The sequence below is a fragment of the Harpia harpyja genome, chromosome W, assembly GCF_026419915.1.
Source record: "Harpia harpyja isolate bHarHar1 chromosome W, bHarHar1 primary haplotype, whole genome shotgun sequence".
Taxonomy (NCBI): domain Eukaryota; kingdom Metazoa; phylum Chordata; class Aves; order Accipitriformes; family Accipitridae; genus Harpia; species Harpia harpyja.
Window position 1 is genome coordinate 16,843,111 of NC_068968.1, and position 144,179 is coordinate 16,987,289.

General features: G+C 43.8%; 2 protein-coding genes across 2 annotated transcripts in view; both read left to right on the top strand.

The window, feature by feature from the left end:
* The first annotated feature begins 56,653 nt into the window (after positions 1 to 56,653).
* TBCA (tubulin folding cofactor A) lies at positions 56,654 to 113,253 on the top strand. The gene is made up of 4 exons (XM_052775420.1): positions 56,654 to 56,825; positions 98,332 to 98,437; positions 110,616 to 110,702; positions 113,014 to 113,253. The coding sequence occupies exons 1-4, from the start codon at positions 56,773 to 56,775 to the stop codon at positions 113,092 to 113,094; spliced, it is 327 nt and encodes a 108-aa protein (XP_052631380.1). The 5' UTR covers positions 56,654 to 56,772; the 3' UTR covers positions 113,095 to 113,253.
* Positions 113,254 to 142,897: 29,644 nt separating this feature from the next.
* OTP (orthopedia homeobox) overlaps positions 142,898 to 144,179 on the top strand; it is a 6,824-nt gene continuing 5,542 nt past the window's right edge. The window contains exons 1-2 of the mRNA XM_052775416.1: positions 142,898 to 142,934; positions 143,891 to 144,179. The exon at positions 143,891 to 144,179 is cut by the window's right edge and continues 121 nt beyond it. Of these exons, the coding sequence (XP_052631376.1) occupies positions 142,898 to 142,934; positions 143,891 to 144,179 (326 nt within the window). The remainder of the gene's footprint in view (positions 142,935 to 143,890) is intronic.

Genomic DNA, 144,179 nt, shown 5'->3' on the forward strand with positions numbered 1-144,179 from the left:
GGTAATGTCAACAGAGACAACAGAGTTAACTGTTAGTAGGTGCTAATATTAAAAACACTTCTTTCCTCTGTGAATGTCTTGCTTGGCTGTATGTTGTAATGATGTTTTTCTTTTTATGGAATTGATGAGTCTGGGGAAGCAGACTATAGAGTAAAAAGTCGGGGACTTACCGGAGGCAAAATAAAATATGCCTGATGGACTCCTGACAGAAATAAACAGTGTAAATCAACTTTATTAACCACTCAGACATGTAGCCCAGCTGCAGTAAGTCCCCAGCATAATAGGAGAAAACTGAAGACAAATACCATTTGAAAACTACAGAGGTATCACCGCCAGCTCTCACAAGGCACACCCCCCTCGTCTGCTCACTCCTCTGCTCCACAGTCTGCCCAAAGGCACAGGGCTCCGACAGCTCCTATTGTCCTGTGAGATGGTCTTGAACTGCAGGGGTGAAATTACAAAGGCAAAGGACTGATCTCCTCTGTTACCCCTCTGCAAGTTGCCTTTGCTCCCTGGGATGTGCCTGCACCTAAAGCCCTATTACACAAGGAGACAGATTTACTCTTGAGCCCACATTCAGTCTCCTAAAAGTGAATGCCAAGGCTCTATGAAACTGGATAACCTCATCTTCCCAATTGCCTTTATTCACTGGGACAGTTTACAGGTAAATGGAGATATGCAAGACTGCTGTTGGGTATGTGAAAGGGCATAAACTAAGTTAAAGCTAAGTTAAACTTAATTAAATTTAATTAAGTTAAATTAAGCTTCTAATAACACTATTCACATTGAAAACGATTTGGATCTATTTTAAGAGATTTTTAGTAGTACTATTTGTTGTTCACCTTCCCTGACCTCTGCCTGCAGTCTATGTGTGTCTCAGAGGAAGGCTTTCCCTATCTCCCCATCCCAACACATAACTGGAAAGCTGCTGTCTTCTCTTGGATATGACTATAAAACACTGAAATAACATGAGGACATTTGCCCTTGACTACACATTCTGGTTTTGTTTCTATTACATGACTATAGCCAAGGAAAGCTTGAAATGAACTGGCTTTCCTACAGAGGTTACAGTCTCTATCATTTCCACTGGCATGTTCATCCACTTTGAAGTGAGGGCAAGTCCTTTTTTAGATTAGAGTTTCCCCTTTATGGATTTATTTCTCGTTGACTCTATAATTATACAATTAAAGTTAATATAGGTAATTTAAATATTTAATTTATTTAATGTCATTGAAGAGAGTGGTTAAGGTCAGAGGAGACTTGAGGTCCTAGAGACTCACTAAAGTCATGAGTCATGAGTGATTTCCAGCCTGTGGTGATAGTTAGCTGGGTGACATTGGAGGATAATGACCAAAGGTCTGAGAGACACTGCCAGGAAAGCATCTGCTGCCAGAGGTACATAAGAAACCTGGGAGAAGAAGTCTTGCTCATGTGAAAACAATAAATTTTAAAGTTGATTTTAAAATCAAATGAGGCAAAAGTTTTATTTCCTTATTATAAGGAAGACTCTCACTAGGATGGTTCTGTTTTAGTTTACATGCCTGAAAACCTGGCATGGCTCCTGGAGCAGCAGCTTAGGAAAGCAGACTAAAAGTACAAAGAAAAAAATTCACATAACATTAGCGCCTCTGAAGGACTGAGCATTTGCTAATGAAGTGGAAATACATTAATAATATGAAAGATGGAAACAAATGTAAACAAATAAACACACAGAATCCAAAAGTTAAGCCAAATAAATTAATTTTCACTCTACTGAAACACATGCAATGGACTCAGACATGTAGACAGAAGTGCCTACTCAGGAAGCATCCCCTCTTGTGTATATATCTGTTCCTATTCCTACAAAACATCTCTGCACCCTGTGTCTCAGAGGTGGTGGGAATCCATGGAGAGTTAATGATGCCAAAGGCAACTGCCTGCAATATCTTCCTGGAAAATGCCACTGGAGGAGTAGGCAGTGAGTGCTTGTGTGCTTGTGCTGCTGTGTCTGCATTGCCTTCCTGCGAGACCGGTGAGGAAAAAAACCCCAATAAGTCTGGGCACTTGGATCTGCAGGCGTACAAGCTCTGCCCATCACTGCATGCTTGTTCCTGCCCCACTGCCCTGTGTCTCGGCAATGAGACCACTGGGGATGGGCTGTGCCATTGGATTCAAAATGGGTTTGCCCTAATTTGTTCTCTACTGTGCTCTTCTGTGAAGGACAAGAGCCTACACAGGGTCTGTGTCATATCATACCCAAAAGCAGGTTAGACTAATGCTCTACTGAAGTGTGAAGGAAAAGAAATTTCAATCTCAAGGGCCTTCAGCTGGGAAAGCCTATTGATGCACAGGGAGTCAGACATTGCAGTTTAGAAAAATCCGTGTTTCCAAAAACGTCTGGAATCCCTGCTTAGGACATGTTGGGATGGCCTGGACTCTATGACAAGGGAAAGACAAAAAGAGGTATTCGGTGTGGGAAAGCAGCTCAGAACCCTGCAAGAAAGAAGACTTTCTAGAGTCCCACAGGTCCATAAAGTCTGTAGTAAGTCAAGTCATATACTAACTCATAAGTCACCATAATACTATCCCTCAGAAATCCTCTCTTTGTCCACAGGCTACCACAGTATCACTCTGACATGACATAACTTACATGACGAAGTATCAAAATGTGTTACACACATTTGCTCTATGAATATGCTTAACCCATCAGGACAACTTGGCCTTGCTGCATGACCTGATAGAGGATGATGGCTGATAAATGCAAAGGTTGTGTTATTTGCAAGGGGTAGCAGAACAGAGGTCTGCTCTTATGAGCCATCTGAGTATTATGGCTTTCTCTGCATGCCCAGGATCTGGTTGGTGGCCTAGTCCTGGAACATTTTGGTTCTTCAAGGTTACTGGTAGTTTGATTTGAATGCATGGAATAACCCTAACCATATGCCTATGGGATTCTACATCAGCTAATTTGGGAGAGTTACAGTATTTAATAATAAAACAAAGTAAAATAAAATAAACATGAGATGAAGGCAGTGTGCAGCCCTACTAACCCCAGCACCTTACAGAACACCCATCCTTTTCACTATCATCTAGTATTGCCTAGCTCAGGTTTTCATAGCCCCTTTTTGGTGCACACAAGAGCCTGAGATACAGCACCAAGGATATCCTGATGAAGATTAATATGGGGGGGGGGGGGGGCAGAATATTAATAAAATAAAAGAAATCCAAAAACAACACTGCTAAGAAAACATTCATCTGCAAACTAAAGGGAACACCAAGCTCTGCACTGGCAGGTTAAAAAAAAATGCAACTTTTTATGTAGAGGAAGGAGACACTTTCACACATAGACAATTCTCCCTTTTCTTCATCCTAGAAGGGAATAGAAAAAAGCATTAGCATAATTCATGTCAAGAGAAATAAGAGACAAAATAGGAAAATTTTGGCTGGTATCTGGCAATGTGCATTTCTATTCTGACAAGAAAGAAAATGTAGGTTAAATACATTCCAGCTTACAGTGCCGTCCTGGCCATACCACTTCTCCCAGAGGAGCACAGAGGAACATTCCAGGTAAGCTTTGGGTTGGGCAGAGCTGCCAGCAGTGGCACAGGACAAGTATTCTACTCCTATGTAGGCTTTTGGATTGTGCCATTTACTAGTATCCTTACAACCTTGATGACGTAAGAGAGGTTATTTCTGGAAAAAAAATTAGTTTGAGAGGAAGAAAAAGAGAAAGCTGCCAGCTTTTCTTTAACTTACATTCTCCATTCTAGAGTTTCTTAACTGTGTCTACACAGAGATATTTTTTTTTATTATTTTTATTTTTTCTTCAGTTTCTCTCCTCCCTAGTGCAAAGCAATTTTATTTAAAGAAATTCATTTGAAGAGTTACGGCCTATGATGATATTTACCCAGAAATAAAAAGGAGCAAAGTGAAGACTTACCTGAAGGCTTCAAGGTCACAGAATAATTTGGAAGCCAATTCTGTGCAAGTGTACCATAGTTTACATTTGACTTGCCTGTGCTTGCACACAAAGAGTTTGGTATGGGTGTGTTGGGAAATAAGCAGTGCTTTCACCTTCCAAGGAAGTGGAATTGCATGGTGGCCTTTTTAGGGTGGAAAAATTAGGATATAAGATGTTAGATGGTGTGAGATAATGTGACAGCTTTACAAAAGAAAATGTTAGCATTTTGGAAACAGAGTGGGTTTCCTCTTCAGAAGTCCCAGCCATGATGTCTGATCTGTGACTGACAGCATGTAGCCAGAAGGGCCATCATAAACAAGAATCAGTAGGCAGCAGATACAACTGTTCTTCTAATTAATTTTCATCCTTTGCAGAATGGGGCAGGGCAAATTTAACAAAGGGAAGAGGACAGAAATGGAAAACCTGTACATGACTCTGTTCTGCCTATGAACTGGCAGCATCCTCTTGCAACACAGTTTTCACTGGGGTATGTGGTGATGTGTATTATCTTGAGCAGTTTCACACCATCCATGGCTCCAAAGATTATCTTTAGCATCTTGAGCTGCACTCAGAAATTAAACTGAAGCTCTTACGAGTGTCTTGCTGCTTTATGGTTTTATCAGTATATATCTGTCTCTAGTGTGACTTCCAGGGATGCCTCAAAGAGCTTTGAATACATTGCATGTGGAAAGGGCAAGGGCACAGAAGACCAAGACCTTTCAGGACCCTGCCTACTGGACCATAAAAGGTGTGATCCTGTTCCAACCAGTCCTACAATAGCTACTCACTGGAACTATGGAAGAGAATCCAATTGTCTTCAGCAGACTCTGGATTGATGCCACCATAAATCATTTCCACTCAGTTGGACTCGCTTAACTTTCAAGATCTACTCCTTGGATACCTGTATCTCTGCTAGTCAACACAAGTTCTTTTTACAATTCATCCAACCTCTTTTAGACTGTTGCTTTATGATAAGATGACTCAAACCTAAAATGTGCCTGTTTCTCTAGAACAGAGGCAGATATCTGCAGCTGATCAAATGAATCCCATCCCTGGCTTTTACCAGGATGCTGATATACCATGGTGCTTTCTGAATGTCTTAAGGCATACTGAGATTCATCATCATATAGTGTATCCTCAAAATGTTATTGCAATCACTTCTAGAATGTATCTCCATCCTATCACATATATATGGAGAAAATCTACACCATCTTGAATGCAGCTTTTAAAGTAATGCATACCACTTATAGGTCTTGATTTAAACTCTGCAGAAGCCAGTAGAAAAACTCTTGTTTTCCAAGTGGGGCTGGGTGAAGGCCCATAAAATGCTTTTTATGTGTAGCACTCATGGCCATTTAAAGGACAAGTATATGATCCCATTTTACAAAAAGGGAAATTCAAGTGAAGAGTTGCAAAGGGAAACACTTTTAAAACTATCTGCAAATTCAGGGTGTACAACTTGAGACAGAAGACCTGGTTTTCACAGGAGTGACTGAGTGTCTAAAGACCATATTGACTTCAGTCACAATGGTAAAAAAACTCAGCAGCTCAGATATTCATGTTCCTTGGGTCCTGAAAAACTTAAAAGACTCACTGTATATAAAACAGTGAGCCAGTAGAAGAGACGGGAGTGGAAACATGGTCTTTTTGGCTTATCATTCAGACCATTCGGCTTCTTATATCACCAGGTCATGAAAATGGTGAACTTTGACATATTACATAGAAACTCTAATTACGCCATTTTTATATTTATTTAGTCTGTAAATAGGACATATTATAATGCAAATATAAAATACTCTCAAGTTCTTAATAAGACAAAAGTTCCCCTTGCTTCCCAAGAGCCTAAGAGCTCATGAAGGACTTCATGGTTCAGCCCAGTGATATCAAAGTGTACCTTATATGGGTGTGTATTGGCTTTGTGTGGCAAGGTTTTGGTAGTGGGGGGGGTTGCAGGGGTGGCTTCTGTAAGAAGCTGCTGGAAGCTTCCCCTGTGTTCGACAGAGCCCATACCAGCCGGCTCTAAGACGGACCCGCTGCCGGCCAAGGCCAAGCCAATCAGCGATAGTGGTAACGCCTCTGTGATAACATTTTTTAAGAAGGAAAAAAAGTTGGGACAGACGGTATTCGGCAGCCGGAGAGAGGAGTGAGACCATGTAAGAGAAACAACCCTGTGGACACCAAGGTCAGTGAAGAAGGAGGGGCAGGAGATGCTCCAGGCGCCAGAGCAGAGATTCCCCTGCAGCCCGTGGTGAAGACCATGGTGAGGCAGGCTGTCCCCCTGCAGCCCATGGAGGTCCATGGTGGAGCAGATATCCACCTGCAGCCCGTGGAGGACCCCACGCCGGAGCAGGTGAGTTCCCGAAGGGGGCTGTGACCCCGTGGGAACCCCGCGCTGGAGCAGGCTCCTGGCAGGACCTGCGGATCTGTGGAGAGAGGAGCCCACGGAGCAGGTTTTCTGGCAGGACTTGTGACCCCATGGGGGACCCACGCTGGAGCAGTCTGTGCCTGAAGGACTGCACACCGTGGAAAGGACCCATGCTGGAGCAGTTCGTGAAGAACTGCAGCCTGTGGGAAGGACCCACGTTGGAGAAGTTCGTGGAGGACTGTCTCCCGTGGGTGGGACCCCATGCTGGAGCAGGGGAAGAGTGTAATGAGTCCTCCCCCTGAGGAGGATGAAGCGGTAGAAAATAATGTGTGATGAACTGACCGTAAACCCCATCCCCGTCCCCCTGTGCCACTGGGGGGTTGGTAGAGAATCCGGGAGTGAAGTTGTGCCTGGGAAGAAGGGAGGGGTGGAGGGAAGGTGTTCTGAGATTTGGTTTTATTTCTCATTACCCTACTCTGGTTGATTTGTAATAAATTGAGTTAATTCTCCCCAAGCTGAGTCTGTTTTGCCCGTGACGGTAATTGGTGAGTGATCTCTCCTGTCCTTATCTCTACCCACAAGCTCTTTGTTATATTTTCTCTCCCCTGTCCAGCTGAGGAGGGGGAGTGATAGAATGGCTTTGGTGGGCACCTGGCATCCAGCCAGGGTCAACCCATCACAGGGTGCTAGCCATCTTCAGACTATTGATATCTTGAGTTTGCGTTTTTCCAAGTACAAAAATAGCTCATGTTGGATATTTCATATAACAATACAAAACGGTTCAAAATTCAATTTGATGAACAACGTTCAAGAGGCCAACCTCTCTCTTCTCCTCAAATAGTGATAAATTTAACACCTCAAACAGTGACAAATAAATTCCTGGGCTATTCCCTACTGATCTCTCTAAGCATATGTAACAATATAGATCAGGTGCGAGGACTTACAGTCGCATCAAATGGCCTGGAAAGACATGAGAAGGTAGTCTGTTGCCTTCAGTTTCTTGCTGGATATTTGACTAGGCTGCCTGGTTACTTTCTGGAGTGCTTTCAATCTCGAGTGCTTCAGTTTGCAGGTTGCTTATTCAATTCACTGATATAAACAAAACGAAATTCCTGATCTTTTGTTATTAGGTTAAGATGGGCTTGCACTTTTGTTTCTTTCATGTAATTTAGAAACATTTATTATGGGGCAGACACACGCACATTATTTCTACCTTTCCTGCTTAAAGCCAGGAGCAAAGTCATTGCTTACCTGGGGAGAAATGCTGTAATTCCTAGCAAAAGGGAATCAGCATATGGTCCTTTGGCTTTCTGTTCTCTGTGAGGCAGTAGCATTCAGAATATATTATAATAATATAATGGGCATCTGAAGCATCTATACCTAAAGATCACAAAGCAGTTTAATTCCAAACAAGAATGAAGTTTTTCATTCATAGCTGTTATTATCCCATTTTACATATGGATGACTAGAAATAGAGAGTACTAAATAATATAAAAATAGAAGAACTGTGGCAAAGTAAAAGCTTCTGACTGCTATCCTGAACTTTTTGCTCCATATTCTCTATTGTCAGATGATCTTTATGGGTAAAGATTTTCTTTCCAAGAGAAGGCAAGCCTAGTTTATTACATAAAGCAAAGTTCTGTACTTGTAAGTTTGTCTTTTAATCTTATCCCTAAAAGCTTTTATTTGTAATTATTTTATAGTTAAAAAGCCTTTGGTGATCAGCAGGAAGATAGTCAAAGTCATGGCTGGGTCATGCAGTGAAACAGCTGAAACATGTCCCTGTTCCCCTAAAACTGAATTTGGTGTGACCTTTCAGGCTTTCAATGTACTTCAGTCTATCGGACATCTGACTCTTGGTGGCAAAGCAAGTATTAATAATGGATAGTAAATGTAGATTACAGTGAAGCTGCCAGTGTTCTTGTGAAGATATGGAGTCCTCTGTATTTTGTTTTCCTTTAAGGAGAACTTAAGACATTTTCCCCCTCCTGCAGTTATTTATCATCACATTAATGCAAGAATCACATTGGGCTGTATAGCTCTGATTATGCACAAGCACAATGTTAAATGTTATGATGTGAGACACAATTTATTTCTCCAGTAATTCATTTCAGTATTTGTGTGTGAAGATTTTGCAGGCTTCTGACTTTCCAGGCTGCAAATTCTCTCTCTCTCTTTCTCCTATTGACCACTTGTTAAATGTTTTTGTTTGTTTCCCACCTTTCCCCTGGGACTCACAGACAGACAGCCTTGCCAGATTCATTTTCTGATCAAAGCTGTTAGATTTGGTCAATTCTGCCACATCGGAGATGTTCTCTATTACAGAGATAAATAGCCTTGGGCTAACTGTCAATGAAAACTTGCAAGCTAATAAATTATTCCAATTTCTTCCTGTGGATTTCTCTGGAGACAGCCCTAGGAAATACACTTTTTGATTACTAAATTTCTGTTTGTGTCTGGACATTCAAATATGTCGACTTTGATTAGCACCACTGATTTTCAAGTAGATGCTGGCTGAGGGGCTGTCAGTTGCCAGCAGCCCTGATGCATAATGCATCAACTGGGCCCAGAAACAGAAGCCTCATGTAAGGCTGGAAAGGCAGGAAAATTGCCCCAACAGCCCTTTGCACTGTAGGAGAATTCCAAGTTGCAAAGACTTTGTCATCTGCACGAACAAGGCCCTGGAGAGCAGAGGCACCTCTAGAGAGGGAAACCAGTAGGAGCAAAGAAGGGCAAGGACAGAGCTAGGCAACTTACCACCACCCCATTCACTTCCACACTCTCCACTATCCCCATAAAATTGCTTACTTCTCCTCTTCTTCTTCCTCCTCCTCCTCCTCATCCTCCTGCTCCTCTTCCTCTGAGGATGATCAGATTTCGCTTCATTTCCCACTTGGATTCCTGTTCATCTGTTGTTTGCCTAGTTAAGAACCTGCAGGTTCATATTAGCCATGGGGCAGCAGGCCAAGTTTGAGGAACAGTGTGCTAGCGAGGTCCTTCAGTCTGCTCCATGATGTGTTGAGTGCACTGGAGCACATCTGAAATGTCTTTATACTAACGCACGCAGCATGAAGAATAAACAAGAGGAGCTAGAAGCTTTGGCCCATCCCAGAGCTACGACATCATTGGCATAAGTGAAACCTGGTGGGATGAGTCCTGTGACTGGGGTGCCGCAATGGACAGGAGAGATAGGCAGGGCAGGCGAGGCAAGGGGGTGGCAGCACTGTATGTAAGGGAGGGGTTGGATTGTATGGCGCTTGCAGTTGGTGATGACACAGCTGAGAACCTCTGGGTAAGGATGAAGGGGAAAGCAAATAAAGCAGGTGGTGTTGTGGGAGTCTACTATTGACCACCCAGCCAGGACGATGACACCGATGAATTATTCTACAAGGAATTAAGGGATATCTCTAGATCAACTGCCCTTGTCCTTATGGGTGATTTTAACTTCCCAGACATCAACTGGGAATATCATACAGTAGACACAAACAGGCCCAGGAAATTCCTGAAGCACATTGAAGATGATAACTTCTTGGTGCAGGTACTAAGGGACCCAACTAGGAAAGGTGCCCTCCTAGATTTGTTACTTGTAAACAGAGAGGGACTTGTGGGCAAAGTGGTGATTGGTGGCTGTCTTGGTCACAGTGACCACAAAGTAGTTGAGTTTCAAATCGTTGGCAATAGGAGAAAAACTTCCAGCAAAACTTCAACCCTGGATATGGGGAGAGCAGACTTCAGGCTGCTGAAGGAGCTAGTTAGTAAGGTCCCCTGGGAATCTGCTTTTGAAGGTATTGGGGTCCATGAATGCTGGTCACTTTTTAAGAGCCATCTCTTAAGCAGAAGTCAAGCAAGCAGGGCAGAAGGCCGGCTTGGATGAGCAGGGATCTCCTTCTAGAACTTAGGTGGAAAAGGAAAGTGTATGGACATTGGAAGCAAGGACAGGCAACACGGGAGGACTACAGAGATGCTGTTTGCCACTGTAGGGAAAAAATTTGTGCAGCCAAAGCTCTATTAGAGTTCAGGCTGGCCAGCACTGTGAAGGACAACAAAAGGGGCTTTTTAAAATATGTTAAAAGCAAAAGGAGGATCAGAGATAACATTGGTCCATTGCTTGATGAGGTCAGTTGTCCTGGTTTCAGCTGGGATAGAGTTAACTGTCTTCCTAGTAGCTGGTACAGTGCTATGTTTTGAGTTCAGTATGCGAAGAATGTTGATAACACTGATGTTTTCAGTTGTTGCTCAGTAGTGTTTAGACTAAAGTCAAGGATTTTTCAGCTTCTCATGCCCAGCCAGCGAGAAAGCTGGAGGGGCACAAGAAGTTGGCACAGGACACAGCCAGGGCACCTGACCCAAACTGGCCAATGGGGTATTCCATACCATGAGACGTCCCATCTAGTATAGGAACTGGGAGGTGGGGGCGGGGAATCGCCGCTCGGGGACTGGCTGGGTGTCGGTCGGCGGGTGGTGAGCAATTGCACTGCGCATCATTTGTACATTCCAATCCTTTCATTATTGCTGTTGTCATTTTATTAGTGTTATCATTATCATTATTAGTTTCTTCTTTTCTGTTCTATTAAACCGTTCTTATCTCAAACCATGGGTTTTGCTTCTTTTCCCGATTTTCTCCCCCATCCCACTGGGTGGGAGGGGAGTGAGTGAGCGGCTGCGTGGTGTTTAGTTGCTGGCTGGGGTTAAACCACGACATCAGTCACCTCACAAATAGGGACGTAGACAAAGCAGAGACGTTTAATGCCTTCTTCACCTTTGTCTTCAACACCGATGATGGGCCCTGGGACCCCCGGAGCCCTGTGTTGGAAGATCATGACTGGGGAGATGATAAACTCCCAGATGACCCTGAACTTATTCGAGACTTGCTGCTCCAGCTGGATGTGCATAAGTCTATGGGGCCCAATGGGATTCATCCCAGGGTACTGAAATCACTGGCCGATGTCATTGCAGGACCTCTCTCCATTATTTTTCAATCATCTTGGGAATCTGCAGAGGTCCCAGTTGACTGGAAGCTGGCAAATATTGTCCCAATTTTCAAGAAGGGTAAGAAGCAAGACCCTGGTAATTACAGGCCTGTCAGTTTCACTTCAGTGCCTGGTAAAATTATAGAGAAGGTTAGAATCATAGAATCATAGAATGGTTTGGGTTGGAAGGGACCTTTAGAGGTCATCTAGTCCAATCCCCCTGCAATGAGCAGGGACATCTTCAACTACATCAGGTTGCTCAGAGCCCTGTCCAGACTGACCTTGCATGCTTCCAGGCATGGGGCATCTACAGCCTCTCTGGGCAACCTCTTCCAGTGTTTCACCGCTCTCATCGTAAAAAATTTCTTCCTTATATCTAGTCTGAATCTACCCTCTTTTAGTTTAAAACCATTACCCCTTGTCCTATCGCTACAGTCCCTATTAAAAAGTCTGTCCCCATCTTTCTTATAAGCCTCCTTTAAGTATTGAAAGGCTGCAATAAAGTCTCCCCGGAGCCTTCTCTTCCCCAGGCTGAACAACCCCATCTCTCTCAGCCTTTCCTCATAGGAGAGGTGCTCCAGCCCCCTGATCATTTTTGTGGCCCTCCTCTGGACCTGCTCCAACAGGTCCATGTCTTTCTTGTACTGAGGTCCCCGGAGCTGGACGCAGCACTCCAGGTGGGGTCTCACCAGAGTGGAGTAGATGGGCAGAATCACCTCCCTCGACCTGCTGGCCACACTTCTTTTGATGCAGCCCAGGATACGGTTGGCTTTTTGGGCTGCGAGCGCACATTGCCGGCTCATGTCCAGCTTTTCATCCACCAGTACCCCCCAGTCCTTCTCCGCAGGGCTGCTCTCAATCCCTTCATCCCCCAGCCTGTATTGATACCAGGGGTTGCCTGAACCCAGGTGCAGGACCTTGCACTTGGCCTTGTTGAATGGCATCCCGTCCCTCAGGCATGTCAACTGCACCATTCAGCTTGGTGTCATTGTTATTCTGGGAGTTACTGGAAAACACTTGAGAGACAATGCAGTCATTGGTCATAGCCAACACGGGTTCATGAGGGGAAAGGACCTTGCACTTGGCCTTGTTGAACCTCATGACGTTCACATGGGCCCATTTCTCAAGCTTGTCCAGGTCCCTCTTGTCCTGGTTTCAGCTGGGATAGAGTTAACTGTCTTCCTAGTAGCTGGTATAGTGCTATGTTTTGAGTTCAGTACGATGTCGTGGTTTAACCCCAGCTAGCAACTAAACACCACGCAGCCGCTCACTCACTCCATTCTTCACATACTGAACTCAAAACATAGCACTGTATCAGCTACTAGGAAGACAGTTAACTCTATCCCAGCTGAAACCAGGACATACGAGAAGAATGTTGATAACACATTGATGTTTTCAGTTGTTGCTAAGTAGTGTTTAGACTAAAGTTAAGGATTTTTCAGCTTCTCATGCCCAGCCAGCGAGAAAGCTGGAGGGGCACAAGAAGTTGGCACAGGACACAGCCAGGGCACCTGACCCAAACTGGCCAACGGGGTATTCCATACCATGTGATGTCCCATCTAGTTTAGGAATTGGGGAGTGGGGGTGGGGAATCGCGGCTCGGAGACTAGCTGGGTGTCGGTCGGCAGGTGGTGAGCAATTGCACTGCGCATCATTTGTACATTCCAATCCTTTTATTATTACTGTTGTCATTTTATTAGTGTTATCATTATCATTATTAGTTTCTTCTTTTCTGTTCTATTAAACCGTTCTTATCTCAACCCACGGGTTTTGCTTCTTTTCCCGATTTTCTCCCCCATCCCACTGGGTGGGAGGGGAGTGAGTGAGCGGCTGCGTGGTGTTTAGTTGCTGGCTGGGGTTAAACCACGACACCTCTGAAAGGCATCCCATCCCTCAGGCACGTCAGCTGCACCACTCAGCTTGGTGTCATCTGCAAATTTTCTGAGGGTAATTTCCACAGTTCTGCCATCAAAGTATTTTGTAAAATAATCATCTTCCTTGTATCTTCCTTGAGATGTAGAATACTCTAGTGAGAATCACTCTTTCATGGCAACAATTCCCTGCTACTTTGAGTTCCATTTAAGCTCATCGCCTCTTATTTACGTATTCATTACAGACTAAGCAAAGCACTGAAAGGGATAGGAGGTATTACAGGTCCTTCAGAACCCTCAGAGGAAGAAAACTTCAAGAAAGTTTGTTACAAGTTGTGCTTATATCTCTCAGTGTGAAGGCTACATTGCTCATGTCACAAAGCCTATTCATAGATTTTTTTTTATTAAAGACAGGTCCACCAGGTTTCTTCTGCAACCTGGTGTACATCATCTTTTCATTACTTTGTGCATAGTGCCTCTGGGTTACTGTTCAGCCACTTAAATGAGTGTCCTTATATCTCTCCAGATTTGTACTATGCATAAAATCAAACCACTGGCTGCTATGAAACAAATAATAAATATTTTTCCCATAATCCTCAACATAATATATACATAACCTATACATACAAAACAATTCATTGTAACATGCGCTATACACCCTTACTGTCATACAACTTTGTAGGTACCAAAACCTTTTTATTGGTACATACATGCTGTCACACCAAATGTATCTGTTGACCACATGCAGATAATAAAAAATCTTAACTGGAATAATTTTTCCTTCAGTATGACATATCTCATCGCAAAGAATTTTCTTCAACAAGGGTGTGAGACATGAAGTGCTTAAAAATAGTTTTCTGCATACTAAATTGTTGTACCCGGTCATTTCATATAGTTAAAATAAAGCACTACAGCTTGGATTTTTGGTCCAATGGTCACACCATAAGAATATAATTCATTTACTAATTAAATGCCCACTACCTCCATCACTAGCACCTGCCAACTCCTAATTTATATTGCAAAGAACTTTCATTTTATATGATGCATAGATGTACTGGTTTTGTCTGGGATAGAGTTAATTTTCTTCATAGTAGCTAGTATGGGCCTATGTTTTGGGTTTATGCTGAAAACAGTGTTGATAATGTTACATTTTAAAAGAAATCAAATCTGATTATAGCTGAAATATTAGGAATATAGAGTTGTGGTGTGTGACTATAGTAGATAAAGAACTTAAAGAATGTGCAGTACTGTACTTTTAGCTGATTATCGTTGGCTTATATTTTCTTTTAAGAAGCCAAGAAGATTCGCTTCTTGGAAACTCCCTACCTTTCCCATCTTGATAACAAACTGAAAGACCAATCATTGAAAAGGTTGGATTTCAAAAGAGAACATAGTATACATTTTTATGCAAACTAATATAGATAGTGATGAGAATCATACTGCGCAGAATCAGCTAAAGGAGGTCAAGAAGCGGACAAGTGAGGAAGACTATGAAAGACCACCAGAGGGCTTCTGAAGACCACCAGAGACCTTTGCTGCGCCTGCGTGAAGAGACATATACATATGCTAATGATTTACTGGAAAGTTGATGATTATGTATAACATTTCCCAGAAACTTAATGAATATGTATAACAGGTGTGTATTTAACTGTATCGTTAGACAAGACAGGTGCACACGATAGGTGGAGCGATCCCCCGTGTGCCCAGCGCTGCAATAAAGGAGTGCCTGCTTCTTAACTTCTCATTGCTGTTAAGGAGTTTTATTCCGGATTTCGGCAACAATAATACAGGGGTGTTTTAGTTATTGCTGAGCAGTGCTTACACAGCGTCAAGGCCTTTTCTGCTCCTCACACTGCCCCACCAGCAAGTAGGTTGGAGGTGCACAAAAAGTTGGGAGGGGACACAGTTGGGACAGCTGACCCAAATGACCAAAGTGATATTCCATACCATATGACATCATGCTCAGCAATAAAAGATGGGAGGGAGGTTGGTGGGGGGGCCGCTGCTCGGGGACTGGCTGGGCATCAGTTGGTTGGTGGTGACCAATTGTTTTCATTTGCATCACTTGCCTTTCTTGGGTTTTATTTTCCTCTCTCTTTTTTATTTTTTTTTCTCTCTTCTCCTTACACTATTTTTAAAAATTTTTTTTTAAATTATGAAACTGTTTTTATCTCAACCCATGAGTTTCTTTCTCACTTTTACCCTTCCGATTCTCCCCCCATCCCACCGAGGGGGAGTGAGCAAGTGGCTGTGTGGTGCTTAGTTCCTGGCTGGTGTTAAACCACGACAATAGAAATGAAGAAGGGGGGGGGGAAGAAAGACCAAGAATATTAATATATAAGAAATTACTTCCTTAAGGTCAGGAGCACCTCAAACTGCACCACAGATAGAGCCACTAAAAATGGAAAGGAAACTCTTAGGTTTGTAATAATATAGCAACTATATAAATAATAGCTCTGACTCTATCTATATATTGCAAATAGCTAGTTGACATGCTTTTGATGCTACTCTGCTACTACTGGTTTATTGCCTTATTGGATGGGGGCAGAAAGGCATGTCATTTTTATGTGGCTTATTGTCAAAGTGTTCATAAAGCTAGATTAGGCTGAGTTCTTATTATGCTTGCTCCTCCCTTGCAGCAGAGCTACATACTATTGTTCCTAGACATAAGTGTGAAAATTAATATGAATATTTATTTTAAGACCAAATTGCAGTTTCCCTCCATCTCTACTATTCCCACATATTCATACGCATACCTTATTTAGTTACAGTTTTTAGATGCTGTTTTTATATTTTTAATTGTTTGGTAGACTTAGAATATATAACAATGGATAACTGTGCAATACATGAAATACTTATGGGTATGTTGTGCCTTCTGTTATAATATAAAATCCATCTATTCTGTCTGATGGGTTTTAACCACACACAGAATACTTTAAATTTAATTTGGATTTGTGCCTACAATCACCTTAGCAAAGTCTCTTAAGTAACTGTGAACAGCCTAATTAGTATGCATTATCAATTAACAAACTTAATAGCCGGCAGATTGATTAGATCCTCTGTTGCAGGGGCAGAGATGAAGCGAAACAGAATGAAAAATCATTGCATGCATACACTGCTGCTTTGTTATTTTCTCAGATCCCCTCCTCCTCCTCCACATTCCTTTAATTAATGCATACATACGGTTCTGAATATCTTGTAAACTAGAGCTCGCTCTAACTCTTTAAATAAAACTCACTCATAGATGAGAGAGCCATAGTCCATGCCTTATTTATTTCTGGCTGAAAACATAAACCATTTGTTTTCACCCAGGTCTTTCCCCTCTAAATGATGCAAGTTTTAGAGCTCTGCTGCTTCTAAGTTGCTTGTTTTCACAGCAACAGGGAAAAAACAGGTAAGTTAAGTTGGAACTGTGTGCATCACTTCAGATAGCCTGTAGCCAAGAAGATGGTTCAGGCATCAAATGGACAGTATGTTGACACATAGCACAAAGTGGATTCCATGATTATTGTTTAAAAAAAAGAATAGCACAAAACATGGTATATCATTTTACATATTCTGTTATATTGATGAGCTGGAAAATAATAATACAGGAAGAAAAACCTTCTTATTTGGAAAGCAGAGATCAGACTAAAAAAGTTTACTGTAAATTTTAGATAAAATGCTGGTGTTAGACAGGATTTGCATCTTTAAGAATAATCTGATGCAAACCCCTCAGAAACTACAGAAAACAACACTGAAGACTATCAGTTGCTGCCTTGCAGTGGTGGTAAGGTCTATCCTTGGGCAAAGCCTATTAGCCTTTATCCACTGGGAAAGAAAGTGGTGCTTACCATGGTGATGTGAGCACTAGCAGCAAGTTGCAGAGTTTAATAACTATTTAGCATTTATATAGCATTTACATATGCAAATCACTGAAGAAATATTAGCTAATTAATCCACAAAACAGAGCAGTGGGGCAGGTCTTGTAAAAATATCCATGACTGTGATACAGTTAAATCTGATTAAGGTGCAAAATGACTTTCCCAAAGGCATAAAATATGCTGTCGTGGTTTAACCCCAGCTGGTAACTAAGCACCACACAGCCACTCACTTGCTCCCCCCCCACCCAGTAGGATGGGGGAGAGAATCGGCAAAAAAAAGGTAAAAGTTGTGGGTTGAGATAAGAACAGTTTAATAGGACAGAAAGGAAGAAACTAATAATGATAATAATAACACTAATAAAATGACAATAGTAATAATAAAAGGATTGGAATATACAAAACAAGTGATGCACAATGCAATTGCTCACCACTCCCCAACCAATGGCCAGTTAGTTCCCGAGCTGCGATCCCCCCAGGCCAACTCCCCCCAGTTTATATACTGGGCATGATGTCACATGGTATGGAATACCCCATTGGCCACTTTGGGTCAGGTGCCCTGGCTGTGTCCTGTCCCAACTTCTTGTGCCCCTCCAGCCTTCTTGCTGGCTGGGCATGAGAAGCTGAAAAATCCTTGACTTTAGACTAAACATTACTTAGCAACAACTGAAAACATCAGTGTGTTATCAACATTCTTCTCATGCTGAACCCAAAACATAACACTATACCAGCTACTAGAAATAAAATTAACTCTATCCCAGCTGAAACCAGGACATACGCTATTGTCGAGATCTAGATCAGCGCTCAGGGCCCCCGATTCGCACATCCGCATCTCTCAGCAAGGGTGTGCTGCCACAATTGTTACCATTTTCATAACCACAGAATCACACAACCCAATGGTTGAGGTTGAAAGGGACCTCTGGAGGTCATGTGGTCCAACCCCCCTCAGGTTGGACCACATGACATCAACTCAGGTGATGTCAGTTACCTGAAAGGAGAGTAGGGTTATCAAAATGCCTTGGAGAATGACTGCTTCTCTGATCAGTCATATCTGAAGAAGGTGATGGTTATAGCCTCATCTTTATAAAAAGGCACTGAAGGACTGAATTCTCTAGTTAAGAAATTGACAAAAGTTAAGGGTGGTCTGCCAGACTGTATTTTTCTTTCCCAAATGAGAGATTAAGCATGCTGATAGAAACTCAGTGAGACACTCTGACAGTACCTTGCCAAGAGGAAAGGTGGTGCTTATCACCGGATTGAGACCACCCTACTTCCAAAAAAGCAGGAGCTCCCAGACCCTGCTGAGTTCAGGACTTTCTCTGGGCCAGGAGACGCTGCCTTTCTCAAATTTTGGCACTTAGAGTTCCTGCTACTCCCCTGTCCTGTTGAAGGCCATTCAAGGTCTTTCCATGTGTCTTTTTCACTCCAATGCTATAGGTTACTCTAGCCCACTAATTTTTGCTTTGTGTCGTGGTTTAACCCCAGCCAGCAACTAAACACCACGCAGCCGCTCACTCACTCCCCCCCACCCAGTGGGATGGGGGAGAAAATCGGGAAAAAGAAGCAAAACCCACGGGTTGAGATAAGAACGGTTTAATAGAACAGAAAAGAAGAAACTAATAATGATAATGATAACACTAATAAAATGACAACAGCAATAATAAAAGGATTGGAATGTACAAATGATGCGCAGTGCAATTGCTCACCACCCGCCGACTGACACCCAGCCAGTCCCTGAGCGGCGATTCCCCGCCCCCACTTCCCAGTTCCTAAACTAGATGGGACATCACATGGTATGGAATACACCGTTGGCCAGTTTGGGTCAGCTGCCCTGGCTGTGTCCTGTGCCAACTTCTTGTGCCCCTCCAGCTTTCTCGCTGGCTGGGCATGAGAAGCTGAAAAATCCTTGACATTAGTCTAAACACTACTGAGCAAGAACTGAAAACATCAGTGTTATCAACATTCTTCACATACTGAACTCAAAACATAGCACCATACCAGCTACTAGGAAGACAATTAACTCTATCCCAGCTGAAACTAGGACACTTTGTGAGCATTTTCTCCTAAACAAGCAGACCAAAAGAGGTATTAAGCATGTGGAAGCAACCTCTGCTCTCAACTGCCTCTACAGTCTATTACTATGCCTTAGTATTGCTTTTTTTTTCCCATCCCCAAAAGGCAAATGCAAAAAGATAGCAACTATTATTACTCTGAGGTGAAAACAAATCTATATGATTTAAATAAAAACAACTCAACTAAAGTTATAGACTATCCTCCTCCCAGATCCTGGTGATGTCACTTGGGTTTTATATAAAGAATCACATACAGTCTTATCCAGCTCTAATCTATTCTCAAATTCAACTAATTCAGACTCTTTCCGTCGCTATGCAGATTTTTCCTTTTTTCCTCCTTTCTTTTTACATCAACTGGCCTGCTACTGCTGAAATATAAGTGATTTTCCAAAACAACCACAAAAAAATATTGTTATTTTGATTTAAAGGATTAGAAGAACCAGAGAGTCAGAAATGTAATTCCAAATATTTTACATCATAAAGAAGCTTCTTTGGATTCTAAAGAAAACTGAAACACTGCTAGAAGAAACAATAAAACATAAAATATCAATGATATAACTTCTCCCTGAAAAAGGATTCCTTCATTAACAAAAAATAAAAAATCTTTAAGTAAAAAGAAGACCGAAATTCCTTTGACTCTAGGTAAGCATGGAGCATTAATTAACTTCCAGAAAATGGTCTCTAAACACTGTGGTAAGAAATATGCCTCTAACTCTCATTATGTGACCCAAGAGAGGGGCATTAGGTCTGTAACCAGTGAAACTAAAATGTGAAAACGTTTTTTAATGATTGGACTACTGTCGTGGTTTAACCCCAGCCAGCAACTAAGCACCACGCAGCCGTTCACTCACTTCCCCCCTACCCAGTGGGATGGGGGAGGGAATCGGAAGGAAAAAGGTAAAACTCGTGAGTTAAGAATGGTTTAATAGAACAGAAAGGAAGAAACTAAAAATGATAATAATAACAATAATAAAATGACAATAATAATAATAAAATAATTAGAATACACAAACCAAGTGATGCACAATGCAATTGCTCACCACTTGCTGATTGATGCCCAGTTAGTTCCCAAGCAGCAATCCGCCCCCTGGCGAACTCCCCCCAGTTCATATACTGAGCATGATGTTATGTGGTATGGAATATTCCTTTGGCCACTTTGGGTCAGCTGCCCTGGCTGTGTCCTGTGCCAACTTCTTGTGCCCCTCCAGCCTTCTTGCTGGCTGGGCATGAGAAGCTGAAAAATCCTTGACTTAGTCTAAACACTACTTAGCAACAACTGAAAACATCAGTGTGTTATCAACATTCTTCTCATGCTGAACCCAAAACATAGCACTATACCAGCTACTAGAAAGAAAATTAACTCTATCCCAGCTGAAACCAGGACAATATCCACCCCTTATTCTATACCATTTACGTCATGCTCAGGTCCCATACTTTCCAGTACATCCCAATTAATCAGCATCACCTTTCCTATCCTTTGATATATATATATGTACACACAGAGATATCATTCCCTTACTGTATGGGTCATCCCTATAAAATGTCCATTGAGTTCATTTAGTCTATGACTCTGGGCTCCATCTGTCATACCAGTCTTTCTGGGCAGGAGGGATGGTGCAAAGTCCGCTCAGTCGGCAGAGCAGGATTGGGCTTCAGTGCGGTGCAGTGGGCAGGTGACATTGGGCGCAGCAGGAGGATGGTGTGTAATGTTGGATTGTTCCATGCTGAAATTAGTTCTGGTTCCATCACTACTGTGCTTCGCTCAGTTTTATCACAGTTCATTCTTGCTTGATCTAAGCGATTCTTACTCTAATACCATTGCTATAGCATATAACAATTATAGTAATGATAACATACAGTAGCAGGGTTATATAGCAACTAATATCATACAATTTAATTCATTGGCTATTCTCACCTAAAATCAAATCCCCTTGAGGCACACATCGGACTTCCCCATCACCCACCAAGTGCACCCAGGTCCTTGAGTAAAAGCGATCCCATGAATGGGTTTGCCTTTGCCTGAGGCAGGAGTAACCCAGACTGTCTTCCCTAGCATATTTTTTATGTGCACTACAGGGACTTTATCCCCTTCTACAGTATGTAAAAGTTCTGATTGGGCAGGGCCACCCTGATTGGCAGATCCTCTGGTGTTGACTAACCAGGTGGCTTTTGCTAAATGTGTATCCCAATGTTTGAAGGTTCCACCCCCCAGTGCTCTCAATGTAGTCTTTTGTTCAGTCCATTATATCGTTCAATTTTCCCAGAGGCTGGTGCATGATAGGGGATGTGATACACCCACTCAATGCCATGCTCTTTGGCCCAGGTGTCTATGAGGTTGTTTCGGAAATGAGTCCCGTTGTCTGACTCAGTGTCGTGGTTTAAGCCCAGCCGGTAACAAAGCACCACGAAGCCATTCGCTCACTCCTCCCTCCCCGGTGGGATGGGGAGGAGAAAATATAACCAAAAGCTCATGGGTCGAGACAAGGACAGGGAGGGATCACTCACCACTTATGGTCACAGGCAAAAGAGGCTCAACTTGGGGAAGAAACAAAATCACTTTAATTTACTATAAGTCAAATCAAAACAAGGATAATGAGAATTAAACCCAACCTTAGAACACCTTCCCCCCACCCCTCCCTCCTTCCTGGCTCAACTCCACTCCCAGTTTTCTCTACCTCCTCCCCCCAGCTGGCACAGGGGGACGGGGGCTGGGGGTTGCAGTCAGTTCACCATACATTATCCCTACTGCTCCTTCCTCCTCAGGGGGAGCACTCCTCACTCTTCCCCTGCTCCAGCATGGGGTCCCTCCCACAGGAGACAGTCCTCCATGAACTTCTCCAACGTGAGTCCTTTCCGCGGGCTGCAGTTCCTCACAAACTTCCCTGGCATGGGTCCTTTCCGCAGGCCAATATTCAGTCACCAACCGCTCCAGCGTGGGCTTTCCCATGGAGTCACGGCCATCTTTGGGGGCCTCTGCTCCACCATTCACCTCCATGGGCTGCAGGGGGACAGGCTGCTGTCTCACCATGGGCTGCAGGGGCATCAACCTCCTCCGGCACCCCTCCTCCCCCTCCTTCACTGACCTCGGTATCTGCATAGGTGTTCCTCTCACATTCCAATCCCACCCTACTCACTGCAGGTTCCCCTTCTTAAATCTGTTATCCCAGAGGCACTACCACTGTCACTGACTGGGTCGGCCTTGGCCAGAGGCGGGTCTGACTTGGAGCCGGGGGAGCTTCTAGCAGCTTCTGATAGGAGCTACCCCTGCGGCCCGTCCCCCGCTACCAAAAAAAAAAAAAACGCGCCACAGAAACCCATAACAGTCATGCAGAGAGGAAATTAGAAAGGCAAAAGCTCAGCTAGAACTCAATCTGGCCACTGTTATAAGAGACAACAAAAAATGTTTTTACAAATATGTTAACAATAAAAAGAAAGCCAAGGAGAATATCTATCCTTTAATGGATACAGAAGGGAACATTGCCACCAGAGATGAAGAAAAGGCTGAGGTACTTAATGCCTTTTTTGCCTCAGTCTTTAATAGTGAGACCAGTTATCCTCAGGGTACTCAGCCCCCTGAGCTGGAAGACAGGGACAGAGAGCAGAATATACCCCCCATAATCCAGGAGGAAGCAGTTAATGACCTGCTATGCCACCTGGACACTCACACAAGTCTACGGGACCAGATGGGATCTATCTGAGTGTACTGAGGGAGCTGGTGGAGGAGCTTGCCAAGCCACTCTCCATCATTTATCAGCAATCCTGGTCAACAGGGGAGGTCCCAGACAACTGGAGGCTTGCCAATGTGACTCCCATTTACAAGAAGGGTCAGAGGGAGGATCCAGGGAACTACAGGCCTGTCAGCCCGACCTCGGTACTGGGGAAGATTATGGAGCAGTTCATCTTGAGTGTGCTCACATGGCATGTGCAGGACAACCAGGGGATCAGGCCCAGCCAGCATAGGTTCATGAAAGGCAGGTCCTGCTTGACCAACCTGATCTCCTTCTATGACCAGGTGACCCACCTAGTGGATGAGGGGAAGGCTGTGGATGTTGTCTACCTGGACTTTAGTAAGGCCTTTGACACTGTCTCTCACAGCATACTCCTTGAGAAGCTGGCGGCTCATGGCTTAGACAAGTGTACTCTCCGCTGGGTAAAAAACTGGCTGGATGGATGAGCCCAGAGAGTTGTGGTGAATGGAGTTAAATCCAATTGGTGGCCGGTCACAAGTGGTGTTCCCCAGGGCTCAGTTTTGGGGCCAGTTCTCTTCAATATCTTTATCAATGATCTGGACGAGGGGATTGAGTGCACCCTCAGTAAGTTTGTGGATGACACCAAGTTGGGAGGGAGTGTTGATCTGCTCAAGGGTAGGAAGGCTCTAGAGAGGGATCTGGACAGGCTGGATCGATGGGCTGAGGCCAATTGTATGAGGTTCAACAAGGCCAAGTGCTGGGTCCTGCGCTTGGGTCACAACAACCCCATGCAGCGCTACAGGCTTGGGGAAGAGTGGCTGGAAAGCTGCCTGGCAGAAAAAGACCTGGGGGTGCTGGTTGACAGCTGGCTGAATATGAGCCAGCAGTGTGCCCAGGTGGCCAGGAAGGCCAATGGCATCCTGGCCTGCATCAGAAAAAGTGTGGCCAGCAGGAGCAGGGAAGTGATTGTTCCCCTGTACTCAGCACTGGTGAGGCTGCACCTTGAGTACTGTGTTCAGTTTTGGGCCCCTCACTACAGGAAAGACATTGAGTTGCTGGAACGTGTCCAGAGAAGGGCAACAAAGCTGGTGAGGGGCCTGGAGCACAAGTCTTATGAGGAGCGGTTGAGGGAGCATGGAGAAGCATGCCTGGGAAACTAAGTTTAAGGAATGTGTTGACCATTTGCAGTTGTGATAAGGAACCTGAAAAAGTCACCCAATGAGGGGTGAGAAAAACAACTTCTGACAACTTTCTGACCAATAAGGGACAGACATATGTACAAGGTAACAAGTATAATGGGTATAAATTTGCTGGCTTGTAGTAATAAAAAAACCTTCTTTGCTTGTACTATAAGAATGCGTACTTGTCGTTTGTCCGTCTCGACCGCGACAATTGGTGACCCCGACGTGATGCTGTAAATAATGCTTGTGACTGTGAGGAGAGCAGTGGAGACAGAGCCCGGCATAGCTTGAGAGTGGCGGGAAGAGCTGCTAGTCCGGACCGATACTTGACACCTGGAGATAAACAGGTGAGCTGCCGGGAACATGGGCGGGACCCTCAGTAAAGAGGACGCCGGAATTGTAAATATGTGGAAAGTAATATTGCAAAAGAGAGGACTTAAAGTAGAAGAGTTGATGTTGCAGAAAATGCTCTTATGGGGCAAGCAACACGGATATAAAGCAGATACAGTGACTGCATTTAGTGTGCCTGTGTGGCAAGGACTCGGGGACAAGCTGTTTGACAGTGCGTCCCGAGGGTCTAAGGAGGCAGCCAGCCTCCTGACGACGTGGCGCCAGCTCCTTGAAACCGTCAAAGACATTAGAGAACAAAGGGATAGGATGAAGGAGCCAGAGTCCCTATCGTGGGGGGAGGGCAGTCCTCTCCCACAGAGGACGTGGGGTCTGTTGCCCAGTCCTCTGGCAAGCGTGCAGGGCGGCCAAAGCCACGGGGCCGACAAAAGAACCCTTTCGTTGATGACTCTGATGATGAGCAGCCCTCAGGACATCCTCGGACTATTAAAGATAGAACATATAAGCGGCCCCAGGACTTGCTTCCTGGTAGTGACGTATGCCCCGCTGAAACGGCAGAGGCGCCGGTTAACCCGTCCGCCCCCCCCTTGCCGCCTGATTCAGAGGATCGAGAAGGGATGAATAGCCCCCCCGGGCGCGGGGAGGGGAACAGGGGACCTCATGCCTGTACCCCCCTCTGCCAGCCGAAACATCAGAGGGTTGGGATGATCCCATGGACAATAATATGGGGGATCCTGAACCTGGGGGGTCTGCGGGAACACCGAAAGAGGGACAATTACAGGGAGGCTCGCGTTGCCGAGGACAGCCCTGGGTCCTTCCGCCGGCTCGAATTACTGTCAGTCCCCACAACCCCCTTAAATTCTGGCAGCAGATGAAAGCTCGAGCTCTGCAAGAAGGAAATTGGGACCTATCCGAGCAAATTAACGTTCCTGTAACAGCAGGCAACTCCGGTGAAACAAATTTAAGGGGGACTGGGGCGATGGCTTTCCCGATGGTACGGGGTGATCCAGGACAAGGAATTATGGATGAACATAGACCATATTCGTGGACAGTTATACAGGATTTACAAAAGGCAACTGCGCAATATGGTCCCAACTCCCCCGCAGTTATGCAATTAATACACCTATTAACTATGGAAGAAATGACACCTTATGATGTTGCTCAAATTGCTCAAATTATTTTCCAACCTGTGCAATGCGACGTTTTTCGTAGTATCTGGACTCAGAGAGCAGAGGCGCAAGCAGTACACAATTTACAGCTTTCACAAACCGATCCACGTTATGGTAACGGAGCTGATGTTCTGACTGGGACTGGTCAATTTAATAATCCTCAACATCAGGCTCAATGGCATCCGCTTGTATTGGAGCAAGTAAAGACTATTGGTGTAGAAGCTTTGCTCCGAACGGTGGAGCTGGCAGAGCCTAAGGCAAGATATACCATGATTAAACAGGGGGCTAAAGAGCTGTTTCTGTCGTTTGTAGAGAAATTGATGGGGGCTACAGAGCGGCAGGTATTTGATGCACATATACGAGAAATGCTGGTAAAACAGTTAGCCCGTGACAATGCTAACACAGATTGTCAAAAGGTGATTGAGACGCTCCCTGGGGACCCAACCCTAGAAGCGATGATTACGGCTTGTGGAAAGGTGGGCTCTGTTGAACACAAAATGTCTGCATTAGCTACAGCTATGTCTGCAATGCGTATGTCTAATCAGAAATGTTACTGCTGCGGGCAGACTGGACATGTCAAGGCTAACTGTCCCGCTAAAAATAGAAAAGGAGGAGCCGGGCAGGTGGCCGTGGGAGCAGCTACATGTCTCAAGTGCGGAAAGCTGGGACACTTTGCAAAGCAATGTAAATCTAAATTTCATGCTAACGGTCAACCCCTCCAGTCGGGAAACGGCAGAAAGAGCGTGAAGGGGCGCGTGCAGACACAAATGCCCTACCACTCCAGCGACCCCTTTCTGGTACAACAGCCAGCGCAGACACCACAAGTGACAAGTTACGGGGACAAACCCAAGGAGCAGCCGGGATGGATGTATGCACTGCCCACACAGTAACTTTATCTACCCAAGGACTGCATAAAGTGCCCCTGGAAGCCTGGGGACCGATTGGTAAAGGATTAAGTGCCTTACTAATAGGACGATCAAGTAGTACTTTGCAAGGGTTAATGGTGCATGTGGGAGTTATTGATGCTGATTATCACGGGCAAATATGTGCAATGGTATCTACTGCAACCCCTCCAGTCACTATAAAAGGAGGCACACGAATTGCTCAACTCGTACCATTTATGAGCTGTGTGCCTGCGACAGAACAGGTAATTCGTGGTACTCAAGGTTTTGGGTCCACTGGAAAGCCGCAGGTCTTTTGGTTGCAACGCATTACGGAAAGCAGGCCAGAAATGACCTGTACCCTCACTATGGCAAATGCATCCCCATCACAGATAAAGTTGATAGGTTTGCTGGACTCTGGGGCTGATATGACCATCATAGCACAGTGTAACTGGCCCTCCTCGTGGCCATTGGTTGTAAATGCGGAAGGAGTGTTGGGTGTAGGTGGAGTTTCAAATAGTTTTATTGCAGCAAAACCTGTGCTAACAAGCAACCCAGAGGGACAGAAAGCCACTGTGAGGCCATATGTCACCACTTTGCCGCTTAATTTATGGGGTCGAGATGTGTTGGATCAATGGAAGGTGCGTCTTACCACGGATTTTTCATAGGGGCCACTGTGCTGCAGGGCGTGGAGCGCCCGACACTGGCACTGACCTGGTTAACAGATAAACCAGTGTGGGTGGATCAGTGGCCCCTCAATCAAGAAAAACTCCTCGCCTTGAAATCTTTAGTTGCAGAACAATTGGCCGCAGGACATATTGAAGCCTCTCATAGCCCATGGAACACACCAGTGTTTGTGATCAAAAAGAAATCTGGAAAATGGAGGCTATTGCATGATTTACGAAAGATTAATGAGGTAATAGCAGCCATGGGGGCATTGCAGCCAGGGTTACCTTCTCCAACTATGATTCCAATGCAATGGGAAATTATTGTAATGGACTTGAAAGATTGTTTTTTCACCATCTCTTTAGCCGCACCTGATATGGAGAAGTTTGCTTTCACTGTACCCTCAGTGAACAACAGTGAGCTGGCGAAAAGGTATCATTGGAAAGTTTTGCCTCAGGGAATGAAAAATTCTCCCACCATTTGTCAGTGGTTTGTGGCAAAGGCCTTAAGTCCAGTTCGTGCTGCATTCCCAACATGTTATTGTTATCATTATATGGATGACATTTTGTTAGCCGCTCCATCTCAACAGATGTTAAGCGAAATGGAAGTCACAGCACGTGATTCACTACAGCAATTAGGCCTAGTTATTGCACCTAAAAAGGTACAGCATCAACAGCCATGGCTGTATTTGGGGATGAAAATATTAAATCAGACGGTCGCACCATAACCCATTCAGTTACAATTGGAGATAAAAACTTTAAATGATGTACAAAAATTGGCCGGAGTGATCAATTGGGTTCGACCCTATTTAGGGTTGCCATCATCGAAATTACAGCCACTTTTGGATTTATTGAAGGGTGATACAGATATTGCTGCACCACGGGCATTAACCCCTGAGGCAAAACAAGTAATTACAGAAGTAGAGCAAGCAATTGTGCATAGACATGTGTGGAGAATTGATCTGACAGTTTCAATTCAGGTTTTTGTATTAATAGACAAATTGGTACCTTTTGCCATGATCGCACAATGGAATTCTGATTGGCCGGATCCATTGCATGTGTTAGAATGGGCCTTCTTACCGTTCAGACCAAACAAAACCGCCCCAGGTCTTTTTGAGCTTTTAGCCCAAATTATCATAAAGACCCGAGTTCGATGTATGGAATTGATAGCCAGGGACCCGGAATGTATCACTGTGCCTGTTAAAACCGATTATTTTGAATGGTGGCTTGCTAATAGCTCTGCATTGCAAGCAGCCTTGGCAAATTATACTGGGCAAATTGGGTATCATCTTCCCTCTCATCCGTTAATTAAAATGGGAACTCAAATACGCTTTGCACAAAAGCAACCAAGTCAATCAGAGCCGGTGATTGGTCCCACGGTGTTCACTGACGGTTCAGGAAAAACAGGAAAAGCAGCCATTGTGTGGCATGATGGCCAGCAATGGCAACAGAAGATAGAACAGCAAGAAGGCTCCCCTCAAGTTGTAGAACTTTGAGCAATGGTGATGGTGTTTCAACATTTTCCAGATCCTGTAAATGTTGTCACCGATTCAGCTTATGTGGTGGGTTTGGTTCAAAGATTGGATAAGGCTGTGCTTGGTCAGGTGGGAAATGAAAAGTTATTTGGGGTGTTGAAGCTGTTATGGATGGAGATTCAGGAACACCGCTCCCCATATTATGTCATGCATATTAAAAGCCACACAAGCTTGCCTGGTTTTATTGTGGAAGGGAATGCTCGTGCAGATGCTCTCGTATCGGGGGTGGCAATAGGTCCAGTACCAAATGTGAGACAACAGGCGATCGAAGCTCATTGTTTTTTTCACCAAGGACATCGAGCCTTAAAGCGGCAATTTCGATTGTCGAACTCTGAGGCTCGTGCCATCGTCGCCGCGTGCCCTGACTGTCAGGGCCACCATGTACCTCATTATTATGGAACCAACTGTAGAGGCCTTCGAGCCTTGCAAATCTGGCAGACTGACGTGACACATATTCCTGAGTTTGGGCGGTTGAAATATGTGCATGTGTCTATTGATACTTTTTCTTCTGTTGTTATTGCCACCGCTCATACAGGTGAAGCCGCCAGGGATGTTATTCGACACTGGCAACAAGCGTTTTCTGTGGCTGGTGTACCTCAGCAGATTAAGACTGACAACGGTCCAGCCTATCTTTCTACCAAGGTGACTACCTTTTTGCAGCTTTGGGGAATTACCCATGTCACCGGTATCCCTCATTCTCCCACAGGACAAGGCACTGTAGAGCGCACCCATGGAACTCTAAAGCATATGCTTCAAAAACAAAAAGGGGGAATGATGGGTGAGGGGCCGGAGGCTCGACTTAACAAGGCCACGTATGTATTAAATTTTTTGCAGGTTACTGATGATGTTCAACAACCACCAATGCTGCATCATTTTGGGTCATTGACAAGTATATCGGGTTTGACCCCTGGGGTTAAGGTTCAGATACGGGACCTGCAGACGGGTCAATGGTCTGCACCTTGTGACTTATTAACCTGGGGTCGAGGTTATGCTTGTGTCTCCACAGATACTGGACCGCGATGGGTGCCAGCACGACTGGTAAAACCCTACTTAGAAGTGTCATCGCCTGCTGCAGTCTCCTCAGAGTAGTGGTTGCAATATGGGTACCATCGCAGCCCAAGATGAATGTATGGGTAATGCCTGCAAATGCTACAAGCCAAGAGGGACGCTGGCTAAGCACGCGAAGCAATGCTACATCACAAGCTCTTTCTGGATTATTGCTAGATATAGATTCTATATGCCATGCTACACTATAAAACAGAGCAGCTATTGATTTTCTATTGTTGGCCCATGGCCACAGTTGTGAAAACCTTAATGGTATGTGTTGTATGAACCTATCAGATCATTCGGTGTCAGTGTCCCAGAGTATCCAACAACTGCGAAAGGAGGTGCAGAAGCTGACAGAAGATGTTGGGGGTTTTTTTTGGGTTGGATGGCTTGTTCTCTCAATGGGGGATTGGAGGGTGGTTAAAAGGAGTATTGAAAACAGGATTATTAATATTGGCAATTATTATCATTGCATTGAGCATCCTCCCATGTGTGCTGTCCTTGCTGCAAAGGGCCCTGCAGCGGACAATTCACATGGCATATTTGGCGCAAAAACAAAAAGGGGGAATTGTAGAGGACCTCGGCTGGACCGAGGGGCCTGGGGAGGATATTGACCTTGACAAGATTGCAGTCTTCCCGTGAGAGAACAAGAAAGAATGAGAAGCATGCCTGGGAAACTAAGTTTAAGGAATGTGTTGACCATTTGCAGTTGTGATAAGGAACCTGAAAAAGTCACCCAATGAGGGGTGAGAAAAACAACTTCTGACAACTTTCTGACCAATAAGGGACAGACATATGTACAAGGTAACAAGTATAATGGGTATAAATTTGCTGGCTTGTAGTAATAAAAAAACCTTCTTTGCTTGTACTATAAGAATGCGTACTTGTCGTTTGTCCGTCTCGACCATGACAATTACTGGTGTCTTAAATCCCTCCCCTTTTGCCCCCAATACTTTTATAGTTTCGCTACTTTCTTTGCACCCTTTTGGGATTCGGGTAACACAGGTGCGCTCTGCCCCTGTGTCCACTAGAAATTCTAACGTTTCCTCCTGGGGTCCTACCTTTAATTTTATCAAGGGCTCAAACTGATGTTCATTCCCCAGGAAGAAGAGCCCCTGACACCCCTAGTCCTGTTGTTCCTCCGCAAAGGTCCTCAGATCTCTTGGCATTTTAGGACATTCTCATTTAAAATGTCCTGATTTTCTGCAATAAAAGCACTCAAGCTCCCTATTTGGCCCCTTCTGTCTGCTTGCTCGTCGGGGTTGTGAGCCGGGTGGCCCAACTCGGCCTGGTCTCAGGGCACTCGGTCCCTGGTTCTTGTTTTTCTTAGCACCCTCAGGACGTCCCACAGAATTAGACTCTCGCATAGTCGCTACCATAATCTTAGCCTTTGCCTTTGCCTTTTTAGCATCCCTCTGTACGTATACCTTTTGTGCCTCTCGCAGCAACTCCTGCAGCCCTCGATCCTGTCAATCCTCTAACTTTTCTAGCTTCTTTCTGATATCTGGCCACGCATGTGTCACAAAATTTACCCTTAGCAGGGTTTGTCCTGCAGGGCTCATCGGATCTATGCCTGAGTACTGTTGCATATTCCTCTGGAGCCTTTCCAGCCAATCAGTGGGCGTTTCATCTTTTCCCTGCTGACTATCAAAAGCTTTATTTACATTCTGTCCCCTAGGCGCTGCTTCTTTAATACCCTTAATTATTAGGTTTCGATAATCATTCAGGTGCTGTCTTCCAACCCCCTCGTTATGGTTCCAATTAGGGGCGGCTATCGGCATCTTTTGTTCCCCTGAGGGTCCCTGCTGGTTCTCCCTTTCCCATATTTTTATTCCTGCTACTCGGATCATCTGTCTTTCTTCTAAAGAAAATAAAATTCCCATAATAGACTGCATTTCTTCCCAGGTGTATATATTTGGACCTAAAAATTGGTCAAATTGTTCCGCCAAACCCAGGGGGTCGTCTAAGAGACCTTTCATCTCTTTCTTAAAATTTTGCACTTCCATGGAGGTTAGTGGGACATTGACAAATCCAATACCCCCTTGCGCCCCCCCCAAAGGAACTTCCTGTAATGGAAATAGGGTCACATCCTTTTTAGGGGGTCCCTCTTCCGAATCACTAACCTCACCTATTACCATTATGTTGGCAGTTTGTCTCCTGGCTTGCGTAGGTGTAGTGTGGGGGACCCTTCTTCCCCTCCCACCCCGGGATCTTCCCTCATCACTTGCCCCCATATTCTCTGGGGAGGCATCATCTGCCTCTTCTCCCTCCTGTGAAGATGCCCCTGGGACTGGATTATATGGAGGAGGTAAATGGTCTAATGGGTCCCATCATTTAGAGTGGTCTGCCTCCTGTTGTTCTTTAAGTTTTAGTATATTAACCCCGGTTGGCCATATTTCCCCTTTCCAGCATGAGGCATATTCACTTTCTTCTGGATCGAGGGGCTCACTATTTACATAAACGTTTAAAGCCTGGCATATCCACCCCTCAAAGGACCCATATAGGGGCTAAAACAAATTATCGGGTCTAATCTTCTCTTTAGTCCACTTGATCATACAGTAATGTATCATTTTTATTTTGTCTTTCCCCTTAGTATAGGGACTATTATCCCAGTTAGATAATTTAGTCCCCAGAGGACTGTCTGGGGGTATATCCGTAGGTACCTTTTTGCTCCCTTCCTTCCCGGGACCTGTCTGTTTACTCGACCCCTGTCCCATGTTCCCAAGGTCCACTCTCTCCAGTCCACTCGCTTCGCCCCTTCACTGGCCAAGTCCCTCACGGGAGATTGGAAACGCGGTTATAAGGGCTCCGCTCTCACTTCGTAGGTCCGGAGACCATCCAGCCCACGTCTCAGTCACACACTCACTGACCTCAATCCCGCCCGCCCGAATAATACTTACAGTCCTTTTCTTACTCGGGTCTTCGTGCACAAGAATTATGGGCAACCGCGGTGATAGGGAGCTCCGTCCTTGCCTTTACCCTATAATATGGCTGAAAAATTTCACCTGTATTCTGAGGGGCTTCCAAGGGTCCTCTCCCGAGCCGCTGAAATCAACGGGGCGCCCCTCGTTCGTGGTCCTCCGGAGCCCCTGCAGACAAGGTGATCATGTCGGGGTCACCAATTTGTGAGAAATGCACTCACGCTGAATTTCCTGAATTTTACAAGTTTATTATAGAACAAAGGCAAACAGCGCTGGGCGCATGGTCAAAACCAGAGGCGCGCCAGTTATACCCAAACTCGCCTTTTTATACACTGTGTTTGTGGCATTTCAAAGGGGTTATTTTAATATTTCAGGTATCTATTAACATAACTCCACCCCAGACCACCCCCCCCTTGCACGCGTCTCTTGTGGTTCGGAGGGGCCTTCGGGGATCTGCAAGGAATGAAGTCAGTAGTCTTCCTCTGGCCACACTTTTCCCCCTGTCGTTTTCCTCCAGTCACACTTTTCAATATTTTCCCATTAAACTCCTGGTTTTCCTTTGTTCTTCTCGTATCTTTCATGTCAAATAATCTTTGACCCCCAAAATGCTGTTCTCATGCTAACAAATCACTCCTTATCTTCTTACTTGTGTTCTCAATTTTACTCGTCCTTGAGTCCATATGTCTGTTTTTCTATGTTTTCACAAATCTATCTACACATCCTTTAATTACTTGAGTTACAGGATGTCTTATCTCATCAGAAGAAACTACATATTCTGCTTGTGCCCATTTATTGCCTACAAACTATAAAATACAATTGATGCCTGGAATATATTAACTACATATTTCCCGTGTTAAGGCCTAATTTAGTGGCAGTGAGGCAAACATCCTTTCGGGATGTAGCTTATGCAGTAGTTAGGCAAATTTCAGTGTTCTCGTTTTGCGAAAGCCAATATACATTTCACAATTACTATTTTGTAGGGAATTTCCTTCTCCTGCTCCAGCTGCCCGAGGTGGGTGACATGTGGCATAAAAACCCCAGCAGCAGCCGGAGAAGCAGCATCAGCATCCAAGTGTCCTGAGCTGGTAAGATAAAGGGCAACATTTCCAGTTATAGCTTCTTCCCCTGCACCTTCACTCTTCCTGCAGATGGAGGGAGAGGGATCATAAAATGCACGCTCTTTCTTTGAAAAATACCTACAGCTCCTACACCATTTAATTTCTCTCTTCCCTTCTCCCCACCTCTTTTTCTTTTTTTTTTTTTTTTTTTCCTTTTTAAGGTAACGCTTCCGGGTAAAAGATGAGCAGAAGGGTGAGCCCGGCGCCATCCGGCCGTGTCCACAGAGTGCCCCTGCGGCGGCACCGCCTCGCTGAGGGCACGGACCGTGGGAGCCGCACGACGGGGCGAGCTCGGGGCCCTCCCCGCCAGGCATCGGTCTGTGTGCCCCCACCCCGCCGTGGAGAACGGGCTATGCGTTTCGAGGGATGCTCGCCCTCCCTTCTTCCCTCCCGCGTGTATGCACATGAGCACGTGTGGGCGCCTTCGCCGCCATCCAAGCTGGCTTTAAAGCGAAGCCCCTGTGTGTGGTGGTGTGTACACATCGCTTTGTGTGTAGCCAGAAGATTACATAGCTGCTTCTGGAAGCTCGGTGGGGCTTCGGGTGAAAGAACTGCGTAAGATGCAAACTAATGCTATGCATTTGTACACAATAACTGGGTATAACAGATAATTATTAAATGCATACTTTGTACTTGCGCATAACACATTATATGCAACCTATATTTATATTTATACCCCTTGAGTTACCCTCTAAGAAGAAGGTCAGCTCCCTGGACATGAACATTTCTTTTTCTTTCTCATAGCATACACACGCACACATTTTTTAACTGCCTGTGGCCTCATTGGCAGATTATAAATGTCTCCTTCTCACTGTGATTTTTTTAATCCGTGGAAATGGTGCTGGTCCTATGTAAACAAACCAAGTGCAGAATGAAGGCAGTCACCCATGCATGGCCAGCCTGCCTATTTGTCAGAAAACCTTCATAAATACTGAGCCGGGGGTGGGCAAGGATGTGATGTCTCCATTTTTGCCAGGAAAGGGCACGGGGAAGACAAAGTGAGGCAGAGCACCGTGTGACCTTTCAGGGAGAGCGAGTGCGGCGCTCCTGCCCCCCAGGGCCGCGGCGCCGCCACCGCCCGCCCGAGGGAAGGCGAACCGGCGCTCGGGAGGCAGCGCAAGAACACCCTTATACCATGCAAGCACCCCACCCATTCATCCTGTGCAAAATCACACACCAAGCCCGAGGCGCGGAGCGGTGGTTTTTCAGATTTTTCCTTTCCTTTTGGTTTTTGGGTTTTGTTTGTTTTTTCATTTTAGGGTGAGCCCAGGTTGAAAGGTGACATCCTCTTCATGTCCTTCGCTCCAGCTCCTACCGTCGGTTTTATGCCTTCCCCCGCAAACCTGTAGAAACGGGCTTTGGGGAGGGTGGAGGAGCTTCTTTCTTTCTGTTAACGCTTATTAATCTAAAATGTTGCTGCGACTGAGCAAAACCTTAATTGTTTTCAAAGTCTGCCTTACTGCATCGTTATGAGAATTTATTGTGTCCACCGGGTTGGTTGTTTATTTATATTTTACTTGAGGAAAAGTGCCTGTGCGCCTAATCAGACACTTTATAACAAAAGCAGTAATTACCTCCTGTAATCATCATGCTCCTTATTTATTAAAAAAAAAAAGTGAGAAAATGTCGAGTATTAAAATGTGACAGCAGCTATTAATCAAACCTTTAAACCTTCTTTAACTCAGGCGTGATGGCGAGTGTTATCATAAATCTACTCTGATAGTAACACAAGAATAATGAGTTCAGTAATGATACCAATGATGATGATGATGATTTTAACCAACAAAGAATGGTGTAGATTTATTGCTAATAATGCGGTACAGGAACCTCTTCATTAAAATTACCTATATGTACTCCTCACTGTTGAAAAGGAGATTACAAAGAGTAGTTTTGCGTATTACCGCAGCCGCCGGAGAGAGGCTGCGGGGAGTGCTCGAGACCCTGACCCCGAGCCTGGCTTCGCCACCGAAGGACGCCCGCCGGGGTCGGGGCACCCGTGCCCGGCCGTGCGGCAGGTCGGCGGCTGCCGGGAGTGGGCTGGGGGGTTCACTGTGAGGAAGGGCTGTCACCTCCCTCCGGCCAGGCCAGGTGAGGCGAGGACAGGAACCCCTCCCAGACCCCGCATTTCTTGGTGCTTGCCAGCTTCAGGGCAAGCTGCGAGCAACCTTCCGTAATGGTCAGGGAGGCGAAGACCTGTCAGAGGGGAATGCTGGAAGAAGAGCTGCCCCCACCCGAGCCGTGGGCATGGATCCGGGCGGAGCGGGCTCCGTGCCCCCCCCACGCCTGGGCACAGTGCCGGCCTCCCTGCTAGCGCCCGCCTCCGCACCCTGCCTCCTAAATCCGCTCCCTTAACGAAACGGGGGCAAGCCCTATCCCCGCAAGTCCTCGTTCCGCGAAGTCGTGGTGCATAAGTGCCCGCTTTTAAATATTTCTTCAGCTTTCCTAAAACACCTCACCCATGTCCCTCGTACAGCTGGCCGTCCCTCGAAAGGTAAGTCGCGGCTGTATTTGTAGTGTCCTGCCTCTAGTCTGTTTGCAATAAGGAATTTTCAGTGTTAAAAATTATAATAAAATCGATTCAGTTAAGATGCGCTCTAATAAAATAGTGACATAATTACAGTTTGTACATAATAATACATCTGTAGTATTGTAACCTTGACTATGAGTTATGAAATCGGTGTATAGGTCAATTAGCTACATAGGATTTTTTTAACTAAAACACTATAAAAACTGGTTTTAAATGTCCTAATTAGTAACTTGCTCGTTAATTAACTTTCTGATTGTGTAGCCATCTAATTTGTAGATGAGGCACTTAAACAACGATACCTTGTAAATCTTTCGTCTGTCTTTAAAATTCGTAATTAAAATACAGTTTTGCAACCGGTCGGCCTGCAGGTTTGAAGGGAGCTGCCCTGCGAGGCGGGAAGGCGATTTGGACGACCCCGTTCAAAATTTGATCTCCCTGAGTGATGCTGCGGCGCTGCTCCGCGAAACGCACCCTGGAGGGAGGGTACCGCTTCACAAACGCGGTACGGCCCCGGGCCGTTTCCAAAGGGGGTCTCAGCTCCGTATTTCCTCCCCCGAGTCGCCTTTCGCCCCTCGCAGACTGATACACGATCGATTGCAGAGCGATTTCCCCCCCGCCCTTCCCACCCCCATACCCACTGGCATCTGATCCGCGAGGGATGATTTAATGCGCCAGACTACAGGATAATGGCAGGAGTACATTTACATCACTGCCTGGCTGCTATTGTAATACCCCGTGGCAGTGCCATTAGCATCAGAAAGTCAGGCACTGTCACGAATCGCTATTTTCCAACAGAGCCATTGCGGCTCTGGTTTGTCTCCAGTCCCAACCTGCAAAAGCCTTTAGCCCTTATGGTAGATCATTCTCTAAGTGAATAGAGATGAAGGCAGGGATATTAAGTGACTCTATAAAACATCCCGGACACAGTTGTGTGATTGATGGAGGACAAAGTGGGAACAGCAGGACACGGGATCCTGGGAGAAGCAGTCCTGTCAATGCGAAAAACTCATCTCTGGAAACAGCTCCTGGTGGAGTTTGCAGTCTATTTGTATGAGTAATCAGCTGATACCCCTCTGTCAGCCGTGTTTACTCACTGATTTTTCTCAACAAGACAACCATTGACACTGGATGGATGGGGCTAATCTGGCGCAGAACTGGCAGCTTTGCAGACGCTACGGGTCCAAAATAGAGCACCGTGCCAGCTTCACCCCGCCTAATCTAGCGGCTAATATTTATTAGAGCCAATTTAAACCGCGCTCCCGCAAAGAGCAAGGAAAGGCCCGGGTGCAATTAATAACAGAAGCAACAACAATCGCCAGGCAAATCCCTAAATAAAGGAAGCAAAGAAACCCGGGAGAGGGGGCGGCCACAGGCAGGCCCGCCCCAAAAGGGGGCCTGGGCGCCTCAAAAAAAAAACACCAAAAAACCCAAAACAAAACAAAAAAAACAACCACCACAAACAGAAGGGAGAGAGGCGAAACACCCGTGAGTCCCCCCCTCCCGCGGAGGAGGCTTGGCGCTCCACGGAGCCAGCGCTCCCGCCGCGGGGCCGCGTGGTGCGGAGCGGCGCCACTCGGCTTGCGGCGGGGAGCGCGGGCGGTCCGTGTTCGTGTCCGTGTCCGTGTCCGTGTCCGTGTCCCTGCTCGCCTAGCCCCAACCCGCTCTCTCCCGATCCGGCGGCAGCTCCTTGCTAATTGCTCGGCTCCCTTCATGCACACATCTCCACTAATTTTCCATTTCTCATTCTGCGGGTAGCTGGGAGGCGGCTCGGGGAATACGGCACCTTCTCTTAGCTACCGCATGAATACAGTTTGTGGTGTCCATCAAGTCCTCCCTGTAAAGGTGGTCTGGTAAATTAGCAGCTTCACTGTATATAATCAGGCATGCGGCACAGAAGCCAGTGAGCTCTCCCGTTTAACCGGGTGAGATTTCTCCATCTAATGGGCTGGGAGGTGTGACAGAGATGCTAAGTTAGCAATTAAACTTCACAAGTATCATTCGATTGCAATTTTAGGTCAGCGAAAGGTTATTACTGAAGAGGGGAAAAAACCCTCCAGAAACGGGAACAACGAGGAAACATCTAATCTTTTTAAACAAATAAAGTAAGATGGCTTCAATTTCTAATCGTGGGGTTCTTAATAATGTTATTGTCTGGTAATATATTTCTAAGCGTGTGTATCTATTAGCTCGCGTTATTTCCACACAGACAGAAGGACGTTCAGAAATACATCTCACTATCTCTAAGGGGGCATAGGTATATTTATATTCCGAAGATAATCCACCGGATAATATTTTGAAACCCTTTTAACGACGAATTTACCCAAACCTTACGGAACGTGAAAGGCGGGAGGGAATGAGGGAGCTGGGAAAAAAATTGAAAAAGTTGAAATAAAGTAATGGCAAAAACAAATAGGAAGGGAAAACCTTTACACAAAAGGTTACTTGAATCGTGGCTTTGAACAACGCAGGCTCCGGGTGGGGTGCGCTGCCTGACTGTGGAAGCGAACAGCTCTTCAGGTATAAATTTTCCCCTTTTGCTAATATGAATTACAGCGAGTTCCCTGAACCGCCACTGAACTGTAAACACTGTTTTAATGGACAGTAATGGCACCGTGTGATTTTTAGCCATTGTTCTGTTGCCGAAATCCGGAATAAAACTCCTTAACAGCAATGAGAAGTTAAGAAGCAGGCACTCCTTTATTGCAGCGCTGGGCACACGGGGGATCGCTCCACCTATCGTGTGCACCTGTCTTGTCTAACGATACAGTTAAATACACACCTGTTATACATATTCATTAAGTTTCTGGGAAATATTATACATAATCATCAACTTTCCAGTAAATCATTAGCATATGTATATGTCTCTTCACGCAGGCGCAGCAAAGGTCTCTGGTGGTCTTCAGAAGCCCTCTGGTGGTCTTTCATAGTCTTCCTCACTTGTCCGCTTCTTGACCTCCTTTAGCTGATTCTGCGCAGTATGATTCTCATCACTATCTATATTAGTTTGCATAAAAATGTATACTATGTTCTCTTTTGAAATCCAACCTTTTCAATGATTGGTCTTTCAGTTTGTTATCAAAAATGGGAAAGGTAGGGAGTTTTCAAGAAGCGAATCTTCTTGGCTTCTTAAAAGAAAATACAAGCCAACGATAATCAGCTAAAAGTACAGTACTGCACATTCTTTAAGTTCTTTATCTACTATGGTTACACCCCACAACTCTATATTCCTAATATTTCAGTTGTAATCAGATTTGATTTCTTTTAAAATGTAACATTTCCCCCCTTTGAAAGTTTTGAAAATCACTTCAATACTTTCACTATAATTCTACTGATCAGTTACTATATATTGGAGGAGGTTCTGGGATTCTTTGTTCATTTTGTTGTTTTGTAACAGCTTGGACGATCATGTGATTAAAAGAAGTTTCACGAGTCAAACGTGTTAGCCGATTCATCATTCTCCAAGTTAGGATATATAATATTGCTGACAGAGTCAAACTGATCAAAACCAATATCAAAAGAACCACGATGGGGTGACACAACTTGTTCAGGATGCCTGTAGCAGTAGGTGACCATCCGAAAAGTGTGTCCCACCATTTATGTTCTACATCTTTTTGCACTCTTTCAAAAATTCGGTGTATTTCTTTCACATTGTTATGAACAGTTATTAAGGTTTTCTGTCCATTTTCCCTAATTTTCTCTAAAATCTCAACTAAATCCTTGTGTTGTAGTAACTGTTTTACCAAAGCGAGATTCATTCCGATGGGTATAGGTAGTAATTCATGAATCAACATATAGTTAGATTGCAAAAGTTGGTGAGACGTGACCGGGGCCGAATAGGAAAAGTCACATCCTACAATCTTAGTAAAATTGCAAACACAATAATTTGAATGATTTTTAGTCTCTACAACTACCTCGTCTACAGATAAAAAGTCACAAACAGTCCTCAAACATACACAGCCTTTGCCGATATATATAAGTACTGTTTCAGGGTTTTCATTAGGATGAATCTCGAAATGGCAAATATTTTGTTCAGTATCTAAACAAATATCTTGTGCCTCAATTGCATTACCTTCACAAACAAATCCTTGTTGTTCCCGTACAATGCAAGATTCCAAATTAACAGTTTGCCATTTTTCATTCACCTTTCGGGCCCATACTCTATGCTCAAAAGGATAGAGTATAGTTCCGTTGTGGTTCAACCCTAATGCAATAATGGGATAAATTGGGTATATGGTAGCATTATATATAGTAAGTACAAAAGTTGTAGCTGTGTTTGTAACGGGATCATAAGTGAAGTTTACCAAGTTCCACCAGGATTGGAGTTCCTTCTCAAAATCAGTGGCACTGTCCCAAATTATTTTCCGAATTTCAGTAGGGAGAATGCCTTCTTCACCTTCCCTTATAATTGAGGCGGCTACCGACTGCATCCATATTTGAGCCTGGATACAACTAAGAGCCAAAGAAAGGTTATTTTGGACCACCCCAAGTGCATCAGTAATCAATTCGTGGTCCCTTACATTTACCTCTTCCCATTTTGGTAATATATTGGACAACAGCCACTGGTTGGTTCCCAAAGCCAATAACGAGGATCGTAAAGGTTGTTGCAATTTGGTCAAATCACTAATTGAAATAGCCAACTTGTTCATTATTATTTCCGAATCGATGCTATTTAAAACTCCCAATCCTGTTCCCAAAACACCGGTTAGGTCTCTCCGCGTTCTTCTCATGGAAAGAGTTCGTTTTTGCAGCCAGGTTGTCCATCCCTCGTAAGAAATCTTTAGGAAAGGTGAGCAAGCTGGCTGAATGTCTGAAACATTGTTCTGCATCGACAATTCAACCCGTTTGAGAGACCATGCCGGGTTAAGCAACATTTGTTGTAGGCCCGTATTTCTGATCACATACGGTCCAATTTCAAAGATTTTTGGGCTAAGTACAACAATTGGTTGAGTAGTAGGTATTGTAACATCTATTTTAAATCCTCCCCAATATTTGGTATTGTTTTTTCCACACATGACTTTATAAGGATATTGTACAGCAGTCAAATTTAACCAACAGTCTAGATTTTGATTTTTACACGACAAAGTAGGGCCATATGGTCCAATCCCATAACTTTTTGTGGATTCAATGTGAGATTCAGTGATCAGTCTACATCTTATTGTGATGTTATTTCCTTGTATCACCGTAAAAGAGGGTATAACTTCATCTTTGTCAGTTAGCGGAAAGAGGGTATCTATGTCATTGTGTGTGACTACTGCAACAAGCATCACTATAGGTCTAGTTACAGCATTCATTTTGAATTTAAATGTTAGGCCTGATAGTTCTCCTATCGGTGGATTAGATCGCCAATTGCACACCACATAGACTGGTTTGGTCAGAGTGAAATTGTACCAACAATCTCCTTGTTCCTTAATACAGGATTTGGTAATTTCAACATTGCTGGTACTTGGGTCTAGGGAGTAGTTACCGACATTCTTTTGACGGCAACACATAATGATAGAATCCTGTTTGTTACATCTCCATTCTATAGTAGGACAGAGTTTCGTAGTGATGTTGGAACTTGGGTCCAATAAATTTCCAGAGATGGTAATTGAAGAGGCTTTCTCATAAAGAGATCCTTCCACTTTTCTGCATCCCACTTGAATTTGTTCTCCAACCGTTCCAGTCAAGACACGGACCCAGTCTTTTCTGTCCCATTCCCCCCATTCAAATGGGTGGTACACTTCAGAATCATGCATTACTACAGTGGCTAAGCTTGGGAAACGGCCTTTGGGATATCGCCCCATACTCTGAGTATACTGAACAATAGCTTGTGACCATGGCCATTCTGTATTTCTTTGGCTACAAATTAGGGGTGAGATACAAAAAAGTGTTATCAGCCTAATTAAGTGACTCATAATTCAATAAACAACATGCCAACTATTTATAAATTTTCAATTTTAAAGGACCAGTTTCTTTAGCCTTCCAGTTCCCTGTTAGTGTTTTCTTTACTCGAGTATAATGAATCCATGCATCTGACTCCGCAATCTTGACAGCGGTGAAGGTGGTCAACAATATTTGGAAGGGTCCTTTCCAGCGTTCCTGAAGAGGTTCAGAAGTCCATGTCTTCACATAGACATAATCACCTGGCTGGAAATCATGTACTGGATTTTCCAAAGATAAAGGTCTGTTCCAAACAATTGCACTCCGAAGCGCAGTTAGAGTTTTTCCTAAAGAGAGCAGATAGTTATACACATCTTGCTTTCCTTTTAAATGTATGCTCAGATTTGGCTCAGGAGATTCATAAGGTTTACCATATAATAGTTCATAGGGACTGATTAATGTCCCACTCTTTGGCTGAACCCGAATTCGTAAAAGGGCTAGTGGGAGGGCCTGAGGCCATTTCAAATTAGTTTCCTGACATATTTTACTAATTTGTCTTTTCAATGTTTGATTCATTCTTTCCACCTTCCCACTAGATTGTGGTCTCCAAGGTGTGTGCAAGTCCCACGTAATTCCTAAAATTCTACTAACACCCTGGACTACTTTTGCAACAAAATGGGAACCTCTGTCAGACGAGATTCCAATAGGTACCCCAAATCTCGGGATAATCTCTTGTAATAACCATTTAATGACTTCCTTTGCTTGATTAGTTCGACTGGGAAAGGCTTCCGGCCATCCTGTAAAAGTATCAACCCCCACTAGAATGTATCGATACCCATTCTGTCGAGGTAACTCCGAAAAATCTATTTGCCAATAATCCCCTGGTTCCATTCCTGATTTCAACATTCCCATTTGAACTTTTCTTTTTACAACTGGATTATTCTTTAAGCATATCTCACATTTCGCAGTTGTCATTTTAGCTATTTCTAGCATTTTTACTGATATTACTTGCCTTTTCAAAAGAGTTATTAATGCTTCTGCCCCCCAATGACATTCTTTATGTTTTGTCTGTATTATTTCCCTCATTACAGATGGTGGAATTACTACTTGTCCTTTTGATGTCACCCACCATCCTTCCAAATTTTTCCTTGCATTTAATAATTTCCCCAATTTCTCATCCTCCTCTGAATATTTAGGTTTTTCCTTTGGTATTGCAATAGTTTTTGTAGGAATTAATGCCATTTGTAGGGTATTCCTTTTGGCTGCTTCCCTAGCTGATTTATCTGCTAATCTGTTCCCTACAATCTCTTTTGTATTCCCTGATTGATGTGCTTTACAGTGCATGATTGCTACTGCAGTTGGTTTCCGAACTGCTTGTAGTAAATGTAAAATCTCCTCTTTATATTTAATGTTGGACCCCTGAGAGGATAATAGTCCTCTTTCCTTCCATAAAATCCCATGGACATGGACCACGCCAAATGCATATTTCGAATCAGTCCAAATATTCACTTTCTTTTCTTCACTCAATTCTAGAGCCCTTGTCAAAGCCACTAGTTCCGCCTTCTGAGCTGAAGCTGTGCTTGGCAAAGCATTGGCTTCTATAACTGATTTTTCAGTTGTTACCGCATATCCTGCATAGCGGATTCCATTTTCAACAAAGCTGTTACCATCTGTGTACAATTCCCAGTCTGGATTGTCCATAGGTACATCCTTCAGATCCTCTCGACTGGAATATACATACTCAATGGTAGTCAGGCAATCATGTTCCAGTTGTCTTTCTTCCTGTATAGAACTCAAAAAGACTGCAGGATTAGTCAAATTAGTGGTTTTCAAAATTACATCATCTTGCTCCATCAAAATTACCTGGTATTTCATCATTCTGCTTGGGGAGAGCCAATGGCCCCCCTTTTGCTCTAACACTGATATCACCATATGTGGTACATATACCACCATCGTCCTTCCCAAAGTCAATTTTCGAGCCTCCTGTATTATCATCACAGTGGCTGTTACTGCTCTCAAACAAGCAGGCCAGCCTTTACTTACAAAGTCCAATTGTTTGGAAAAGTATCCAACCGGTCGCTTCCAACTTCCCATCTTCTGAGTCAGCACTCCCAGTGCAAGGTGTTGTTTCTCATGTACAAATAACTGGAAGTCTTTAGTCAGATCCGGAAGTCCCAGGGCTGGTGCTGTCATCAGGGCCTGTTTTAGATTCTTGAAAGCTCTCTGCTGATCTGGACCCCATTCAAATGGTGGACCTTTAAGAGCTTCATATAAAGGTTTAGCCAACAGACCATAGTTCATTATCCATAGCCGACACCACCCAGCCATTCCCAAGAAGGTTCTCAATTCGTGGGTATTCCTCGGCTCCGGGATACTGCAAATTGCTTCTTTGCGGTCTGTTCCCAACTGTCTTTGCCCTTGTGAGATTTCAAAACCCAGATATATCACAGTCTGTTTTGCTATCTGGGCCTTAGTTCTAGAGACTTTGTATCCGCTTAACCCCAAAAAGTTTAAAAGATCAATTGTTACCTTTATACACGCTGGTCTCTCCTCTGTTGCTATCAATATGTCGTCTACATACTGTAGGAGCAAATGTCCAGGTTTGGGACCATCTCGTTTCCACATCTCAAGTTCTTTTGCTAATTGGCTCCCAAATATTGTTGGACTGTTCTTGAATCCTTGCGGCAATCTTGTCCATGTCAATTGTGTTTTTCGTCTTGTTTTTGGATTTTCCCACTCGAAAGCAAATAATTTTCGACTTCCTTCTTCCAGGGGTATACAAAAGAAAGCATCTTTTAAATCAAGCACTGTAAACCACTGGTGATTCTCCCCTAGAGCTGTTAAAAGTGTATATGGATTGGCCACTACAGGATGTATGTCTTTCACTATCTGATTTATCGCCCTCAGATCCTGTACTAATCTATATTCTCCTGATGGCTTTTTCACTGGTAAAATTGGAGTATTATATTCAGATTCACACTCCTCTAAAATTCCATATTCCAAAAATTTATCAATTAATTTCTTGATTCCCAATCTAGCTTCAGGTTTAACTGGATACTGTTTTAATCTCACTGGTTTCACATTTTCCTTCAGTTCTACTTTTACAGGCTGTGCCATTTTAGATTTTCCAGGTATCTCTGTGTTCCAAACTGTAGGGATCACAGCATCATCAACTTCTTGTGGCATCTCCTGAATCTTAACCTTCTCCTGTATCATCAGTATTTCCCCTGTCTTTGATTCTGGTATTTTTAAAAGAATTTCTCCTCCCTCAAAAGCTATCTGTGCATTCAATTTGGATAACAAATCTCGACCCAACAGGGGTATCGGACATTCTGGTACATACAAAAATTCATGTGTAATTGCTTTATTTCCAAATTTTAAATCAAGGGGTTGAAAGAATGGTCTATTCTCCTGTTTCCCAGTCGCTCCAATTATGTTCGCTGTTTTGTTTCCCAATTTTCCTTTATAAGTATTCAAAACAGAATATACTGCTCCCGTATCGACTAAAAATTCAACTTTATCATTTCCCAGCTTAATTGTAACCAGAGGTTCAGCTGGGTTCCCCTCCGGTCCCCTTCATTCATTTAAAGTCATCATTTTTGCAGCCTCTTGCTGACTTATTTGCCTTTTAGGGCAATCCCTTTTCCAATGTCCATCCTCCTTACAATATGCACACTGATTTATTCCTAGAGGTGCATTAGGTTCCCGGTTACCAAAGTTTCTAAAACCTCCTCTTCCCCGAGCTCGTCCTCTTCCTCTTGCTGCATTCCCTGTTAAGACAGCTATTAATCTACTGTCTCTAATCTTTTCTTTCTTTTCTTTTCTTTGCTCTTCTTCTTTCTCTCGATTATTATAGACTTTCCATGCTGCCTCTAACATTTTATTTAAATTTCTTGAATCCTCTCCCTCCAATTTTTGGAGTTTCCGCCTTATATCAGGCGCCGACTGTCCCATAAAAATCGAAGCCAATTGTTGTTGTTCTGCTTCTGTTTCCAATTTCAAATCAGTATATTTTCTAGCGGTTTCCTTCAATCTTTCTAAAAACACAGAGGGAGATTCATTTTTATCTTGCTTTATCTCATATAATTTAGACCAATTCAAAGCTTTCGGCATTGCATGCTTTACTCCATACAATACTCATTTTTGATATCGAGTTAACCTTCTCCTGTGTACAGTGTCATTTGGATCCCACTGGGGATCCCCTGAAGGAAAACTCTGTTCCAAAGTCCCAGAAAGCGTTTCATTCATAAGTGCTGCCTCTGCTTGTGCTTTTCCAGTTTTTAATACCATCTGTTTCTCAGTACTATCCAATAAATTATCCAATATTACTTGTAAATCATTCCAATCGGGATCCTGAGTTCTAATAATTGTTTCTACAACCCTTCCTACTCTCTCCGGATCTTCTCTATAAACTCCTGCTGCCTGTTTCCATGCCATCAAATCCATAATAGAAAACGGCACCTTGACATATACTGGCCCATGCTGTCCCACTCCCTGTCTCAAGGGAGCCAACAATTGAGATTGCTGACGAGTTCTCCGAGACACTGGGGTATGAACTACTACTTCTGGTGTCTCATCAGCTTCTTCCCTCATTCTAGTACTGTCCGGTTCTATTATTCTCTCTGACTCAATACTCCTCTCTCGTGGATGTGAGGGAGAGAGATCCTGTTCCTCCCTTGGTGGGGTTATTTCTAATTCTAGTCCCATTTCATCCTCCTTTGGCACCGTACATCTAATGCACCTCCTTCCAACATCACAAGCTGAACAACAGCTCTTAACTTTCTTATTTTCTGAAGTCAATGTCATCACCAAATTGTCTCGACTTATTAACTTGCATTCTTTTTGTCAATCCGTTCTCTGCCTCAAATAAAAGAACAGATCCACATATGGCACTTCACTCCATTTACCCTCTCTCCGACAAAATAACATTAACTGTAATATAGTATTATAACTTAAAGTTCCATTTGTTGGCTATTTTTCTTGATCTTCCAAAACATACAAAGGCCACCAATGATTGCAATATTCAATCATTTGACTTTTACGTAAATCATCATGTAATTCACTCCAATGTGCCAATAAACATCCCAATGGTGATGTTTTTGGTATCTTTTCATCAGTGGTTATATTTCCCATACTCTTACTCTTAAATAATTTGGCTAATGCCATTATGCTTATATATCAATTACCAAATACACCAAATATCAATTATTAAAGTTCCAAATATTAATAACCAAATATTAAAAATATCAAATATCAAATACCAAATATCAAATATCAAATACCAAATAAATACAAATGACAATTGTCCCAGATACACAGATGTCCAACCCAGCAATAGCTTTCGCTTATGACTTACGGGCAGACTTATCCCAGATACACAGATGTCCAACCCAGCAATAGCTTTCGCTTATGACTTACGGGCAGACGCCTAGGCTTCTCCACAGACGGGTACCCTCTGAGCCCCAACCCTGCGAAGCTTTCGCCGCGCCTTACGGGCAGGCTATCCGAACAGATTCCAGAGAAGAAGTGCCTTACCCTTTCTCCAGGGAACGTTGCGAGGAGCTTTGCGAGTCGAGAGCGATGGTTCCCCCCCGAGAATCCCTCGGTGTCGGCTGGAGTTCGATCACCACTCGATCTCGTCCAGTCTCACTCGCAAGGTCCCATCTGGGTCGCCAAAACTGTTGCCGAAATCCGGAATAAAACTCCTTAACAGCAATGAGAAGTTAAGAAGCAGGCACTCCTTTATTGCAGCGCTGGGCACACGGGGGGATCGCTCCACCTATCGTGTGCACCTGTCTTGTCTAACGATACAGTTAAATACACACCTGTTATACATATTCATTAAGTTTCTGGGAAATATTATACATAATCATCAACTTTCCAGTAAATCATTAGCATATGTATATGTCTCTTCACGCAGGCGCAGCAAAGGTCTCTGGTGGTCTTCAGAAGCCCTCTGGTGGTCTTTCATAGTCTTCCTCACTTGTCCGCTTCTTGACCTCCTTTAGCTGATTCTGCGCAGTATGATTCTCATCACTATCTATATTAGTTTGCATAAAAATGTATACTATGTTCTCTTTTGAAATCCAACCTTTTCAATGATTGGTCTTTCAGTTTGTTATCAAAAATGGGAAAGGTAGGGAGTTTTCAAGAAGCGAATCTTCTTGGCTTCTTAAAAGAAAATACAAGCCAACGATAATCAGCTAAAAGTACAGTACTGCACATTCTTTAAGTTCTTTATCTACTATGGTTACACCCCACAACTCTATATTCCTAATATTTCAGTTGTAATCAGATTTGATTTCTTTTAAAATGTAACAGTTCCAACATGACTACCGTGTTTATGGCTGCCATGAAACAGGAAGTAAAGAATTATGAAAGTCTTCAGTAATGAGGACTTCGGCACTTTATAAGCCTTTTCTTTCCCTGCCGCCCTCCCCCTTTCCTTGAAGGCGGAAAGGCCCCGCAGCGGGAGCCGCCGCCCAGCAGTTTGCGGAAGGGCGAGAGGCTGCAGGGCGCCCGGCCCGGTGCCGGCGCTTCTCTGCAGGCAAATGGCTCAAAACGAGTTTCCCGCAGCTCCGGCGCGGACCTCCGAGGGATCCCCGGCTGGAGCCGGCACGTTTCTCTTTACATTAGCAAAGCCCAAAGTCATCCAGTTTACACTAATCACCACAATTAGTCCTGAATTATCACCGGACTCTGACAGACGTTCCTTGTAACTCTCTTTTATTTCCAACAGCCCTACTCAGCAGCTCTCGTTACAAATGCTGATTAAACTGCAAATTATTCAGCAGTGGCCCTGTTCCCGTCTACCAACAGCTCGTTCAATATCAGTTAAGGCCAAGCGGCAAAGCCTGCAGCCTTAGAGAGCTTCCAACTGCCTGATAGTGGCACTTATTAGTTTGGAAAGCTAGAAAATACTAATAATCAACAACTGAGGGGAAAGAGGAGGCAACCGAGCAGAGGGCGCGGGGGTCCCCGGGGTCCGCCCGGCCCAGCGGCCGCTGCGGGAGCCGCCCTGCCACCTCCTCGGTCCCCACTGCCGGTGTCAGCGAGGTTGCTTGGGACAGTGAAATGTATTAGATAAGGTAATATCTCGGGCTCATTGAGGTCGGTTTTGGAAATAATGAATCGTATTAACGCTTTGAAAAACCCTCTGCAATCCAACGTCATTAGGTCATTCTGGTATCCATTTCCAATTAGCACTCAGGATTGTTTTATTTGACCCCTTCCCCTAAATAAAATGGAAGCTAATGACAGTTGATTTTATTTATTTATTTCGTCAAATTGAATTTACCCATCAGCGCGGACACACGCTGGTATTGTCTCTCTTCGCAGGGTTACTGGATGCCCAGGAAGAATTAGAAATCTGAGGAGGAAGAGGAGGAGGGAGCCTGTCCTAGAGCATCCCCACCTACAGTGTGGGGCTGGCAGTTTGCAGGGCCAGGGGTGAGGGTGCTGAACCCATGGATAAATCCTTCCTCCCCAAGCAGAGCTCTCAAAGGGCCTTATTGGATAAGCCTCATGTTCCCATCCCTTTTCCCCATGGTAGACATATAGATGTATATAAAGGAAAATAAGTAAGATCGTGTCATGATTTAACTCCAGCCAGCAACTAAGCACCACACAGCCGCTCACTCATTTCCCCCCCACTCAGTGGGATGGGGGAGAGAATCAGGGAAAAAAAAAGGTAAAATTCATGGATTGAGATAAGAACAGTTTAATAGGACAGAAAGGAAGAAACTAATAATGATAATGATAACACTAATAAAATGACAACAGTAATAATAAAAGGATTGGAATATACAAAACAAGTGATGCACAATGCAATTGCTCACCATTCGCCAACCAATGCCCAGTTAGTTCCCGAGCTGCAATCCCCCCACCCCCACTCCCCCCAGTTTATATACTGGGCATGACATCACATGGTATGGAATACCCCATTAGCCACTTTGGGTCAGCTGCCCTGGCTCTGTCCTGTGACAACTTCTTGTGCCCCTCCAGCCTTCTTGCTGGCTGGGCATCAGAAGCTGAAAAATCCTTGACTTTAGTCTAAACACTACTGAGCAACAACTGAAAACATCAGTGTTATCAACATTCTTCTCATGCTGAATCCAAAACATAGCACTGTACCAGCTACTAGGAAGACAGTTAACTCTATCCCAGCTCAAACCAGGACATAAGTTAAAGGCTCAAATCGTTTCATAGAATTTTGACTTGAATACAGAAATCATTGGTCCAACATGAAACCTGGTCTATCAGCGGTTCCACTGAAGCTGGGATTTTCACTAAACTTAGCAGTTAGTTAGGTTATATTCTTGAATATAACCTAACTGAATATATTCTTCGGTTCTTTCTTTCTTTAATTTTAAATGTATAATTTTACCTAAGTGAAATGTGTAAAAGGGAAATTATTTAAAGCAATTGATCCCCACTTTAAAACAAAGCCAGATTTGAAACTGAGTAAATATTTTTGTTTTCATGTACAATTAGTCATTATGCAGGTTTTTAATACAGATTTTCCCTATCCTTCTGTATTGGGTCTGGCTGAGATGGAGTTAATACTCCCCATAGCAGCCCTCATAGCACTGTGCTCTGCATCAGTAGCTAGAAAGGTGTTGATAACACACCAGTGTTTTGGCTACTGCTGAGCAGTGCTGGCACAGCATCAAGGCTCTCTCTCCAACATTTTTGCCCCCCCCTCAATGGCAGGCTGGGGGTGGGCAAGATCTTGGGAGGGGACATAACCAGGACAGCTGACCTAAACTAACCAAACAGATATTCCATACCATATGACGTCAGCTCAGCTATAAAAGCTAAGTAAAGGGAGACGGAAGGGGGGCATTTTCGTCTTCTGGAGCAACCACTACGCGTACTGAAGCCCTGCTTCCCAGGAAGTGGCTAGACATCGCCTGCTGATGGGAAGTAGAGAATAATATCATTTGTTTTTCTTTGCTTTCGCGCGCGACCTTGGCTTTCACTTTATTAAACTGTCCTTATCTTGACCCACGAGCCTTTTGTTATATTTTCTCCCCCCTGTCCAGCTGAGAAGGGGGAGTGATAGAGCGGCTTTGGTGGGCACCTGGCATCCAGCCAGGGTCAACCCACTACAGTCCCTTTTGGCGCCCAACGTGGGGCAAGACAACGGCAGTTTTGCATTAAACGTGCCATAGCTAGTGCAGGTCACGGAGCTTGTTGGCTGCTTGCTTATCTCTACCTTGCTGAGTTTGGGAACATGCTAATACAAATAATATATATGTGCTTTGTCCTGGCACTGATGGCTTTGCTGTGTTGTGGGAGCTACCTTGTGGAGGAGATGAGGGAACACATCTCCCTCTCCCTACCGGGCATTGATGTGAATGGTTTTATTATGCAGGCTCCCGAGGTCCTTGTTCACCCTTATGTGAGTTGTTCAGTACTAATAATTAATACTGGTGGTATATTATGGGTGTTGTGGAATCTGGTCTCGTCCTGGTATAAGAGAAGACAAGTTTCGGGTGAGGCAATACTGAAATGTGCCTCAAGCGACCGGTCCCTGGGTGGCAGGGTATATGGAAGGATTTGGGCAGATTCCTAGGACGGTTATCACCTCCCATAATCTGGGACTTTACACCCGAACAGGCAAGTAACCCTGGCAAACTGACGCGCCACCTGATGGAAGGGTGCCTTGCCTATCCCAATGAAAACCAGCAGCTTCTCGCACTGTACTGGGGGCCGGCCTATGCCTACTGAGCCATAGTTCAACACTCTCAGAGAACCACGGTTGAGGCAGGGACCCAGACTGCATCTGAGGACACCATGCTCGAGGCAGGGACCCAAACAACAACAACAACTACAGTAATTGCCCCAATAGTGAAAAAGAAACAGTGGACAAGGAGATCAACAGGTCCATACCATCGATTAGTGAGGGAAGAAGAAGAAGAAGAGGAAAGGCTTAATCTAGAAGCTGGTCCTTCGATAAAGAAATTGGAGGAAGGAGTGAGGGAACTTAGACAGGAAGCGGAAACTACCCGGTCCCTGACGTCCTCAGAACTTCGGGACTTGCAGAAAGACTACAGCCGCCAGCCAGGTGAGCGGATTGCTGCCTGGCTGCTCCGATGCTGGGATAATGGGGCCGACAGTCAGCAACTGGAAGGCAAGGAAGCCCAACAGCTGGGATCCCTCGCTAGAAACCGGGGAATTGAAAGAGGAATTGGAAAAGAGGCAGCAATTTGCAGTCTCTGGAGCCGGCTCCTCTCAAGTGTGAGGGCAAGATATCCATTCAAGGAAGATCTTGTGAATTCCTCAGAAAAGTGGACTACCGCAGATGAAGGCATCCAGTACCTGAGAGAGTTAGCAGTGGTGGAAGTCATCTACAGTGATCTAGATGATGAGGAAGTCTCAAAAGATCCAGAGGATGTCCTGTGCACACGGGCCATGTGGAGAAAGGTGATTCAAGGTGCCCCAGCGTCATATTCTAACAGCTTGGCAGCAATGTATTGCCCAGATATGGAAACACCAACTGTGGAGAAAGTGTTGTCTTGGCTCCAAAACTTTGAAGAAAATCTCTGTGTCTCCTCATCCCTACAGGACAGTGCCTTGGCTCTTAGGGACACTCCAAGAAATCAGTCCTCTCCTGCCCCGGTCAGAGGGAAAGGGAGCCCAAGGCGTATGCCACGTGGTACACTCTGGTTCTTCCTGCGTGACCAAGGGGAGGACATGAGGAAGTGGGATGGTGAACCCACCTTTAAGCTGGAAGCCCGCGTACGTGAACTGAGAGGGAAGACAGCTGTTAAGAAGGGGTCACCCAAGAAGAAGGCTGTCAGTGTCGTTGCTGTAGAGGCCCAAGAAAGCAATCAGCGATCCTCCAGGCATAGAAGAACTGAAACGACCTCCCTTGGCTCTGGTGAGGGGACTTCTGGTCTGGCACCGCAAGGGTCAGACAGTGAATACTCTGATGAGGAACAGCAATAGAGGGTCCCTGCCTTCGGCCAGGAGGAGGAAAGGGATGACCGGATATACTGGACTGTGTGGATTCGATGGCCTGGCACATCAGACCCACAGAAGTATAAGGCTTTGGTAGACACTGGTGCACAGTGTACGCTGGTGCCATCAGTGTACAGGGGCACAGAACCCATCTGGATCTCTGGAGTGACAGGGGGATGCCAGGAATTGACTGTATTGGAGGCTGAAGTGAGCTTAACAGGGGACAAGTGGGAAAAGCACCCCATTGTGACCGGCCCAGAGGCCCCTTGTATCCTTGGCATAGACTACCTCAAGAGAGGGTACTTCAAGGACCCAAAGGGGTACCGATGGGCTTTTGGTGTAGCCACTGTAAACGCAGAGAAGATCAAACAGCTATCTACCCTGCCTGGCCTCTCGGAAGATCCCTTCATTGTGGGACTGCTGCAAGTTGAAGAACAGCAGGTGCCAATCGCTACCAGGACGGTGCACTGCCGGCAATATCGGACAAACCGAGACTCCCTGGCTCCCATCCATGAGCTGATTCATCAACTAGAGAGCCAAGGAGTCATCAGCAAGACTCATTCACCTTTTAATAGTCCTATATGGCCAGTGCGAAAGTCTGACGGAGGGTGGAGGTTAACAGTAGATTATCGCGGCCTGAATGAAGTGACACCGCCACTGAGTGCTGCTGTACCAGACATGTTAGAGCTCCAGTATGAACTGGCATCAAAGGCAGCCACGTGGTATGCTACAATTGATATTGCCAATGCGTTTTTCTCCATTCCTTTGGCAGCAGAGTGCAGGGCACAGTTTGCTTTCACATGGAGAGGTGTCCAATACACCTGGAATCGACTGCCCCAGGGGTGGAAGCACAGCCCTACCATTTGTCACGGACTAATCCAAACAGCACTGGAACAAGGCGATGCCCCTGAACATTTACAATACATAGATGACATCATCGTGTGGGGCAACAAGGCAGAAGAAGTGTTTGAGAAGGGAAAAAGAATAATTCAGATTCTTCTGAAAGCTGGTTTCGCCATAAAGAAAAGCAAGGTCAAGGGACCTGCACAGGAGATTCAGTTCTTGGGAATAAAATGGCAGGATGGACGCCGTCATGTCCCTATGGATGTGGTTAACAAGATAGCAACTATGTCTCCACCAGCTAACAAGAAAGAAACACAAGCTTTCCTAGGCCTTGTGGGGTTCTGGAGAATGCATATTCCAGGTTATAGTCAGCTTGTGAGCCCTCTCTATCGAGTAACGCGGAAAAAGAACTATTTTGAATGGGGCCCTGAGCAACAACAAGCCTTTGAGCATATCCGACAGGAAATAGCTCGTGCAGTAGCTCTTGGGCCTGTCTGGACAGGACCAGATGTACAAAATGTGCTCTACACTGCAGCTGGGGAGCATGGTCTCAACTGGAGCCTCTGGCAGAAAACACCAGGAGAAACCCGAGGTCGACCATTAGGGTTTTGGAGCCGGGGGTACCGAGGATCAGAAGCCCACTACACCCCGACTGAAAAAGAGATACTAGCAGCATATGAGGGGGTTCGAGCCGCTTCAGAAGTTGTTGGTACAGAAGCATATCTTCTCTTGGCACCACGATTGCCCGTGCTACACTGGATGTTCAAAGGAAACATCCCCTCTACACATCATGCAACCAGTGCTACATGGAGTAAGTGGATAGCATTGATCACGCAACGGGCTCGACTGGGGAAATCTAACCGCCCAGGAATTCTGGAAGAGATCATGGACTGGCCAGAAGGCAGAGATTTTGGAGCATCGCCTGAGGAGGTGGCTCGTGCCCAAGAGGCACCACCATATAATAAGTTATCAGAAGATGAAAGGTGTTATGCTTTGTTTACTGATGGATCCTGTCGTGTGGTAGGGAACCATCGGAAGCAGAAAGCTGCTGTGTGGAGTCCCACACGACAAGTTGCTGAGGCCACTGAAGGAGAAGGTGAGTCAAGTCAGTTTGCAGAAGTGAAAGCCATCCAACTAGCCCTAGACATTGCTGAACGAGAAAAGTGGCCAGTACTCTACCTCTATACTGACTCCTGGATGGTGGCTAATGCCCTGTGGGGGTGGCTACAGCAGTGGAAGAAGACCAATTGGCAACGCAGGGGTAAACCCATCTGGGCAGCAGCATTGTGGCAGGACATTGCTGCCCGTGTAGAACACATGACTTTAAAGGTACGTCATGTAGATGCTCACATGCCCAAAAGCTATGCCACTGAAGAACATCGAAATAATGAACAGGTAGACAAGGCTGCCAAAATAGAAGTAGCTCAGGTGGACCTGGACTGGGAGCATAAGGGTGAGCTATTTGTAGCTCGATGGGCCCATGAGACATTGGGACATCTAGGGAGAGATGCAACATATAGATGGGCTCGTGATCGAGGGGTGGACCTGACCATGGAGGCCATCACACAGGTCACTCATGAATGTGAAACATGTGCTGCAATCAAACGAGCCACCAGAGTAAATGGAAAGGGGAGAGAAAATATAACAAAAGGCTCATGGGTCAAGATAAGGACAGTTTAATAAAGTGAAAGCAAAGGTCACGCGCGAAAGCAAAGAAAAACAAAAGATTTTATTCTCTGCTTCCCATCAGCAGGCGATGTCTGGCCACTTCCTGGGAAGCAGGGCTTCAGTACGCATAGTGGTTGCTCCGGAAGATTAATGCCTCCCCTTCCATCTCCCTTTACTTAGCTTTTATATCTGAGCTGACGTCATATGGTATGGAATATCTGTTTGGTTAGTTTAGGTCAGCTGTCCTGGTTATGTCCCCTCCCAAGATCTTGCCCACCCCCAGCCTGCCATTGAGGGGGGGGCAAAAATGTTGGAGAGAGAGCCTTGATGCTGTGCCAGCACTGCTCAGCAGTAGCCAAAACACTGGTGTGTTATCAACACCTTTCTAGCTACTGATGCAGAGCACAGTGCTATGAGGGCTGCTCTGGGGAGAATTAACTCCATCTCAGCCAGACCCAATACATGGCTAATGACCTATAACTGGCATGTCATGAAAAGGAATATGACATCCTCCCTCGCAGCTGGTTTTTCTCAAGAGGTATTGGTCACTAACAGTGTCAAGAGACAGGGCAAGTGACTAACAGAGGACAAAAGGATGTGAAAAAGAAAAGGTCTATACAGACCTTCCTGAACTGTACTTCATCGAAGCTATATTTATCTTTCTTATTTATTCATTGAAGCTATATTTATCTTTCTTATTTATTCATTGAAGCTATTTTTTTTCTTATTGATTTAAATGCTCATTCAGGGGGAGTTCTTTCAAACACAGACCCAAAGGATTATTTTTCTAGAATTTGACCCCTTAAATGGTTAGTCTCAACTAAGTATAAGCATGAAGGAAAACAGCCCTTGAACCGTCAGTCAGTTATAATTCTAGGACTGAGCTGCCAGTGCTAATGTTGCTTTTTAATTTGTTTCTACCTCAGAATAACTCCTATTGCTGCATCTGAGGGTGGATTCAGACTTTTTTTTCGTGTGTGCTTATTAAGAAATGGTGAATTACACTTGGCCGCTCGAGGAGTGGTCGTAGCCCCACGCAGGCTACTGCGCGCCCGCGGAGCCCGCTCGCATCCGGTCCGGCCCGGCCCTTGCTGGTCGTTATGGGGACGCCTCCACCGGGCGAAGGAGGGAGGGACGCAGAGCTCCGCTCCCAGTGGTGCCGTCCAGGCTGGTGGCTTGGCGCACGCGCGGGATTGGGCTGTGCAGTCACGACGCTGCGTCGTATATTCCGTCCCTGCGCTACTAGGGCCCAGTCTGTGCTGCTTCTCCATCAGCTCCGTCATGGCTGATCCGCGCTTGAGGCAGATTAAGATCAAGACCGGCGTCGTGAGGCGGTGAGTGCGCGCGTGGGGGGGAAGCCGTTGGGAGAGGCTGAAGGTGGTCCCGCCGCTCTGGAGGGGGAGAGCGGGCTCGGGCCTGCTGCGAGCTCTGAGGGTACTCCCCGTCGCCCTGAGCGGGGAGGGGGCTCTGCCGCCGACGCGGCCCCCGGGAGCTCCGCCGGGCCGAGCGGAGGAGCTGCGAGCGGGGCTTCGTGCGCTGCCGGCCGTGCCTGCTGCGGGGTCTGGGAGTTGTTGTTGCGCTGGGGTGTTTTGCGGTGGGGTGGGGCTGCCAAGGTGTGCCGGAGGGTGGCTGTGGCACAAGTTCTGCCATGGCTGCTGGTTTCTTCCCCTTGTGCACCGTCGTCAGGAAAAGGCCTTTCTTTCCCGAGACCGCAGTTAAACGGGGGTTTTTGTCACGCTGCCTCGTCAGTGTACAGGGCAGTCTCGCCGTATACCTCGCAGAGGCAGGAAGTCTTACCTATTTTAACAAAACAAATGTTGAATGGGATATTTTTGAATCGATAGTTCACACTGCAAAACCGATGGTAAGCTCACACCTGAGTCTCGGTTTTGTCTAGTTTTAACACAGTCTTCGTTTTTAAGAAAAGTCGCAGTTTATCTGTCTGAATCCCTCTTATTATGACTGTAAGCACAAGGCTTTGACATTAAATATTTGGTCACAGTGGGGTTTATTAAGGCTGCACCCTACAAAGACTGCACTGGTTCAGGGAGAGACAGGAATTAGTATGTGTGCTGGACCAAGATGTTAAATAGTCCAGTTTCATACAATCAACTCTGTATTATGACTTTTTAAAATTCAGTTAGTAAAAGACTAACAGTAAAATGGGTATACTTTCTAATACCTGATTAGCTTTTAAGGATTGGACTTCAAGACTAGAGAAGTAAAATGGATACAGGTTTATCATTACGTTTATGCTAGATAAAGACACTTTGAGTTCTCAAAAAAAAAAAAAACCAAAACAAAACCTCAAAATGGGGAGCAGTTCTCAAGTACTGCAGCAAGCAAGAAATTGATTATATGATTGTAAGGTCCTGTTTCCTGTCACTGCAGGGTGTGCAAATCATGAACTTGTGTGTTATTTTTAAGCTAGAAAGTTTTAGTGTGGTCTGATTGAGCAGCTTGGTGACTGCTTCTTGCTCTGGGTCCCTTTCGTGACCTGTGTTATGGGTTTGTTGGACAGGAACATTGTAAATGTTCTCTTTGCATTTGTAAGTGGATGGTGGTTTGTGTCAGTTCTTGTAGACAAAGTATTCTGAGGTGTGGGAAAACTAGGTTTACTTAGGTTAACATTTTTTTTCAGTCTCTCTATTCTTTCTGTCAGCCAAAAGTATAATTTATTGGTGTCTAGATACTTTTGAGAAAACTCTTGCATCTATATATTGGGTTTGTGTGGCAAGGTTTTGGTAGCAGAGGAGGGGGCTACAGGGGTGGCTTCTATGAGAAGATGCCAGAAGCTTCCCTCATGTCCTACAGAGCCAGTGCCAGCTGGTTCCAAGATGGACCTCCTGCTGGCCAAGGCTGAGCCAATCAGTGACAGTGGTAGCGCCTCTGGGATAACATATTTAAGAAAGGGGAAAAAACTGCTGTGCAACAGTAGCTGGAGAGAGGAGTGAGAATATGTGAGAGAAAACCCTGCAGATACCAAGGTCAGTGAAGAAGGAGGGGGAGGAGGTGATCCAGGTGCCGGAGCAGAGATTCCCCTGCAGCCTGTGGTGAAGACCATGGTGAAGCAGGTTGTCCCCCTGCAGTCCATGGCAGTTAACGGTGGAGCAGATATCCACCTGCAGCCCATGGAGGACCCCCTGCCGGAGCAGGTAGATGTGCCCTGAAGGAGGCTGTGACCCTGTGGGAAGCCCATGCTGGAGCAGGCTCCTGGCAGGGCCTGTGACCCTGTGGACAGGAGCCCATGCTAGAGCAGTCTGTTCCTGAAGGACTGCACCCGTGGAAAGGACCCACACTGGAGCAGGGGAAGAGTGTGAGGAGGAAGGAGTGGCAGAGACAACATGTGATGAACTGACTGCAACTGCCATTCCCCATCCTCCTGTGCCATTGGGGGGGGGGGGGGAAGGTAGAGAAAGTTGGGAGTGAAGTTGTGCCTGGGAAGAAGGGAGTGGGGGGAATGTGTTTTAATATTTGGGTTTATTTCTCATTACCCTACTCTGACTTTTGGCAATAAATTGAGTTAATTTCCCCAAGTCGAGTCTGTTTTGCCCGTGATGGTAATTGGTGAGTGATCTCTCCCTGCTCTTATCTCGACCCATGACCCTTTGTTATATTTTCTTTCCCCTGTCCAGCTGAGGAGGGGGAGTGCTAGAGAGGCTTGGTGGGCATCTGGTGTCCAGCCAGGGTCAACCCACCACAATCTAATAAGACACAATTTTACTTTTGTAGAATTTGTAATTTGTGGATGTTTCTGTACTGGCTTATTGCTGCTGTTTGATAGTTTTACTGAGAGAACTGTGTGGTAATACTGAACAGCACTTCAGATGACCATTGCTGTCCTGGTTTCAGCTGGGATAGAGTTAATTGTCTTCCTAGTAGCTGGTACAGTGCTATGTTTTTGAATTAGGTATGAGAAGAATGTTGATAACACTGATGTTTCCAGTTGTTGCTGAGTAATGTTTATACTAAGTCAAGGATTTTTCAGCTTCTCATGCCCAGCCAGCAAGAAGGCTGGAGGGGCACAAGAAGTTGGGAGGGGACACAGCCAGGACAGCTGACCCAAATTGGCCAAAGGAATATTCCATACCATGTGACGTCATGCCCAGTACATAAACTGGGGGGAGTTGGTCTGGGAGAGGGATCGCTGCTCTGGAACTAACTGGGCATTGATTGGTGGGTGGTGAGCAATTGCATTGTGCATCACTTGGTTTGTATATTCCAATCCTTTTATTATTATTTTTGTAATTTTATTATTATCATTATTAGTTTCTTCCTTTCTGTTCTATTAAACTGTCTTTATCTCAACCCATGAGTTTTTTACTTTTTTTTTTTTTTCCCTCCCCCAATTCTCTCCTCCATTCCACTGGGTGGGGGGAGTGAGTGAGTGGCTGTGTGGTGCTTAGTTACCAGCTGAGGCTAAACCACGACAATTGCTTAATAATAAATCATCACAGAAGTTACCTGAACAAGCTTTTTCCTCATGTTTATAGACTGGGAAACAGAGAGGGAAAGTCTACATAAGGCAATGAACAACTGTGTGGAGATCCTGGTCAGAGCTGGTGCAGGCCTGCATGTTCACATGGTGAATGCTGTACCGTGTGGCTATGTCCCTCTGGACCTGGAAGTGGTTTAATGATGCTAGCACAGAGCTAGCTCAGTGTCTGTATACCACTGTCCTTAGTGCTTCTAGCTCTGAGATTAGCTTGCATGTTCTTTGTCTGAATTTCTCTGCTGCTCCAGTTTAAGTGAGTCTGAGAGCTGAGAATGAGAGATTAGAAGTTAGTAGTGTTGTTATCCTGTGTGAGCAATTTCTTTACTGCTTAGTGTGGCTCTTCTGTTTGTTCACTTGATTTATGGAAATCCATGGATGCTGGTTTTGATTTTGTTACTAGTTTGTTGCATCCAAGTTAGAGTAGATTGCTTAAATTCCCACTGGATATTAGTTCAGTTACAATGATACTAACACAGTTCAAATTATATACAGTCAAAATTAATAGACACAAAGCTTCTAATGTTTCTACTTTGTTTCTAATAGCACCCTTTCCCTGATGTTATACTTGCCTTTTTGCTGGCCCTCTGGGTCCTAAGGCCACTGGCTAAATTTGGTAGTGGGGAGGGGACAAATTCAAGCAAGTCATCAGCATCTCGAATTCTTTGCTGAGAGGAGTATGATGTTGATAGTTTTGTGCTTCTCTGAGTCTGCATGTAGAAATGCATATAAAAATCCACATCTTAGTTTTTCTTCATTGTTTTGTACTCCACACTTTATCTGAATTTACTGTATATGGTGTTTTGCATGTGTTGAATGGTTTTTCTTTGTTATCCTAAAACTGGTTTTACCTATCTCGGGGTTGCATTTCTTTGATGACCAGTACTTGACTATTGGTGAGTTGTTTATAGCATTGGGGCATTTCAGCATCTTCCTGTGCCTGTGTTTTCAAGGGCTATGCTGTTACCCCATGCTCCTACTCTCATCAGTTTTGATCATTTCTGCTGCATTTTTATTCTAAATCAGAGATAGCTCATTCTTGTTAGTAACAAAAAATCAATACAGCAGTGTTATACCACGCAATTGTACAAAGCTGAGCAAAAACTAAAACCAAGTAGGTGATTGTTACCTAGGCATAATAGTGGTTACAGTTAAACAAGTAAAAGAAAGCTCTAGGCTGGCCAAGACAGGTCTAGGCAAAGTCTAACTATTCCTGAGAAATATTTTGTGAGCCTAATACAAATCCTGTTGCCTTTTAAAAACAATGCTTAATAAATTACATTGTTTCAGGGGCACCGTATAGGTGGGCATTCCTCTGGGGTGAAACAATTGCCAGTTGTGACAGGAGAAGACTTGGTGTTGGTCCATGGTGGCTTAAGCTAATCTAAATCTGAGCTGCTGTGTTACAGCTTCCTGCCCAGCACAAGGACTTAGGTGGCCACATATCTGTATATTTCAGGGAGCTGATCCACTGAAAAATAACCCAGACGTAAAAAGAAAAAGTTACTTTGAAGGATGAGGCCTGCCTGGATCAGCTTGCCATGCTGCTGTATACATTTCAGAGCTAGTATAAAGAAAGTGATGAAAACATCTGGGGAAATTATACAAGTGGAGTCAGCAGGATTCAGATTTGCTTTTGAAGAATGGCTGTGTGAATAAGCAAGTAAACAGCTTGTGTGATAACAATATGCACGTGTGCAGTCACTCTGCAGCAGCTGGCATACTGTAAGTGAAGGTAACTTTAAAAAAGTAAGTTATCTTACACTCCTTGTGGGGGAGATGATACAGCAGCAGCTCCCACTTCTGTGACAGTTGCATGCAGATGCAAGAAGAGGCATAGCTCTGTCCCACTCCCCCCTTCCTTCTCTAACTAGAAGCCTAGTTCTGTACTACAGTGGGTGTGCATGTGACGAGTCAACTTAGGAACATTAATATTGTCCTCTCATTTGGGACTAGAGCAACTATATAGGTATTTATTCCTAGTGTGTGAGAGGACTCATGTAGAGGCTTATTAAACATGCTATAAAGTGACTGACTGTCGTGGTTTAACCCCAGCCAGCAACTAAACACCACGCAGCCGCTCACTCACTCCCCCCCACCCAGTGGGATGGGGGAGAAAATCAGGAAAAGAAGCAAAACCCGTGGGTTGAGATAAGAACGGTTTAATAGAACAGAAAAGAAGAAACTAATAATGATAATGATAACACTCATAAAATGACAACAGCAATAATGAAAGGATTGGAATGTACAAATGATGCGCAGTGCAATTGCTCACCACCCGCCGACCGACACCCCGCCAGTCCCCGAGCCGCGCATCCCTGCCCCCACTTCCCCATTCCTATACTAGATGGGACGTCACATGGTATGGAATACCCCGTTGGCCAGTTTGGGTCAGGTGCCCTGGCTGTGTCCTGTGCCAACTTCTTGTGCCCCTCCAGCTTTCTCACTGGCTGGGCATGAGAAGCTGAAAAATCCTTGACATTAGTCTAAACACTACTGAGCAACAACTGAAAACATCAGTGTTATCAACATTCTTCACATACTGAACTCAAAACACAGCACTGTACCAGCTACTAGGAAGACAGTTAACTCTATCCCAGCTGAAACCAGGACACTGACTTAACACTTCAATTAATTTTCCTTAGTTTTTTGTGAATTTGCTATTTAGAAAAGTGCATTGAATTTAGCCTGTAATACTGATTTTCAAGCACGTTCAATGCTTAGGCTATGAGTATATAAAATAAGGGTCAAGAACCATTAGGATGTATTGAACTTTTTTGACACTTCATTTGTCTTTTTTTTAATTATCTGCTGTAGTCCGTTCTTTTCTCTCATCAGTTACCGAACTCGTCACTTTTTTCAAACTAAGAAAAAAGCAGCTGTTTAATGTGGGATTATTTATTTATTTATTAGCTGTATATCATATATTCTTTGTGTACCCCTCTTGAGAGACAATATTCAGGCTGTGGATACTTTACTTACTTTCATGCTGCTTACATGGGGATGTATCAATGAAAGAAATTTGAACTAGGAATGGGGAGAACCTTTTGCTTTTTCTGACAAATCAGATAGCCAGTGTTACAGAGGCATGCACAATCAAATCCAACAGGTGTTAAAACTCACATTTATTCTTCAGTAAAAAGTTAGTTAGAACTCTGATAACATTTGTAAACCACAGGTTCAATGAAGTAAGGGGAATTAGTACTACACAGCCAACTTAAGAATTCTTAAGATTTAAAATGATGACTCAAAATGCGCATATCACTCGCCTAAAAGATGAGGGCTCTCAACCTCAAGGAGTTACCTAGGGCAGTGTCCCGACCCAAGGGGAGAGTCCCCGACTGCAGACCCGCTGCTCCAAGGAGGGCTGATTCAAAAATGTCCTCTGGTGGGACCCCGTTTATAGCCTTGTTGAATCTGATCTGTGGTCATTTTAATCCCTATTGGCCAAAAGGTCACTTCAGTGTACCTGGCGCATCTTGATTGGTCAGTTCAACTTTCAACCTGTGGCCTCTAGGGTTTGGGTTTTTTTTCCTCTCCTCCCTGCCCGGAGGAGTTTTGTTTCCTGTCAGGGGTGGGGAGGGGGGGTGTACCTGCCACAGCCAGGCTCTTGGTGATTGCATACTTTGATTAGCCAGTCTTTCAAAAAAGTAGATTTGATGAGCATGAATAATAATGTTTGCTGTACTTGTAGCTTATGTCCTAACAAGCAATGCTTCTGTTTAATCACTTCAAAGTGAGGATCAGGGAAACGTTGGTGCATTACTTGAGGAGGTCAATCACCTCACAAATAGGGATGTAGACAAAACAGAGACGTTTAATGCCGCCTTCGCCTCTGTCTTTAACACCAATGATGGGCCCTGGAGCCCTGTGTTTGGAAGACCATAACTAGGGGGATGATAAATTCCCAGCTGACCCTGAACTCGTTTGAGACTTGTTGCTCCAGCTGGATGCGCATAAATCTATGGGGCCTGATGGGGTTCATCCCAGGGTACTGAAAGAGCTGGCTGATGTCATTGCGGGACCTCTCTCCATTATTTTTCAATGGTCTCGGGAATCTGCAGAGGTCCCAGTTGACTGGAAGCTGGCAAATGTTGTCCCAATTTTCAAGAAGGGTAAGAAGGAAGACCCTGGTAATTACAGGCCTGTCAGTCTCACTTCAGTGCCTGGTAAAATTATGGAGAAGGTTTTTCTGGGAGTTATTGAAAAACACTTGAGAGACAATGCAGTCGGTTGTAGCCAGCATGGTTTCACGAGGGGAAAGTCCTGCTTAACTAACTTAATGTCCTTTTATGACAAGGTCACCCATCTAGTTGACCAAGGGAAGCCAGTAGATGTGGGGTTTTTTTGATTTTAGCAAAGTTTTTGATACTGTCTCTCACAGTATCCTTCTGGACAAAATGTCCAGCATACAGCTAGACAAGTCCATAATACATTGGGTGAGCAATTGGCTGACAGGTTGGGCTCAAAGGGTTATAGTAAATGGGGTTACATCAGGCTGGCAGCCAGTCACCAGTGGGGTTCCCCAGGGCTCAATTTTAGTACCAGTGCTCTTTAATGTTTTTATAAATGATCTGGACGCAGGAATCAAATGTGCATTAAATTAGTTTGCCAGTGATGCTAAATTAGGAGGAGCTGTGGACTCCCTCAAGGGTAGAGAGGCCTTACAGGGAGATCTGGATAGACTAGAGAGCTGGGCAATCACCAACCATATGAAATTTAACAAGAGCAAGTGCTGGATTCTGCACCTGGGACGGGGTAATCCTGGTTATACGTACAAATTGGGGGACGAGAGGCTGGAGAACAGCCCTGCGGAAAGACATCTGGGGGTTTGGGTTGATGGCAAGTTGAACATGAGTCACCAGTGTGCCCTGGCAGCCACAAGGGCCAACTGGGTCCTGGGGTGCATCAAGCACAGCATAGCTAGCCAGTCGAGGGAGTTGATTTGTCCCCCTCTACACCGCATTGGTGCAACCCCACCTCGAGTACTGTGTGCAGTTTTGGGCCCCTCAATATAAGAAGGACATCAAACTATTAGAGTGTGTCCAGAGGAGGGTGACCAAGATGGTGAAAGGTCTCAAGGGCAAGGCTTATGAGGAGCGGCTGAGGTCACTTGGCTTGTTCAGCTTGGAGAAGAGAAGGCTGAGGGGTGACCTCATCCCAGTCTACAACTTCCTCAAGGGGGGCAGCAGAGGGGGAGGTGCTGATCTCCTCTCTCTGGTGACCGGGGATAGGACACATGGAAATGGAATGAAGCTGCGTCAGGAGAAGTTCAGATTGGACATTAGGAAAAGGTTCTTCACTGAGAGGGTGGTTGGCCACTGGAACAGGCTCCCCAGGGAAGTGGTCACGGCATCAAGCCTGTCAAGAGTTCAAGGAGCATCTGGACGATGCTCTTAGCCATATGGTTTAGTTTTAGGTAGTCTTATGAGGAGCAGGGAGTTGGACTCTGATCCTTATTGGGTCCCTTCCAACTTGAGATATTCTATGATTCTGTGATTCAAAATGGTCTTACTCTTAGTAAATCCAAACTCAGACAACCTGCTGGATAGCGAGGGAATTGATTGGGGGGGGGAAACAAACCCACTTTTAAAAATATCTTGTACTCATTTCAGATTGGCAATGGTTTTGAAAACTACTGTGAACAAAGTCAGTTGGGGCATGTGAAAATAGCACTGACATTTGTCCATAGTTTCCATCTGATTAAATGGAAGTGACAGCAATAGATTAGAATGAGACTAAGACAATTCACATTGCAGTTGTGTTAGTTTAACTTAAACAAGAGTGTTAAAAGATTGTTAAAATGTGGCTGACGTACCATAATTACAAATCTACAAGGCTTGATTATAGAATTTTGCATTATGAACCTATGGGGAAAGTGTATTGATTTTTGTGAAGCAGCCCTTTTTTAAAACCACCTTTCTAAAACTATGGAATCTTCATAAGATGTTCTTTTGCCTGTAGCACTGGTATTGATACTGGCTTTTCTCTTTGTAAAATATTCTCACATTGCCAAGCAACTTACACTATGATTTTTTTTTTTATTATTATTATTTTTTTCCCCTAAGCACAGAAAGTTCTGCAAGTTACACAAAACTGTTGGTTTCTTTTAAAATATAAATGTAAACAATTATTTTAAATGTAATTATTTTACTGGTGAGTTCAGGATGCTTCATACTTTACTTGCACAAAATGTATTGCAGAGAATGCAGATAGACCTTTTCCTGTATGGTGACTATTGCTTATTCAAGCACAAAACTAGTTAATTTTCTTGGTTACTCCAAGAAACTTGCTATTTCTGGTGTAAATCACAAACTTTCTCAATCTTCTCTCCACCATATGAATTATGGTCACTTTCTTGCTTGTTTCTGATTAGCCATGGACACCAGCCCTGATTCTTACCATCAATATATTGAGAAGAAACTTGTGTCTCCTTTCTTTATTCTCATTATAATTAGAAGATTGTATGCAATAATTGCTTGTTAGCTCAATTAATGGGAAGGGCTGGGATATCCTATATTATATGAGTATTGAGGAACGATCTGCAGAGCTGCTCAGCTATACTGGGTCAGCATGATAAATTTATTTAATGTTTACACTGCATATCCAAGAGCACAGGGATTCAGGTGGGGTGAATATATTGCATGCACTGTCAGATACAAGCTGACTCTGTATCCAAATTAAATAACCCTGTCTCAGAGTGCAGGAGCATTGTGCAGCTGTTGTCTAGGGTTGTCACCAGCTCAGTCCTGGAGTCTTAACAGCCCAGCCTGTAAACTTGGGTTCAGTGCTGGCCAAATGTGGTAGTTGTGGTCCAGAGCTACTTAGATACATCTTAAGTACCTTCTGTAGAGTTCCTGGCATGAGGATTGGATACAGAAAGTCCTGAGTTGGCCCTGTGGTTGAAGGCTGCTTCAGTCTTGTAGACTTACTTAGTCTCTGTCCCACATAAAAACTGCTTTATGTGAACTGGTTGAGAAAAGAGCGCCCCTCCATTTACACAGTGCTGTCTGTGGCATACAGTTACCAACCCAGATACTTAGTTTAAGGGTAATTGCAAGTTGACTCTAGTCTTCAGAAACAAAACTACTTGTTCGAAGGGGTTCCTACTTCCCTGTGTTTTTTCAATGCATTCTTTCTTTTAAACTTCAGGAATACCAAACAGTACCTACACAGATTTTTATTTTATTAATAAAAAAAAAAAAAAGCTGTGAGAAGAGCACAGTGGTTGCTGTGAAAATTGCATAGTGGTTTTTGTTGTTGCTTTTAAAATGTTTTTGATTTCACTTGTTTTACCTTTTGAGCAGACCTAAACACTGGTTCCTTTTATAGAGGCATCTCGCATTTAAATTACTAATGGTCAGACCTCAAAGACTGCCTCCTTCGCATTCCGTCCTCCATCCCATTACCTCTTTTAAAAAAAAAATAAAAGCCTCTAGTGAAATGCATGATTCTGGCATCTCATTGGTTTTGTGTTTACAACTATCTTCTGCCCCCTGAGGCAAAACCATCTTGTGCATTGACCATAGTAATCTATTGAGGTCATCGTCTTAATTGGCAGAACTATATCACATATCAACCAGGTTTATCACCATAGGTGTCAGTAGGAATGCTATGTTAAGGAGGAAGGAAATTTTTTTTTTTTTTATAATTTGGGCAAGTACACATGCAAAAGTGTGGGAGCATAATAATGGACTCAACAACAGATCAATATGATCATAGTTGAAGACCCTTTACTAGAGCATCAGACATCATTTTATACATTGGTTACATCCGTACATGCGTTTAGCTATTTTACTATTGGTTACACACATTATTCACACGTTGTCCACGCGCCTAGTTACACTTAATGATTGGTTATATCAACACTGTACACGCGCATAAACATAAGACATAATTGGTTATACTAACTAAAACATGCGAAACTTGTCTCAGTCTAATTGGTCAAGATAAACTGCCGAATTGAGGTTCTTTGTGCCAAGTTCCCTTTATCGTGGAATGCGCACCTGTGTTCTTCTAATTGGCATCTTTCTTTTTTTGTCGTCTTGTTTATTCTGTTCAAGGCCTTCTAAAGGCATCTGGAACGCTCTTGTGACCGTTAGCTAAATATGTGTCCACACAAAAGTGGCGTTGCAAACTTACGTTCTTTCAGCAGTCTTTCAAAAGTTTGGAAATACTGTAGTTACAGTTGCTTGGTAACCCTAGTTTGGTGCCATTACACATATGTATAGTACTGTTGTCTTGTTTTTGATTGTACATACTTTTTTCATGGCATCCTTACCCATGGCATGGGGCCACATATTCAAATATGTGGATAAAACAGTTGCAAATAATAATTTTGCATGAATTAGAATGTGGCTCTATGGGGAAAAACTAAATTATTATATTAAACTTATGGTAGTGCTTTGTATACAGAAGATACTGTGCTAACAACCCTAATCCATCCTGGCTTGACTTTAAGTATTATTAAATTATATGCATCATGTAGGTGGAAATCTCATTCAGGATCAGGAGGCCCATCATATTTTCTTTAAACTGTATTCAGTCTCTTTCCTGATGCATTGTGAATTGCCTACACACATAATATGACTTTAGTTCTATCTAATTTTGATCATTTTGACACTGTCTCTCACGGCATACTCCTTGAGAAGCTGGCGGCTCATGGCTTAGACAAGTGTACTCTTTGCTGGGTAAAAAACTGGCTGGCTGGATGAGCCCAGAGAGTTGTGGTGAATGGAGTTAAATCCAGTTGGTGGCTGGTCACAAGTGGTGTCCCCCAGGGCTCAGTATTGGGGCCAGTTCTCTTTAATATCTTTATCAATGATCTGGACGAGGGGATCGAGTGCATCCTCAGTAAGTTTGCGGATGACACCAAGTTGGGAGGGAGTGTTGATCTGCTCAAGGGTAGGAAGGCTCTAGAGAGGGATCTGGACAGGCTGGATCAATGGGCCGAGGCCAATTGTATGAGGTTCAACAAGGCCAAGTGCCGGGTCCTGCACTTGGGTCACAACAACCCCATGTAGCGCTACAGGCTTGGGGAAGAGTGGCTGGAAAGCTGCCTGGCAGAGAAAGACCTGGGGGTGCTGGTTGACAGCTGGCTGAATATGAGCCAGCAGTGTGCCCAGGTAGCCAAGGCGGCCAACAGCATCCTGGCTTGTATCAGAAATAGTGTGGCCAGCAGGAGCAGGGAAGTGATTGTTCCCCTGTACTTGGCACTGGTGAGGCTGCACCTTGAGTACTGTGTTCAGTTTTGGGCCCCTCACTACAGGAAAGACATTGAGTTGCTGGAACGTGTCCAGAGAAGGCAACCAAGTTGGTGAAGGGCCTTGAGCACAAGTCTTATGAGGAGCAGCTGAGGGAACTGGGGTTGTTTAGTCTGGAGAAAAGGAGGCTGAGGGGAGACCTTATCGCTCTCTACAACTACCTGAATGGAGGTTGTAGTGAGGTGGGTACTGGTCTCTTCTCCCAAGTAACTAGTGATAGGATGAGAGGAAATGGCCTCAAGTTGCACCAGGGGAGGCTTGGATTGGATATTAGGAAAAATTTCTTTACTGAAAGGGTTGTCAGACATTGGAATAGGCTGCCCAGGGAAGTGGTTGAGTCACCATCCCTGGAGGTATTCAAAAAGCACGTAGACAAGGCACTTCAGGACATGGTTTAGTGGGCATGGTTGATGGTTGGGCTTGATGATCTTAAAGGTCTTTTCCAACCTAAACGATTCTATGATTACTTTAACACTTCTGATTGGTTATCCCCAGATTTTGGGGGGGAGAAGTAGATTCTATGCCTTTTCTCTAAAACAAAGGTCTTGACTGAAGATGATGACTGTGTGGGGTTGTAAAAGGGAAAATGAAGTGGTGATCTGTGGTAACCCCAATTGTTGCCACAACAGAGGCCCCATTTCTTGTTTTTCCTTCTCTAGAAGCAAAGTTCTTGGGTTCCTTAGCATTTATAATTTTCATCTTCTGTCCTGTTCCATTCTGTACCATTCTCTCCCAGAATTTTTGTCACTCCAGAGCCTCTTCAGGATGGGCTGATAAACTTTTTACTTTTCTCTAACTCTTGTCTTCAGTCCATCAGAGATGCTCTTTCAGTTTTCTTGGTTCAGTACCCCATCTCTTTGTCCTCAGCCATCCAAGTTGCTTCTTTTAGTGCCTCAGCAAATACTTCATCCCCAGCTAGCATCTTTCTGCTTTCTGAGTAGTCCATAACTTAAGAGCTTTCACTTTGGTTGTGTCTGTTGGATTCTTCCATTCCTCATTCCCTCTGCCACTCTCCATGTTCCCACTGGCTGCTGGCATTCAATGATGCCCTAACCAAGCAGACTTTCTTAGCAGGGCAAAAGGGGAACTGAACTTCAGCTGTTGCTATGGCAAGGATTTAAAAAAATCTGCAGGAATATATTGCAAGAGCAGGAAAATGAGATGCAAGGACAGAATGTGAAGCCCTGGAGATTCAGAGAAATCTCAAAATGGTATAATTTGCCTTTTTTTTACTAATAAAAGAGATGCTGTAAAAATGTTAAAACCAAGTAATTTTAACATTAAAATAATTTTCTAACTAAAAAAAAACCAAACACCAAACCCCAAAGAACCCAAACAACTGTAACTGATATTCATAGTCTTCACAGTAGTAGTCCCTGATAAATGCCAAGCCTGCAAATTTAACCTGAAAATGTCACGGTAACTCAGTTCTGTAAGCTGTAGATGCGGGGAGGGGTATGTGTGGTAAAAATAATGCATATACTTGTGTGTGGTTACATCTTGACTCGTTTAGAGAAAGTTTATCTTTTATGCTGATTTTGTCACTATCAAGAAAATGAATGCATAAACTTGAGATCCTGTCCAAATCGGAAAGTAGTCAGTTACTCATGGCTAAGGAAATATGGCAGTTATCACTAACTCTGTCAAGTATTGTATTTCTTTCCTCCTTCCTTCCTTCCTTGACTTTTCCTCTTAGGCCCCGGTCTGTAATGTGTGTGTGCTTATGTAACCTCAGTGAAACCAAGAATGTGCGTAAGTAATTTGAAGATTTGGGACGTGCTAGTTTAAGCTCTGCAGGTAGCGATTTCCACAGCACCAATGTTACTGCAGTTTTTGAATTATTGTGATATAATTGTGCATAATATTAATACATGGAATTTATTATACTTGTGGTGGGTTGACCCTGGCTGGATGCCAGGTGCCCACCAAAGCTGCTCTATCACTCCCCCTCCTCAACTGGACAGGGGAGAGAAAATATAATGTCCCCAGATGTCACATGGTATGGAATACCCTGTTGGCCAGTTTGGGTCAGCTGTCCTGGCTGTGTCCCCTCCCAACTTCTTGTGCCCCTCCAGCCTTCTTGCTGGCTGGGTATGAGAAGCTGAGAAATCCTTGACTTAGTCTAAACATTACTTGGCAACAACTGAAAACATCAGTGTGTTATCAACATTCTTTTCATACTGAACCCAAAACATAGCACTATACCAGCTACTAGGAAGAAAATTAACTCTATCCCAGCTGAAACCAGGACAGTTTGTATTGGTGTTAATCTGTACCCTGCAGTACCCTGGAAAAAATAATAACTATCAGGACAAATACATTGTAAATCTTTGTTTAAAACAGACTGTAGTGGGAAAAAACCCCTACTTTTTCTTTATAAAGCTTCCAAAGAATAACAGTGTGTCCTAGTTTCAGCTGGGATAGAGTTAATTGTCTTCCTAGTAGCTGGTATAGTGCTATGTTTTTGAGCTAGGTATGAGAAGAATGTTGATAACACTGACGTTTTCAGTTGTTGCTAAGTAATGTTTAGACTAAAGTCAAGTCAGTTTTAATTCATTACACTTAAGGCAGTAGTTAAAATGTACATAAATAGCAGGCTGTACCCTATTCTATGTGCTCAAAACAATTTATTTTTCATAATCTTTGTTCTCAATTTAAAGTAAGCTACAGTCAGCTTCAGAAGGTTTCAGGTAGACATAAGAGCAGCCTCTTATGTTTCCTATGCTTATTCTGAAATCAGGTTAAGGTAAAGTTACCTTACAGATTCAATACAATGGAAAAAATAATTATCACTGTTTTCCTGTAAGACTTTTTTCATTTCATTAATGCTTACATTATAGATATCTGTATTTTTGTTTTAATAAAAGAAAAAAAATCATTGATTGGGGAAATTTTAATATTTGCTGCTAATACCTTAATGCTTTCCTTTCTAAGATGGAAATAAAGTTAACTAAGGAACTTATAATCTCTTTTCCATAATTTAAAAAAAAAAAACAAAAACACCAAACCCCTAAAGACTTAAGGAAGTTAAAAATAGAACTTTTCATCCCTCCCTGCCCTAAAGTGGGACTGAAGTAGAGAGCTTTTTTTTAGAGGTGGAGTCATTGAGGCTTTGGAGTTCTGGGGGAGGAAGAGATGAAGCAGCTTGTGTGGAATGGTCCTGTACTTCTAGCTGGTTGGGCATGTCTTGCTGCAGATTCCCCAAAGAAATGACTTTAGGTAACAGGAATGTTTGACTTGCATTCCGTATGCATAAAGAGAACATGTAGAGAATAAAAAGAACAAATCTGTGTTGGACTTTGAATGTTTGGAACTTTTGTAGACTTCTTGAGCAAAACTGGACTGAGAAGGTTCCTCTAGCCACTTCTCAAAGACTTTTCAGCATCTTGTCGGTGGTTTAAGAAAGTACTGATTGCTTTCAGAACAGTTCAATCATACAGGTGCTTTTTATGTTATAAAACTATGGGCAGTGGTTTGAAAATGTAATTTAGAGGAAGACTCTTGGCCTATTTAGGAACTGGTGGATATTAGGTATACAGTAAAAATGAAGCTCTTGTTTTTTTGAGGCTGTGACATCTTGGTTTGATCATAAGAATATATTTAAGCCTAAATAATATTTTCATAAGTTTTGGCACAGGAAAGTACCCATCATCTTAGATGTTTAAGATGTTCCTGTGGATGTCCATGAAATCTGGCAGCTGTTAACACTATGTCAGGAAGGAGGGAGAGCCTTAGGCAACATAGTGGCCAAACTCCTTGGAGAGAATGGGAAGTGTGCTTGCCTGGCAAATATAATTTCTAAAGAATGACACCAGTGTAAACTATCGACACATGAAAACCATAAAGCACTTGAACTGGCTCAGAGGATCTCTGAGAAATTAGATTAATAGATCTAGTGCTGTTTAATTAATTGACACATGTGGGGTCAAAATAAATTCCTAAAGCAGTCTTTTTGGGAATTTGAGAAATCCCTAATGCCCCTTTCAATACAGAGTTCAATATAGAATGGACCCAAGTTAGACATTTCTCTTGCTGGTGTATATACACTTTTGAAAATGGAAAAATTCAGTAAAACATTTTCTTCTTTTTTATTGAAAACTGAAAGCTGTGTTTGTGATGAAAGTAGCGGAAGCCTTTGGAGTGGCTTGTTTGCTGCCTTGCCTGCTGCCTGCTCAGGTGACTTAGGTCAGAATGAGTAAAACTTTTTTTTTTTTTTTTTTTAAGTGAAGATCATGTGAGCATAGCAAAGTAGATGTTAACCTCTAGCAAGAATATACAGTATAAAAAAAAAAAACCTCTTAACTCACATTGCAAGTATGTGATTTTTATTTTTTTTTATAAGATAAATTCCTAAAGGAGATTCTCTTTGACTACTAATGCTTCACCCAGAATACCTGTGTGTACAAGAGGAAATAGTCTGGAATAGTTAAGTTTAAAACATCATGCTTGTGCTTTAAGAAATTCCAAATTCTTGACTTGCTGTCTTTTGAACATCAGCATTCTGCACAATGCATGCCCTGGTCTGAGGGTGAGCAGAAAGGGAGGAAATGGGAACCTAATTTCTTTAGCCTCAAGGTAAGATGTGAAAGAGGAATGTGCAAAATAAATACTAATTTTATGTAAAATACATACATTAGTAACAATTACGAACTTTTTGTGTTGTCTGTTGTACAAACCCAGATATTTATCACTAGTTTAGAATACTTTTACCAAGTTTGAATAATGGCTTGCTTATGCCTGAAAAAAATAGTTTTCATGCACATAATAAAGAAATCTGTCTTATTCAGTGATAGTATATTCTTCTAGTGAAATAGAATTCAATGAACAGTGGCCTCTATTCCAGACCATTTATAATTCTGCAACAGTGTTGGGTGCACGCTTACCGAAGTGTGACCTCAGGCAAGACCTGCAGTCACAGTGCAAAGTAAAATGAAGCATTGCCACTGCTTCCTTTCTTCTCTTTGAAAGCTAAAAATACTGTGCATGGCTTTTCTACAGTTTTGCACGCTTGAGTTAGCTCCTTACACAGTGGATACTCTTAATAAAATGACAACAGCAATTTAGTTTTGTCATTTGAACTGGCACTGTCTACATGGCTCAAAAATACGGTATTAGAGTAGTTGAATGCGCGTTGAGTCTAATTCTTTTTTCCATTTTCCAGAGAGCTGCTTTTCCATTAACTTTGGGAAAACATACTGGCAGATTCATTTAAAATAAGCTCAGCTCCACCCTTCATATAAGTGACTTAGCCTGTGCAATAAGAAATTAAGATCAAGGGATGTTTTTTCATTAGCCTGTGGCTTTGTTGTTTGCATTACGAAACACAACCGTATCTGCAATATAACTAACTCATCTCAAGGAGCTTTAAGACACTTACTGTAGCATATGCTAACTATTACAAGATGCCTTGATGGAAAGATATTAAAATTGCTGGTAACTGACATAAAATATGACAAAGTGTTTTAGGCTTTCTGAGCAAAGCAACATACATTACGGAGGAGCGGCCCCCTGATTAATGAAGGTTTGCTGAGGCATACGCAGCTGATGTTATGAAAAATTAATTCTTTGTTGTGCTGACAGCCCAGCAACTGCAGTCGGAAAAGATTATTAGTGAGAATCATTATCAGTAGCGATATTTTCAAACTCTATTATAGCAATCAGGCTAGAATTTATTCAATAGATTTACTTTACTTGGTGGTAATTGATAAATAATCAAAACTTATCAATATGCTTGCATACATTTCACTAACAATCAAGCAAAAGTGGTCCATTTACCACCTGACTTGGTCCAAATTAGGATTAAATTGATGATCAATTAATCTTAGAAGGGGCAGTGTTGTATTTTGTGAAGGAGCAGCAGCAAAAGTGGCAAATAAATGGAGTAAAGTCAGGAGATTAGAATGAGCAGAAATAAGCTCAACTGCTACATTTTGCAGCTAATGAACATGCAGCTGGATTGCAAACGACTGGATTTATAGTGTTGGTATAAAAATAAAACTGGCTGTAGTTTAGAGCTGTTGCAGGCATGGAGACAGAAATTGGAGCATATATGACATCACCCTTCTACAAATAGAAAAGGCAGAGCAGAGTCTCAGATAATACCTCTGACTGTATGTCATTGACAAAACAGTTTATAGGATAAAAATGTTTTTGGGTCAGAGGTTTGGGGACATGGTGAAAGAGCAAAACAAATGTTTATTTTGGTACTTCCATCCATTACTCTGGCAAGGCTTTATATTTTTGTACAAACAAACTTTGTACACAGCAAATGAGTATGGAAAAATTCTTGGTTTATACAGTGCCTCTGACACAGCATAAAAATCTCCACCAAGAATTCAAGAAATGTACACATACAATGTCAGGCTTCTGAAATATTTCAAGTTGAAAAGCTAACGATAACCTTGTTTTCAACTACATGAAGTCTTATTTCAGTTTTCATAGGATAATTTAGGTTGGAAAAGACCCTTAAGATCATCGAGTCCAACCATTAACCTAACACTACCCAGTCCACCACTCAACCATGTCCCTAAGTGCCACATCTACATGTCTTTTAAATCCCTCCAGGGATGGTGATTCAACCACTTCCCTGGGCAGCCTGTTCCAATGCTTGATAACCCTTTTGGTAAAGAATTTTTTCCTAATATCCAATCTAAACCTCCCCTGGCACAACTTGAGGCTGTTTCCTCTTGTCCTATCGCTTGGTACTTGGGAGAAGAGACTGACACCCACCTCACTACAACCTCCTTTCAGGTAGTTGTAGAGAGTGATAAGGTCCCCCCTGAGCCTCCTTTTCTCCAGACTAAATGACCCTGTTGTCCTAAAAGTGGATTTGTTACCCGGTGTGCAATAGACCAATCTCTCACACTCAGGAGAGAGATTGCTTTATTCTGCGCAGGGTGCTTGGTGGACTTTCCACAAATCAAGCACACCAGATTCATCAGGTGCATCCCTTTTATACACTAACAATTGCATCTAATTAAACTACTCCTACCTAATACATATTGAAACTATCTAATGCATATGCATAGATTACATAACCATGACACATCAGATGCCTTCTCCACATGCGTGGGGGTCTCAGGTGGTCTTCAGTGGTCATTTGAGGAGGTGTCTCCTCCTCACTTCGACTGCTAAGTCGCTCTGTATTGGGTCAGTGGTTCATTTTCCTGCCAAGAGGGATGCACCATCAATCAGGAAGAATAGAAAGGATCAGAATTGGTGTTCCAGGTGAGGCACCATTAAACAGGAAGAATAGAAAAGATCAGAATGATCTTGGCTAACTAACTTAATTTAAAACAGGACTTTCTAATCTACCACAGGATTTTCTGTATCTGACATCAACCCCAGTTCCCTCAGCCGCTCCTTATAGGACTTGTTCTCTAGACCCTTTATCACCTTTGTTGCCCTTCTTTGGACATGCTCCAGCACCTCAATGTCTTTCTTGTAGTGAGGGGCCCAAAACTGAACACAGTACTCAAGGTGCGGCCTCACCAGTGCTGAGTTCAAAGGGATGATCACTTCCCTAGTCCTGCTGGCCACACTATTTCTGATACAAGCAAGGATGCTATTGGCCTTCTTGGCCACCTGGACATGCTGCCAGCTCATATTCAGCCAGCTGTCTACCAACACCCCTAGGTCCTTTTCCGCCAGGCAGCTTTCCATCCAGTCTTCCCCAAGCCTGCAGCATTACATGGGATTGTTATGACCCAAGCGCAGGACTTGGGGAGTGGAGACCTTATAACTCTCTACAACTACATCTGTATAAAATACATTTCAATATACGAGTCTATCTAAGTGATACATTGTAAATAATGAATGTTGTCATCTACCTTTTTGAGTTTGAGGGGAGACAACAGTGAATTTTTTTTGAAGTGTAGAACCAAAGCTGTAGTTATTTTTGAGGTCAGTTTCATGCTGATCAATGAGATACCATTGCATTATAATATACTTTGTGGAGCTTTGTAGAGGCTTTTCTGAACAGAATATTCATGCTGAACTTGGTGTATACCAAAATTAATGCATTTATTCTGATAATACAGAATACATCTTAAAGGTATGGTATTATTGCTTAACTGTAACATAAATAAAAAAAATGCTGGGAGGTTGAATTTCTTAGTCCTTGTTATTCTTAACCGTCCTTTATGTTTTGTTTATGTATTGCATTCTAAATTACTCTTCTTTCAACTAAAGTTCTGTCTTATGTTGCCTTCAGTATATCTGGTGACTTCGTTTCCACTTAGTTATCATATATCATAGTTGCACTTAAGAAGAATTTGAAAAATACAATAGCATTTTAATGTAGCTGAAAGGATACGTGTCATGGTTTAACCCCAGCCAGCAACTAAGCACCACGCAGCCACTCACTCACTCCCCCCCCACCCAGTGGGATGGGGGAGAAAATCGGGAAAAGAAGTAAAACTCGTGGGTTGAGATAAGAGCGGTTTAATAGAACAGAAGAAACTAATAACGATAATGATAACATTAATAAAATGACAATAGTAATAATAAAAGGACTGGAACATACAAATGATGCGCAGTGCAATTGCTCACCACCTGCTGATCGATGCCCAGTTAGTTCCCGAGCGGTGATCCCCCCACCCCCACTCCCCCCAGTTTATATACTAGATGTGATGTCACATGGTATGGAATACCCCATTGGCCACTTTGGGTCAGCTGCCCTGGCTGTGTCCTGTGCCAACTTCTTGTGCCCCTCCAGCCTTCTTGCTGGCTGGGCATCAGAAGCTGAAACATCCTTGACTTTAGTCTAAACATTACTTAGCAACAACTGAAAACATCAGTGTTATCAACATTCTTCTCATACCTAGCTCAAAAACACAGCACTATACCAGCTACTAGGAAGACAATTAAATCTATCCCAGCTGAAACCAGGACAGTATCCACCCCTTATACTATACCACTGAAGTCATGCTCAGTTCCCATACCTTCAGTTACATCCTGGTCAATCATCATCACCTTTTCCATCCTTTTGAGATATATAGACAATGAGAGATATATATATTATATATACACACACACATGTATACACACACAGAGAAATAATTCGTTTAGTTTATGGGTCATGTTCATAAAATGTTCGTTGAGTTCATTTAGTTCCCAACTCAGGGCTCCATCTGTCATACCAGTCTTTCTGGGCAGGAGGGATGGTGCAAAGTCCTCTCAGTCAGCAGAGCAGGATTGGACTTCAGTGTGGTATGGGGAGCGGGTGACATTGGACGCAGCAGGAGGATGGTGTGCGCTGTTGGATTGTTGCATGCTGGAGTCAGTTCTGGTTCCATCACTACTGCACTTTGCTCAGTTTGATCACAGTTCATTCTTGCTTGATCTAAATGATTCTTACTATAGTACTATGGATATAGCATATAACAATTATAGTAAGGATAACATACAGTAGCAGGGTTATATAGCAACTAATATCATACAGTTTAATTCTGGCTATTCTCACCTAAAATCAAATCCCCTTGAGACACACATCGGACTTCCCCATCTTTTCGCATCACCCACCAAATGCACCCAGGTCCTTGAGCAAAAGCAATCCCACGAATGGGTTTACCTTTGCCTGAGGCAGGAGTAACCCAGACTGTCTTCCCTAGCATATTTTTTATGTGCACTACAGGGACTTTATCCCCTTCTACAGTATTTAAAAGTTCTGACTGAGCAGGGCCACCCCGATTGGCAGATCCTCTGGTGTTGACTAACCAGGTGGCTTTTGCTAAATGTGAATCCCAATGTTTGAAGGTTCCACCCCCCCATTGCTCTCAATGTAGTCTTTAACAGTCCATTGTATCATTTGATTTTCCCAGAGGCTGGTGCGTGATAGGGGATAAGATACACCCACTCAGTGCCATGCTCTTTGGCCCAGGTGTCTATGAGGTTGTTTCGGAAATGAGTCCTGTTGTCTGACTCAATTCTTTCTGGGGTGCCGTGTCACCACAAGACCTGCTTTTCAAGGCCCAGGATAGAGTTCCGGGCAGTGGCATGGGGTACAGAACATGTTTCCAGCCATCCGGTGGTTGCTTCCACCATCGTTAGCACATAGCGCTTGCCTTGGTGAGTTTGTGGGAGTGTGATATAGTCAATCTGCCAGGCTTCCCCATATTTATATTTCAGCCATCGCCCTCCATACCACAGGGGCTTTACCTGCTTGGCTTGCTTAATTGCAACACGTTTCACATTCATGGATAACCTGTGCAATAGTTTCCATGGTCAAGTCCACCCCTCGATCAGGAGCCCATCTATATGTTGCACCTCTTCCCTGATGGCCTGAGGTGTCATGGGCCCACTGAGCCATAAATAGCTCACCCTTATGTTGCCAGTCCAGATCCACCTGAGCCACTTCAGTCTTAGCAGCCTGATCCACCTGTTGGTTGTTTTGATGTTCTTCAGTGGCCCAACTCTTGGGTACATGAGCATCTACATGACGTACTTTTACAACCAGATTCTCTACCCGGGATGCAATATTTTGCCACAGTGCGGCAGCCCAAATGGGTTTACCCCTGCGCTGCCAGTTGCTCTGCTTCCATTGCTGTAACCACCCCCACAGGGCATTTGCCACCATCCATGAGTCAGTATAGAGATAGAGCACTGGCCATGTTTCTCTTTCAGCAATGTCTAACGCTAGCTGGATGGCTTTCACCTCTGCAAACTGACTCGATTCACCTTCTCCTTCAGCAGTTTCTGCAACTTGTCGTGTAGGACTCCATACAGCAGCTTTCCACCTCCGATGCTTTCCCACGATGCGACAGGATCCGTCAGTGAACAGGGCATATTGCCTCTCATTTTCTGGCAGTTTATTATACAGCGGGGCCTCTTCAGCATGTGCCACCTCCTCCTCTGGAGACATTCCAAAATCTTTGCCTTCTGGCCAGTCCGTGATCACTTCCAAAATTCCTGGGTGACTGGGGTTTCCTATGCGAGCCCGTTGTGTGATCAGTGCGACCCACTTACTCCACGTGGCATCAGTTGCGTGATGTGTAGAGGAGACCCTCCCTTTGAACATCCAGCCCAGCACTGGCAGTCAGGGTGCTAAGAGGAGCTGTGTTTCAGTACCAACCACTTCTGAGGCAGCTCGAACTCCTTCATATGCTGCCAATATCTCTTTTTCAGTTGGAGCATCAGGTCGTCGATATCCCTGACTCCAAAACCCCAGGGGTCGGCCTCAGATCTCCCCAGGTGCTTTCTGCCAGAGGCTCCAGGTAGGGCCATTCTCTCCAGCTGCAGTGTAGAGCACATTTTTAACATCTTGTCCTGCCCGGACTGGCCGAAGGGCTACTGCATGAACAATCTCCCGCTTAATTTGTTCAAAGGCTTGTTGTTGCTCAGGGCCGCATTTAAAATCATTCTTCTTTCAGGTCACTTGATAGAGAGGGCTTACAATCAGACTGTAATTTGGAATATGCATTCTCCAAAAACCCACAACATGTACAGAGGCCTGTGTTTCCTTTTTATTAGTCAGTGGAGACATAGCTGCTATTTTGTTGATCATGTCCATTGGGATCTGACAACGTCCATCTTGCCATTTTATTCCTAAGAACTGGATCTCCTGTGCAGGTCCCTTGACCTTACTTTCTTTTATGGCAAAACTGGCTTTCAGAAGGATTTGGATAATTTTCTTCCCCTTCTCAAAGACTTCTTCTGCTGTGTTGCCCCATACGGTGATGTCATCAATGTATTGCAGGTGTTCCAGAGCTTCACTTTTTTCCAGTGCAGTCTGGATTAGTCCATGGCAAATGGTGGGGCTGTGATTCCACCCCTGGGGCAGTCGATTCCAAGTGTACTGGACACGCCTCCAAGTAAAGACAAACTGTGGCCTGCACTCCGCTGCCAGCGGGGTTGAGAAAAACGCATTAGCAATGTCAATTGTGGCATACCACTTGGCTGCCTTTGACTAGTTCGTATTGAAGTTCTGGCATCTCTGGAACGGCAGCACTCAGCGGTGGCGTAACTTCATTCAGGCCACGATAGTCTACTGTTAGTCTCCACTCCCCATTAGACTTTCGCACGGGCCATATGGGACTATTAAAAGGTGAGCGAGTTTTGCTGATCACTCCTTGGCTCTCCAGTTGGCGAATCAACTTGTGGATGGGAATCAGAGAGTCTCGGTTGGTGCGATATTGGCGCCGGTGCACCGTTGTGGTAGCAATTGGCACTTGTTGTTCTTCAACCCTCAGCAACCCCACAATCGAAGGGTCTTGAGAGAGACCAGGCAGGGTAGACAGCTGTTTAATTCCCTCCGTCTCCAAGGCAGCTATACCAAAGGCCCAACAGTACCCCTTTGGGTCCTTGAAATATTCTGTCCTGAGATAGTCTATGGCAAGGATACATGGAGCCTCTGGACCAGTCACAATGGGGTGTTTCTGCCTTTCATTCGCAGTTCAGTCTCCAGTACAGTTCACTGTTGGGATCCCCCTGTCACACCAGAGATACAGATGGGTTCTGCCCCTTTATAACTTGATGGCATTAGAGTACACTGCGCGCTGGTGTCTACTAGAGTCTTGTACTCCTGTGGGTCTAACATGCCAGGCCACTGAATCCACACAGTCCAATGCACCTGGTTATCCCTTTCCTCCACCTGGCTGGAGGTAGGGCCCCTCTAATTCTGGTCAGAGTATCCAGTACTCACTTCTCGTAAAATTGGCTCAGAATTCCCTTCAAGAGGATCAGAAATAAGATCAGCTCTTCTAGTCTGTTAGGAAACTGGAGCAGTATTTTTCCTGGGAGAACCCCCTTTTGTGGTGGTTTTTCCTTGCAACTCACGTACCTGTGCATTTAGGACCGAGGTAGGTTTTCCATCCCATTTCCTCATGTCCTCTCCATGATCACATAGGTAAAACCACAGGGTTCCTCACGGTGTGTACCTTCTATATTCTCTCTCTTGGGCAGAGGAACGCTCACTCCTAATAGCTGAGACATTGGTCCTTACAGGTGGGAATTGGGGCATATCCTCTTTGAATTGCTGGACATCCTGGGACAGCTTCTCCACAGCCGAAATGCAAGCCTGTAGGGAGGAGGAGAGATTTTCTTTGTATTGACGGAGTTGGCAAGCCACTTCATCCACTGTTGGTGCTTCTTCATCTTTCCAGGTCATTATTGCCAGTGAGTTGGCATAGGACGATGGTGTGCTCCATACAGACTTCCGCCACATGGGTCGTGTGCATGGGACTTCGTCTGGATCTTTGGGTAATTGTGGGTTGTCCGGGTCATGATGAATCGTCTCTAGCACAGTTAACTCCCTCAGATATTGGATACCTCTTTCCATGGTGGTCCACTTGCCTGTTTGACATATAACATCTTCCTTTAAGGGGTACCTTTCCTTCATGCTTGACAGGAGTCGCCTCCAGAGGCTGATGGCTTGTGTCCCTTTTCCAATTGCCTTGTCAAGCTTCCCTGGCAAGCGATCCCAGCTGCTTGGCTTCCCTACCTTCTAATTCAAGGCTGTTAGCCCCATTGTCCCAGCATCGGAGGAGCCAGGTGATAATATGCTCACCTATACGGTGGCCAAAATCTTTTCGCATATCCCGCAGCTCACTCAAGGATAGGGATTGGGTCATTACTTCTGGTTCTGCCTCTTTTTACTGATCCCGTGATGACCCTGGCTCATCTTCATCCTTTGCTAAGCGAACTGATTTTTTTGTATATTTCTTCTTCTGTATGGGGGCACATGATACTGGTGCAGGTTGGTCCGCTGGTTCAGTTACAGTACTGCTTGCAGAGCTTTGGGTAGCTGCAGTGCTCGTTGCCGGGACTGAAGTGACCGCAGTGCCCGTCGCCGAGGTTTGGGTGGCCGTAGTACTCGTCGCTGGGGCTGGAGGGACCGCAGTGCCCGTCGCCGAGGTTTGGCTAGCCTCAGTGCCTGTCACTGAGGTTTGGGTAGCTGCAGTGCCTGTTGTCTTGTTGTTAGGTCCAGAGACCTTCTCTTCCCCTTGAGGGTACTGAGTGGTGTTGAACAGGGCTCGATAGGCATGGGCCAGGCCCCAGCACGTTGCAGCGATTTGTATCTCTCTGGAGTTGCTGGGGTGACAGCATACCTTTTCCAAATATTTTACTAGTTCTTCTGGATTCTGCACTTGTTCAGGGGTGAAGTTCTAAACCATTGGAGGTGCCTGCTGTTCTAGGTACTTGCCCATACTACCCCACACACCCTGCCACTCATAATTATCCAGCCTCGGGGCAGATCTCTGGGTGATCTTCTCAAATAGTTGTTTAACCTTAAACAAGAGCTGAACCACATTCAGGAGCATGCTAATTCCTAGCAGTAGGGCTAGGACCATGCTGGTCCCAACATCCCAAGAGTATTCAAATTTTTCAAAATTCTCAAACACCATTGTAACTGGACTGAAGGAGAAAGGAGAGGGGAAGAAAGGTATCCCACCCATAGACTGGTTTTCCAAGGAGGAAAGGTAAATGGTGTAATTATTAATAGTTTACCACAGATGGCTTCCACAGTATAAAGGTGGCAATGCTGAGTGCAAGTACCAGATTAATCCCACAGCCGACGACTTTATCATACCATAAACCAGTGTTATACAATACATCAAAGCGAAAACCTTAATCCACCTCCCACGGATGATAAGCAGCAGAAGAGGGACTAGATACAGCAAGTGAGGTGATACATAACAGAACTTTAAAAACCAGAGCAACAACTCTAAGAACACATAAATCAACATAATGACCAGCGACTATTAGACCAATGTAATGAATGCTTATAACAAATTTGTTTTAACAAGCTCTGGTCAGGTTTGTCGTTATCTCAACCCTTCATGCCCCACGTTGGGCGCCAAAATGGACTGTCGTGGTTTAACCCCAGCCAGCAACTAAGCACCACGCAGCCGCTCACTCACTCCCCTCCCACCCAGTGGGATGGGGGAGAAAATCGGGAAAAGAAGTAAAACCCGTGGGTTGAGATAAGAACGGTTTAATAGATCAGAAAAGAAGAAACTAATAATGATAATGATAACACTAATCAAATGACAACAGTAATAATAAAAGGATTGGAATATACAAGTGATATGCAATGCAATTGTTCACCCCCCACTGATCGATGCCCAGTTAGTCCCTGAGTGGCGATCCCCCCAGCCCCACTCCCCCCAGTTTATATACTAGATGTGATGTCACATGGTATGGAATACCCCGTTGGCCACTTTGGGTCAGCTGCCCTGGCTGTGTCCTGTGCCAACTACTTGTGCCCCTCCAGCCTTCTTGCTGGCTGGGCATCAGAAGCTGAAACATCCTTGACTTTAGACTGAACACTACTTAGCAACAACTGAAAACATCAGTGTTATCAACATTCTTCTCATACCTAATTCAAAAACATAGCACTGTACCAGCTACTAGGAAGACAATTAACTCTATCCCAGCTGAAACCAGGACATAAATAATGATACATTTATTAGCTTGCACTCCTATTAAGGGTAGGACTTGGCTTTTTTCAGAAGTTGGCATTTGGGTACAAATCCAACAATCACATTTGCAGAGTATTTGAGTTATATTCTGTGTTAAGATTAAATGGAAATTGTGATCCTAAGATGATGTCTGGCACACTTGACTCATTGCTACCACAATTGTTACAAACAAAACATAAAAATCAGTCATAACTTTTTCAATTTCAGTTTAAGGGGAGACTCTTGTTCAAGTGTCCATGAGGTTGGAGCCCTCTTAATTCTGGATTAATGAATCCACAGACCTTTGCCTTGGACCTTGACAGCTGTATAAGTAGTCAGGTGTACCTGGAATGCTCCATTCCACTTCTCAGTTAGCAGCTCCGAATTCCATGACTTGACGTAGACCCAATCTCCAGGTTGAAATGGATGGGCTGGTGTATCCAGGTCCAAGGGCCTGCTTGTTGTTACGTACTTTTGCAATTCCTGTAAAGTCTTTCCCAAGGACATTAAGTAATTATTCAAGTCCATTGCCCCTTTAATGTAGATTGTTCCTGGTATATGTGGGGCCTGGTAAGGCCTCCCATAAAGTAACTCGTAAGGGCTCAAACTGTTTTTACCACGAGGTTGTATTCTGATTCTTAACAGCGCTAGAGATAGCGCTTGTATCCAAGTCATTGATGTTTCCTGACATATTTTTCCAATCTGTAATTTAAGTGTATAGTTCATTCTATATGTATAATTCAACCCTAGCCTTCTCACTGCCCGGGGGTGGGTATGAGGAGCAGAAAAGGCCTTGACTCTGTGTAAGCACTGCTCAGCAATAACTGAAACATCCCTGTATTATCAGCACTGTTTTCAGCACAAATACAAAACATAGCGTCATACTAGCTACTATGAAGAAAATTAACCCTATCCCAGCCAAAACCAGCACAGACAAGTATAAGTAATCCATATTGTTTCCTTTTTTGATTTTCGATTCTTGCAGTTAAAAGTTAAAGTTACTGTAGCTTATATTTTGTAAGACACTGTAAAATATTTGCTAAAGTTATGTTTGTAGTAGTGTGAGGGACTGAAAGAGGTAATGTCTCTGTCGTGGTTTAACCCCAGCCAGCAACTAAACACCACGCAGCCGCTCACTCACTCCCCCCCCACCCAGTGGGATGGGGGAGAAAATCGGGAAAAGAAGTAAAACTCGTGGGTTGAGATAAGAACGGTTTAATAGAACAGAAAAGAAGAAACTAATAATGATAATGATAACACTAATAAAATGACAACAGCAATAATGAAAGGATTGGAATGTACAAATGATGCGCAGTGCAATTGCTCACCACCCGCCAACCGACACCCAGCCAGTCCCCGAGCGGCGATTCCCCCACCCCCACTTCCCCGTTCCTATACTAGATGGGACGTCACATGGTATGGAATACCCCGTTGGCCAGTTTGGGCCAGGTGCCCTGGCTGTGTCCTGTGCCAACTTCTTGTGCCCCTCCAGCTTTCTCACTGGCTGGGCATGAGAAGCTGAAAAATCCTTGACTTTAGTCTAAACACTACTGAGCAACAAGTGAAAACATCAGTGTTATCAACATTCTTCGTATACTGAACTCAAAACATAGCACCATACCAGCTACTAGGAAGACAGTTAACTCTATCCCAGCTGAAACCAGGACAGTATCCACCCCTTATTCTATACCATTGACATCATGCACAGTTCCCATACCTTTAGTTACATCCTGATCAATCATCACCTTTCCATCCCTTTAAGACATATGAACAATGATATATATATATATATGTATACACACACAGAGATATCATTCCTTTAGTTCATGGGTCATGTTCATAAAATGTTCATTGAGTTCATTTAGTTCCCGACTCTGGGCTCCATCTGTCATACCAGTCTTTCTGGGCAGGAGGGATGGTGCAAAGTCCTCTCAGTCGGTAGAGCAGAATTGGGCTTCAGTGCAGTGTGACAACCAGGTGACATTTGGCGCAGCAGGAGGATGGTGTGCACCGTTGGATTGTTGCATGCTGGAGTCAGTTCTGGTTCCATCACTACTGCGCTTTGCTCAGTTTTATCACAGTTCTTTTCTTGCTTGATCTAAGTGATTCTTACTATAGTACTATGGATATAGCACATAACAATTATAGTAAGGATAACATACAGTAGCAGGGTTATATATAGCAACTAATATACAGTTTAATTCTGGCTATTCTCACCTAAAATTAAATCCCCTTGAGGCACACATCGGACTTCCCCATCTTTTCGCATCACCCACCAAGTGCACCCAGGCCCTTGAGCAAAAGCAATCCCACGAATGGGTTTACCTTTGCCTGAGGCAGGAGTAACCCAGACTGTCTTCCCTAACATATTTTTTATGTGCACTACAGGGACTTTATCCCCTTCTACAGTATGTAAAAATTCTGACTGGGCAGGGCCACCCCGATTGGCAGATCCTCTGGTGTTGACTAACCAGGTGGCTTTTGCTAAATGTGTACCCCAATGTTTGAAAATTCCACCCCCCATTGCTCTCAATGTAGTCTTTAACAGTCCATTCTATCGTTCGATTTTCCCAGAGGCTGGTGCATGATAGGGGATATGATACACCCACTCAATGCCATGCTCTTTGGCCCAGGTGTCTATGAGGTTGTTTCGGAAATGAGTCCCGTTGTCTGACTCAATTCATTCTGGGGTGCCATGTCGCCACAAGACTTGCTTTTCAAGGCCCAGGATACTGTTCCGGGCGGTGGCATGGGGCACAGAATATGTTTCCAGCCATCTAGTGGTTGCTTCCACCATCGTGAGCACATGGCGCTTGCCTTGGTGAGTTTGTGGGAGTGTGATATAGTCAATCTGCCAGGCTTCTCCATGTTTATATTTCAGCTATCGCCCTCCATACCACAGGGGCTTTAACCGCTTGGCTTGCTTAATTGCAGCACATGTTTCACATTAATGGATAGCCTGTGCAATAGTGTCCATGGTCAAGTCCACCCCTCGATCAGGAGCCCATCTATATGTTGCATCTCTTCCCTGATGGCCTGAAGCATCATGGGCCCACTGAGCCATAAATAGCTCACCCTTATGTTGCCAGTCCAGGTCCACCTGAGCCACTTCAATCTTGGCAGCCTGATCCACCTGTTGGTTGTTTTGATGTTCTTCAGTGGCCTGACTCTTGGGTATGTGAGCATCTACATGATGTACTTTTACAACCAGATTCTCTACCCGGGATGCAATATTTTGCCACAGTGCGGCAGCCCAAATGGGTTTACCCCTGCGCTGCCAGTTGCTCTGCTTCCATTGCTGTAACCACCCCCACAGGGCATTTGCCACCATCCATGAGTCAGTATAGAGATAGAGCACTGGCCATGTTTCTCTTTCAGCAATGTCTAACGCTAGCTGGATGGCTTTCACCTCTGCAAACTGACTCGATTCACCTTCTCCTTCAGCAGTTTCTGCAACTTGTCGTGTAGGACTCCATACGGCAGCTTTCCACCTCCGATGCTTTCCCACGATGCGACAGGATCCGTCAGTGAACAGGGCATATTGCCTCTCATTTTCTGGCAGTTTATTATACAGCGGGGCCTCTTCAGCACGTGCCACCTCCTCCTCTGGAGACATTCCAAAATCTTTGCCTTCTGGCCAGTCCGTGATCACTTCTAAAATTCCTGGGCGACTGGGGTTTCCTATGCGAGCCCGTTGTGTGATCAGTGCAATCCACTTACTCCACGTGGCATCAGTCGCGTGATGTGTAGAGGAGACCCTCCCTTTGAACATCCAGCCCAGCACTGGCAGTCGGGGTGCTAAGAGGAGCTGTGTTTCAGTACCAACCACTTCTGAGGCAGCTCGAACTCCTTCATATGCTGCCAATATCTCTTTTTCAGTTGGAGTATAGCGAGCTTCAGATCCCCGATATCCTCGACTCCAAAACCCCAGGGGTCGGCCTCGGGTCTCCCCAGGTGCTTTCTGCCAGAGGCTCCAGGTAGGGCCATTCTCCCCAGCTGCAGTATAGAGCACATTTTTAACATCTTGTCCTGTCCGGACTGGTCCAAGGGCTACTGCGTGAACAATCTCCCGTTTAATTTGTTCAAAGGCTTGTTGTTGCTCAGGGCCCCATTTAAAATCATTCTTCTTCCAGGTCACTTGATAGAGAGGGCTTACAATCAGACTGTAATTTGGAATATGCATTCTCCAAAACCCCACGGCACCTAAGAAGGCCTGTGTTTCCTTTTTATTAGTCAGTGGAGACATAGCTGCTATTTTGTTAATCACCTCCATTGGGATCTGACAACGTCCATCTTGCCATTTTATTCCTAAAGAACTGGATCTCCTGTGCAGGTCCCTTGACCTTACTTTCTTTTATGGCAAACCGGCTTTCAGAAGGATTTGGATTATTTTCTTCCCTTTCTCAAATACTTCTTCTGCCATGTTGCCCCATACGATGATGTCATCAATGTATTGCAGGTGTTCCGGAGCTTCACCTTTTTCCAGTGCAGTCTGGATTAGTCCATAGCAAATGGTGGGGCTGTGTTTCCACCCCTGGGGCAATCGATTCCAAGTGTACTGGACACCCCTCTAAGTAAAGGCAAATTGTGGATGACACTCTGCTGCCAGAGGGATTGAGAAAAACGCATTAGCAATGTCAATTGTAGCATACCACTTGGCTGCCTTTGACTCTAGTTCGTATTGAAGTTCTGGCATCTCTGGAACGGCAGCACTCAGCGGTGGCGTAACTTTATTCAGGCCGCGATAGTCAACTGTTAGTCTCCACTCCCCATTAGACTTTCGCACGGGCCATATGGGACTATTAAAAGGTGAGCGAGTTTTGCTGATCACTCCTTGGCTCTCCAGTTGGTGAATCAACTTGTGGATGTGTCGTGGTTTAACCCCAGCCAGCAACTAAGCACCACGCAGCCACTCACTCGCTCCCCCCCACCCAGTGGGATGGGGGAGAAAATCGGGAAAAGAAGCAAAACCCGTGGGTTGAGATAAGAACGGTTTAATAGAACAGAAAAGAAGAAACTAATAATGATAATGATAACACTAATAAAATGACAACAGTAATAATGAAAGGATTGGAATGTACAAATGATGCGCAGTGCAATTGCTCACCACCCGCCGACCGACACCCAGCCAGTCCCCGAGCGGCGAATCCCTGCCCCCCACTTCCCCGTTCCTGTACTGGATGGGACGTCACATGGTATGGAATACCCCGTTGGCCAGTTTGGGTCAGGTGCCCTGGCTGTGTCCTGTGCCAGCTTCTTGTGCCCCTCCAGCTTTCTCGCTGGCTGGGCATGAGAAGCTGAAAAATCCTTGACATTAGTCTAAACACTACTGAGCAACAACTGAAAACATCAGTGTTATCAACATTCTTCGTATACTGAACTCAAAACATAGCACTGTACCAGCTACTAGGAAGACAGTTAACTCTATCCCAGCTGAAACCAGGACAGGATGGGAATCAGAGAGTCTCGGTTGGTGCGATATTGGCGCCGGTGCACCGTCGTGGTAGCAATTGGTACTTGTTGTTCTTCAACCCTCAGCAACCCCACAATCGAAGGGTCTTGAGAGAGACCAGGCAGGGTAGACAGCTGTTCCGTGCCCTCCGTCTCCAAGGCAGCTATACCAAAAGCCCATTGATACCCCTTTGGGTCCTTAAAATACCCTCTCCTGAGATAGTCTATGCCAAGGATGCACGGAGCCTCTGGACCAGTCACAATGGGGTGTTTCTGCCTTTCATTCCCAGTTAGGCTTACTTCAGCTTCCAATACAGTTAACTCTTGGGATCCCCCTGTCACACCAGAAATACAAATGGGTTCTGCCCCTTCATAACTTGATGGCATTAAAGTACACTGTGCGCTGGTGTCTACTAAATCCTTATACTGCTGTGGGTCTAACGTGCCAGGCCATCGAATCCACACAGTCCAATAGACCCGGTTATCCCTTTCCTCCACCTGGCTGGAGGCAGGGCCCCTCTAATTCTGGTCAGAGTATCCAGTATTCACTTCTCGTAAAATTGGCTCAGAATTCCCTTCAAGAGGATCAGAAATAACATCAGCCCTTCTACTCTGTTTGGAATCCGGAGCAGCATTTTTCCTGGTAGAATCCCCTTTTGTGGTGGTTTTTCCTCGCAGCTTGCGTACCCGTGCATTTAGGACCGAGGTAGGTTTTCCATCCCATTTCCTCATGTCCTGTCCATGATCACATAAGTGAAACCACAGGGCACCTCGCGGTGTGTACCTTCTATATTCTCTCTCTTGGGCAGAGGAACGCTCACTCCTAATAGCTGAGACATTGGTCCTTACAGGTGGGCAACAGGACATCTCCTCTTTGAATTGCTGGAAATCCTGGGACAGCTTCTCCACAGCCGAAATGCAGGCTTGTAGGGAGGAGGAGAGATTTTCTTCGTATTGACGGAGTTGGCGAGCCACTTCATCCACTGTCGGTGCCTCTTCGTCTTTCCAGGTCATTATTGCCAGTGAGTTGGCATAGGACGATGGTGCGCTCCGTACAAACTTCCGCCACATGGGTCGCGTGCATGGGACTTCGTCTGGATCTTTGGGTAATTGTGGGTTGTCCGGGTCATGATGAATTGTCTCTAGCACAGCTAATTCCCTCAGATATTGGATACCTTTTTCCATGGTTGTCCACTTGCTTGATTGACATATAACATCTTCCTTAAAGGGGTACCTTTCCTTCACACTTGACAGGAGTCGCCTCCAGAGGCTGATGGCTTGTGTCCCTCTTCCAATTGCCTTGTCAATGCCACCTTCCCTGGCAAGCGATCCCAGCTGCTTGGCTTCCCTACCTTCTAATTCCAAGCTATTAGCCCCATTGTCCCAGCATCGGAGGAGCCAGGTGATAATATGCTCACCTATACGGCGGCCAAAATCTTTTCGCATATCCCGCAGCTCACTCAAGGATAGGGACCGGGTTATTACCTCTGGTTCTGCCTTTTCCTCTTGTTCCTGTGATGACCCTGGTTCACCTTCATCCTTCGCTAAGCGAACTGATTTTTTTGTATATTTCTTCTTCTTCATGGGGGCAACTGATACTGGTGCAGGTTGGTCCGCTGGTTCAGTTGCAGTACTGCTCGCCGGGTCTTGCATAACCGCAGTGTCTGTTGCCACGGTTTGGGTAGCTGCTGTGCTCGTCGCCGGGGCTGGAGGGACCTCAGTGCCCGTTGCCGAGGTTTGAGTGACCGCAGTGCTCATCGTTTTGTTGTTAGGTCCAGAGACCTTCTCTTCCCCTTGAGGGTACTGAGTGGTGTCGAACAGGGCTCGATAGGCATGGGCCAGGCCCCAGCACGTTGCAGCAATTTGTATCTCTCTCGAGCTGCCAGGGTGACAGCATACCTTTTCCAAATATTTTACTAGTTCTTCTGGATTCTGCACTTGTTCAGGGGTGAATTTCCAAAACATTGGAGGTGCCCACTTTTCTAGGTACTTGCCCATACTACCCCACACACCCTGCCACTCATAATTATCCAGCCTCGGGGCAGATCTCTGGGTGATTTTCTTAAATAGTTGTTTAGCCTTAAACAAGAGCTGAACCGCATTCAGAAGCATGCTAATTCCTAGCAGTAGGGCTAGGACCATGCTGGTCCCAACATCCCAAGAGTATTCAAATTTTTCAAAATTCTCAAACACCATTGTAACTGGACTGAAGGAGAAAGGAGAGGGGAAGAAAGGTATCCCACCCATAGACTGGTTTTCCAAGGAGGAAAGGTAAATGGTGTAATTATTAATAGTTTACCACAGATGGCTTCCACAGTATAAAGGTGGCAATGCTGAGTGCAAGTACCAGATTAATCCCACAGCCGACGACTTTATCATACCATAAACCAGTGTTATACAATACATCAAAGCGAAAACCTTAATCCACCTCCCACGGATGATAAGCAGCAGAAGAGGGACTAGATACAGCAAGCGAGGTGATACATAACAGAACTTTAAAAACCAGAGCAACAACTCTAAGAACACATAAATCAACATAATGACCAGCGACTATTAGACCAATGTAATGAATGCTTATAACAAATTTGTTTTAACAAGCTCTGGTCAGGTTTGTCATTATCTCAACCCTTCGTGCCCCACGTTGGGCGCCAAAAAGGACTGTCGTGGTTTAACCCCAGCCAGCAACTAAGCACCACGCAGCCACTCACTCACTCCCCCCCCACCCAGTGGGATGGGGGAGAAAATCGGGAAAAGAAGCAAAACCCGTGGGTTGAGATAAGAACGGTTTAATAGAACAGAAAAGAAGAAACTAATAATGATAATGATAACATTAATCAAATGACAACAGTAATAATGAAAGGATTGGAATGTACAAATGATGCACAGTGCAATTGCTCACCACCCGCCGACTGACACCCAGCCAGTCCCCCGAGCGGCGATTCCCCAGCCCCCACTTCCCCGTTCCTATACTAGATGGGACGTCACATGGTATGGAATATCCCATTGGCCACTTTGGGTCAGCTGCCCTGGCTGTGTCCTGTGCCAACTTCTTGTGCCCCTCCAGCTTTCTTGCTGGCTGGGCATGAGAAGCTGAAAAATCCTTGACTTTAGTCTAAACACTACTGAGCAACAACTGAAGACATCAGTGTTATCAACATTCTTCTCATACTGAACTCAAAACATAGCACTGTACCAGCTACTAGGAAGACAGTTAACTCTATCCCAGCTGAAACCAGGACAGTCTCAAACATTATGGTGGGGCAAGTTCTGCTTAAGGAGGAACTCTTCCTAGCAGGGAACCACAGGTGAAAAGCAGCCCATCAGCACCCATCAGTAACAGGAGGGGGAGGGCATGCCAGAGAGTGCACAGCTCCCGGTTCTGATGTGCTGAGCAGGACAGCTCACCATGCAGGGAAGGGGCAGTTACTCCTCAAACAACCCCCAAGCCCAAAGGCTCAAAAACCACTCATGACACCTAATTAGCCTAATAAGTTCGAGTACCCACCCAAAGGAGGGGCAAGGTTGATAAAAGGACACAAACTGAAGTCCCAGGTGTGTGTGCCTACCGGAACTGGACCCCTTGACTGACTGAACCAATGCTGGACCTAGGACTAGTAAAATCTTTCTTCCTTTTTCTCTCTCTATCTTGTTCTCTCTTTTCTTTTCCTTTTCCATAATCCCTACACCTTATCCCTTTAGACATAAACCATTGACCAAGTCTGGGACTAGGAGTGGATCCAGCTGCCCCTAGGCTCTTCTCTGAGAGGGAGTCTAGAAAGCAAGGGGGTCTGCTCTGAACCTCGTAACTCAACAGGAGGGCTCTCCTTATTGTCTTTCCTGAACTGATCCCCAAATAAGCAAGGCCTGTAGTATATGTTTGGTGATGTATGGTTAGCAGATGTTACACAGTTTACTGACATGGTTTCATGCCAATTTTTGTTGTGAGCATACCAATTTTTGTGGTGACCATGTCAATTCTTGTTGTGAGCAAATAAAAATTGAGTTTTGTGAGTTAAAGGATCCCTGGTGTCATTTCACCTTAGTCCTGACCTGAGAATCAGCAAATCTGAGTCGTTGTCCTGAGAAATTAGGATGTGATAAGTAGTTTTTATGGTTGTGGGGTTTTCTATCTATAAATGACCTGTGTACTTGAAATTTAACAAGTTATGGTCTGGCTTTTTCTGGTACCTACTGAGCTATTCTTACTCTGTTCACTGTGTATGATCATACCATATGTAAAGATTTATGGTTTAGTATTCATTTTAACCTGGGTGGGGATAAATACCCCCCACCTCCAGAAAAAAAGAAAACAAAACCAAACAATAAAACAAACCAAAACAAAAACAGAATCTTGCTTCTAGATAGACAAAGGGTGAAGGGAGAGGAACAAAGTATCCTGTGGGTATCTTGGTGTAGAATTCTGCTGAAATTTTTAAGGAAGATGTGATTAAGGGATAGTATTGCTCCATTATGAAATTTCACTTTCCTTTTGAAATCAATAGTTTGCTTTGATTTAGCATATCCCAAGCTACGTATTCAATAGAAACAGCTTCATGGCATCTAGAGGAAGGATCTAGTACAGAAAATGTTTTCAAGTCAAAGCTGCTTAATATCAGTATCCCAATCTTATGAATGATAAATGGAACATTAAATTGGGCAATTCTGATTACTGAACAAAGTGCAATGGAAAAAATGTCACAGAAAGCAGTCTCGTATTTCAGTTTTCATGTAATGTTTCCAGTTTTGAAAGCAGAATATTTCAAGTTCTGCTTCTGAAATGTACAATTAATATGGAAATAGAAGTAGGTAGATAAATATAGATGTAATTATTAAGCATCCAGATCTGAGAAAGGTGGGCAAAAAATCAAGTTAAAATTTAGTTCTAAACTAGGCCAGAACATGCAGTCCTTTACCTTTTGACAAAAGTAAGCAAACTTGAATAGCAGTCAGTTTGAAAAGTTAGCGTGCATAGAGGGAGATGTGAGTGTGAAAACGTAATGTGAAAACATAAGTAGTGACAAACATTGTGCATTTAGTTTCAATGGCATACACGCTTTAGTAAGTGAATCAACATAAAAACTGCTTTTAATCATATCTCTCTCCCCCTGCTCCTCAAGGGAATTTTCTGTTCTCATTCAAAAAAAATCAGCTGTCTCACAGGTTGATTAACTTTTTTGGAACCTAAAAATAGTAAAGCAAATAATACTGTCTGGAGCAACCTTGATCAAACAATTAACTCATCCTCTATTAAATCAATATTTGCTGATGCTAATACTGGAGCTAGTTCCAGTAGTTGGAATTACAGCCCCTGATTTAGTATCTTTATTAGTAGTAATTAGGCTGCTGTCTTTCCCCAGTACTACTGGCCTAGATGTTACCTACTGTCCTGGTTTCACCTGGGATAGAGTTAATTGTCTTCCTAGTAGCTGGTACAGTGCTATGTTTTTGAGTTAGGTATGAGAAGAATGTTGATAACACTGATGTTTTCAGTTGTTGCCAAGTAGTGTTTAGTCTAAAGTCAAGGATTTTTCAGCTTCTCATGCCCAGCCAGCAAGAAGGCTGGAGGGACACAAGAAGTTGGGAGGGGACACAGCCAGGGCAGCTGACCCAAACTGGCCAAAGGGGTATTCCATACCATGTGATGTCATGCCTAGTATATAAACTGGGGGGAGTGGGGGTGGGGGGATTGCTGCTCAGGGACTAACTGGGCGTTGATCAGTGGGTGGTGAGCAATTGCACTGTGCATCATTTATTGTCGTGGTTTCAGCTGGGATAGAGTTAACTGTCTTCCTAGTAGCTGGTATGGTGTTATGTTTTGAGTTCAGTATGAGAAGAATGTTGATAACACTGATGTTTTCAGTTGTTGCTAAGTAGTGTTTAGACTAAAGTCAAGGATTTTTCAGCTTCTCATGCCCAGCCAGCAAGAAAGCTGGAGGGGCACAAGAAGTTGGCACAGGACACAGCCAGGGCAGCTGACCCAAAGTGGCCAATGGGATATTCCATACCATGTGACATCCCATCTAGTATAGGAACTGGGGGGAGTGGGGGTGGGGAATCGCCGCTCAGGGACTAGCTGGGTGTCAGTCGGTGGGTGATGAGCAATTGCACTGTGCATCATTTGTACATTCCAATCCTTTCATTATTGCTGTTGTCATTTTATTAGTGTTATCATTATCATTATTAGTTTCTTCTTTTCTGTTCTATTAAACTGTTCTTATGTCAACCCACGAGTTTTACTTCTTTTCCCAATTTTCTCCCCCATCCCACTGGGTGGGGGGGAGTGAGTGAGCAGCTGCGTGGTGCTTAGTTGCTGGCTGGGGTTAAACCATGACACCTACACTACATGCTCTACACACTGCTTCTTTATAAGACTGAAGGCCTTCTCCGATGGTGTGATTCCACAGGGGTTGAAGCCAGTTCAGGTGAGTGTTGCCACAGCCCAATTTAGATCAACTGTTGTGGAATCACAGCTTAAGGCTATTTTGGCAAAACAATTTTTAATGATGAAAACTCTGTCAAAAGCGGGGAGAATTCCTGATGTTGCAATATCAGCATATTCTCTTTGGAATTTTTCTCAAGATATTACTGCAGTGGTGCTTTTGTGGCAGCTTCAGTTCAAAAGGTCCTTATCAACCCAGTACTGTTCTGTCCATCCTCAGCAGCACTTCTAGTAGAGCACTTAACTGTGACAAATTAGGAATTAATTTGCTCTGATGTGCTAATGTGACCAAGAAGCTCTCTACAAGACCTTTATTCTCTTTTCGTTTGTATAATATTCTTTGCTTCTTGGATCTGATTATGTTCTTTTGGCTGTTGAGTTCTCCTTAAACAATCTTATCTAATATAGGCTGATCTGATATAGACTTGTTCTTGTTTGGGGAAGGATTTTCTTTGGCATGCTCTCAGGTTTGCACTAGTATCTCAATGTTTGTTTTGCTCTTGAATTAGCTAATCAGCAATTACTTCTTCATTCTCCAGATCCTGAAGGATGTTTTGGTTCGAATCTAGCATTATGTAATCCAACATATACATAATGAACATACATAACAAAGTAGGAGATGTAACAGCAAAATTGCAATAACAACAAATAATTAAGCCTCATAATGGAATTGTAATGTAAAAATTACTGCAGGACATCAGACTAGACTACCTTAATATTCCCTTCTGACCTTCAAATTTTCTTGCATTACTCTTGAATCTACGCTTGTTAGCAAAAAGCATCCTGCTCCCAAATATGGGTCCATTATTAGGATTAAAAGATGGATTATTTTCCCTTTGAAAAATAATGCCATAAAGAAAATTGCTATAATGTAAATTATAGAACTGTTACTTTTGTCTATAACTCTCAAACCAGCATCAAGGTAAACAGAGAAAATACTCTAGAGAACACAAGACTATGAGGCTACTGTGTTATTTGGGAATTTTACTTTTCATTATTTTGTATGAAAACTAGTATGGGAAATATTGCATTTAATAGCATGACATGGAATTGTGATCAGGGAAAAAAACCCAAAACAAACAAACCATTTTGGTATCATAGTTTGTGAACCTGAAAGTGCTTTTTCTTTTCATTTACACATGATAATTTTTTTTTAAGAGTTACTACTAAGAAGAATGTCCATCATTTTTTGGTGCAGGTGCAGTGGTGTTATTTAGTAGTGAATAGGAAAGAGGAAAGGCCACATGACTATAACAGGCAATATAGGTCACTCACAAAACCATCTGAGTCTGGATGGTGATGAGAAAGTCTGGCAAATGCTGATTTGAATGTCAATGATAAGAGTGTTGCCTTTGCAGACATCTTAATGTTAAGTTTGTTTTGGCTACCTATGATGTGAGGACTTTTTTTGAGATCGAGAGCGAGCTTTCTCCTCTGTAGTACTGTCTTTATTTTTATTAGCAGTCATCCAGATCTACAAGGCAGCTTCTTATCTGTTTCTATTATGTATTTGAAATGAAGTACCAGTATATAGGTTTTTTAGGATATTGTATATGGATAAGCCCACACAGAATCTTTAAAAATATTTTTAATTTAAATTAATAAGAATTATTATACATTATAGCTAAATTCTGCATTTCCTAGATGCAGTTTTTTGCAGTGGTTAAGAGCCTTTTTTTTATAAAACTGTATTATCTTATAGGGCTGCAGCTTTCAGGGTTTTTTTTTTTGTTTTCAATGGCATAACTTTTTAACATAATAGAACCAGATTAACACAATCACTTGGTTTAATTGCAGATTGGCAAAAGAAAAAGTTATGTATGAAAAAGAAGCAAAACAGCAAGAAGAAAAGATTGAAAAAATGAAAGCTGAAGCATGCAATGATTATGGAATTAAGAAGCAGGTAAACTATCCTAAAACTTGTTTTATAAAATCCTTCTTTGCTCTGATTTAATCATAGTCATCCTTAAATAAAAGAATCTCCTGTGCCTTTTTCCAGACTCCTGTTATATAAGTACTAGACTAAAATCCTGTCAATTATAAAAGTCATAATATGCATTTGTAGAAACTTCCTTTTCTCCAGAACTGTTAAATTATAAGGAGACTGGGTATGGATCGTTTAGCACTTGGTGTCAGAATGGCTATCACTCAGTAACAATGGGTACGGTTTAGAGTCACTATTACAATATGATTAAATTTTTCTTGGAAGGTTCCCCATAAAGGACAGCCATTGCAGACAGTTGGTACATGCCCTCTTAGAAGGAGTGTCAAGTTTACTTGTCACTGAGAGAAGGCTTGGGTTTGGGAGATTCATTTATATTCTTTACAGAAGTGTGGCATGTCTGTGTTTAACTGTGGCCTTTATATTCTTTCAGCTAAATATGTTATCTTTTAACTATGTTTTCCCAAGCATTTCCCAGATGTTTTCTCTTAAATCTTCACAGAAACTGAAACTGTAAATTAAAATTATTTTCACTTGTTTCAGTAGTCTGGTGACTTCGTGTTTGTCATGGTTTAACCCCAGCCAGCAACTAAGCACCATGCAGCCGCTCACTCACTCCTCCCCCACCCAGTGGGATGGGGGAGAAAATCGGGAAAAGAAGTAAAACTCGTGGGTTGAGATAAGAACGGTTTAATAGAACAGAAAAGAAGAAACTAATAATGATAATGATAACACTAATAAAATGACAACAGCAATAATAAAAGGATTGGAATGTACAAATGATGCACAGTGCAATTGCTCACCACCTGCCAATCGATGCCCAGTTAGTCCCCAAGCAGCAATCCCCCCACCCCCACTCCCCCCAGTTCCTATACTAGATGGGATGTCACATGGTATGGAGTACCCCATTGGCCACTTTGGGTCAGCTGCCCTGGCTGTGTCCTGTGCCAACTTCTTGTGCCCCTCCAGCCTTCTTGCTGGCTGGGCATGAGAAGCTGAAAAATCCTTGACTTTTAGTCTAAACACTACTTAGCAACAACTGAAAACATCAGTGTTATCAACATTCTTCTCATACCTAACTCAAAACATAGCACTGTACCAGCTACTAGGAAGACAATTAACTCTATCCCAGCTGAAACCAGGACAGTATTATAAAACCTACTGTTCTCCCATCTTAATTTTTAAACAATTAAATAATAGGTTAAACAAAATCCAATATAAAAATAAACAAAAACAAGCTAGGAGAAAGCCCTTTTAGAACAAACTTAAACAACTTATTTTAAAAGTTCAGATTTCAGTTCATGTGTGCGTGTCCTGCCTTGCTTTCATTATGCCATGAGAAAGAAATACAAATAAAGAATAATAATTTGTATACAAATAAAGAATTGTATTTATAGAGCTGAGCTGTCTTCTGCCTCACCACAGACTGAGACTCCAAGATCCTACAGAAATAGTATTTCTGAAGATCTGCTGGTGCTAACAAGAACTAATGAATGCAATTCCCATTTTTAGTGTCCCCCATTCATCAGGTTATTTGACTGCACTGTGGTATTTCCACAGTGACCTGGCAAGATATCATCAAAGTCAAAAACAGCGGAGGCTGGGAACTTCTGCTGTGAAATGAAATGTTACACACTACTTGAAGGTATTTTCAGAGACCAATGACAAAAGCCTTCAAAGAGAATAGTCTTGATTCATTCAGAAATTGCCTGATCCACTTTGAAAGCAATCAGTTCCTCCAATAACATCTTTACTTATTGTTCTTTTAGAGCACTTTGCATTCTGGAAGTTGTTAATATTTAAAGTTATCAGGAACTTGGAGGCTCAGAAAGAATGTGCACGCTTTTCATAGGATCAAATTTCTTACACTAAAGAAAATTATATAATACTAGGAGAGCTTGCTCAAAAAAACATTTTGGATAGAGTTAATACTTTGAGAAGTTCTTCAGGAAAAATATCTGTATTTACACATTTTAAGAATTGCTTTTAGTTAATAATTCTGAATCTGAATAACTTTATTTAAAAATATGGTTATAGACTTTATTTCAGTAATGAAAAATAGCATTTGGGGGATGAGAATGAATTCAATCATTTGAGACTAGGAGAATAATTTTAATTTATTTTAGCTGAGGTATCAGCTAAATCAGGTATGTATATACAAACCAATCCAGAGTTGAGGGAGGGATGCTTAAAAGCATTACTTACCTCTTAATGTACTACTATTGTCATTTAGCTTTCTAGTTACAACTCTGCAGTAGAACATATGGTTTAACAGTACAGAAGTGTCTAAGGAAAAATTTACTTTAATAATGCCATTCCTAAAGCATATGTAGACTTTAGGGTGTGTCTGGTCTGTAAGGAGGGATCAGTCCCTTTGTAGAACAATAGTTAGGGTTTGACTCAATATTTTTCTCCTAACTCCTTATACAGTTGGGCACCTTGTGGTTCCTGTGAACTCAGGTGATCTCTAGCTGAGGCAGTGACCAACTAGGGTAGTTGGCAGTTGTTAGATACTAGCCTTCACCTGCACTGTCCAGAAAGACTAATTTAATGAGGAGCAGATTCAATATCTGAGAAACAAAAAGGACAGTTTGCTCGCAGTGCTGGTATACTCTGACCAAGAATATAACTTGAAGACCCCATATATTACCATTGTCCTGGGTGCATGTTGTATTTGCATTACTTGCTGTGTCTCAACTAATGTACTTCAGCTGAATCCAAGCTGGGTGAGATCTACTTGTGGTAGGTAGTATATCCCAGGGAAAGAATCGCTAGCATTACAGGGCAGGGAAGCCCTTCCTTTCCCATCACTTACAGTTTATTTAAAAAAACAAAAAGAGAAACCCCCACACCAACAAACAAAAACCAAATGAAAACAACAAACAACCCCCCTCAGCCCCCCCCACAACAAAAACCCCCAAACCAAAAAACCACACTGTTTTCTATCTGGTTTTTATCTACAAAAGGCAGATGAGAAGTTTAGAATTTAGGGGAAAGCTTATAACAATTTATTGGTAGAAAAAACATAATAAATGAAGAGCAGTATTTGGGGGAAAAATACTATGAAAGAAAATATTTTCATAAATTTTATATCTCAAAATCACACTATCTTCAACCACAAGACTTTTAGGAAAAAGGATTATTAAGTATTTTAATAAAATACTAAATTGAAAACTGTTAATAAAAACTGAACTATTTTATACAAAACAGGTTTGTACAAGTTAGAAAAAAAGCATTAAAAGACTTTTGATGTATTCTATCAGGTGTAAATTCTGCATATAGTTTCTGTAGAGGGTCATGAAGACCCCTGACTGGTAGCAGCAAATAATGCAGTTGTACCTCTGTGTGGATTTTTTTTGTAATGAAGCCTTAGTTTCCACACAGTTGTAATGGTTCTCGATATATGAAGACTTTACACAGGGCTTCATGATACTTTATCTGTAATAGAAACTTTTCACTGTAGTTGCTCATGAATGCAGACTAATGGTAGGAACCAGTAGTTTTCTGTATTTCTGTGGTTGTAGATTTGTTCCATACATAAATAACATCCTGTCCTGGTTTCAGCTGGGATAGAGTTAATTGTCTTCCTAGTAGCTGGTATAGTGCTATGTTTTGGGTTCAGTATGAAGAGAATGTTGATAACACTGATGTTTTCAGTTGTTGCTAAGTAATGTTTAGACTAAGTCAAGGATTTTTCAGCTTCCCATCTCATGCTTTTATCTTGAGGCTTGTGAGTGTGGGAAGAGCCTGAGGTATCTACTCTTTATTTCCTCTCAGTGGGATTGTAGATCTACTCTGGAGTTTTTGTTAACAGTCAGCATTTTTACTGATAAATGATAATTTTTATTTTTTTTAAATAGTTATCCTACAGTTCCAAATGATTTCTTGTGTAATGTCATTTCCAGATGAATTAAAAATCCAATGGATTTAACATAGAATTTAATACCTGTATGCCAAAGAGTACATACAGTCTTGCTAATACACAGTTTTTCTCCAAGTATTAGTGAAAATGGCAATATTTCTTTTGCTTTGTTGAGTAGAAGGTAGACTATTTCCTAAAACAGCTAAAAAGAAATACATTTGGAAACAATTTATATTGTTTTGGAAAATTATTGTTGAAGATGAGAATGAGCTGCTGTCCTGGGTTCAGCTGGGATAGAGTTAATTTTCACAGGAACCTGGGAGGGGGCACAGCCAGGACAGCTGACCTGAACTAGCCAAGGAGCTATTCCATACCATGTGACATCATGCTCAGTATATACCTGGAGAGCGGGCTGGGGGGAGCTCTCTCGGCTTTCGGTGGGGGAAGTGGCGGAGCGTCGGGTTCCGGGTGATGAGCAGTTGCACTGTGCATCACTCGTTTTGTATATTCTTTTATTAGTACCGTTGTTGTAACTTCTCTTTTTGTGTTGTCCCAGTAAATTGTCCTTATCTCAACCCTCGAGGTTCCGGGTTTTTTTTCTTTTCTCCTTTCTGATTCTCCTCCCCATCCCACCGGAGGGGGGCGGGAGGAGTGAGCGAGCGGCTGCGTGGTCCTTTGTTACCGGCTGGGCTGAAACCACAACAGCTGCTAATCTTGTTACTGGAGGAGTTCTAGCTGAAAGGAACATTGTAATGTTCTGTAACTTTTTCATTTCTAAATGTCTGTTTAGCATCAAAGAAATACTCTAGTTAGCTCATGTATTGGGTCTGGCTGGGATGGAGTTAATTTTCCCCATAGCAGCCCTCATAGTGCTGTGCTCTGCATCGGTAGCTAGAAAGGTGTTGATAACACACCAGTGTTTTGGCTACTGCTGAGCAGTGCTGGCACAGCATCAAGGCTCTCTCTCCAACATTCCCCCCCTCACCAATAGGCTGGGGGTGGGCAAGATCTTAGGAAGGGACACAGCCAGGACAGCTGACCCAAACTGACCAAAGGGATATTCCATACCATATGACTTCTGCTCAGCAATAAAAGCTAAGAGAAAGGAGGGGGCAGGGGGCATTTGTTATTACAACATTTGTCTTCCGGAGCAACTGCTATGCATGCTGAAGCCCTGCTTCCCAGGAAGTGGCTGGCCATTGCCTGCTGATGGAAAGTAGAGAATAAATCTTCTGTTTTCCTTTGCTTCCATGTGCAGCCTTTGCTTTTGCTTTTATTAAACTGCCTTTATCTTGACCCATGAGTTTTTTCCATCTTATTTCTCCCCCCCCACTGAGGAGGGGGAGGGATAGAGCAGCTTGGTGGGCACCTGACATCCAGCCAAGGTCAACCCACCACAGCTCAGTTGGCTTTTTAAGTTTTTAACTCTTTCCACCCCCCACCCTATTGGTTCAAACAAAGTTTCAATCTTCTCACTAAGTACAGTAAGATTAGATGAAACATACAGTTTCACTGCAGTCTGATTATTTTCACAAGTTATTGTTTTTTCTAAGAATATATGATCTTTGCTTAATAATCTGAACTCTGTAGCTCTAGCTGCCTAGGTAAAGAGGCAGTGGAAATGCTAATGGAGGGTCTAATGCTCCCCCTTATGTATTTGGACAGTATCCTTAACAAGCACAATTTGTTTCCTTAAAAGCTAGCAACTTGGAATTCTCTGTACTAAATACAGAATAATATTCCTAACATACAGGTGATATTAAAAATGCTTTCAAACTTTGGTTTTATTGCCTAACGTGCTTTCTGAAAGAGACCAAATGACAAAAAATCATTACTGTGATCTTCCTTTTTCCCTTCTGTTTTCCAGAGGCTGTTTTCCTTTTTATCTAGGCAGGTGTAAATACCTTTTGGATTCCAGATTTTATACTGAAGATTAAAGGCACTTGTGCAATATTTGGAATAAGTTAGTATGGCAACATTCCTATGGTAGAAAAGACTTGCCACCTAGATGTGACATGATTCATTTCTTCTGTAGCTGGGCTCACTTTTCCTCTGCTCTAGAGGGAGGAAAAAAATCTGGACTTGACTTTTCTGCCTTCTGTCTATCTAGGGAACTTCCCATGTCTGTTCTGCTTCCAATTTTAGCACAAATATTTCCCCAGGTATTTTGCCTCCACAAAACAGATGGGGGATTCCTCCCAAACCTTCAGGCTTATTCTAAAACATCTCCTAACCAGCCTGCTACCTTTTAGCAAAGCATGCATTCAGCATCTATAATGCTATCTTAACAAGCAAACAAAAAACAACAACAAAAAACACCAACCCTCTAAACCTCTCCCCCAGGCTTAACCTTGGCAGAGAGAAAATTTGGTTATTTGTTCTAACAAGGTTGAGCCATTCTTGTTGGGAAAGCAAGTCTGTCTTTTGTCAGTGTTTTCTTCATGCTACTTCCAAAGAAACCTCTTCATTCAGATGTTTACCACCTCTCACCTGTTTACAGGGTGAGGCTTTATACTTGCATCAACACAGATCTGTTCAGGTAGAATTTAGAGTTGCTGGGAGGAAATGTGCTGCCTGCTGATTAAACGACAACTTTCTGTAATGGATAATTCCATTATCATCCTCTAAGTTAATTTTAAAGGAGCAGTATCTGTAATTTATGATACAGAGTATTTAATTAAAAACTTTTTCAGTGGAGGACACAGAGTTTTGCTTCTGTCTTCTGAACAGTATCTCCATTTTTTAGCTTCAAGTCATGTGGTGTTCTCCCTCCATCCCCTGCTGCTGGCAATGAAGAAAACCTTACAGTTGTACACTAGTGGAAAACAGCCAGTGACAAACTGTTTTCCAAAAAGACCAAAGGAACCTTTCTGCCTTTTATGTCTTAAGGTGATCTGCTATAAAAGAAACAGGATTGGCCCTCACCTGAGAGGAGCTGCAGAGAAAGCTTGTTTGAAATACTGAGGCGTTTAGATCTAGAGGGTTTTCTTCTCCTCCAGCTTTCTTGCTACAAATGGTAGTTGATACATGGTCATTTCAGTGCCTGAAACGCTCAAGCACTATAGAAACAAATCAAAGTTCTCCAATTCTTTACTGCAAGCTTTTGTTCGTGGTCCTTCAGAAGTGTTTTGATCAAATGTATTTGGCAAAACTCACAACAGACTGCAGTGTGTTCTTGTATCTTATATTTGTGGATGGCTCAAGCTTTCTTTTGGGCCTGCTATGTGAAAATAAACCAAGTTGCTTCAAAGGAAGTAGAATTAATAAAACTTGGTTTCCTACAGTTTTTTGGGGGGGGGTCCCCTCTATATGCCCCTTAATGCTGTGTCTCCTGTGAGCTCCTGCCTTCCCTATACCCAGCTTTCTCCTACATCACCTATGCTGTCCTACACCCTGTGTCCCCTTGCCACCATCCTGGCCCACCACCTTGTGCCTTTATATTCCCTGATTACCAGTGAGGTGAAAAGTAATACCATGCTGTGGATTTAAGTTACAAATATGTTGATTAGACAACCAGTAGCCTTAGCATCACTGTTTACTTTGTGCTACGTTTTTTTCCTTAGTAGGATTATTAATTTTGGAACCATTGGTATTCATGATTCTTAGAGATGTCCTTTTTTTATTTTGGATCTCTGTCCTTCCATCAGATATGGCTGTAACTGGTCAATGGATTCCAAGTGTTTTACAAACTTTCTGATGAAAAGTAGTTCAAACAAGTAGCACTTTTCTTAGCAAACTGAATTATTTGCATGCTTTTTCTTCTCTACTACTGTCTTTGAGTAGATCCATACTGTTATGATTATCTGTTTTCAGTTGTGCAACAAAGGGCAAGTGATTATGAGGCAGTATTTAAAAGCATGTGTGTGTATGTAATTCATATATATATGACTCGTTCACATTTCTAATTTTTCTTAGCCTATCTTTTGTCATATAAAATAATATTGTCACCATACCCTGTGACCCAGTAGTTTATTAGGCTGTCCTTCTTAAGATCAAGGAACAACAGAGCGTCCTATGGAGGATTTCTTGTTGTTTTCAAATTATTTGTGGGTTCGCACATCTCTCAATCTCTTGTTAAGTTGTGGGTAAGCTGAAAAAAAAAAAAAAAGAAAAAAAAACACCCACCCCAAAACAAAAAAAAAAACCACCAAACCCTGCTTCCATCTTTTTGAAACATGAAACTGTTGTCCCCATTATAACAATACATGTCAGGCTGAGCAAAATTGCTTCCTGTTGCAGAATACTTGGCATCAACACCCATAAGCAGTAATATTTATTTGTATTCTTAAAGTATCAAAAATTTGTTTTAGTATAAGTGCTTGAGTGAGCCAAAAAATAGAGAATCTGCCTCATCTGAGCAGCTCTGATCTGCCGAGATAAGTCATAGAATCATAGAATCATTTTGGTTGGAAAAGACCTTCAAGATCATGAAGTCCAACCATTAACCATGCCCCCTAAACCATGCCCTGGAGTACCCTGTCCACTCGCTTTTTGAATACCTCCAGGGATGGTGACTCAACCACTTCCCTGGGCAGCCCATTCCAATGTTTGACAACCCTCTCAGTAAAAAAATTTTTCCTAATATCTAACCTAAATCTCCCTTGCCTCAACTTGAGGCCATTTCCTCTTGTCCTATCTCCAGCCACCTGACAGAAGAGACCAACACCCACCTCACTACAACCCCCTTTCAGGTAGTTGTAGAGAGCGATAAGGTCTCCCCTCAGACTCCTCTTTTCTAGACTGAACAACCCCAGATCCCTCAGCCGCTCCTCATAAGACTTGTGCTCAAGGCCCTTCACCAACTTGGTTGCTCTCCTCTGGACACGCTCTAGCAGCTCAATGTCTTTCCTGTAGTGAGGGGCCCTGGCTTTGAACTTTTATTGTAGGACCTGCTAAAATCAAAGTTCCTTATGTTTAAAGCCTTGGGCATTGCCGCCTCAGCTGTTTCTCATAGAGTTGTGTTTGGCCTTTGTGCTTATTTTGAATGTGTAAAATAATTGTCCAATTTTTGTTATGGTGCCCTTCCACTTAAGCAACTGGTAGGTGGATCTGTGTGTTTGCATCTATTTGGCTTTTCTGTTTCCAGTTCTGCTTTATCTGTCAGTGCAATCTGGAATTTATGGAAAACAGATTGAAGGCTATTGATAGTTGTTGTAGTTTAACCCCAGCTGGCACTAAGCACCACACAGCTGCTCACTCACTCCCCCCCCACCCAGTGGGATGGAGGAGAGAATTGGCAAAAAAAAAGGTAAAACTTTTGGGTTGAGATAAAGACAGTTTAATAGGACAGAAAGGAAGAAAATAATAATAATGATAATAATAATAATAACAACAACAACAATAATAGAATTGGAATATACAAGTGATGCACAATGCAATTGCTCACCACTCGCTGACCAATGCCCAGTTAGTTCCAGAGCAGCAATCCGCCCCCTGGCCAGCTCCCCCCAGTTTATATCCTAGACATGACATCACATGGTATGGAGTACCCCTTTGGCCAGTTTGGGTCAGCTGCCCTGGCTGTGTCCTGTGCTAACTTCTTGTGCCCCTCCAGCCTTCTTGCTGGCTGGGCATGAGAAGCTGAAAAATCCTTGACTTAGACTAAACACTACTTAGCAAGAACTGAAAACATCAGTGTGTTATCAACATTCTTCTCATACTGAACCCAAAACATAACACTATACCAGCTACTAGAAAGAAAATTAACCCTATCCCAGCTAAAACCAGGACAATAGTGCATTATATTATGCACACTAGTTCTTTGACATCTGAACCAATTTACAAAAAATCCACATCATGTTTAGTAAATAGGCTATATACACTGCAACAGTTAGAGAGCTCCATCACATCTGAGCAGACTGCTTGCTTTTGAAAGATGCCAGACATCTGCTCCCTTAGTAGAAATACCTTCAATCCTGAAAGACAACTGACCAGAAATGTGGCTCTTTGAAGAGATTTGTTTAACTGGATTTTATCATTACACTTAAAGGAATAGGGACATCATCCTCACTAGTCACAGTAGCTCTTCTCGTCCTATGAACACTTATTGACAACAAATTCAATTTGCTTCTCTCTGTACATACTTTTGTGCTTTATTGCTTTTGTCTTAACACTTTATTTATATGCACTTCAGTTACTCCAGTTTTTTAATACTTCTATTTGGCATTGTAATTCACAGAAACCTTGAAGATATTTATGGTTCTTTGCAAAGTTAGATCAGTTTCATGTAATAACTTCCTCTGTGACCTGCTTATAATTTAAACTCCTTAGAATTTAGTCAGAAAGTTTCTAGAATGTGTTGGGGGAGGGGAGAAGGCTGCTGTTTAAATTTTTATAGAATTTGGAGAGCTAACGCTTTTTAAAAATTCCAGTCCTAAAGCTTATCTAATTATTTGAGCTTTTGACTTTGCTTTATTATATACATTTGTAACAGTAAATGGTCCATCTGGGATTATCTTGGAAAAAAAGTGTTTTATGTAGAAGTTACCAACTAATAATCTTGGTTCCACAAAATTCCTGTTCCAATCTTCAACTGTTTGTACCTACTGAATGTAGTTACAGGATTTATCTTCCTTCTGTTTTTTATTTATTATTGCATAACTGTAGGCAAATGTAAATAAAACTCAGGTACCCCTTTAGATCACAGTCAAATTCTGTTTTGAACAGCGTGGTTAGGGTAGTTTTGTTCTTTTCTTACAACAGCTAGGACTACAGTTTATATGCCTTCCCAGATTGCTTATTGAGTGGCATATATCAAATAAGTTACTACTTTCCATATCATCCACCAGCTTTACAACACACAACTATTTAGCAATACCAGCCCAAGGAAGTCATTATTGGATATCCTCACTCCTGTAGGTATTCTTTGTAGAACAAAGTTGTAGTACATAAAGCAGAAGGCATTATCTCATGGCATACCTCATTCTATAGAAGTTACAAATCTTTATTCATTCACTGCTGAAAGTGTAACATGCAGACTGACTAGTCTTACTTTTAATACAGTCCAATGCTGAATGCTTAAAAGAAAGTGATAATTCCGATGAGAACTGGAATTTGGGGATGCTTAACTTTTTTTAAACATTTGTCACCCATCTTTGCTTCAAAGTAGACAGGTTTTGCCCTAGATTCTCTGAAAGGAAATTAGAAACAAAGTTTTTAAACCCTTTCTCTCAGAAATGACTTGAACTAAGAACTTAAGCATATGACACTTAAGAATGATGATAATGTTGTACTACAAAAGGCCTTCCTGTATGCATAAATACATTCTTAGACATAGCTTATCTTCCCTTTTGTGATGACAGTGTTCCCTTCAGTACGGCAGCATTAATACTGAAAGAATACAACATAGGAATGACAGAATGAAGTAAGCCATTTAAAGTGAAAGCCGCCTGTTGCAGGTTATCCTGAATGCAGAAGAGGTTTCATACTTATATCTAACCTGTTTTCATTTCTAAATAGATTTAACATTATTGAACAACTCTGCACGCCTTTTCTTCTTGGTGGTTGGATTTCAGATCCAGAAATGTTCCATGAAATAAATGTTCCCTTGTATAAATCTGAATTTTTCTGTAGGAGGAAGCAAGATGTTCAGATTCGGTAGGGTGCCATTTTAATGATTTTGTTCATGGTGAGAATAATCTTTCTCCTAAAATGAAGCACAAGGATAAGTAATAACTTTTTATGCATGATAAGCATCAAAAATACGAGCCTGCTGGTCTTTGCTTTTCATTTTTCTTTACCTTTCTCTTTCAGTCAGAGCTTCCTGCAGTGTGCACACAATGTGATCAATATCTCAATAACTTTTTTCATGCAGTAATTATCTCTATGTGGTATTATCTGAACACTGTTTTTCTTTATTACCCAAAAGATGCAGGAGATATTTATATAGCCAGCTGATCCCATTCTGGATGAAGCTGCTTCACGACAGCAGGAGAAAGTTTGTTTTAAATAGCCTTTTTAACAAATGCTGTATGGAAAGCTTACCAGGCAGTACCTTTTTCTAAGGAAAAAAATTATTCTAAATACTCTTTTACACTTAATACTTTATATTTCATTAAGCACAAAGTAAATGGAAGTGTCCTGTAAATTAACAGAGTTTTAAGTAATTATGCTAAGTGTATCTTTTAATAAAAAAGCCTATTCAGAAAATAGGTACCACTGTTCTGAAGTTCCTAGATGATGACTGGACTACTGATTTTTCAGAGTAAAGACTTGTCTTAAAAAATAACGCTCCCATCTGGAATATGTTCTCATTTTATTGGCTTCTAATTTTCACAGATTGAGATCTTACAAGAGTCAAGAATGATGATTCCAGACTGCCAGCGCAGATTAGAAGTTGCACATGCAGATCTTGCTCAACTACTAGTAAGTATAGCACCAAAATCCACCAATCAAGAAATGCTGCTGTTCCTTGATGAACTTGGAGAAACATGCTTGCCTGTAGTGCAATTGCAGCATGTTAGAATTGGATTGAAGAATTACTTTTTATAGGTCCCAAGACTAGCATCCTATAACATACCAATATTTCATTTTAGATAACTGTCTTTGCAGACTTGGTCTTCAGTCTATGAAAACAGTGTGTGTTAGAATATTAGAAGCTGTCTTTAAGGGAGTGCACACTCAACATACACTTAAATACTGAACTGTTACAATGGACTCTGAATTCCCGTGTGTCATGGTTTAAGCCCAGCCGGCAACAAAGCACCACAAGGCTGCTCGCTCACTCCTCACCCCCCCGGTGGGATGGGGAGGAGAAAATATAATGAAAAGCTCGTGGGTCGAGACAAGGACAGGGAGGGATCACTCACCAATTATGGTCATGGGCAAAAACCAGACTCAACTTGGGGGAAAAAAAACCAAAATCAATTTAATTTGTTACTATTCAAATCAAAACAGGGTAATGAGAAGTAAAACAAATCTTAAAACACCTTCCCCCCACCCCTCCCTTCTTCCTGGGCTCAACTCCACTCCCAATTTTCTCTATCTCCTCCCCCTGAGCAGCGCAGGGGGACGGGGAATGGGGGTTGCGGTCAGTTCATCACACATTGTCTCTGCCACTCCTTCCTCCTCAGGGGGAGGACTCCTCACACTCTTCCTCTGCTCCAGTGTGGGGTCCCTCCCACGGGCTGCAGTCCTTCACAAACTGGTCCAGCATGGGTCCTTTCTGTGGGCTACAGTCCTTCAGGTACAGACTGCTCCAGCACGGGCTTTTCCCACGGAGTCACGGCCTTCTTCAGAGGCATCTACCTACTCCAGCGTGGGCTCCTCCATGGGCTACAGGTGGGCATCTGCTCCACCATTCACCTCCACAGGCTGCAGGGGGACAGCCTGCTGTCTCACCACAGGCTGCAGGGGAATCACCTCCTCCAGCGCACCTCCTCCCCCTCCTTCTTCACTGACCTTAGTGTCTGCCTAGGTGTTTCTCTCACATCCCACTCCCCTCCCGCTGCAGGTTTTCCCTTCTTAAATATATTATCCCAGAGGCGCTACCACTGTCGCTGATTGGCTCTGTCTTGGCTAGAGGTGGGTCCAACTTGGAGCTAGGGAAGCTTCTAGCATCTTCTCACAGGAGCCACCCCTTCAGCCTCTCCCCTGCTACCAAAACCCCACCACACAAACCCAATACACCATGATAGTTACATGATCAGAAAAATTAGTTCACTTGCTTTAGGTAGTCTTTCTAGATCATGTAAATGTATATAATATGCTTGTAGTGAACTGAAATAGTCAAAATACTTTGCTTACTACTTTTATTATGCTATGGACAAGAAACAAGACAGCTGAGTCCTTACTGAATACTGCTTATATGATTTATTAGTGAGATGAGAACTAGTGCTGCATTTTTAAGCTATGAATACCTGCAGGAATAAATAGTATCTTGTACAAATAGATTCACTGAAACTATACTAAGTTTGAGATAGTCATGCTTATTTTAAAAGCTGATTTTTCACCAAGAATTCTGCTACACATGTAAATGCTACTGTGAGGCTAAAAATACATACCGTAAATTAAGCCTCAGACACATTTGACAGCTAAAATGCAAATCCCTTTTCAAAGGAAAACTCAAGGTGTCTTGTCCTCTGGTGGTATGCCTCTACTGTTTTCCAAAATAAAGACTCAGTACCTGGCAGGCTTTAGGGTCCTTTTGTCATTCAACTCGTTACTTGACAGTTAGCTGGTCTAGATTTCAGCAGCATGCAGAAATGATGCTATTGATCCAAACGCTGTGCTGTACAAAGTTAAAACGAGGAATGTGGGAAGTTACTATTCTTATTAAGAATTTGGAAGTCTTTAAAGGTTGCTTTCTGTTCTTAGCTCACTTTCAATGCTTAAAATCAACTGTGTAGTAGTATGTTTTTTTAATTGTCAATCTCTGCTTAAGCTTTTTCCTAATGGTACTCTTGTTCTGAGTTCTGTTGTTATTGGTTCTGGTTATGCTGTCCTTGGTTTTAAATATTTATTTAACAAAATAAAGGTGTGCATAGGTCAAATCTATTCACACATAACAGCCATTACCCTGGACCTTAAGCAGGACAAAAGAAATTACCTGTGCTTCAAATTATGTAAAACTAGTGTTTTCAATAATGATATATCCCTTGTTTCATAGTTTCCTTCTTAAATTTAATTCCATGTCCATTATTTTCAAAGTACTCAAAAGTTTTGTTTTTAATTCCAGGAAAATGAAAAAGAATTGGAAGAAGCCGAAGAGTATAAAGAAGCACGTTCCTTACTAGAGTCAGTGAAGCTGGAAGCCTAGAAGTTTTCCAGTAGTCTCTTTATATGCATTAGCACTGGGTCTATTCTACACTTTCATTTGACTATGGCTCTATTACTATTGTTGGCTTGCTAAGGTTCCCTTTATGCAAACTGGCTTTTCTCTAACTGCAAGATGCATCAAATAAAGGATGTTCTGAAACATCTGTGTGTTCCATATTCAGGCAAAATAGAAACATTTCCAGTTCACCTCAGTTACAGAAAGGAAAAAAATAAAGCCTATTTAATGTAAGCATAATAGTGTAATAGCTAATATACAGAACTTAATCTGAACAATTCAGGCTAAGAAAGTTTAGCTATGTAAGGAATGTGAGGGACCAATAAATACATTAGAGGCACCTTATATTTGAAATAATTTCAAGCCATTATAGCATAACAATCTGTACTGAAAGAAGAGATGGAGTAAATGACCCTTCAATGTCACTCATCTTTTTTTCTGTGATGCAATTTATTTGTAATTTTATTATTACTCCTTGTTTATCTTTGAGCCCAAGACAGAATTAAGAGCTGATTCCCAATCTTTCTCAGTTTGCCTGGGGTTGATTTGTAGACCCCAATTCATACAATTACCATTGATCAAAATTCTGTTACTTTTTCAAGAAACAGAATTTAGCAGATGACTAGTATGTTGTCAATTGGATCTGCCGGTAAGAGTTATGCTTTTCCTGAAAGCACCTTGGCTTAAGTGAGTTTCTTTGAACAAAGCTTAAACCCCAAAAGATGAAAGAGAACTAATAGGTAAGGGAACAATGCTTAATCTGCCTGGAAGACCAAACATGTACAAAAGCTGTGGTTCTTTCAGAATGGCTTCTCTAAACAGCAAAGAGTAAGCTCTGATGAACAAGCAAGCTTTTTACGTTAGTTTTTCTAGGTTGAAAGTTTTTTGGCATGTTCCTTAAAGGCAACACAAAACACAGTGTACCTTTTGTGTGGTGCTATATTGAATACTCTTATTAAATTTTTTTGTTAATTTGCCTGAGTTTGGGTAAACTGCAGTTTCAGTACCTCTATTTGTGTACCTTACTCTCAATGTGCTTAATAAGTCTACTCCATCACTCTTAAGCACTGCTCTGACGTCAACACTGAAAGATTTCTGATTGACTGCAGAATGACCTTCTTTTGAAGTAAGTGACCCCAGACCAGTATTAAACAGCGCTATGAGATAAAAAACGTTTGTGACAACACTATGGTTTCATAAGAGTATATGCACACCTTCTTACCAGCATCGTGTATATACCAGCATAGGCATGTAACTGCCAGACACTGCTCTGTTCACAGGGCAAATGAACTGCTACTGAGAACATCTGTCTTTGCATACTCATTTCAGTCAGTTTCTTCTATGAACCTTCACCAGGAACAGTGGCTGGAGCAGACAAAGCCTGCCTTAACTGACCAACTGCAGTCAGCGTAATAGTAACTATGCTTGCAGGCCCTTGAGTGGAATGTGGTGAATAAATGCTGAGCTGAAAAGGGGGGGGGGGGGAAGGTGTCAAGTCTGCTGGGTAAGGCAGAATTTAAAATAAAAATTACTCTTCTTCAGAAGAAATAATACACACTTCTCAAACACAAACCCACAGAAAAATGACGTGCAGTTGCCGAGTATCACATGCAGGTCAGCATGAAATCTAAACATAGGCGGGACCTGTAGTGGCTGAAGGAAAGTAGCACTGTGGTGTGGCTTAAGTTGGCATTTAGAGTTAAGGGTGCATGGGACTGAGTAGTTAACATATAAACCAGACTCCAAGGAAAAGTTTCTTGGTGCAATAGTTTCTAGGGTAGAGTGGTTTCTCATGTTTGCCTATACGTCTCTGTCCAAGCTATTTTCTAGCTCCCTCTGATTATGAACTAAGATGATACTCTCCCCTATCCATTTCTTCTTCTCTCTAAGTTCTCCAAAAGACTGAGCATATTCTGTTGTACAGAAAATAGCCAGCTTCACTGATGAAAATCAAGGTATGTTCATACCTGAAAGGACTTGCTCTCTTCTTGTCTCCAGGTGCCCCTGAAAGTGTCTAACTTCTGAGAGGACAGCAGCATGATATCTGTAAAAACTATACCAAAAAAATGCGACAAGGCAGCAATAACATAGGGCTGGCCCTTGGAGGGTGATTGGCAAATCCATGCAGGTAATGCATTACTCATGCTAGTAGAACAGTTGATCCAGTGATATATTATGGCAGACTAAATTTTTCCAGCAGTGCTCTGAGCGGCCAGATGCAGATTATTCATATAGAAGATGATTTTTGCTGACAAAACATTTTTCATTTAGACTGGGGCCAATTTCCATACTGAAGTAAAATACAGAAAATTAAGCCTAAGTAGTAGTATTGTTGTTATTGTCCTCTCAGATCCCAAACTCAAAAGGCAGTGGCACATCAAGTGACACCATGTTATTTCTAATTTTAAAGTTACCTACTCTTTTTGGAGATACATAGTCTGCATTAGCAGATACAAGAGACCATTCCAAAAAAGAAAAGTCCTGTGGGCAACATTTTTGACCTCTGTCCTCTTTGAACCTTGTCGCTAGCTTTACTGATGCCTTTCAAAGTCTACCTAAGATTGACATGAGCTGTATTTACCCTTACATATGATGATACATGTTCATTTATCACTCAAGAGTGCAGTATGAAAACTTCTATCATGAATGCATTTTTATGCCCTGGACATTTCTCTCTCTTGCTGGCAGAATAATTTTAAGAAGTTTCTCAATTATTTGCCAGCTGAACAAAGCATTTGTTCTACTGAAAGACCATAGCAGAACAGGAGTCCAAAGGTGATTTTAGAAGAAAAAGGTAGACAGAAAATAACAATTTGTAAGTTATCATTATAAGTCCTGTGCCCATTGCTCTGATCACATGCTTGCTAGCTACTACCTGCTTTTAAGTTTACCCTTGCACAGTTAAGATTTTTGCCCTTTGATTCAGATGTACTGCATCTGAAATACAACTACAAAACAAACTTGATAACTTCACCCAGAAACTAATATTGTTCAAGTCCTCAGTTATACTGTATATTCAAAACTGAAAGTAGTTTCAAAACTCTGTTTGTCCTCTAATTTAAACTCCTTCCTTCACTTGAAAAACCTCCATGATACACAGGTAATTTCTTGTAACTGGCTAATTTGCAGGCCACTTGCTTTTATTTATTAGCCAAGCAGCTACCACTTCCTTGAAATATGGAAATCTGCTCTTATAATTGGCCATACTATACTACAGACCAACCAACAACACAAATAAGACAACTGAAATTTTTCACTCAAAAATAGATTTTGGGATGACTTAAGAAGCATGGGGAGCAGGGGAAAGCACAATCTGGTCCAAAAGCACTTGCACAAGGAACATCACTATGTATAGGTCATTTCTAGCCGTAGCTTACTAGCATAAAAGGGATGAAACTGAATAATGTATTTTTTTTCCAATCAAAAATATTGTTCATTGAGTTGAATTAGCTGAATTTCACTAAGATCACACAGCATAGGTTAAAAGGAGATTTATCCATTGAAACACAGTTTCAGAAGGGACAGGGTGTGTATTAGAGCCAAGACTTAAGTAAACCTCCAACAGAATAAGCCTGCTTCCCCTATCCTGTAGGTACATAATTAGCTACAAAAAAGGACTACAGTGTACATCTCCAGGGAGGTTATGCTCCAACTTCCCTTAAGAGAAGGGAAGAGCTAACTGTACATGAATATTTTGGGTTAAATCTACAAAAAGGATAAAGGTGGTACAGCATGTCCTGTGCTAAATGCCTTGAGGTAGGAAAAGGGGACTGACTGCAGAATGCAGAGCCAATTAGCCCAGTGCCACTGAATCCAAGGGCAACCATTTCATAGATGTCTAATGCTCATGGCTCTGCATAATATAATGTACTCCATGCTACAAACACTTCTGACACACTCCATCAGATTTTGACTTTCAGGCATGGGAAAAGTTTGAGCTTCCAGAATGGCATTCACAAGAGGCAATAAACTAAGCAAGAAGTTTCTAGCCAGCAGGAAATGTCAATATTAGGAGCAAGAAAAGGCAGGCTTTATCTGCCATCTAGAAAACCTATTTTCAAATCCTTTCTGCTTAACCGAAGGCAGAGGCTTGAATCCAGATCTGCCAATTAAAAAACCAAAAACAAAAAAAACCAACTAAAAAACAAACCAAAACCACACAAAGTTGCTCTATTTCCTTAGAATAATGTACTGGTTTGGCAACCCACCTTCCGCACCTCTAGTGAAAGCCTTCAACTCTGAGCTGCAGTCAATCTCCCACACTCCTCTAACACTAACTGAACTGGCTTTAAAATCCCAGACTGAGAGCTCTCCCACTGAACACCTAGCAGCCACAGTTCAAAACATTCTCTTGGGGGGGGAGGGGGGAGAAGGATTGAAGATTGAAGTCCTTGGTCTAAATCAAGCAAGCAGAGACGTTCCAATCCAGGAAAATGCTTAACTCCTGGGCAATACCTGCCACTCATTCCTAATAGACTGGGGTCCTCAGAATTTCCACATAAGTAGGACAGGTGGATGCACAGCCCCTTACACCAGGTAGTTACCAAGAGTTTACTACTAAAATTGAATATTCTGACCACCCCAAAAGGTGCAGTTCTGTTCAACTGATCTATATGAGAAGAGGTAAAAGAGGAAGTGTGCATATTTAATATGTGGGCAACATAAAGCTATTCAATATCTTGAAGGACAAGATTAGAAATCAAAATGTTTCTAACAAATTGGAGAAAGTTTAGAAAATGCAATTCAGTAAGAACATATTTCAATAAGGAAAAAAATGCAAAATTTTACATGGCAGCAGAAATTATCTGCTGCATAAACACAGGAAAAGGTAAAAACTAGCCAGCATTTCTGAGAGATGTGTTTTAGTGAATTATATGCAAAACACTAGCCTAGCTCACAAGACATGGGCAACAGCCCTTACACTTTCCTTCATATTAGTAAGGCTTCATCTAGAAGCATTATCACAGCTAGAAGCTACAACTAAAGGAATGAACGCATAGGAAAGATTCAGAGGAAAACAGTGAAAACTACAAAAAAGACTAAAAAACGGTCTCTAAGGAAAGATGGAACAAATTCAGACATTTTAGCCTGGAGAATACCGAGGGTGGTAAGAGTCTTCAAGCATGTAAAAGATTATGGAGGAAAGGAATAAACTTTTGCTTAGCAGAATAAGATGCAATGGGCTTCAGTTACAGCAAGGGAAAAAAAAAAAAAGTTGGAAAGGTTCCTTTCTCCTCAGAAAACAACCAAGACAAACAAAGCTCTGGAACAGACTGCCCAGGGAGGCTGTCAGAAATGCATTCATAGAGGTCTTCTCTTGACCAGGCAGCTCTGTCACATGTGACATGGGGACAGTTGATCCTGCCTCATACTTGCACATTAGGCAAAGGCATCTAGAGATGGATGGAGCAACCATCCTTCCCTCAGCAGCACTTGCCCCTTTAGGCTCACCCACCCACACAGAAATGTAAAAAAAAGGCAAGATTCGTGACACAGCTGAAGTGAACTACTCAGAATACAGTGAAGAGGTGATCCCCAGAGCCCCCTCAAAGGAGATTTCAGTGATACAGATCAGACCTTTCACTGCACATTACAACGCAGTGGCTGAAAGAAGCTGAAAATGGTCCTCCTAAATGAAAGGACTAGATTATGATCCAGATGAAGTTATTTTTTCTGGCTTCCCACTTGTTTTTATTCACATTTCTGAACACTCACCACTAATGCAATGCCAAAAATACCTCAAATTTCCCACTTGTCAGTGGTGGTTATTTTGTGCACAAAAAACTCATTCAGGCAAAGATAAGCCAGAAGTTTGGATTGAAGCTGAGAACTAAAGGATGGAGCTCGCAAGGCACCAGAAGTGAACTGTGGGGCCTGCTGGAAACAACTGGGAGGGGTGCAGCAAATTCAGTTGAAAGTCTCAGCCTTAGTAGAGACTCAGAGCAGGACTGCAACCTTGAGGGAAAGGAGAAAACAAGCTGCTTATGGCCTAACCATCTTAACAGCCCTCCTTCCACCTGATCTCTCTGGGCACCTATATTGGATTTGCATGGCAAGGTTTTGGTAGCAGGGGGGCTACAGGGGTGGCTTCTGTGAGAAGATGCTAGAAGCTTCCCCCATGTCTGATAGAGCCAATGCCAGCCGGCTCCAAGTCGGACCCGCTGCTGACCAAGACTGAGCCAATCAGCGACAGTGGTAGCACCTCTGGGATAACATATTTAAGAAAGGGAAAAAAGTTGCTGCACAACAGAAACTGCAGCCGGAGAGAGGAGAACATGTAAGAGAAACAATCCTGCAGACACCAAGGTCAGTGAAGAAGGAGGGGGAGGAGTTGCTCCAGGTGCCGGAGCAGAGATTCCCCTGCAGCCTATGGTGAAGACCATGGTGAGGCAGGCTGTCCCCCTGCAGCCCATAGCAGTTAAGGGTGGAGCAGATATCCACCTGCAGCCCATGGAGGACCCCTGGCCAGAGCATGTGAATAGGCCCGAAGGAAGCTGTGACCCAGTGGGAAGCCCATGCTGGAGCAGGCTCCTGGCAGGATTTGTGACCCCGCGGGGGACCCACACTGGAGCAGTCTGTTCCTGAAGGACTGCACGCCGTGGAAGGGCCCCATGATGGAGCAGTTCATGAAGAACCGCAGCCCATGGGAAAGACTCATGTTGGAGAAGTTCATGGAGGACTGTCTCCCATGGGAGGGACCCCATGCTGGAGCAGGGGAAGAGTGTGAGGAGTCCTCCCCCTGAGGAGGAAGGAGCAGCAGAGACAATGTGTGATGAACTGATTGCAACCCCCATTCCCCGTCCCCCTGTGCCGCTCAGGGGGAGGAGGTAGAGAATTTGGGAGTGAAGTTGAGCCCAGGAAGAAGGGAGGGGTGGGGGGAATGAGTTTTAAGATTTGGTTTTATTTCTCATTACCCTACTCTGATTTGATTGGTAATAAATTAATTTTCCCCAAGTCGAGTCTGTTTTTCCCATGATGGTAATTTGTGAGTGATCTCTCCCTGCCCTTATCTCGACCCATGAGCCTTTTGTTATATTTTCTTTCCCCTGTCCAGCTGAGGAGGGGGAGTGATAGATCGGCTTTGGTGGGCACCTGGTGTCCAGCCAGGGTCAACGCACCACAGCACCAACTCTTTATTAGGAGCCAGGACTACACCACAGACAGAAAACACAAAGGAGAACCACTTACTGGGTTCTCTTCCATGTGCAGTCTTGGCTATACTGTGTTATTATATGTAACAGAGGCCTCACAATAAATCCAAACAATGGGCTTAGGGCTTCAGAGGAGATGGCACAAGAGATGTGATACTGCCACCTTCCCCCAGTTTTCTAAATACATATTCAACCACAGTGGAAAAAAAAAAAAAAAAGAACACTTGAACTTTGCTGATTACTTGCTAGCATGTCCTAGGATCGAGCATTTTGGGTCAAACGTCACTGGAACTCACCAAATTCCAAAATCTAAAACCACTCAGTATAAACGTTACCTTTAACAGGAAGAAGGAAAACTTCAACTTTACAACAGTTCTGTTTCCTTATTGTTCTGAAGTTCCTGTAGATGTTACATTAGATGGAAGGAAACCCAATGACCCACAGAAAGAGCCTCAATTAATAAGGTTAACAGAAGCTGAATAGGTTGAAATTGGAAAAATAAGCACATTATTTATGTATCAATTACTACTTGCTCCCCATTTCAACGTGTCGTGGTTTAACCCCAGCCAGCAACTAAGCACCACACAGCCGCTCACTCACTTCCCCCCCACTCAGTGGGATGGGGGAGAAAATCGGGAAAGAAAAAAAGTAAACCTCGTGGGTTGAGATAAGAACAGTTTAATAGAACAGAAAGGAAGAAACTAATAATGATAATAATAACAATAATAAAATTACAATAATACTAATAAAAGGATTGGAATATACAAAACAAGTGATGCACAATGCAATTGCTCATGACCTGCCGACCAACACCCAGTTAGTTCCAGAGCAGCAATCCCCCCCAGGCCAACCCCCCCAGTTTATATACTAGACATGACGTCACATGGTATGGAATACCCCTTTGGCCAGTTTGGGTCAGCTGCCCTGGTTGTGTCCCCTCCCAACTTCTTGTGCCTCTCCAGCCTTCTTGCTGGCTGGGCATGAGAAGCTGAAAAATCCTTGACTTTAGACTAAACATTACTTAGCAACAACTGAAAACATCAGTGTATCAACATTCTTCTCATACTGAACCCAAAACAGCACTATACCAGCTTCTAGGAAGATAATGAACTCTATCCCAGCCAAAACCAGGACATATGACTAGAGTCACTCGAGCTCCACCTAAAAATAAGAAAATGTAAAAGGGCTTAAGGGAGGAGGAATGTTAGGGAAGACACCATCACAGACAAGTTGGGAGGACATCGCTGACTTCTGGGACCAGTTGACAGGCTGAACCTCTCTTCCCCCCGATAGGGACGCCTATTGGGTAAGATTCAAACCCTCGGTTATACCGAATGCTTCCCCAGGAAACTTAGAAATCTCTATAGAGTTTTTCCATAATTTAGTGTGCTTGTAGTTGACTGTATTATTATTTGCATGTGTTTTGCAGACAGTGTATTTATCACCTGCAATCCAAAAGAACCTGTACTCCTGTTCCTTTAATAAACTACGCTGCTAGTTAATCTAGCTGTGATTGTTCGTTGAACGCGACCAAACTCCTTAATTCTGGCAATTCTAGTGCATTGAACACGGCTAAATTGAAAGTACAGTGCACTATTAGTGCATCCGTAATCGTGACAGTTCAATACATTGAACGCGACCGAAATTATAGTGCTGAATTGGGCATCACCCAGAATCTAAGCCTAGCTGCCCCCAGCCCCTCTGATATCTGAGGACAAGCTGGAATGCAAGGGGGATTATTTTCTGCCAAAATTCATTACGCTTTAATGCAACAGTCCCCTAGATCCCATAACTGTAGAATGGGGATTTGCAAAACATGGAATCTACTGTACCTTATTCCAGGCAGGACCCAATGCACCCAAACGGCCCCTGCTATTCAATTCTACAGCTTTTAAAGAACCTGAACAGCGTTATTCAGAATGGGAAAAGGGCCTATTGTCCCTAGTTCGTGCTGTCAAACAAATAAAGAAATTACATCAGTGACCTAGTTTCAGCTGGAATAGAGTTAATTGTCTTCCTAGTAGCTGGTACAGTGCTATGTTTTGAGTTAGGTATGAGAAGAATGTTGATAACACTGATGTTTTCAGTTGTTGCTAAGTAGTGTTTAGTCTAAGTCAAGGATTTTTCAGCTTCTCATGCCCAGCCAGTGAGAAAGCTGGAGGGGCACAAGAAGTTGGCACAGGACACAGCCAGGGCAGCTGACCCAAAGTGGCCAATGGGGTATTCCATACCATGTGACATCCCATCTAGTATAGGAACTGGGGGGAGTGGGGGTGGGGGGATTGCTGCTTGGGGACTAACTGGGCATCGATTGGCAGGTGGTGAGCAATTGCACTGTGCATCATTTGTACATTCCAATCCTTTTATTATTTCTGTTGTCATTTTATTAGTGTTATCATTATCATTATTAGTTTCTTCTTTTCTGTTCTATTAAACCATTCTTATCTCAATCCAGGAGTTTTACTTCTTTTCCCGATTTTCTCCCCCATCCCACTGGGTGGGGGAGGAGTGAGTGAGCGGCTGCGTGGTGCTTAGTTGCTGGCTGGGGTTAAACCACGACAGTCCTTTTTGGCACCCAACGTGGGGCACAAAGGGTTGAGATAACGACAGACCTGACCAGAGCTTGTTAAAACAAATTTGTTATAAGCATTCATTATATTGGTCTAATAGACGCTGGTCACTATGTTTATTTATGTGTTCTTAGAGTTGTTGCTCTGGTTTTTAAAGTTCTGTTATGTATCACCTCGCTTGCTGTATCTAGTCCCTCTTCTGCTGCTTATCATCCGTGGGAGGTGGATTAAGGTTTTCGCTTTGATGTATTGTATAACACTGGTTTATGGTATGATAAAGTCGTCAGCTGTGGGATTAATCCGGTATTTGCACTCAGCATTGTCACCTTTATACTCCGGGAGCCATCTGTGGTAAACTATTAATAATTACACCATTTACCTTTCCTCCTTGGAAAACCAGTCTATGGGTGGGGTACATTTCTTCCCCTCTCCTTTCTCCTTCAGTCCAGTTACAATGGTGTTTGAGAATTTTGAAAAATTTGAATAGCCTTGGGATGTTGAGACCAGCACGGTCCTAGCCCTACTGCTAGGAATTAGCATGCTCCTGAATGTGGTTCAGCTCTTGTTTAAGGTTAAACAACTATTTAAGAAGATCACGCAGAGATCTGCCCTGAGGCTGGATAATTATGAGTGGCAGGGTGTGTGGGGTAGTATGGGCAAGTACCTAGAAAAGTGGGCACCTCCAATGTTTTGGAAATTCACCCCTGAACAAGTGCAGAGTCCGGAAGAACTAGTAAAATATTTGGAAAAGGTTTGCTCTCACCCCGGCAGCTCCAGAGAGATACAAATTACTGCAACGTGCTGGGGCCTGGCCCATGCCTATCGAGCCCTGTTCGACACCACTCAGTACCCTCAAGGGGAAGAGAAGGTCTCTGGACCTAACAACAAAACGATGAGCACTGCGGTCACTCAAACCTCGGCAACGGGCACTGAGGTCCCTCCAGCCCCGGCGACGAGCACAGCAGCTACCCAAACCGTGGCAACAGACACTGCGGTTATGCAAGACCCGGCCCCATGCAGTTGCCCCCATGCAGAAGAAGAAATATACAAAAAAATCAGTTCGCTTAGCGAAGGATGAAGGTGAACCAGGGTCATCACAGGAACAAGAGGAAAAGGCAGAACCAGAGGTAATAACCCGGTCCCTATCCTTGAGTGAGCTGCGGGATATGCGAAAAGATTTTGGCCGCCGTATAGGTGAGCATATTATCACCTGGCTCCTCCGATGCTGGGACAATGGGGCTAATAGCTTGGAATTAGAAGGTAGGGAAGCCAAGCAGCTGGGATCGCTTGCCAGGGAAGGTGGCATTGACAAGGCAATTGGAAAAGGGACACAAGCCATCAGCCTCTGGAGGCGACTCCTGTCAAGTGTGAAGGAAAGGTACCCCTTTAAGGAAGATGTTATATGTCAATCAAGCAAGTGGACCACCATGGAAAGAGGTATCCAATATCTGAGGGAATTAGCTGTGCTAGAGATGATTCATTATGACCCGGACAACCCACAATTACCCAAAGATCCAGATGAAGTCCCATGCACACGACTTATGTGGCGGAAGTTTGTATGGAGCGCACCATCATCCTATGCCAACTCACTGGCAATAATGACCTGGAAAGACGAAGAGGCACCAACAGTGGATGAAATGGCTCGCCAACTCCGTCAATACAAAGAAAATCTCTCCTCCTCCCTACAAGCCTGCATTTCGGCTGTGGAGAAGCCTTCCGAGGATTTCCAGCAATTCAAAGAGGAGATGTCCTATTGCCCACCTGTAAGGACCAATGTCTCAGCTATTAGGAGTGAGCGTTCCTCTGCCCAAGGGAGAGAATATAGAAGGTACACACTGTGAGGTGCCCTGTGGTTTTACCTATGTGATCATGGAGAGGACATGAGGAAATGGGATGGAAAACCTACCTCAGTCCTAAATGCACGGGTACGCGAGCTGCGAGGAAAAACCACCACAAAAGGGGATTCTACCAGGAAAAATGCCGCTCCGGTTTCCAAACAGAGTAGAAGGGCTGATCTTATTTCTGATCCTCTTGAAGGGACTTCTGAGCCAATTTTACGAGAAGTGGGTAATGGATACTCTGACCAGAATTAGAGGGGCCCTGCCTCCAGCCAGGTGGAGGAAAGGGATAACTGGGTCTATTGGACTGTGTGGATTCGATGGCCTGGCACGTTAGACCCACAGCAGTATAAGGCTCTAGTAGACACCGGTGCACAGTGCACTCTAATGCCATCAAGTTATGAAGGGGCAGAACCCATCTGTATCTCTGGTGTGACAGGGGGATACCAAGAGCTAACTGTATCGGAAGCTGAAGTAAGCCTAACTGGGAATGAGTGGCAGAAACACCCCATTGTGATTGGTCCAGAGGCTCCATGCATCCTTGGCATAGACTACCTCAGGAGAGGGTATTTTAAGGACCCAAAGGGGTATTGATGGCCTTTTGGGATAGCTGCCTTGGAGACGGAGGGCACTGAACAGCTTTCTGCCCTGCCTGGTCTCTCTCAAGACCCTTCAATTGTGGGGTTGCTGAGGGTTGAAGAACAACAAGTGCCAATTGCTACCACGAGGGTGCACCGGCAGCAATATCGCACCAACCAAGACTCTCTGATTCCCATCCACAAGTTGATTCGCCAACTGGAGAGCCAAGGAGTGATCAGCAAAACTCGCTCACCCTTTAATAGTCCCATATGGCCAGTGCAAAAGTCTAATGGGGAGTGGAGACTAACAGTAGACTATCGTGGCCTGAATGAAGTTATGCCACCGCTGAGTGCTGCCGTTCCAGATATGCCAGAACTTCAATACGAACTGGAGTCAAAGGCAGCCAAGTGGTATGCCACAATGGACATTGCTAATGCGTTTTTCTCAATCCCTCTGGCAGCAGAGTGTCGTCCACAATTTGCTTTTACTTGGAGGGGCATCCAGTACACCTGGAATTGATTGCCCCAGGGGTGGAAACACAGCCCCACCATTTGCCATGGACTAATCCAGACTGCACTGGAAAAAGGTGAAGCTCCGGAACACCTGCAATACATTGATGACATCATCGTATGGGGCAACACAGCAGAAGAAGTCTTTGAGAAGGGGAAGAAAATAATCCAAATGCTTCTGAAAGCCAGTTTTGCCATAAAAGAAAGTAAGGTCAAGGGACCTGCACAGGAGATCCAGTTTTTAGGAATAAGATGGCAAGATGGACGTCATCAGATCCCAATGGACATGATCAACAAAATAACAGCTATGTCTCCACCGACTATTAAAAAGGAAACACAGGCCTTCTTAGGTGTCGTGGGGTTTTGAAGAATGCATATTCCAAATTACAGTCTGATTGTAAGCCCTCTCTATCAAGTGACCTGGAAGAAGAATGATTTTAAATGGGGCCCTGAGCAACAACAAGCCTTTGAACAAATTAAACGGGAGATTGTTCACGCAGTAGCCCTTGGACCAGTCCGGACAGGACAAGATGTTAAAAATGTGCTCTACACTGCAGCTGGGGAGAATGGCCCTACCTGGAGCCTCTGGCAGAAAGCACCTGGGGACACCCGAGGCCGACCCCTGGGGTTTTGGAGTCAGGGATATCGAGGATCCGAGGCTCGCTATACTCCAACTGAAAAAGAGATATTGGCAGCATATGAAGGAGTTCGAGCTGCCTCAGAAGTGGCTGGTACTGAAACACAGCTCCTCTTAGCACCCCGACTGCCAGTGCTGGGCTGGATGTTCAAAAGGAGAGTCTCCTCTACACATCATGCAACTGATGCCACGTGGAGTAAGTGGATTGCACTGATCACACAACGGGCTCGCATAGGAAACCCCAGTTGCCCAGGAATTGTGGAAGTGATCACGGACTGGCCAGAAGGCAAAGATTTTGGAATGTTGCCAGAGGAGGAGGTGACACGGGCTGAAGAGGCCCCGCTGTATAATAAACTGCCAGAAAATGAGAGGCAATATGCCCTGTTCACTGACAAATCCTGTCGCATTGTGGGAAAGCATCGGAGGGGGAAGGCTGCCGTATGGAGTCCTACGCAACAAGTTGCAGAAACTGCTGAAGGAGAAGGTGAATCGAGTCAGTTTGCAGAGGTGAAAACCATCCAGGTAGCTTTAGACATTGCTGAAAGAGAGAAGTGGCCAGTGCTCTATCTCTATACTGACTCATGGATGGTGGCAAATGCCCTGTGGGGGTGATTACAGCAGTGGAAGCAGAGCAACTGGCAGCGCAGAGGTAAACCCATTTGGGCTGCCGCACTGTGGCAAGATATTGCATCCCGGGTAGAGAATCTGGTTGTAAAAGTACATCATGTAGATGCTCATGTACCCAAGAGTTGGGCCACTGAAGAACATCAGAACAACCAACAGGTGGATCAGGCTGCCAAGATTGAAGTGGCTCAGGTGGACCTGGACTGGCAACATAAGGGTGAGCTATTTGTGGCTCAGTGGGCCCATGATACTTCAGGCCATCAGGGAAGAGATGCAACATATAGATGGGCTCGTGATCGAGGGGTGGACGTGACCATGGACACTATCACACAGGTTATCCATGAATGTGAAACATGTGCTGCAATTAAGCAAGCCAAGCGGTTAAAGCCCCTGTCGTATGGAGGGCGATGGCTGAAATATAAATATGGGGAGACCTGGCAGATTGACTATATCACACTCCCACAAACTCGCCAAGGCAAGTGCCATGTGCTTACAATGGTGGAAGCAACCACTGGGTGGCTGGAAACTTATTCTGTACCCCATGCCACTGCCCGGAACACTATCCTGGGCCTTGAAAAGCAGGTCTTGTGGCGACATAGCACCCCAGAAAGAATTGAGTCAGACAACGGGACTCATTTCCGAAACAACCTCATAGACACCTGGGCCAAAGAGCATGGCATTGAGTGGGTGTATCATATCCCCTATCATGCACCAGCCTCTGGGAAAATCGAACGATACAATGGACTGTACAAAATACTACATTGAGAGCAATGGGGGGGTGGAACCTTCAAACATTGGGATACACATTTAGCAAAAGCCACCTGGTTAGTCAACACCAGAGGATCTGCTAATCGGGGTGGCCCTGCCCAATCAGAACTTTTACATACTGTAGAAGGGGATAAAGTCCCTGTAGTGCACATAAAAAATATGTTAGGGAAGACAGTCTGGGTTACTCCTGCCTCAGGCAAAGGTAAACCCATTCATGGGATTGCTTTTGCTCAAGGGCCTGGGTGTACTTGGTGGGTGATGTGAAAAGATGGGGAAGTCCAATGTGTGCCTCAAGGGGATTTGATTTTAGGTGAGAACAGCCAGAATTAAACTGTATGATATTAGTTGCTATATAACCCTGCTACTGTATGTTATCCTTACTATAATTGTTATATGCTATATCCATAGTACTATAGTAAGAATCACTTAGATCAAGCAAGAATGAACTGTGATAAAACTGAGCAAAGCACAGTAGTGATGGAACCAGAACTGATTCCAGCATGCAACAATCCAGCGGTGCACACCATCCTCCTGCTGCGTCCAATGTCACCTGCTTGTCACACTGCACTGAAGCCCAATCCTGCTCTGCCGACTGAGAGGACTTTGCACCATCCCTCCTGCCCAGAAAGACTGGTATGACAGATGGAGCCCAGAGTCGGGAACTAAATGAACTCAACGAACATTTTATGAACACGACCCATAAACTAAAGGAATGATATCTCTGTGTGTGTATACATATATACATATATATATATATATATCATTGTTCATATGTCTCAAAGGGATGGAAAAGGTGATGATGATTGATCAGGATGTAACTAAAGGTATGGGAACTGAGCATGACATCAATGGTATAGAATAAGGGGTGGATACTGTCCTAGTTTCAGCTGGGATAGAGTTAATTGTCTTCCTAGTAGCTGGTATGGTGCTATGTTTTGAGTTCAGTATGCGAAGAATGTTGATAATGCTGATGTTTTCAGTTGTTGCTAAGTAGTGTTTAGACTAAAGTCAAGGATTTTTCAGCTTCTCATCCCCCGCCAGTGAGAAAGCTGGAGGGGCACAAGAAGTTGGCACAGGACACAGCCAGGGCACCTGACCCAAAGTGGCCAACAGTGTATTCCATACCATGTGATGTCCCATCTAGTATAGGAACTGGGAAGTGGGGGCAGGGAATCACCACTCGGGGACTAGCTGGGTGTCAGTCGGCAGGTGGTGAGCAATTGCACTGCGCATCATTTGTGCATTCCAATCCTTTCATTATTGCTGTTGTCATTTTATTAGTGTTATCATTATTAGTTTCTTCTTTTCTGTTCTATTAAACCGTTCTTATCTCAACCCACGAGTTTTACTTCTTTTCCCGATTTTCTCCCCCATCCCACTGGGTGGGGGGGAGTGAGTGAGCGGCTGCATGGTGCTTAGTTGCTGGCTGGGGTTAAACCACGACAATCAGGGACAACCTGTACAAGTCAGAGGTCCCTTTCACTTGCTCGAGTCAGTCTTAAAGGGTATGGTGCCTCCTGAAGACATTGCACGGAAGCCCACAGTCAGGAAACGGTGCACCTACCTGACAAGAGTAGCTGATTAAATGAATCTTACGGAAGGCCCAACTAAACCTTTGAAACTTCAAGTATCAGTGAACACAAACCCACTTGCATTAGCTCAACCTTTTAAACCCTCTCCTCTTTACCCCACTCCCCCTTTATCATCTGAAAGCACTTTGAATTGAAGGGTGTTTGGTTTACAGATGCATGAGCCAAAAGAGCGGACAGGAAATGGAAATATAGAGCAGTGGCTTTGGAAGTGAAAACCAGTCAGCAGAAGGTAGAAGAGGGAGAGGGTAGTGCGCAGGTAGGAGAATTACGTGCGGTAATGTTAGCAGCTGAATACAGAGCTGACATAATCTACGTCAACTCTTATGCTGTATGGGCTGGAGCAACCCAGGGGCTTTGTCAATGGGAAGTATTAAATTGGGAAGTAAACTGAGCACCTGTGTGGAGGAAGGAGGACTGGCAAAAACTTCTTAGCATAACCAGGAACAGAGAAGGAAACCTGTTAACAATAGGATGGGTGAAAGCCCATTCCACTAAGTCAGATACAGCATCAAAACTGAACAATCAGGTGGATGCATTGGCACATATACATAGTATAAAGTTAAAGAAAGAGCCACAAGAGAAATAATGGTATTGTTTAGGTGAATGGTTGTATCAACACTTAAGCCATATGGGAAGAGAAGCCCTGTACTTTGCGGCACAAAGTAAAGGATGGCCCCTTAGTCGTGCTGTGTGTGCTACTATTATTTCAGAATGTCCACAATGTAGGTTAAAACTTACTACGGATCATCCAGCTAAGGCCTCACCTTTACATACAAGGCAAGGTAAAACTTTACGGTCTGCATGGCAAATAGATTATATAGGTCCTCTGAAGCCATCATTAGGATATAAATATATCCTAACCGGAGTAGAAGTAGTATCAGGACTAATCATGGCATGGAGATGTCGGGCCACGACTGGTCGCAGTACCATACAGGGTCTGACATGAGTTTGGGGCCTACCAACACCTGAAATGATTCAAAGCAATAATGGTTCACGCTTCTCCAATAGAGAGGTCCAAAATCGGGCCAAACAGAACAGAATCCAATGGGTATTCCATACTCCTTACTACCCTCAATCAAATGGGATGGTAGAAAGAGCCAATGGTTTATTGAAACGGTATTTAAAACCCCATGAACCCCGTTGGGAAACTCGAGTGTGGTAAGTAGTTCAGCAACTAAATAACAGGTATGGTCCAACTGGTAGTCCAGTTGCTCACGCATTCTTTCCCACCATGATGGCACCCCATGACGCTCTTCCCGCAGATGGTAGAAAATTCCCTGTGACCTTTCAACCAGGGCAACCTGTCATGGTCAAACTACCCCAAATAGGCATAAGTACCAATGATCTTGACTGAACCTCATGGCTCTCTGGTCTGGAAGGCAAAAGATAGTAATAGTGCTGAACACTGTACGAGTACCAGATGGATAGATCCCAGTTATTGAACATAACAGGGTAACTGGTCCAGACATGCCCCGCCAAGACTATTGTGTTCTTCTCTCTTGCAGGTATAATGAATAATACCAGCAGGGGAATACCCCCTGGAGAAGTTTTCACTATTGCTGGAGGCCTATTTCTCTCCTGTCTCCTAACCATCTTGGCCTGCACGGACCAGCTCCAGTGGAGGTATTGACAAGCCCGATGCACAGGGTGGAGACCGTCACTTCTTTTATTTGTACTAATCAATATGGTAACAGTTGTAACCGTGCTTAAGTCTGAGCACATTACAATGACAATTGCTAACAACACAAGCTATAATTGTACAAATTTAGGAATCCCACCCATTAACATGAATTTGGCAGAGGGAAATATAAGCTAATATGTGAAAAACAACCCCCAAACAATGAAGGAGAAATTTACTTATTTAGTTTTCAATATAGTTCCTTTGAAAAGTGGCATAGATGTAATGAGGCTAGTAGCTGTTCAATTAGTGTTACGTTAAAAGAAAATATGGAAAGAGAAATACTATGCACCTGGAGATATAATTTATCCACAATTGAAACTGGGATAATTTATATCGGCACAGCAAAAACTACCTTAGCCCCCACAATGCATCCTACTACCTCCAAGACCCCCGATAAGACTGTTGAAACCTTAACCCCACAGATTTCTGAAATTGGACCCTATGCTATTAAATATACAGGCCAGTGACAAGTGCTATTTAATCCATCATGGTCCCTCAAGCGAGTGGAACTATCAATGCAGGTTAATATCTCTGCAAGTAAACCTACCTGCTCACCATTCCTAAATACATCCTATACAGGATGGTTAGCATGGTTGCATGGGCAAACCCTCACCTCTCCAAAACAAGCAAGGAGAGATGCGACTGGTGTCCTGGGAACAGGATTAGGAGTATTAAACAGCATAGACACTGAAGTTTTGACAAACAAATTAAGCTCGGCAACAAGCGATTTGTATAAACTAGAACATCCACTAAGATCATCTTTGCTGGCACTAGGAACTAGTCAATTGCTCTTAACTGATATATTGCCTAAATGGGAAAGAATTAATGAGAAGGACCACCAACTAATTGTAGACGCACTTGGCATCACCCAGAAAAATGTTTCTCTAGCTCTTAGCTGTATCCAAGCTCAGTTATGGGTGCAATCCACTATAGCAGCAATTATAAGGGAAGGCGATGAGGACACCTTACCCACACTGAGATTCAAAGGGTAATTTGGGAAAATGCAACTCAATTCGAAAAGGATTTCCAATCTTGGTGGTGTCTAGTCAACTTCACTTATGACCCCACCAGCAGTAAAGCCACAACTTTTGTTTGAACAATACGCAATGCTTCAGTATCCACCACATACCCAATCATTGCGCTGGGATTAAATCACCATGGAACTGTACTCTATCCATTAGAACATAGAGTATGGGCCCAACAAAATGGGAACAAATGGCAAACTGTTGATGTTGACGCATGTGTTGTACTGAAACAACAAGGATTTATTTGTGAAAGTAATACCATTAAGGCCAAAGACGTCTGTCTTGACACTGAACAAAATGTTTGTCATTTTGAAATACACCCTGATGAAACCCCTGAAACTGTACTTGTATACGTTGGAAGTGGATGTGTTTGCAAGAGAACCATTTGTGATTCTATATTTATTGACAACACCACTGTAGATATACACAATCACTCAAATATCTGCATTTGTAATTTTACTAAAATGATGGGATGCGACTTTAACTATTTAGCTCCTGTCACAACCCACCAGTTGCTACAATCTAACTACACGCTGTATCAAGATTTATTGCCTACCCCCATTGGAATGAATCTCACATTGGTAAGAAAACTTGCAACATGATGACCCGTGTCAATTGCTAAAACGAGTTTGAAACAACGGACAAAGAATCCTAATTATCATCCATCATGACTCAGAGGAGATACACCACATCCTAGAAAGAGTGAGGAAAGATGGAGAACATCACTGCTGGGAAACTCTCCTTGGATGGTCACCAACAGCAACTGGAGCTTTGAATTTGATGTTACACCCAATTGTAGTCTTGTTGATCTTTGTAGTTTTGTGTTTATTATTATCCCTTTGTTTATATATCAAATTATGGCGCTTATCTCAACATATAATAGCTATGAGCGAACATGTCTATATTAAAGAAACAGCAAATCTGATATATTAACTTACTTACCAGCCTATTGAAAAGCTGATGTCTTTACCACCTTATATTTATGGCACAGAAGCAAGAGGTGACCATACCACGACTCTGTGAGGTAAAGTGGATTGACTGTAGTCATGGGGTGGAAAGTGTGATGGATGCACTCCTCCTGTTTGAACTAACTGATCTTTGGTCCAGGCAGATGTTCCGCAAGTAGGCCTAACCAAAGTGAATCCTATTGTGCAAGGCTATCAGCAAGAACCCAGCACCAAAACAAAAAAAAACGGTTTGGCTGGAGACTGGGCTGATAAGCAGCCAAAACTGCATTAACACAGCAGAAAATCTGACTACGAGTCAACCACTTTGCAGTGTATTTATCACTGGCAATCCAAAAGAACCCGTACTCCTGTTGCTCTAATAAACTGCACTGCTCATTAATCTAGTCGTGATAGTTCGTTAACACAACCAAACTCCCTAAGTCTGGTAATTCTCACACGTTGAATGCAGCTAAGCCGAGAGTGCAGTGTGCTATAACTGCATCCATCATTGTGCGACCGGACTTATAGCACTGAATTGGACATTACTCAGAAACTAAACCTAGCCGCCCCCAGCCCCTCCGACATCTGAGGATAAGCTGGAACACAAGGGGGTTTATTTTCTGCCAAATTCCTTTACCCTTTAACACAACAAGCATAAAGAAAAAATGGCTTTCAGTCCTGTAGCTTCCCTAGCAGAGGATACAAAATTCTGGGTGCCGAGTCTCAGCTTCCCTCAGAGCACCCTTCTTACAGTGAACATCTGCTATAGTTAACCTGTGCTTTCAGTTGAGAAGGAATGGCTAAGTTTAAACGTGAAGAAATCCACGAGATTTGTGTTGATGTTTGTACGATTCCTTGACAGAGCTGGAACATGAGAAAACTGTCCCACGTGCATGACAAATTTAGGAGGCGGAGATGCTTCTTTTTGGAGAATGTAAATTCCAGCACTGTAAGCCATGATTGAAATATCAGCCACTGGCCAGACTAATCAGGAAGAGAGAGGCCTGTGGGCAGAAGAGTTTGTGACTACAGAGAGGAGCACACAGGTTAAGCAAACAATGGTAGAAGGTCTGAAAATGAAACCCTAACAGAACACAGAAGAGTGCTTTTTGAGAGAACATTTATTTACCTCTTTCCAGCCAGTAGCCAAGTCTCCTGAGACCCCTGATTTTTTTTTTTTTCAAAACGTGATTTGCAATGTCTTCCAACAGAACCAATCATCCAAAACCCAAAAATGTTTTTTTCATAGAGAAAAAACAAAACAAAACAAAACACAATCTTAAGAGAGCTGTCCCTTAGGGCTACTTTAGAATTTCTAACGTATTTATGGTCATAAATCTAAGTACTACCAATGGGATATCCTGAACTAGAGTCTGGCTGGCCCCAGCATGTCCCCATTGTTTTACAAAGTACCAAAATGGGAGACAAATGTCACTGTTTGGGATATATATATATATAAGCTGTTGTCTTGGTTTAACCCCAGCCAGCAACTAAGCACCACACAGCTGCTCGCTCACTCCCCCCACAGTAGAGTGGGGAAGAGAATAAGAAGGGTTTACCCTCACTTTTAAGTGACAAAACTCATGGGCTGAGATAAAGACAGTCTAATAGGTAAAGCAATAGCTGTGCACACAAGCAAAGCAAAACAAGGAATTCATTTACTGCTTCCCATCGGCAGGCAGGTGTTCAGCCATCTCCAGGAAAGCAGGGCTCCATCACACATAACAGTTACTTGGGAAGACAAACACCATCACTTCGAACATCCCCCCACTTCCTTCTTCTTCCCCAGCTTTTATTGCTGAGCATGATGTCATATGGTCTAGAATATCCCTTTGGTCAGTTGGGGTCAGCTTTCCCAGCTGTGTCCCCTCCCAACTTCTTGTGCAACCTCAGCCTACTTGCTGGTGTGAGAAGCAGAAAAGGCCTTGACTCTGTGTAAGCACTGCTCAGCAATAACTAAAACATCTCAGCATTATCAACACTGTTTTCAGCACAAATCCAAAACATAGCCCCATACTAGCTACTATGAAGAAAATTAACTGTATCCTAGCCAAAATCAGCACAGCTGTAAATAGTCTAAGACTACAAAACCCTCTACACACACAAATACACTGAAAACACAGAGGTAGTCAGTTAAAAAATAATCTCACCATGATAGAAGAGCAGGACAAGTCTTCAACCCAGGGGCCACCAGTGCTCCTGTGACTCTCAGCTCCTTCACTGCCGAGCACAGACTTCACAGATTTTTTGCTAATGTCACACAGGCCCTTTTCCTAACAAAGAAATTTGACCTTTACCACATATTGCAGGTATCAGGCTGAAAGGTGAAATGTTTTTGATAAGAACAAAATGTAGATTCCATCTCCTCTAAGTTACTGAGAGCATAAGCAAAGAAAGAAAAATACCCTGGCCTTTATTTTATTTTAATATTTCTTATTCAAGCTGTTTTTCTTGATTAGATGATAAAACACCAAGACATGCCTGATTTTACACTATTAAAAGGAAAACAAAAAGCTGGGGGGGGGTGAAAGCAAAACAATGCTTTCCCCTCTGTCACACAGCAGAGCCAGCATGTAATTTTCCCAGGGAACATTAGGCTGCCTATTATCCCATTTGCTTCCCTTTTATTTTATGTAAATACAACACTTTGCTCTCAAACAGTCCTGTTCCCTCAGAGGTGCCAACCCACTCCCCACCCCACCCCACAACTCCCCACAAGCCCCAGCCCAGCCATTAGAGGCAGCCCCCTCTCATACAGCCCTGGGCTGAAGCAGCACCACTACCTGCAGTGGCTTCACTCAGGCCTCTCCTCCAGTACCTCTAAACCCCCACCGAGACCAGCCACTAGCCCCTTTCTTCACCATCCCTGTCCCAGGCTGCCACCACTTCCCACCTAGCAGGGCCTAGAGCATGCGCGGCAGTTAGCCATCTTGGCAGCCTCACACCCATGGCGGGCAACAGACAGAGCAGCCATACTGGTACTCCTCTGTGGGTGTTCTGCAATTGATTTTCTTAATTAGCCATTTTGTTTCTAATCTGTGTTCCTCGACTCAGCTGTTGGTTTCTAGTTTGTCACCTAGAGGGTCAACTTCTATTCTCACAACTTTTCACCTTGCTGGCAGAGCCAAGCCGGGACAGGCCTGAGGCCGGGTGCTGCCCATGGCCTCACACAGCCCCACCCACCACAGGCAACTCCTCGAGGAGCTCTGGGGACTGCCGGGGGTACACAGCACAGTCAAAGGAATAGCAATAGTAGAGGCTTTCTGCAGGCTACGCGGGAAGGCTGTGGAGAGCACCGGGTGTACCAGGCAGGTACACAGGAGGAGGGAGTTAAGTGTTTCTGTTCCTTGTTACAAATGGCCACACTAATAGCTTTAAAAAAATTAGCCATGATCAAAATACCTATCTCCAGGTGGTGCCCGCGGGCGAGGAGAGCGCAGCCGGGCGTTCGTGGGCACGTAGGTGTCCGTCCTCCGGTGAGTGTGCTTGCGGGGCGGGCTGGGTGTGACGGTAGGGAGCCGGAGGTAGGGCTGATGCCGGCCGAGAGTATCTCAGCCTGGCACAGGGCGCTACGCCGTTGTCCTCTACACACAGTACCGGGGGCTCCGGTCTGGGGCCACGCCCAGTTCTGCAGCCTGCCCAGCCGTAGGAGCCCAGTACTGTGTTTTCTCACCAGTTTAGATATTTTGTGCAACTCCCAATATTCACCCAAGCCTCATTATCACCTCTTAATGAGGTCCCTTTACTCCGTGACGTGCAACCGCTCTATCTCATTAAGGAAATCGCTCTTCAATGCTGATTATTTTATTTGCAGCCATAATTATATTTCTTTCGGCTAAATCACGGTTTAATCGAGCCCACATGGAGGGCAGCAGCACTAATTACAGAGGGAGATGCGGTGGCTTTTAGCCTGCCCGGTCGGAGGAGGAGGTGCTGAGGCGGGTGCAGCGCTCCCCTCTCGGGGCCAGGGAGGTGGTCTCAAACACAACAACTTATTACTTCTAATTCCCCGACTGTCACCAAATCATCTGCACGAAACAAGAATCTAATTTGTTAAGCTGGCATTTCTGCAGATGGAAGAATCGATTTTCTCTTTAGATTTCTCTAATTGAGTGAATATAGACGCCTCGAATTAGCCGCGCTCGGGCAAGAGGGAAAGGGGAGAGGGGAAAAAAAAAAGTCAACAAAAATCGTCCTTGTAAAATAAGCCATATTACCTCTAGAATTGCCCCCCCCCCAATAATAAAGGAAAGTGGATCTAAAGGTCCTAGACTGAGTGACAGTCATATTTCTGGAACTAACTGGTTTTTAACAGAAAAGGTTAGGACGACTGGAGAATGCTAAGTAGCGGCGCGAATGAGAGATGGTTGAGCTCTGAAATTGCTTACAGAATTATGTTTTTCTTGTGATTTTATTAAGTCACTCCTTACCTCCAGAATGCGTGAAAATATCTACTTTCCACTCAGATACACCACATTAACTTGTTGGAGGCGAATTTTTTTTTTGTCTATTTATTTGCCAGGTAAGATTGATGCAGTCTTATTAGCACTATATCTAGTTATAGGAAGAGATAAGGATGAGATGTTTTCTTTTTATTCCAATTACTAGACTTGTCACCTAACTGAATAACTGATATATTTATCTTGAGTAAATAGAAATCAGAAAAGCAGTGAACTTAACACATACAAACAAAATATGTATGTTCCTTATTACTATATACCACCTATGTAATTGAAGAGATTAAAACTACGGTGTTAAAAAGGAGAAAGTTAAATACTCCACGTCAGTCTCCGATGTATATTCTTTCATTGCCACGCCTAGCGGTTTATTTATCCAGCCGGATGTGGAGATTTCGCATTTTAAAATATGGGTATGTGTTAAATAAATTTCTCAAATCTCAGTAGGAACAGTCTTCCTGGAACTGTGCTCTTTCCCTATACAGAAATGTATCTGAAAAATGCTTTATACTGGCGTTAACTTCGCTTTCGGGGTAACCCCAATAATTCCTGTCTGACTGCATAAGTTACAATACAGTGCGTTATACTTGGGCCCCGCATTTTTAAGTTTATGAACTTAATATTATGCCAAAAGACTATACATACATACACACAAAGCTGGAGGGAGAGGGGGAGGTGACTTTTGCGTATAAAAAGTTTGCATTTGGACGGGGGAGAGCGGGGGGGGTGTCAGGCATACCTTATATTAAAATAGTTTTTTCCCCATAAAAGACTTGTTGTCATAGTTCTGACGAAAATTAATTGATAGAAGCCATCCTCTCAATCTAAAGCAACTGCTTCGCTGTCGAGAGCTTCCCCGCAGTCTGCCAGCGAGGAGACAATCGGAGATGTTGCCTTTGACTTAGCCAGAGTGAGATACAGATACTTAGATAAATAAGCAAATAGGAAAACGATGTTCTTAAACGTATTTGAGAATAGATGACAAGATACTCGAGCTTTCCTGCCGCGCTCAGAAAGGCTATTTTCGGAACATCTGACGGCTGCGTTTCTGATCAGCTACGACCGTTCTTGCCTCGGATGAGTTTAAACTTCATAAAGTTGCTTTCAAAGAAGTATATTTATTACAGCTACAAAATACTGCATGCATCCTAATGCCGTAAAGCAGCGATGATCATCATATTTAGCTTTGACTAGAATGAATAAATTGGGATCTGTAGCGGCTAGCAGCCTTGTCCTTCATTTCTAAAGGAGTCATATTTTTCGAGTGGGTTGATTAAAATAAAAACACGTGTTTATGTTTTTCTATTTCTTAACTCCAAATTACACCTAACGAAAGGATATAGTTTGATTTGTCATTTGTGTTTAGGCTATGCCGATGTGGAAAAGTAAACAGTAGCCGAAGTCACTTGATTTATTTTTTTTAAGCAAATAGTGCTCAGAAGCATAGCTGTAATTTACAATGAATTAAAATTGATTCTTTTCCATATTTTCTTGCCTGATGGAATGTGAGGTTGTTAATTATTGAGGGAGGCGCTTTTCATTGAAGCAAACAATATTACAATACAGCACTGAGGAGCGGGAACGTGAATATTAATATCCGATATTTCAGGACTACTACCTGGAAATAATAATAATTTAAAAAAAGCAGCGCGAACTAGCTAGGCAAACAAAAGTTACATTTGATAAACGCTGGGAGCGTGTGCGAAGTGCAAAAAGCAATTACGGTGCTCTGCATACAGCAGGCCCCCTTAACTGGATGGATGTTCAATAAATACATAAATATCAAATTACAAACCTTATCAGCCATTTACGCCAAGCCACCCTGCTGACTTTAGCAGTTTAATCTTATTTTATCGTGTTTCTCGCTCCAAATATAATTATTCTGATAAAAGAAGGTTCTGTTCCTAAATTAGAGCAGAATTTGTTTATATTACAGCCTCATTCAATCAAGGCTTGAGTTTAGCTGAGAGGTTGGAAAGTTCTCTACCCTTTTTTCCCAGGGTCACAGCACTGGAGAATTAGGTTTATATTGCTTCCAAACGCGACACGCCCCGATCCCGGGGACCTTACTCAGGTAGATCGGCCAGCGTGGGCAGGAGGTGGGGAGTGGAGGGGAGGGGAGAGCCGACCCCAGCTAGGATCCCAGGATCGGGCTCGCCGGAAAGGGAAAGTGGGGGGAGATGATCTTCCAGTGCCTAGCCCCTTGGCAGGCGCTCCTGTACGAAATTCAATCTCTATTTTTTATGAGAAGTAAGCTGTTTAAATAAATTTTATTAGGGGCAACCAATGTATTTTCTGGTAGATCCCTTTGTTCTACGTGTGTGTAAGAATCTAAAACCTATTTACTGAGGAAAAAATCACTGGATCCGTCATAGAAAATCCTTTTACTTTGCTCTGAAGTGATTTCTGAAGATACCCTTGTCACTCTGAAGATTTTGGGCCATTGTGCTAAAGCCTTTCCTTGTTAGGATCTTCAGTTCCTATGATCATGTGGGGAATACCGTAAATTATAACAGGGAATGGACTTGACCGGCAGTTTTCTGTCTACACCGGGAAAATGGAAAGATGACGGGGAATAAAATCCTTGTAAATACATCTCCAACACTGCCCGGATGAATTCAGATACTTGACAAAACAAGGGTGTGCAGAAGCGGAATGTGATTAGGGTATAGACCCCATTGTCATTTTCTTTCTGACACGCTGAAATGTCAGCCCTGCTCGCTCTTTACTCTCCCGCAGACTTCCTTCTCTGATTTCCCCCCTTCCCTTAAGGCGACTGTGCTCTGGTGTCTTGGAAGAAACATTTTAGTTTGTTTATACTGCTATAAAAATCAACGGCATTAGAAAAGTCATAAAATGAAGCGCACTATCAATCACACCGCAACATTGTTATTCAGCAGTTACTAACAGAGATTGATTTCATCCCATTGTTATTTACTCTGATGTGTCTGCATATTGACTATTACACATTTATTTATCGACCTGAAACATGCAAAACCATGGAATAGATACACATGCACGCCCCGTGACTGTCCGCAGCACGCTCGGCAGAAGCCGGCCGCAGGCACCTGCAGCGCCCGCATAGCCCAGTGGCTACAGCTAAAACTGAACCCCAAAAGCCCTCGGCCGACCCCAGACCACTCCCGTAACTCCGGCGCGGAGCTGCGGCGCCCGCGCCCAGGTAGGGCCAGACCCGCCACAGCCGCGAAAGGCTGCGCGCCCCGCGGCTCCCACCGACCACTGCCTGCCTCCCCACCGGCGGGCGCCCGGCCCGGCCGCGCACCGCGCCGCCGCCGGCTCCCCAAGCTCCGCTCCGCGGGTCCCGGCGCTCGGCAGCGGTCCAGGGGGTGCCTCTCGGGAATTTTCACCACCGGGGCTTCCCCTGCTGCCCTAGAGCTGCACATAGATAATAATTTTCAAAGGAAAAAAGCAAAGCAAATGAGCCATCCTCGCCGTTCCCCATCCAACCGGAAAAGAAAAAAAAACAACCCGAAACTCCCACCCCACCTCCATCTCTTTCTTTTGCTCTCTGTGTCTCTCCAGCTAAATTGTGGCCTAGCTCTGGGTCTCTCTCCCTGCTCTTAGCGGCCGTTCCCGGGCACCCAGGTTCATTGCAACAGCCCGACGTCTCGAAAGTTGAATTGAATCAATATGTAGCCAAAGATCTGAGCAGGGAGGAGGAAAAAAAAAAAACCAGCAAAACTTCCCTAGAGACTGGTCGGCCGGTTCCTTTGTCTCCTTGTTCAGTCGCTGCCGAAACCCCTGCACATCTGAGCTGCAAACAAAACCACTCTTGCATCTCTTCACACGCAGCATTTACAGTGTTTTGTGTAAAAGTCAATTGGATGGTGGGGAAAAAAAAAGGCTATTGGCGCTGTATTATTTAACACAGACTTCAGTGGCCTCCCTTTTTGGTGGAAGCTTTATTTGCACTAAATGAATAATCTTAATTTCATCACTTTTGAATTAAAAATCAATGTTAATCATGTTGGAAGTAGTAAATATCAGTTTTCATTGTGCCCGAGTAGAGGGTATTTTTCTTTTTTTTTTTTTCAAATAAAAATACAAGTCAAATCACTTTTAAAGGGCATTATGTTCTGCTACAAATACAATTTAAACGGTTTGTTTAGGAGCAGATCAGAAATGGTACAGAATTTTGCACTTAATTTCCTCAGTTATCATTTACAATAAGATCCTCTTGGCTTGACAGCCAAGTCTAAACAGTAGTAAATTAGTACAAATGTATACTGATTTTACTCTAATAATCGTAATAAAAGCTTATAGATTTGGCACTAATTACATAAATGCCTAATGATCTTGAAAATTACTCTGGTTAGAAATATATTACTAATCTAAACTTTGTTGTTGGCTGGCTTTGAAAAAATCACAACATTAGAAATGGTTCGCTTCACTTGTGCAAAGCACTTTGTTCAAGTAGTTTAACATATTCGAGATGAAAATAAAAAGCATTTAACTTTATTTACTGCTTTAAATTGAGTTTGTAGGCGAGCCGAACTTGGAAATTTTACCCGAAAAAATAGGGCTTACGGGCTTTTAAATCCCAGCCAGAGAGGAAACGCTCCCTGGGTGGCCGGGACATGCTGTGTTTGGTTCCCTTTTCCCCGAGTTGCGGTTTACTTGTGTATCAAGCCGGGCCGGGAAGGAGGTAGCGGGGAGCCCCGGAGGGCCAGGGGAGCCTGTGCGGCCCGGGCCGCTCGGGGAACTCGCAGAAGTTTCTCGTTTCTCTTTCCTCGCCTCCCCGCCGCCGTCGGGGCCAGGCGGCGGCGGACAGGCGAGAGCCGATCCGGGGTCTCCGCCGCCGCCGCCCCCCCCGTACCCGCTCCGCGCAGCCGCCCGCGCTCACCCACTTACATCCCCCCCCGGTGGGCGCTGGGCTTGCAAGCCATCCCCGGGAGGCAGACCTGGTCGGGTCCGAGGGTGCGCTCCGAGGAGGCATAAAAAGAAAAAAAAGAAGAAAAAACAATAAATCAGAGGTGACCCGGACTGGGAGGAGGGTGTCAAATGTGCATTTGGAAAAGGGCGCAGGGCAGAGGGGGAAGGAGGGCGGCGAAGGCAAGCGGAGCAGGGGAAGGGAGCGGCGACGCGGGCCGGGGCGGCGGGCGGCCGGGGAGGCGGCGGTCGGAGCGGGGCGCTCCGGGCGCTGACATTTGCAGGTGGCCCTCCTGATTGGTCCCTGCGCCGAGCTGCTCACGCGTTCACTGAAGTGTTAAGCACCTCCCCGTCTCTCTAAAGGACATTATAATGCAAGAGACCCCCTTTTTAACCACACACTGAATTTTCTTTCATTTAGGAGATCTCTCTCTATATCTATATCTTATATCTATTTTAAATAAGTTAAGGTCGCTAAAATTTGGGGGGGGGAACAACCTTCACCCTGGAGCGGTGCGCGATGCTGTCTCATGCCGACCTCCTGGACGCCCGTCTCGGTGAGTTTCCACCAGCATCCCCCCCGCCCCGCGGCGGCTGCACCGGCGACGGCGGTGGCGAGCGGGGAGGAAGCCGGGGCAGGAAATTGACAATTTGTTCCTTATTTTACCTTAATGCGATCTAAATGGGCTAATTCCTTTAAAAGTAATTGTACTGTATTAAAGTTTAATGGGATTTAACACCGTCTTAAAAAAAAAAAAAAGAGGGCGACCTACGGAGTATGTAGATCTACAGCGAATTGTAGATAATTTAATTTCTCTCTCCCCTGTTTTTATATACATACCTACACATTAGTACTATGATTTATTATTATTATTATTATTATACAGATGAGCTCGATGGTATTTACGAAGAAGTTCTGGGTGGCCTTTTCCTGCTCGCCTGCTCGCTTTCCTCTCCCCTTTCTTTCGTTTTAAAATATCTGTATCTATCTATTTATGGTTATTCATGCGTTTGTTCAGAGGAGCGGAGGAAGGAGAGGGGAAAGGTGGCCAGGGTGACCGAAGTCCCCGCACATCTGTCGGAGAGTTAAAACTCCCGGCAGCAGGGCGGCTCGAGTGTTATTTCTTTCTCTCCGTCTCTTTCTTTTATCAGCCCCACTGGAAAACCCAAGCCGAACCCGGCAAAACTTGCCCCCGCGCCCCCCCCCGTCTCGCAAAGAGGAGGTCCGGCAGGGAGCTGGTTATGTAAGCAGGAAGAGGAGCTGCTCCGTATAAAGTTTTCTCTCCCCCGCCCCGAGTTGCGCCGGGTCGCGGGCTCTGCGCGCCGCGGAGCCGAGCCCGTGCTGCGGGGCTGGCGGGCGGCCGGGGTGCGGCCGCGCTGGCTGGATGTCTCTCGCTGGCTGGATGTCTCTCGCTGGCTGGATGTCTCTCGCTGGCTCGGTGCGCTGGAAAGAGGCTCTGATGGATACATGCCCGGCTGCAGGGGAGTGACCGCAGCTCCTTTGCTTCTGCAGGGATGAAAGATGCGGCCGAGCTCCTGGGACACCCGGAGGCTGTGAAGTGTCGGCTGGGCGTAGGGGGCTCTGATCCGGGGGGACACTCAGGAGACATGGCTCCCAACTCGGACACGGTGGAAGGGACCACCCTACTGCCGGGGGAGGACATCACCACGGTGGGATCCAACCCCAGCTCCTTAACCGTCAGTGCCAAAGACCCCGACAAGCAGCAAGGCCAGCAGGGCGGCCAGAACACCAGCCAGGCTGGGCAGCAGCAGGGGCAGCAGAAGCAGAAGCGGCACCGCAC

Coding starts and splice junctions, on each gene's coding strand:
- TBCA (XM_052775420.1), top strand. CDS start 56,773: ATGGCTGATCCGCGCTTGAGGCAGATTAAGATCAAGACCGGCGTCGTG. Junction 56,826..98,331: donor AAGACCGGCGTCGTGAGGCG/GTGAGTGCGCGC, acceptor GTTTAATTGCAG/ATTGGCAAAAGAAAAAGTTA. Junction 98,438..110,615: donor ATTATGGAATTAAGAAGCAG/GTAAACTATCCT, acceptor TAATTTTCACAG/ATTGAGATCTTACAAGAGTC.